This window comes from Equus asinus, chromosome 22 (assembly GCF_041296235.1).
Source record: "Equus asinus isolate D_3611 breed Donkey chromosome 22, EquAss-T2T_v2, whole genome shotgun sequence".
Classification (NCBI taxonomy): Eukaryota; Metazoa; Chordata; class Mammalia; order Perissodactyla; family Equidae; genus Equus; species Equus asinus.
In genome coordinates, this window is record NC_091811.1 from 60,510,610 (window position 1) to 60,642,263 (window position 131,654).

General features: G+C 38.2%; 1 long non-coding RNA gene across 2 annotated transcripts; it reads left to right on the plus strand.

Moving 5' to 3' along the window:
- Positions 1–59,852: 59,852 nt before the first annotated feature.
- On the plus strand, positions 59,853–121,577 carry LOC139039768 (uncharacterized). Of its 2 annotated transcripts, XR_011497044.1 has the most exons (4): positions 59,853–60,010; positions 60,429–60,641; positions 105,503–105,595; positions 111,792–121,577. It is a non-coding gene; the product is annotated as an uncharacterized lncRNA (long non-coding RNA). The 2 variants fall into 2 exon arrangements; XR_011497045.1 differs by lacking the exons at positions 105,503–105,595; positions 111,792–121,577 and adding an exon at positions 80,333–82,728.
- Positions 121,578–131,654: the final 10,077 nt, after the last annotated feature.

The following is a 131,654-nucleotide window of genomic DNA, read 5'->3' on the forward strand; positions in this document are numbered from 1 at the left end:
TTCAGTTTTTCACCATGAAGTATGATGTTGGTTGTGGGTTTGTTATATATGGCCTGTATTATGTTGAGGTACTTTCCTTCTATACCCGTTTTATTGAGTGTTTGGAATCATAAATGGATGATGGATATTGTCAAATACTTTCTCTGCTTCTATTGAGATGACCATGTGATTTTTATTCCTCATTTTGTTAACGTGGTGTATCACATTGATTGGTTGTGGATGTTGAACCATCCCTGTGTCCCTGGTATAAATCCCACTTGATCATGGCGTATGATCCTTTTAATCTATTGCTGTATTTGGTTTGCTAATATTTTGTTGAGATTTTTGCATCTATGTTCAGTAGCCATATTGGCCTATAATTTTCCTTCCGTATGTTGCCCTTGTCTGGTTTCGGTATCAGGGTAACATTGGCCTCATGGAATGAGTTGGGAACCTTTCTGTCTGCTTCAATTTTTTGGAATTGTTGAGTAGGTTCAGTATTAAATCTTCTTTGAATATTTGGTAGATTTCTCCAGAGAAGCTACCTGGTCCTGGACTTTTGTTTTCTGGGAGGTTTTTTTTTTTTAATTTCTCTTTCAGTCTCTTTATTTGTGATTTTCTATTCAGATTTTCTATTTCTTCTTGATTCAGTTTTGGAAGGTTGTATGAATCTAAGAATTTATCTATTTCTTCTGTCCTATCCAATTTGTTATATAGTTTTTCATAGTATTCTCTTATAATCCTTTGTATTAATATGACATCCATTGACATTTCTCCTCTTTCATTTCAAATTTTATTTATTTGAGACTCGTCTCCATTTTTCTTAGGGAGTCTGGCTAAAGTTTGTCAATTTTGTTTTTCTTGAAGAACCAGCTCTTAGTTTCATTGATCCTTTCTATTGCTTTTTTGGTCTCTATTTCATTTGTTTCTGCCTAATTTTTATTATTTCCCTTCTTCGGCTGACTTTGGGCTTTGTTTGTTCTTCTTTTTCTAGTTCTGCTACATGTAGTTTAAGATTACACAAATTGAGATTTTTCTTGTTTGTTGAGGTGGGCCTGTATGGCTATAAATTTCCCTCTCAGAACCACTTTTACTGCATTTCATAAGAGTTGGTATATTGTGTTTTCATTTTCATTTCTCTTGAGGTATTTTTTGATATCTCCTTTGATTTCTTTATTGATCCAATGGTTGTTCAGTATTATGTTGTTTAGTCTCCACATATTTGTGATTTTCCCAGCTTTTTCTTGTAGTTTCTTTCTAGTTTCATAGCATTGTGGTTGGAAATGATGCTTGATATGATTTCAGTCTTCTTAAGTTTATCGAGGCTTGCCTCATTTCACAACGTATGGTCTATCTTTGAGAATGTTCCATGTGTACTTGTGAAGAATGCATATACTGCTGTTTTGGGATGGAATGTTCTATATATATCTATTAAGTCCATCTGATCTAGCATTTCATTTAATTCTACTATTTTCTTGTTGACTTTCTGTCTGGATGATCTATCCATTGGTATAAGTAGGGTGTTGAGGTCCCCTACTATTATTGTGTTGCTGTTAATTTCTACCTTTAGGTCTGTTAGTAGTTGTTTCATATACTTTGGTGCTCCTGTGTTAGGTGCATATATATTCATAAATGTTATGTCCTCTTGGAATATCCCTTTCATCATTATATACTGCCCCTCTTTGTGTCTCATTGTCTCTTTTATCTTGAAGTCTGCTTTGTCTGATATAAGTATGGCAACACCTGCTTTCTTTTGCTTGGCAATAGTTTGGAGTATCATCTACCATCCCTTCATTCTGAGCCTATGTTTGTCATTAGAGCTGAGACGTGTTTCCTGGAGGCAGCATATTGTTGGATCTTGTGTTTTAATCCATCCTGCTGCTCTGTTTCTTTTGATCGGAGAATTCAATCCACTTATATTTAAAGTGGTTATTGATATATAAGGGCTTAATACTGCCATTTTATTCCTTGTTTTCCAGTTGTTCTATATTTCTGTTGTTTCTCTTCCCTTGTGTTTCTGACTGCCATTTCAGGTTGGTGGTTCTGTGGTGGTTTTCTCTTTATTTATTAATTGTGACTCTGCTCTGATTTTTTATTTAGTGTTTACCATTAGATTTGTATAAAAGATCTCATAGATGAGACAGTCTTTATTTATTTATTTTTTTTGCCAAGGAAGATTAGCCCCGAGCTAACATCTGTGCCAATCTTCCTCTACTTTATATGTGAATCACCACCACAGCATGGCTGACGAGTGGTGTATGTCCACACCTGGTATGTGAACCTGCAAACCTGGGCTTCCAAAGTGGAGCACAGCAAACTTAACCAGTATGCCATGGGGCCAACTGAGATAGTCCATTTTCTGATAGCCCCTTATCTCCATTAAGCAGGTTCCATCCCTCTCCTCTTCCCCTTCTGAGTCATTGTTATCACAAATTATTCTATTTTGTGTTGTAAGTCTGTGACTAAATTGAAGTGTTTATAATTATTTTTGATGCTTTCCTTCCCCTTATCTTTTATATTATAATTAAGTGTTTGCTAACTTGTTCTGATAGACATCTGCAATTTTCTGATTTTGTCTGTCTATCTCCTTGCTCAAAGTTTTGTAAACCTTTGCCTTTTTGTTTCAGGTATGAGGACTTCCTTCATCATTTCTTGTAAGAGAGGTCTAGAGGTGATGAATTCCTTCAGCTTTTGTTTATATGGGAAAGCTTTTATTTCTCTGTCATATTTAAGGTGAGTTTTGCTGGATTGAGTATTCTTGTCTGAAAGTTTTTATCTTTCAGTATTTTAAATATATCGTTCCATGCACTCCTAGCCTGTAAAGTTTCTGCTGAGAAATCTGATGAAAGCCTGATAAGGGTTCTTTTGTAGATTAAGTTCTTCTGCCTTGCTGCCATGAATGTTTTTTCTTTGTCATTGACTTTTACCAGTTTTACTGTTATATGCCTTGCAGAAGGTCTTTTTGCATTGATGTAATTAGAAGTTATATTGGCTTCATGTCTTTGTAAGTCCAGTTTCTTCTCCAGGTTTGGGAAGTTCTCTGGTATTATTTCTTTGAACAAGCTCTCTACTCCTTTCCCCCCAACTTGTCCCTCTGGAATACCTATAATCTTTATGTTGCTTTTCCTAATTGATCAGATATTTCTCAAAGAATTTCATCTTTTTTTTTTAAGTCTTAAATCTCTCTCCTCCACCTGAAGCATTTCTGTATTTCTATCCTCTAACTCACTAATTCTGTCAGCCATAACGTCAGCTCTATTATTTAAGGATTCTAGATTATTTTTTATCTCACTAATTGTTTTATTCATATCCGGAATTTCTGTTGGGTTTTTTTAAGAGTCTCAATCTCTTTGGTGAAGTATTCTTTTGGCTCATTAATTTTATTCCTGAGCTCACTGAACTGTCTTTCTGAGTTTTCTTGTAACTCATTGAGTTTCTTTATGACAACAATTTTGAATTCTCTGTCATTTAGATTGTAAATTTCTGTGACTTCAGGATTGGTTTCTGGAGACTTGTCATTTTCCTTCTGCTCTGAAGTGTTACTGTGGTTTTTTATGGTGTTTGATGAACTGAACCTTTGCTGGTAAATTTGTGGTAGTATCAGGTCACAGATTCCACCTGCCACCACTGAGGGGAAGCAGGAGCTATGTTTCTGATCCTGTCCCATATGCTGAGAGTAGTGTGGGTATGGATGCTCTGTGTTTCCATAGGCTGGCCACAGCCGCTTGGCAGGCTGCTCTCATGGGGGTAGGGCTTCTGTCCCTTTGTGTTCAGCAGATGAGTTGTGCAGGTGCAGGCTGGCACTGTGCGTGCTGGTGGTTTGGTTGAGCTGCTGTGCTTGGGGGGCAGGGCTCCCCTGAGTGGGATGGGCCATGGCCACTTCGTGGGTGGCTTACCCAGTGGTGGGCCTGCTGTGGCATAGTAGGCACTCCTACAGGCTGTGCTGCCCCTCTGAGGGCATTTGCACGTGTGCCAGGTTTCCCCTCCCTCCTCTTACAGTCATGCTGGCCACTGTGTAAGTCTCTGCAATCTGATTCACTGCTGCCGGGGAGGTGAAGCATTGTGCTCACCTGTCTCTACTCCTTCCTGGGGATCCGGTCCATCCATCTTCAGATGTATAGCTGTGTGGGTCTCTCAGGTGTCCTGTTGTGCTGTGTGGGTATGCTTCATTGGTCAATGAATGTCTGTTTATTTGTAATTCAGAGGGGGAGAGACAAAGGGAACAGCTCACTCTACCATGTTACTCATCTTATTCTCTAAAAAGTTTCTGTCTTTAAACTATTCTTAGGCTATAATCTTTACAGGGAAAAAAAGTTATGAGGAAAAACAAAATATACTTGTAAATGTTTGAAAAATCTTGCACCTCATAAAATTTTATAAAATTGCCTTGTAACATGTTTCCTATGTTTTAACTTCCTTCTTTTGTTAGAAGTGGGAGAGGGAATGTTCTTTGCAGAAATCTGTGTGATGGACTGGTGAAGGCAACTGATGTGAATTACAGCTCTTGAGCAGTTCCTTGCTTCTTCAGGGAGGTAAATACTTTGAGGAGTGTTGGATAAGCGTGAACAAGGTGGAGAAGAAGAGGGCCCTTCTTCATGTTCATAGGCAGACTCAACGGTATCTTCAATAAGTTCTTTAAAAAAATATTTGATATGCAAATAGTATATTATTTTCTTAATCTCTGAAATGTAAATAATGTTGAACTTTAGAGTCACGGGATTTGAAATCCCAGCATCCTAGGCTTGAATATGTTCCAAAGCTTACTGGATGCTGGATGTTGGGAAACTTATTTAACACCTTAGAGTTTCGGTTTCATCATTTATACAATGGGCAAAATAGCAGTTGCTCATGGAACTCTCATAAGGATTAATAAGACAGCTTTTATAAAGGAACTGGCATAGTGCCTGATGTACAATAGGCACTGATCAAATGGTACCTATTAGTCTTTAATTCACAGAAATTTACATATATAGAGATAATATATATGTATGTGTAATAGACTTATTTTAATTAAAAAATTAAAATTTTAAAAATGAGCACCATTGATCAATAACAGGTATATCTTGGAATGATCCTTTGCCTGGAATGATTTTGGTTGGTGTTGGTGATTGCTGCTTCTGCTTTCAGACAGTGTTGTTGCATTTAACACTATTTTGGGGACACAGAGGAAAATCTCTGTCAAAGTTATTCTCTCTCTCTGTCACTAGTACTTCTTTTATTCTCTCTTCTGAATGCTTAAGATGTAAGTCTATGGAAAACATAATAAAAGAGGAGAGGCACCAGTGGGTGCCACTGGGGCTAAGACACTCTACATTCGTCCTCTTTAAAGCAGTAGGTGTGAGTTCATCCACGACAGAGAGCTGGGTAATATGCTTTCTCAGAGAGGAAAGTGGAGTATATTTGCAGTAAGACCAATTAATATTGTAGGTTCTAATCTATCTGGTTTTTTATTTTTCATTAAAGATAATCATCTCTTGTTAATTGTCCCTCCCATCTGGGCCAGGGCAAGATGAATTTTACAGGCTGTGTTTGGAGTGCAGGTAGACGTCTGGTTCTCTCGTTCTCTCCCTCTCTCTTTCTCTCTCTGTCTCTCTCCCTCTTGTGAGGAAAAGCACTGGAGACAACCACCATGCTTAGAAGGATTACAGCAAATTATTTTCCACTTAGTAGTCCTAATATTTAGGGTTCAGAAAACCAATTAATACAGTTTACTGGTAAGAAAAGGAATTAGGGTGGATTAGGATACAAATTCAGTGCAATTTCTGTCTTATGCTAGTGGTGAGAAGGAAAAACAAAACAAAACAAGCTTAAACTGTGGTCACCAACATGCCCTCAACTTACCTAAATATTATATAAATTTTCTGTCTTTCTGAGGCCTTGCTTGTAATGAAGATCTGGTAAATATTACGAGATCCATAGTATTCTATTGTTTTAATTCAAAACCCAAATTAGGATCTGTTAATATTTTTAGTTTTTTTGTTTTCTCTTTTTACTTAAGTATCCCTATTGGTCTTGGAATGTTTCTGAGAACTACATCTTCTAAAGGACTTTAAATGCCCCTTACCTCAGTCTCTCCTTTATATTACTAAGATTGTATTTCACAAAAAGTAGAAATTAGTTAGAATATGAAAAATAAAAGCCAGATCATTTTGCCTTTACTATTTTAAAAGTGAAGTGTCTCAAAATTAGGCATATTTTTTCACAACACAATTTGAAGGCTATGAAATGGACTAGGACCATTTTGTACATAGCAGGCCTGAAATTCCAGCAGGTTCTTCTCTCCTTTCTGCTGCCTCTGAAAACACACTTGCAAATGTGTCATACAGCAAAGCAAAGAGCAGAGAGCAAGGTGAAGAGGACAGAGACGCCCTTATTACTTGTTAAGTTAATGCCATCTCCGTCAGCCTAGGGCTCTTTGTATTTTCTAGGATAATACCTTTGTTCCTTGAATAATACGACTTAGCATTTATATGGCATAAACCGTTATAAAATATTGCAAATTTCCAGCTCATTTCTCGGAAATAATTTACTCATTTCATGCACCCAGAATGAAAACACAGACACTGCAGGGCAGCAGGGGCTGAAAAGCGCCTGGAGGAAAATACGTCCATCAAAATGTCATTATATGTTCTATGTATGTTATTTATTTATTTTTCCTTCCTGGTTCTGAGTAGAGTGAGCACCTGCAACCCACGGTAAAGTTTTTTACCAAATGCTTCCACATTCTGGGCAAGTTTTCATCACAGCGTTGAAGCTTTGTGGCTCTGACCTCCTTTATATACTTTGTATATAGCATGCTCTTCAGCTAATGTAAGAAAAAAGAAATAGTGCTACAGAGACTCATTTTCTTCACTACCTCTCCCACTTCTAAACATCATTTTAAAATAATAGCTCTATGTCCTGGAGTATACCGTTCCCCTCCCCCACTTATAACCTTGTGTTTCTCTAGTACCAGCTTGGACCACCACATACTACATATTTTCTCAATGCATCATAACTACAGAAAGACTCATGCCATATAACTTTTTCCAGCTTTTCCTTGTGATAAAAATTCAGTGTGCTAACAATCCTTAACATTTCTCGTTTCCTTCACCAAATATAACGGTTTTATGATTTTGCAGAGGGGGCTGCAGCATAAGGTAAGACCATTCTGAATGGATTATAAAATAATTCTCTATGGTAACTAAAGATCCATATGATTCTTTCCTTCCTCCTATTAAGATTTCTTCTCTTGCATGTGGAGACTTAGAAAAAAGGTGCTTTATTGTAAATATGGTCTTTGGCTTTAGTTCTAAGAGCTGACACGAACTACAAAGATTTTTTTTTTCAAGAAGCAAATGTGATAAAGGGGATAATTTAGCCCAAAATTGTTGAGTGCCTGTGATATGGGCCACAGCTGTGGGCTGGATGGGTAGATCTCCCCGTGTGTTTCCATTTCCTTTTTCAAAGTATGTGCATCTACTTCTTCTGTTTTATTGCTAGTTAGTAAATGTCACTGAGCAAGTGTTTGGCAAAGGTGAGTGCATGTCTTTCCAAGCACAGTTGGCCCTAAATGGTATTCTTATTAGATCCCCGGTGCACTGGGCCACGGAGTAGGCTGCTCAAAAAAGTACAGAGGAAGTGGTCAATAGTCTTAAGAAGCAGTCAAGGATTATATCAATCAGAACTTTTTCCAGTTGCTGGTGTCAAAAATCCCAACTCAAACTAGTATGAGCAAATAAGGGTGGTTTATTGGTTCTTGTAACCCAAATGCAGTTAGCATAGGCATGGAGCTGGCCTTGGGGATGATGGAGGTCATGGAGGCCATCATCTTTGAGACTCCTTGCCTCTCTGTGAGGGTTGGATTTGTTTTTTACTGATACGGAGGGTTTTCTCCATATGTGGTATGAACTCCATGCTTACATTCCTCCAGCTCCATAATCTGAGAAGAAAGTAGTTCTTTCTCTCCAAGTTCTAGTTAGGAAATTCTCTGGTGCTAGAAGTTTCCTGAGCCAATTACTCACACCTCCTGTTTTCCTGACTTCTCACTGAAAGCGAATAAACAGTAACAACTGTTAGGACAACTGGGATCAGTGCATAAAGTCAACCACCCTCAAACAATAGGTAGATTATAAAATAGGTTTGCTCTTCCCTCAGCTTTAAGTCTTATAACCACCTATGCTTTTACAGAATAAACTCAGTCCACATATCTACCCCACCTCACAGAGGATGGGAGGCCAGCCGCAGGCTTTCCTTGGCTGGCAGAAATGAGATAGAGGGAGACATTTTAGTCAGGCTTGTCTCTAGAAAGTGGATTTCATGGACCTTAACTTTGCATGGCAGCAAAAAGAAAAAAGTGACCATTATTTTTCTTGGAGATCCTTAAAACAGGCAACATAATGAGATGGAGGAGTCTATTACATGGTTTTAGGAGTAGTAAGTAATTCCACCACATGGCCAATGAATGTCAAGCTCTGACGAGTTAGATTAGTGATTCCTCCTATGGTGTGGAGGTGTGGAAACTGTGCTCCATTCAACACTGCCTTCTTATGGGGGAGTAGATATTCTATCTCCTTTAGAAATCTGAGGAAGGAGAGAAACATTTCTCTCTTCCCATCTACAAGGAAGAACCCTGAATGGTACAGATCAAGTCACATGCTTAGCCCTCAACCACTCATTAAGCCCAGGCGAATTAGAAACCGTGACTGACCCAATCTGCAATACTGGCTGAATGTGTGTCACAGGAACTTTACCAAAAAGAGAATGGACACGGTTATTTTTTGTTTTTGAGGAAGATTAGCCCTGAGCTAACTGCTGCCAACCCTCCTCTTTTTGCTGAGGAAGGCTGGCCCTGAGCTAACATCCGTGCCCATCTTCCTCTGCTTTGTATGTGGGACGCCTGCCACGGCATGGTGTGCCAAGCAGTGCCATGTCCCCACCGGGATCCGAACCAGCAAACCCCGGGCTGCCAAAGCGGAACATGCGCACTTAACCACTGTGCCACCAGGCTGCCCTGTAGACATGGGTTTTATAGTTCAAGTGTGCCCACCAATAATCCTTTTGAACCATACAGCCTCTATGATGAGGATAAAGGGTAGCACAGAGAGTTAATTTGGAAATTTTGACAGAAGAGTCAAGATATGGTAGCTATCAGATACCAATGTGAGTGAGAGACAGGCCATACACAAAATTGTCAAAGAAAAATGTCAAGAACTGGTTGCACAATGTTTAATCCCCTCAAATGCTTTAAGAATACAAAAATCTAGAGACAGTAGAAAGAAGAGTAGGGTTTGCAGGTTTCTTTGGGGAGAGCTGTTGCCTTGTTGTGAATCTGCACCTCCTACCCCAAGGTGGGGTAGATAAGAACCTTCATATGTGACTCCTGAAGTTGTGGAGTTATCTGTGCTGTGAGCTTCCTGGTGAGCTATGCTAGTGTAAGGGCAGGTTGAAAGAGAAAGTTGCTGCTATTTGGGGAATTAATGGTGGTCCTCTTAAATGGCTGGTCAAAGGTGAATGAAATCTAAGCAACAGAAATAGAGTCCCTGAGAGAAATTTTGGCCTGGAGTTGTTTCTGCCAGAGGGTGAAAGAGCACAAAAGTGAGAGTTTGAGTGGGATAGGCATTGGGAAACCAGAAGCATAAGGAGGATCAGGGATGTCTCGCTGAAGACGTGTCCCCATATCGTGGGAGTTGAAGCCAGATTGGGTGGTAGTCTGTAATCCCGTTGACTCATATTCAGTGCTTCTCCCTGCAGGGGCGTTATAAATCTCTGCCCTGATGAACTCAGTGTGGCCAATGGAAGGCGAGTAGAAGGCCAAGTTGCGTATTGGCAGACATTGTAAGAGCCAGAATTTGCTACCCATGTTCTCTTCTCTGCTGCCTTGATCTTAGAAGAATGTGTTGTGATGTGGAGCCTTCATTAACCTAAATCTCTGAACGACTACAGTGAACAGAGCCTGCTTGCCCACCCATCCTTAAGGCACATGGTGAGTGGGCAGAAAATGATCTTGGTTATCTTGAGCCAATGATTTTTGAGGGTTATTTGTTACCACAGCATAATCAAGCCTATCCTAACTGACACGTGGGACCTAGTGTGGCAGTTCCCAAAGAGCTCTGAGAATAACTCCTGAGAACCAGCTTTAAACATCTACCAACCCCAGAGAACGAGGCCAGGTACCAGCCACGTTAGAATTCCCGTCTCCTATTCTTTCATCACCCCTCTTCTGCCTCCATCCTGGAAAATCTTGGCTGGAAAGAGGGAAATGATGGACATTAAAGATGTGACTATTTTGCATTATTATCTAAGACTGTATAATCTAACTATTGTGTTGGCAACTTAATGTGATCACAGGGCAATTTGCAAGGCACCAGAAAAAATATGACACTGCCAGTGTTGATCCAGTGGTGAGACAAAAAAATTGTCCCTACTCACCTCATCTCCGCCAATTAAAAAACAAAGCTAAACTAAGCAAATAAAAACAAAACAACCCAAAACTTTCCTCCATGGAGCAGGATTATAGGAGAGTGGGAAACCATAAAAAATGAGACTCTTAAACACATTTTATGCCTTGTGCTTGTTTAACATACCAGCTACATAAATAAATCGAGAGAGTAGATTTTAAGATAAAGTTTTAAATTGACTTCAGAACTAAAGTGTATTTTTAAATGCAAATGAATGGATGGCACTTCTATCTTGCATTTATATATAAAAATAAAATTAGACATTAAAGTTTAAACACTAACGTTGGCGGTTTGTTTGTTTTTGTTACTGTGTATATTGTGGTGGAACGAAGCTGAAATACAGAAATTCGTGGTGGGAAGAGTTGAGCCAGTTTTAAACACAGCACTGAGAGGCTGACACCCTTCTGCACTCTTGTCGCTACTGACGTCTTGTAATCTTGGGCAATTCACTTAATTTTCTATACAGTCACACATCACTTAACAATTGGGATACTTTCTGAGAAATACGTTGCTAGGCAATTTCATCATTGTGTGAACATCACAGAGTGCACTTACACAAACCTAGGTGGTACTGCCTGCTACACACCCAGGCTGTATGGAACTGATCTTATGGGACCACCATCGGATATGTGGTCTATTGTTGATTGAAATGTCGTTATGCAGCACATGACTGCTTTCCAGTTCCCTCATCTATAAAACGAGGTGATAACTGAATCCTCAGGTTTATGTAATAAATATCTAATTAATGCCTGTAACAGCCTTAAAAATTTAAAGCGCTCCATATGTATTAAAAGGTACTATGGCGCATCTTGTCCGTGAAAGTTATAGGATTGCTAAAATTTGAAAAATTTAGATCTTCATTCCTCCAACATGAGAATGACTATACTTCAAATAGGGAATCCAGAATGTTTTAAAAAAATATTCCTTAAAAGATGAAAATTTAGTTTTATACTACATGGTTGATTTCTCACACATTTAGTCAATTCACAGTAAAAACATGCTATACATATTTGTAATAATACTGGTATAAATTTCAAAGAGTTTACATATTTATTACTTTAATTGAATCATAGAATTGTAGGTTAGGAAGAAATCTTAACCAATGTCTAGTGTAATTCCATTCTCTTCTTTTCGCAAATTTGTGCTCTGAGGTCATTGGAGGGTCAATAATTACATTAGTTATCACACAACTGTTTTGTCTGATATTCCTGTTAAGTCTCTTAGGGAAGTAGGAAATTTTATTTATCTTCACTTTCTAAATAATTTATCAAATTGAAATATTTTGGAGGTTTTAGATAAAGGTCTCCATTTGGGGTTGAGAAACAGAGATAGTGGAGTGAATTGACTCGAACGCAGGGTTATGGACAGAATCGATAGAGGAAGGCCAGGTTTTCTCACTCTTAGTTCTGGTCCTCCTTCCACTCCACCTGGCTACAATTAATCCTTCCTGTCATTTTAGGTTCCCCAATTCAGGTCTAAACTGTGTACCCTGAAGTTTCGGTTTATATCACATATCTTGGGGCTGGTAGAGTTTGAGAGGAAGAGCAAACCCCTGGCTCTGTCCGGCGTGGCGCTAGGAGAGAGGATTCCTCAGCTGGTAAGAAATGACTCAGTTTGAACCATTGAGAGAGCTGGAGCACAGTAGCTTGCTTTGGAGAATATGAGAATGTAGGTGAAGGACAGTTGGATGCCTTGAGGTGGTGCTTAAAGTTTCCGGTCCCATTCTCTTTGAAACTGTGTCTGAGACCTAAAGAGAGAGGAGCTAAGAGAAACCGACCACTGCAGCAACAATAATAACTAGGTCCCAGTTTCTCCCTGAAGACAAGAGGACAGTTGCATAGAGGCTAAATCTGGTGTGTAAAGTGTGTTCCTTTCTGCTCTCCTGGATGCAGAGTGTTGGAATAGAAAGTTGGTTGGCTAGAGTGGAAAAGAGAGAAGCGTTTTGCTGAGGTATGTGGATTACTCAGATGTTGATAGTGACTTGTCTATACTATTCCACATGGTACTGAGTATAAAAATGGATTGTGAGGCATCAGACACTATACCTTAGAGATGGAATCCATTGCAACCAGGAAGCAAGGAGATCATGTGGGAGAATAGGGGTTGGAAGTTTGTGGAACACAATACAGACGACCCCACCCGCTTACTCCCACTTTGACACAAAGGGAGAGGTCTTGAAGGACTGTGGTCCTAATGATTTGGTTATTGGAAGGAACTCACAGAATTGCAGCTTCTCAGCGTTTGCACAGCCATGGTGTCCCAGAAGCCTATTACACCTGTAGGGGTGCTGATAAAATGGGATGGTGATAAAATGATTTTTGTTCTCATTTATCAGCAGAAATTTAATTTAACCTAAAAATCATTTTAAAAAAGGGAAGAAACCCTAACCGTTGTCTTATCTTTCTTAGCATATTGTGAGATTGACTGAAGATGAACACTGGGGATGTGAACGTGGTTTAATTTTCTGGGAGGTCCATATCAACTCTCCCATTCCTGGTAGTCTTACTCCTTGTTGACCTTTCCAACAGTTACTTTTTGGTTCTCAAGCCATCCACACCCTCCTGTCTGAGGTCCCTTGAGATGGATGCTCTATACTTGCAGGTAGAAGACTAGGGTAAGGAACAAACATTAAAGACTGTGGAACATGCAAAGGTGATCTAGCTAATATTAAGAATGAATTGCTTAGTGATATAGCGCAATGGTCCAACCAACCCTGAAGGAAGCAGATGGTATTGACTTACTAATTTTATTTGTTCAGGGTATTTTTAAATTAATGAGATTTTGTTTGTTTGCCATAAATGAAAGTAGAGAACAAAATATACCCACTTGTAGGGTTACAAGTAGGCTTCCTTACTATGCACTCCCCACTTCTGGTCATCTCTTTGACCCATCTGTCTTCCAAAAACTTCCATAAATTAAGGCTATAATTAGAGTAATTCATGTTAAGAATAAATATTCTATTAAGAAATATTATTTATAATAATTCTTTCTCCTTTATGCACCACTGTACCCTCTATATACCATGAACTTTATTTTGAAATGGCCAATTAGCAATCAATTTCTTTAAAGTAAAATATAGTTGTATTTTTATATCTTGTAGATGTATTTTCACATAGTATTCATATTAGTGTATAGAATCATACAACTAGTATTCTAACTCTAGCTATCAATAACCTTGTGCACACTTTTCAAAATCTCTGTCTTGGTGTGTAGAAGCCATGCTGCTAAAACAAGTGTCTTCTCAAGGGTTCTGTAGCCCATCAAAGCCCTACAGGACCATCAAAAACCAAACGTGCTGCAGTCGCCTGGAGGCATCGTGAAATTGTTTAAATTAACCTTGTTTCTTAGTACGTGGGAAGAAAAAATAACACAAATCTAAATCAGATGGGTCATTGTGCATTTTAATGAACAAGTTTTTTATTTAATATGAAAGTAATTCTAGCAAAATATCCTGAATACCAATATGATCCACAATGTAAAGTCATCCTCAAAGGATCTAACAGTCTTTGCTGTGCCCACCGGCCAAGGAACAGGTACCTAACACATTAGAGAATTTATGGATTATACCATGAGATGTGGTTTGACTCATATTTTAGTTGAATGCATGCCATTGCACAGTGCTTTTAATTGTCTTTTATCCTGCATGCTTCTCAGTTGAGAAGAATTCTACCACACCAGGATTCAAATACTTCCAGACCTGACCCAGTCCGAGTTCCGAAGAGACCTCCCAGGATCACTGGCCGCCACAGTACCTGGAATTTCTATCATTAAACTGTTTCCTTTAAGATAAGCTGAATTTTCCATTTAAAATGATCTGGAAAGGGTAACAAGTTAACAGATTAAATTCATTATCAATATGGGATTATACTGTGGTCTGGGCAGTCCTCACTCATTTCCCCCCAACTTCATGTGACCCTGCCTAAGAAAACCGAGAAGAAACTCTGCTTCCAATCTTGTTACCTTTAACGGCTCATTGGATAGTTTCCACCTAAAGGGTAGGAGATGTGTAGACAAAGGGCAAAGCAGCACCCCTTACCCAGTTCCTTTTAGGGAGAACGGGCCACACAAAGCATGTTAAATAGGAAGAAATGATTAAAACTGACCGTGACAGTTTTGCTTAGGGAGGGCAACCCCACGTTGGCTACTGTAGAGGGAAACCCCAGACGGCTATGTGGACAGCATGAAAATGCCAAGTGCCTGGAAAATGGAGCCCCGAATGTGTTGAGCAGGGAGAGCAAGAAGCTGAAGGCAGACTTGACTACTTCATAGCTTTGAGCTTTCTTTCAGTAGACACCAGAGATATTACAGAACCAGGTGGAGGAAGGAGACAGACGATCTAAATTATTTATGGATGTGATAAGATTTGAAGAGTTTAAAGCAGGCGATGGAGAGGAGTGAGGGTAGACTGAGGGGGAGAGCATGAGCAAAAGAGGGAGCCTGAACAGGTTTTTTGAGGAAGGAGTGATGTCAGCGGCGCAGGTGCGGATTGAGCTTAGACACCCTGTTCTGGTGGGGAAGTGCACATGTTCTTGTACACGCTGGGGTTAAATTACTTCCCCAGGTCATCCAATTAATCACCTGGAGAGCAAGGAATAGACGCCAGCTCTCAGGGCTCTCGTTTCACATCTGGAGCAGGCAAACCAGGCTTGTTCTTCCCGAACACCTCTTCGTTTGAAAAAAATCTTTTGCAACTCAATGAATTCCGAGCTCTTTTACAGAGAATTTGCAAAACCCTCTTCCTATTTGTGTGATTTAAAACTAGGGTAGTGTTAGTATGTAAAAACACCATATATGGCTTTCTGGTTTATCGTTCATTGAAGAATTGCAAGTATCTATCAAAATTACTTTGATTTCCCACACACACGGGCTTCTAGCTATTATTCTGGGGAACCAAATAAAACGAGTTACAGATCTGAGAAAGCAGTGTGTGCGGAGCTTAACTGCCCCCTGACTGATTGTGTGATATATTGCTCTTTTCACTAATAACCACAAAGCAGGTAGAGGCATGGCAGACTAATTTGGTTTATATGTCCAGCTGTAAGGCTAGACACTGCATCATTCTTTTCAGAAACCGGTGACTTTAGGCATGTGGAACTCGTAGTCATGACAACAATAAACCAGCTTTGAGTCTGAGTTTCAACTCAGAAAATGCCTTGTCTCCATTACTTCCTGCTCATGACCTGACTTTTCTTGCTCTCTGGGGCTGGGGATTTATGAAAGATCTATTGAACAGAGCTCCAGTATATGTTTAATGCTTAAAATGTCTGGGTTGAAAGTTTTGCTTGCACAGATGGCTAAAGGCTGGAAGAAGGATAGATCAATCATTATTATAGCTAATGACACGGTTATAAGGTCATACACAAAGGTGAACTGATTTGGAAAATGGGAAAAGGCAATGTGAAAAGAGTGACTTGGAAGCATTTCCTTGAGAAACATAAAAATAACCATCACAAATAAAATGTTCTTTTAAACACCTAGGGGAATTATATTATGATTTGGAGAGGACCTATCCAAAGGGTACAGTGAAGAGCAATGAAACCAAAATTTGTGCACAAAGTTGAGTGAGTGTGTGTATTTGTGAGTATAGATTTTTAAATCTGAAAGAACCATTAACAGATGCTCATGGCAAAATCTCCAAGTGACCAATTTTGTGTCCCATGTGTTTAATGGTTTTATAGTGATTACTTTAAGAGACAGCATAGCTCAGTGACAAGAGTCTGACACTGATGGGTTCAATGGCCTCCATGAAATATCAGTTGCAATATTGGAAAGTTGTCTAACCGTGCCAAGTCTCAGGATATTCAGCTGTTTATACGATTTGCGCTGTTTGGTTGTTGAGAGATGAAGTGAGATAATGGAGGGAAAGAGCTGAGCTCAGTGCCTGGGACAGAGTAAACGCTCAATGATGGGCAGCTGTTGGTGTTGTTGCTAGCAGGGTTTGTCTAGTAATCGGAACGTATCCTTCACGTGATTAAAATGGTTGAACTGTTCATTGTTACAGAGACATGATCACAGAGGCTGGAAGACTTTTCCCCTTTCTGGAGAGATGTTTTCCAGCTTCACTATTTTCTCCATATAATCTAAACTTTAAGGAGGGTAGAGAATTAATGGCTGGAGAAGGCAGGAAGGGCAAGGTGTGAATTGCCAACATAAAAGATGATATGTCTGGAGACTTTCGTGCCTTTTTACTGTGAAGTTTTTTTTCACAGCAAGTGAGAAAGTTCAGCAGCATTTTTGTTTCCTATTCCTTTAGCACGTTGACCTGGTTCTATATGATTATTTTTTTTTTTAAGCTCCTATTTTCCAGAAAGTTGCTACCTCAAGCCAATAGGCAGAGAAATAAGACATAGATCAAATCTTAGAGAGAAGCCAAATGCTTCCTCTCTTTTCTATGTACTGAGAAATTGAATGGTTTACTTTCCCCAGAGATTAACTTCACGATTTCATGATCAGTGATTAAATGTCCTGGTAAACGAGATGCTGCCCAGAGGCCATGTTATTCTCCATGACCTTGCAGAGGGTGGATCACCATGTAGAAATCTGATAAAGTATATTCGTTTATTGCTATAATTTGAGAAACCATGAACTAAACTGATTATATATTTTTTCTATAGTTATAAGAGTTTAATGGTGCTGCAAATAATTGAATTTCTCTTTGCCTTGCCCCAGACTGGCAGTTACAATTTGTAGCAAGGTATGATTATTTTCTGAGATGCACAATTAGATCACATTCTTATCTTATAAAGTTTCTGAGAGACAGAAATTTTTGTAAGTTCCTCATTAGCATGAAAGAGCTAATATACCTCCAGAAAAAGAGAAATATATTACTTTTCTCTAGTAATATTAATTTTTATGGATTTTAAATTGATTAAAACAGCAGCTTGATTAATAGGAGAGAAACTTAAACACTAGCCAATACGACATTTGGAAGTATAAAATAAAAATATATAATTACTGTATTGCAGAAAGATGTGATTGAATGAGTAACTTTTCTGGACATCACAAGCATTATTGAGAAGTATAGTTACATGCTTACAAAGGACCATTACAATAAGAGTACTATGAAATATATATTTTTTCATCCAAAATGGGCTTGTGTTGATAGTTTTTCACCATCTTTTAATTAAATGCAGATAAAAATGTAGCCAAAGTTTGGAAGATTTTCCTGTTCTTTCAAGGAAGACCTCATAATTTCATAAATATTGGTCCTAATGTTTCCAAGCTTTGAAGGGGATCTGGAAAGCACAGGTCATTTTTCACTAGAACTGCATTTTTAGAATGTTTAGTCTATGTGAAAGATAAATCTTTTGAAGATTCAAACTCTTAAAACATACCCAGAGGAAACAATTGTCTTTTTAGGAGTTTCTTCCTGGAATATTTCTGTCCCTTCAATATTGTATATTTTTGTTATTGCTCACAAATGTTGCTGATAAAGGCATTTCAAATAAGGGAATTTAAACAATGGATAAATAAATCTATTCCTTAATATGTAACAGAAGGCTGATTCATCAAATGTGGATTAGTGTTATGATGTGCTTACAGCAGAGAGCTCCAGTTTTTCTGGTGGATATATAGGAATATTAATGACAAAAGGCCAGGTTCTTCCCCTTGGAATTCTCTGTGGATCTCTCTCAACACCAGGGCAGAAGTGGAATCCAAGAGTACAAATACAGACTTAGTCAAAGTAAACTCTACTCCAGAGCTTGGCTATATATATATATATATTAATAAGTACAATAAGTCAGTTGATTTGTAGATGCTTAAAATCTGAGTTATTCAATTCAGCAGCCAATTTTCCTAACTTGGGCAGGAACTAAAAACACCATATTACCTAGTTTGCAACAAATTTTCTGCAAACATAAAGATGCTAATTGCAAAGATTCATCATAATTCATTGCCAAAAGTTGATAAACAATAGCTGGGCTGATTTATTTATAGTTTATATAGATAGATATTATGATATTATTTCATGTTCGTTCACCTTTATCAAAGACGATATTTATACATTATTATTATGCTATGAAAACGTTCAAATGATTTTCTGTTTGTTTTTTGTTGTTTGTCTAGTGTTATCACCACTAAACGTGAAATAGAGTGGTTTTTTTCTTTTCTTCTCACTGACATTATCTTTTACATATTCTGGTTATTCTCGAACCAGTAGCTTCAGGATAGATGCAAAAGTGATGAGAGTTTGCTTTAGCTTTGGCTTTTATTATTGGATACCCACAAGGAAATAAAGCTTTGATCTACTTCCTTGGAAAGTTAATCCCAGTGATTACGTGAAGATGTGTGCAGTGGTAGCTACAGGGACAGACAGCTTTAATCTCTTGGTGTTGAATACTTAATCCAGTTCAGATTCTTGGCAAGGAGATTTAAAGAAAGAACAAAATAATTACACTCTTCATGGACTTGTTTTTTGGAATGGATATTTGGTAGCTATCCCTGCTCTTTTACAGTTTAACAAGAATGCTTAGGAAAACAGATCTAGGCTTACTTAGAGTGATGTAAAAATTGATGATTTTTGTGATCCTCAATAGGTAAATGTAAAGTATGTCTATGAATTAGGGGGCAGTTTGGAGGAGGTTTTTATTTTATCGGCATGTTTATCTTGGCAGAGTGAAAACTGAATAGAGAATGTGCTATTTCCAGTGGAAACATTTAAAAATTATTCTAGAACTGGAACCACCCATTAAAAAGCGCTCATCTCTTTTTTATAAATAAAAACTTCATATGCTGGTTTAGGCCATAAAATGGCCACTAACTTTAAATATAACACAGCTTCATTAGACAATGTCCTTTAGCCAAACACATTTATTTGAAAATTGCTATTCCATTTTATTGAGAAAATATGTTAGGTTAAAATGTGTTTAAGCCAATTTTATTAGTTAATCCATTTGTTAAGATAGATCTTATTTTCCAGTTTACATTACGTATTATAATTTATAAACTACATGTCAAAAAGGAAAATAGAAAATAATCGGAATCTCATCAACCTTATGTAAACATTTAGGGTTCAAGATATTTTAATATAGTGGACATGCGAGTTAGCAGCTTTTCCAATTGACATTATTTATGAAGTTTTTCTTCACATTGTTCCTTATGATGCATAAATATAATCTAATACCTGTATAATGTGCCATGAAGTGTGTTACCGTAATTTACTCAACTACTCCTTCAGATTTCTTTCTCTATTATGAATAATACTGGAACTTATTTGTATTAAAATCTGAAGTGTTGGCAAGTGAAATAACGTCATTTTATTGCTTGTGATAAATCTTCATTCTTAATTAAAAGAAGTTATAAATAGGCCTGTTAGAAATTAATTCTGATACCAGAACACGGATAAGTAAGATTTCGTACAGATCTCACTCATTTTCAATCTAATAATTCATACTTTTAAATAAGTTGATATGTAAAGCAAATATTTAAATAATGAGCTATTCCCTTAGAAGTAATCTTTGGTTATTGGTATATTAGCATTGTGATAGTAATTCAAATTCAGCCATCTGTGTTAATTCATCACAAACAGAAGAGGGCTTTTCTCTTGCTTCTTCTTGGAGTAGCACAGCTCTTGTTTATTCTGTGACTGAGGCCCCCTGATTTTGTGAGCTTTTTAAATTATCTTGTAAAAGTGCGTGTTCTAAACGAGATAAAGTTTAGTCTTCAGAATTTGTCTTGGTAATGTACAGAATAGCAACTGGGTAATAGTTGAATGAAAGTTTCTGTGTCATTTAGGGGAAGACATATTTCATTTTACATTGCATTGTAAGGTAATTTTTAGGAATTCCTGAAACTCTCCCTCAAAAATATGCCATGGTTTAGACGGATCCAAACAAAGTTTTCATAGAATTCCCAGATGATTTTTAGCATGGTCACATATAATTTAAGAATATACCTGGGGATTTTCTAGATCCCTCCAAGGGAAGAATTCAACCAGGAGTCTAAATTGTGTTAATTTAGTTTTGTTTTTGAAATGAATTGATAGACTATTCTGGGATTAGGTAGACAAAGGATAAATTCTGTTTGTAATCAGCTCTAAATATTCCTTATCTTACATAGCTTTGCTTCCTGTGCTTTACCTACTCTGCTGAATGGCAATTCATAGAGCGGAGCGACCTTGGTACTTTCTCCATTTATTATTCAGGAACTTTCTCAAGACTAGAGAGAATAAAATCCTCAAGCGGAGTCTTTCATTTGGCATAAAATTTTCTCTGCTACTTCCTTTTTGAAGCTAACCTTAAAATTGTAGGTGACAACCGGCTGAGGCAAACTCGTTCCCTCTTTCTCTTGATCCATGCCCCCGGCTATCAGTGTACAACATGTGTGAAAAGTGAGTGACAGTGAAGTGGCAGGGAAGGAGAGAGAGCTGGTAGGGAATGGAGTCTTCATGTGTGAAGAAGAGGAACAAGTTGCCTAGTAAAGGAAGATTAAGTGATAAATGTTCCTAGAATATGTGTTTCCACAACGCAAAATGCAAAATTAGTTCATTGATTAGGTGAGTGTCAATCCTTGCCACTGAACCTTCTGGAGTCACAATTTATTGTGGTTATTTGGGAATTTTTCTCCTTGTTGTCTGGGTATTGCAAAATCTTTAGTGTGCCCAGATTTCCAGGTCAACCCTATAAGAATTTACATCAGTGTCACTCAACATGGGGTGTAAGGACCCATGTGGATCCTAGAACTGCTTGTTACTGATTCAGCATGAGATAAGGGGCTGGGGCCAGAATGTCAATCAACCAAGTTGCTAAGAACACTGTTCAGTTCACCTGATGATTTTTACGTAACAAGACTTTCTTGATTATGCCTGGACTGCAGGTAATAAGCAGGTCAAAGGCAGGCCACTCTGAGCAGCAGCTATTTAGGTCTTCCTTTCAGACTTTGTATTAATGTTAAATATGTAGAAATATATAAGTACTTGATGGGAAAAATAAATGTTTGCTGATAAAATTGGACGGCAGCACGGGAGATCACAGAAGGTGGATGTTGATTTAGACTGTGCCACTTACCGGTTGTGTGACCTGAATCGAATCATTTAATCCCCGTGAGTTTCAGTTTTTCTCATTTGCAAAATGACCTAGAATTATTCTGGATTAAATCTTTTACTGCAATGTAACAAATTCAAAGGAACTGAGGGCACTGACGCATCACATTCTCATATCGAGACCTATGATGTCAGCATATGAAAACGGACGAAGTGACAGGACAAGTGCTACACGTGCTAATTTTAAAATTTAATTTGGGTACCCACACCACTCTCATCCCTTGAATATTACCCATCTTTAAACATACATTTGGTGTTCTCAAAAGTCTCCTTCTGTGGCCGTAGTGTGTCTTCATTGCTTATAATAGTGTTCTAGAACTCAACCTGCAGGTTAAGAACTATACTTTAGCCAAAAACCTCATTTATTTCCATCTCGCTTTTATGAGGAACCATGATAACATCCATTTTCTCTTTTGTACAATCACAAGATCTAGCAACATTTAATCTACAGGAGAATACATTAAAAGTTGCCAACTTTTTCTGCATTTTTATGTATGGTAAAACCTTACTCATTCTCATTCATGACAAAAACATTATAAATAAGTATTGCAGATATTTTAGTGATAGTCCAACCTCTTGTCCATGAGAAGAGCAGAACCAAATACAAAGTATGAAAACGTTAAGGAAAGATATTTTCCTAGAAATGGAAATGACATTAAAAGTGAATTGTTTTGGGAAAAGCTTGCAACATTACCAAAGAAGCAATCACTGTTAGTTTGCCCCTTCTTATTAGACAGGGTTATCATTCAATGAACTGGGCAACTCACATCATTCCAATTTGCAGGGTGGGGGAGGTTTTTCCAGGATATATGTGTGTGTTTGTGTGTGTGTTGCCATTATAGTCTTTCCCTTTCTTCCATCCCTCTCAGTAATCTGTCACAATCCTCTGGGTTTACTGTATCAGAGTCACTTTTCAGCATCTCATCTCAGGGGCCTCCATAATATTGTAGTGCCCAGTAGTTCGCCAACTCCCGTCACCCTACTCCTCTACATGTGACATCCTATAAGTCAATGTAGACCACCTTTCGAGACCGCGTTTCTTATACCTCATCCTTGTTCTTTGCTCTTATCTTTCCCTGTAGAGACTGTTGTCTAAATTGCCCAATTACTCTTTTTCAATGCAAATTTGAAGTTACCAAGCTGTTATCAATTATGTTCACGGCTGTATCTGGATAGGGAAGGTGCGCAAATAATTATTTGTTGAATTGAATTATTGAGAAGCTGGGCCAGTTGCTTCTTTCTTTATATCTATTCCTTCACACTTCAGTGGGATGTGATCCCTATCTCCTTTAGGCTCACATAGCACTTTCTTTGAACCTGTCTTGTAACATTTATCACTTAGTATCATGTAAAAACGCAGGCTTTGTTGTCAGACATACAAAAGTTCAGAGTTTGGCTCCTACCTAGTTATATAATCTTGAGCAAGCTGTTTAATCTCTCAAGAACCCAGTTTTTTCTGACAAGGGGGTATGATCATGTCTAAGTTTTTATGAGAATGCATGGCATAATATATATGCAAAATCCTTTACTTTTAGTAAGCGTTTAATAATAATAAGAAGAAGAACCAAGACTTGTATAATACTTATGTTCCAGGCACTGTTTTAAATTCTTTACATTTATTAACTCGTTTGTTCCTTACAACAACACAATGGAACGGGTGCTTTTCTCTTTGTTTCACAGATGAGGAAGCTAAGGCACAGAAGGGTTAATTATCTTTTCAAGGACACACAACAGGCAAGATGTAAGAGTCGGGATGAAACCAGGGTGTCCGGCTTCTGTATGAACCACTCTGCTGTGCAGCCTCTCAGGACCGATGTGTTCTCTCCTTCTTATTAGGGAAGTGCAATATAACGGAAAGAGTCATAAAACCTGAATTTTATTCTTAGATTTTCAGTAGCTGTTTACTGTGGGCCAGTCATTTATTTTCTTTGGGCCTTAATTCAGTATTCTTATCTATAAAAGAAAAGAATTGTGAGGCAAAGGACCTCTTTTTGTCTTCTCAGCCTCCTTTTCTGTAGGGGATTGCCCATTCTCCAACCTATTCCAGAAGTACTGTCAGCTTCCTGCTGCAGGGCCTTCAGTTTTCCATATTCCCAGATAGGGTGATTGGTCCAGGGTTGAATATATAAGCTAAGCATAGTTAGAACATTATGTGTGTGTAAACTGTATGGGACCAGGGGAAAGCGAGCTCCTTTTAATTTTCAAAATACATAAGCTGAAATAATCATAAAGGCATAAAGCTGCCAGGGACCATCTCTCCCACCAGGCAGGGAGAATGTGCTTAACACTAAATCCTACATGAAGAGAGAAGAGCTGTGAAATTGGGGTCTGGAGATAAAGAGTGAGAGAGAAAGGGAATATGAATGACAAGAATGAGCGTTACAATAATTATTTTGGTATCTGGATTCAGCTATATCTGAAGTCAGCCTACCTCTATACTTTTCAGTTTTGTGATTCAATAAAACACTTTTTTCTCTTCTGCTATTTTGAACTGGCTTTCTGTCATTTAATAGAGGAATAGTTCTTATTCACACAAATTTAAAGGGATGATCTCCCATCTAGCATATCATTCTGCAACCATAAATTTTATTATATCCTTGCAGTGCTTAAGGAATACGTCTTTTTAAAAAGCAGATACTAAATAAATATATTTTTTAAATAAATTGGATTGTTTGCCCTGTAATCCAGGATAAAAATAGGTATACTTGGGATCAGGAACATATATTTCAAATGACTTTTATAGGTTCCTTACAATTGACCTCTTTGATAATGATCTAAAATAATTAAAGCCAGTCTTCCACTGGCTTAGAGATTGTTCCAGAACTAGCTGACTTCTCCTGGACCTTGTGTGGAGAGCCAGCTCCAACTAGTGGATGGATGCAAATCAAAGAGTGGTTTGCTGGGCACTAGGATGAATCTGTTCCTGAAATTTACAAGCAAAATAAAAGATGGAATTGTTGAGGGATAAGTAGGATGGAAACGGAATTTCCAACTATGGCTCCTATACAGTAACATAGGGTCAGAAAATTCAAAGAGGCTCTTGGAAGAAAAGAACAAAATGGCTCTCTCATTTGAGATCATATCCATTCCATGTTAGATCTAGTTATACTCACACACCCACACCTACACACACAACACAATTTCATATTCGCAAAGACGAGCAGATATTCAGATGCAACGTGTGAGCAACACATAAAGATATTAAAAAACTGCTTTCAGTTTGATAAACAGGTACACATATATACCTATTGCTTCTTACGTCCAAAGGTATTCACATACTCAGAACCACGTGGAGAGATCCCCTCTGCAGCCATCTACTACTAAGTCCTTCAAAAAGGAAGCGGGCTCTCTTAAATCCATCTCGTGTGCTTGCAAGTATGTTAATGCTCTGTGCATTATCTCATAATCTCTCAACAGAGATATGGGACAAATGCTGTTATCACCCCCATTTTATAGATGAGGAAATTGAGATTTAGAGAGTTTCAATAACTTGCCCAAAGTCTCCCACCTAGTAAGTAGTGAGAGTCTTTCTGGCTTTAAATGCTCACCTTTAATCACCTTGATATGCTCCCCTCAACCCTGGATCTAATTAGTTTTAATGATAAAAATACAGAGATATTGCCTGCCCAACAAAAGAGGGTGTAAATAGTTGAGCTGAGATAGTATAATATTGCGGGAATGAGACACAGGGCATAGGTATATGGTACATGGGAAAAGAATCAAGTTATAAACATTTAGGGAGCTAATATTGGAAAAAAAATAAGACTAAAACTCATAGCCCCTTCCCAGGTGACAAATTCTTTCCATTTACTGTGACTCGGTTCATTTCATGCAAATTCTAGGTTTAACATGAACTCATAGTTTCATAGCTCAAAGCTGCTTGGCTGCTGGCGTCCTCCTTAGGGCTCTGCCAGCCAAAAAGTGAGCAATGGTGCCAGCAACAGCAAGGCAGTGCATGCTGCAGCCTGCCAGCTGTAGCTGCTGAAATCTAGCAGCAGATTTAGTGTTTCCTGTAGAGGCTTTCTGAGAAGAATGTTCCCAGCTTGTTTGTATATGACCAGCTTATGTTTCCCTGATGCCTTGAACCATGGCTTTTTAGGGGTCATTTCATATCATAAACATTGTTCTGATTCTGTAGAGAATCGTCTGCATTCACACAGTCCTGCTTATGGAAACAATGACATTTGATTTTTAAGTGGAAAATATATTGTTTATTATTAGCTTGCAAAAAGGACTTTTCAGAGTCATGCAAGAGATTAGGGCAGTGTTGGTGCAATGTTCATCCATTTATTGAGGTGATAGAGACAAGGGAATGCTCACTGATGAGATAAAGTTTTTTAAAAGCCTTGGAAATGTGGGAGGTCTTTACAAGAGTGGGAGGGAACTCCCTTTAACACAACACACACAATATTAGCTGCTCGCATCTATCTGTAGCTCGAGCGGAGGTAGTGATGGAGTCTAGTGATGGAGTCTCTCAGGCTAGAGACTGGTTCCCAATGGCTTCCCTCCAAAGAGTTATCTAAGCTTTGGGGCGCAGCTTCAGCGTGACTGCACATGTGGTTCCTTTTTATGACGTCAGTTGAAGAGCTGATTCAACATTACTGAATCTTGGAATTTTGGCTCAATCATTTCTTCAAAAGTTCATAAGATGCAATATTTCTTTATACCGAGCTTTAATGTATTTGTTACTTAAGCATCCATAATGTGAAAAATACTTTATATTTTTACCTAGGCTAGCTAGTGTGTTGACTTATTGAAATATTATATATTTTTTATCAGTAACATTTACTGAAAGCTGTTAGACATAAGATAGATTTTACTCTCTATTTAACGTTCAATACATTTTATCTCTTTGCTTTGTCTATTGCCGTCTCCCTTCGCTGGAGTGTAAGCACAGCAGCGGGAGGGAGTAGCATCACTTTTAGCCACTGCTGAATCTTCAGCACCTACTGTCATGCCTGGCTCAGCCAGCTTTCCACGGAATGTGTTTCACACAAATGAACAGGGACTATGCTAAGGGCTTTAGAGGCATATCTTTTTGAATCTTCATATCAACCCATTAAAGCATTAAACCCTTAAAGCATGTTATGTTTCCATTTCCATTTTACTGACAAGCAAGATGAGGCTTTGAGATGTTTTTAAAAATTTTCAAGGCCGTGTAGCAGATAATTGGGTTCAGGTGTCAGACTCTGTCTCCCATCTTCCCGTTCCTAATCTCTGGTTCATGTTCTTCTCCTGAGCAATTCCACAAAAAGCCTGAGCCCACGTGACTGACATATCCGGCCTTCTTCTGGAGAAAGGAAGTCCCAGGGTGGGGGAGGGGAGAAGAGGGACTGTCATGGTCCCTAGAGTCCAGCTGTGCCTTTCATTAGACAAAATCACAGTTTCATGGAGGTCCTGGGGTGCATCACTTTCTTTGCCACCTATCTGACTGTCACAAGTCTGTGTGAGAGGTCATCGCTTTGGAGTTTCTCCTCTACACACCTGACAGACGGTGAAGCACCATGTAAAGGGAAGAACCGGACCCATGTGAAGCATTAAGAAATCAGTCATAGCTCTGTCTCTCAGTTTCTTCATCTGCCTGGGCGTGTCTTCTAGAAAATCCACACATTTGTACAGGGTGTGTTTATGGTTTGGGTTTAAAGGGGAAGGAGAGAAGAGAAAAGAGTTGAAGAAAAAACAAGGTAAATGAAGACTATGAGTGCCTCCAACATGAGGGAAGAATACAGTTAAAAATCAAACACTAAAACTGATGTATCATACTGAGTTATGCTCCATCTAGATCAGGAGAAGAGTTCACCCCAACACTGGCAACAGAAGGTACTGCCAGCTCTTCCTAGAACCCTTCTTGGCTCCTGGACTGTCCTCAGCCACTTGCTCTGTTATTCTGACCCACCCATTAGTCCGCCCTCTTGGTCATTCTCTTCTACCCTTGGCCTTTCGTTCATGGTTTGCATCTCTTATAGGTAAGTCTGAGAGGTGGTTCAGACAAATATGACACATTTTACGGGTGAAGATAAAAAAAGGTATGTAGCCATTAGCCACCACGCTTTTCCTATACAGAAGAAAGTTTGCCTGCATTTCTGTGTCAAAAATACCAAAGAAGCTTCGCCAGTGCAGAATTGATGCCCAGCTTGATCTTCTCGGTGGAGGCCGAGACTCCTCTTGAATATTATCTGCTACCTTTTAGTCTATCAATCTAAACTAAAGAGCTAAAAATTTCCTGTTGAGAACAGTGATGTGAAAGTAAGGTGTGTGGTGTGAGGGGGAGGATTAAAGGAGGCGACATAAGGTTATTTTTTTTTCCTTCAAATTCTATTCCCAGAGATCCATAATGCCTTGGGCGGTAGTGTATGGTACAGCGCAGCGACTGTCAGCACTGAATGCCCATTTTAATTACCCAGGGAACTTTAAAAACAATACTTACACTTGGGTCCCAAACCAATTAAATCAGCCTCTCTAGGACGGGGGCTTGGGCAATGAGATTTTTGTGACAGCTTCCCAGGGGGTTCTACTGTGCAGGGAGGGCTGAGGGCCCTGGGAGCAGAGGAAGGAAGGCTGGTTTCAGAGCATCATAAGCCTGTGCTTGAATTCCAGATATGCCACTCTGTGTGCTGTGTGACACTGGGAAAGTTTTTGAAGCTTCCAAAACTCATGTCCTTACCTTGTAAGATGGAGACGGTGTGCCTTCATCAGAGGGTCATTTCAAAGATAAAATGAGAAAATGTTTGTGATGTAGCTAGTACAGTGCCTAGCATGTAATTGGTGTTGAATAAATTAGGGTTGTTATCACTATGATCATCATTATTAGGCTTGGAAAAGACCATCACTCCTATATGTAAGCACTGCATAATAATAGAGGAGAGCAGGCACCCACTAGAGACCACTCCAGCCATCTGCTCTTTGTCAGATGGAATATTGTTCTCGGATTATTTCTACTGCTTTATCCAATCTATTTTTGAACTGCAGTGCTGCAATGGTTGAAATTATCCTGACAGATTCCTACTAAAGGATAAAGAGTTCTCAATGTCAAAACACTCCTTCCAACATTTTGATTTAGTTTATTAGATTTTAATTTCGGTTCTACTATTCTTTTAGTTGCATCCCTCCAATATGCTGAAAAGTGTAAAGTATTTGATTATTCTGTTGTGGATTGCTCTTCATCTCTCTTTGGCAAGATCAAAACCCAATTTTTCTCAGTTCTTTCTTCAAAATAGATAAGAAGCCATACCACGTTTTTGGCGTTTGAATAGCAACTGGCTCTTGAATCCGTCGCCACAGATTCTATCCTCCTTTATGTAAACCAGGCATTTCATTAGCTACAGAGTTGCAGACTGGATTAAAGCCACCATTAAAACTGTTAAAAACACCAAGTATACAAAGTTCTGTTCAGTGTGGCTGAGACTCACTTGAATTATGAACAGTCTTACACAAAATAAATGCTCACATGATGAATTGAAAGGCAACGCTCTACTATTTAGCAGAAACAAAATGATTTTCCTAACAATGATTCACGTACTTAAAAAATCTACAAATATGTCGAGGAGAAAAGTTAATACTCATTTCCCATATTCTAGTAAGGCAGATACACTATGACTGTGACAGATGACACCAACATTCTCACAGGCTCAGTTTCTTGGAATCATCCATGACTTGTGCCCAATAAACCCACTGGCTTAGCTCTGTAGGGTCCACTTCTGAAATATCTCTCTGATGTTTGCTTTTTTCACTTACCAGCTTGGTTCTAATCTTCATTACCCTTTGCCCCTTTACCTTTAGTCTCTGCACCTGCCAAGGCATCTCGTACAATGAGTCCAGATACCTCTCTTGTTCCTTCAGATTCCAATTTGCAAACCTTTAATAACTCCCTGCATTTCTAATAAAGTCTAAATCATGTGGAACAAATGGAAAGAATTCAATTTACTTGAATTTGGAGGCAGACAGATCTGAGTTTAAGTCCTGGCTTTGTGGCTTTTAGCTTGTGTGAATGTGGGTATATTATTTTTCTTCTCTAAGCCTGTTTCGTCATCTGTAAAATGAGGATAAAAATAATTACCTTAGGGTTTAATAAGCATTGAGTGAAATAACTTTTGTACAGTGTCGGGCTCCCAGTGGAAGCTCGATTGACGTTAGTCATCCTCTCTAACGCTCTGATTCTCGACCTGACCTACATTTCCAGTTCTGTCTCTCACAGCCTTGTCCCTCTGTCTCTCACGTGGCCTTGTCTCCCTTCTTTGTCTACTATCAGTGTACACATATGTCTTCGATTCTCTTGGTTCTATGGCTTTATTCATCTCTATGTTCATGTAGTTCTCTGCCATAAATGACTTTCCTTAGTCTCTAACCAGCTCTTCTCTTACTTTCCTCCAAGATTGCTAGCCAAAATTAACCTCCAATCTCCTACTCATAGGCCTTGTTTTACCTTCACAATGATCTTTCCATCCTGCCTTGGGTTCCATTCCATGTTGGTGTTTGCATGCACCTCCTCCATCTGATTATGAGCCCCTGGAGGGTAGGGGCCAGGCCTTTCTTATCTTTGTCTGTACCTGCCTGCCTCCTCCACAACTTCCTGAGGGCCTAGCAGGATTTCTTGAAAAGGAAACACTCAAAAAGTTTAGTGAATGTATTCATTATTTAACAAAGTCGTTGTATTGCTAAAACTATAAAGCACCAATATATGTAAGATGGTAAAACTATTATTATTGATTATATAACTTGAAAAATTAATCAAGTCCGCCAAGCTTAAGTAACTTCCCAGAGTAAGACCATGAATAAAAATTCTCATGTCTTGGGAGCTGTTATAAAAATTCTTAACAGGCCCTGGGGACTGACGTATGCCCAGCAAGCTCACAGCAACACAAAACTCAAAAACGCTAAGATTATGGCAGCAGAAGAAAAAACAAGAGGCAAAGCATTGAGACGCATGGCTCAAGAGTATGGCTAATTTTAGGCTAATTGGAGAAATTTCACTCACGTTTATTCTGGCCTATAGGAGCTGTAGGACAATATTCTCTTCCTTCTCACTGATCATATTGGCCAGTAGAGAAACAAGAAATAGTGATGACTGAGTTCTGAGCTTAATGCAAACCAATACTCCATCTGCCTCTACAGCTTGTGTTAATCATGCCTTTTTCTTATACGTTTCATTTGTAATAGATCTATGCAAACAGTGTATACTATTTAGTATATTTCTCTGCCATATTTTAATTCATTTGATGACCACCTTTAGTTTCTCCATTTAATGAAAACGCTATACTTATTCGATGTTTCTACAGTCAGTCATCATTTTTTTCTGTATTTTTAATTTATGCTTAGCTGAGAGGATGACCAGTCAGCCTCATTTGCCAGGAACTGAGGTTTCCTGGGACAAGTCTCTGGGAAACTGAAAAATTTAACACCATGCTAGAGAATTTTTAACCTTTTCAGAGAGAAGTCTAAGGTATGGTTGTTTTCCACCAGGTGTTTGCAATCTAGGTGAGGAAATAGGATGCGTGCAACCAAATACAGGACAATTGAAGAGAGAAAGAAATCAAGCATAAATGTGTGAGGTGCAGAATACAAGGGATGCAATGTTTTAGAACTGGTTATGGGAGGGTGATAATGAAGAGAAAACTTCTTTGCAAAAGTGAACCTGGAGTGGGAATGTTCAGACAGGATAGGAGCTTAGAAAACAGGAGAAGGATGAGGAGTAAACGGAGAAGAGACGAGGTGTGAGGATGAAACAGTAAGAAAGGCAGCAGCTGGACGTAAGGTTGGTGGGGTGAGCTGGGGCGGTGCAGAAATGCATGTTGTGAATACAAACTGAAATAAGTCTGACAAGCATCTGCCGTTCGGAGTACCTTTTATCTGGCCTTCCAACATTTGTTTGAATAATTGAAAACTGACTGCAATTAAGATTTACATTTGGTTGGTTACTCAGATTCTTCAAAAGGAGAATTTATGTGTCTAATGGAATAAACCAACATATGTGTTACTAATGCGTACACGTGTTTAAATGGAATGACCGTCGCACAGTAACTCAGAGGGAGAGACAACATCTATCATGAAGTGTTTTCTGCCGTGAAATACTTTACAGCAAAACTAAAACGCTAGAATAAAGAAGTTTCAGCAAAGAAAATAAATAACTGCTCTTTTCATGTAGAATTTGCCCTTTATCTGATATTGGCAGCCCCAAATGTTTGGCTTACAGGAAGCATCCTTGCCATTTCTTTTATTGCTTCTCTGCAGGTTATTTCCCTCCAATTTTAGCAGCTGAATTATTTTTATAATCCTTCTCAATTAGCATGCCTTCTGCATCATGGAGGAACTGAAATGAAAGAGGAGGTTACATGGGGATGACGTTCCATCTTTCCTGAAGAACAATTTTCGTGTCAAAAATTCAACGGGAAGAATGTGAGATTATTAATTTTTTTTCTTCATTTGTTGCCAGTCTCCACTTAAAATTCAGATGAACTGCATTTTCTCTGATTGTTTTTGCTTTAATAAGAACTCTGTAAAATATTCCATCTTCTTTTCATCACCCCTCCCCTCTCGTCAAAAGCAAGCGTTTATAGAAAGAGGGAAAGAAACTGCCGCTCAGAGGCAACAGGCCCTGCTGAGAGGAGCCCGGCCCCAGAGAAGCCACCCTTCAGAAGGAAATCAGATTCTTGGGCAAAATAGGTGAAGAAAAAAAGGGCAGCTGTTAAAACATTTAGTCTGTTTTTCTTCTCAACCCCTGCGGGTCCCCTTGCTTCTCAGCCCCGTCTCCAGGAGCTCTTTGCCGTCCTCCATTTCTGCGCTGGAAATGCAGGACCCTCAGCCCGGAGCAAATATATGAAGGAGAATGCTCCTGGCCTCCGCATCCTCACGGCCATCTTTCGCCTCGCAGCCCGCCTCGCCGCATTCCTGGAGGATAGTCGAAAGATTGATGGCAGATTTTTTGGCAGCTCTTTGCAGAGCCTGCAGCCACAGCTTGGTTTAATTAGAGAATCAGCGTTTCTTTTATCTAGGTCACATCAGGTTTTGATTCCAGATCTCATATAGCACTAACCTTTCTAAAAAGTCAGAAATGCATGTGCAATTGGAAGATTTTTTTTAAAACAAGGTTTTTCATAATTCTCACCAGAGGCCTTTACGCTAGTGGAGCTGCGGTCTTTCTCTTTTGGTCTAATTATCAGAATAAGGGTGGCATTCTGTGAAGCCTTTTCTCTCACGAGGCTGCTGCGGTCTGAAGCACATAGGCTCACGTTATAAAATTATTAGCAGAGGTTGGGGGAGGGAGGGTCAGTGATCTTTTGCTGGTTTCTTTGTGCATTTACACCTGCAAGGTTTAATGAGTTCCCTTTCTGTGGAATCTAATATTAAAGAATTTATTTGAGGTGGGTGTACAAACGTTTAACCAGTTAATCTTTGAGATATAATTAGAAATAAATACAAAGTCGTAAGAGAGAGAGCAGACTGGGCATTGTAATGACGCTTCATGAACTGAAACCTCATATTAAATATTCTCAGATCATAGGCACGGTTCTTAGGAAAGTGAACCACAAATATTGCTTGGCTGGTAGCCATGTAAGAACCACTGATGATTCCTGAAGTCGAGCGATGAACATGGATCCTGATACTGCCTTTGAAAAAATCTGAGACAATACTATTTGCCTTTCCGAAATTTGTTATATTTAGGGCATGATTTTGATGTCAATTGTTCTTTGGTACCATGTTTTGTGTTTAACTCTTGCTTATAGAAATTTTGAAATTTTAGCAGTCAAATAAAACATAAATACTAAATATTTAAACGTTGAAGAGCAAGACAACCACCTTAACCTCCACCTCCAAAAAGTCACATTTTCGGAGTATATGTCGATACAGGCAACCAACTAATGTGACCGCATGTAATCGGCTGCCCACAGATAATTAATTAGGCTACTCAGCAAGTGTCATGCAAACAAGTGAACACTGCACGCTGTCTAGAGTGTGAAGCAGTGTCCTGTTTACATTTCCTGGATGGTTAAATGAAGAGCGGTGTGAAACACTGAAATGAAACACCACGAGCCATTTCAAGTTGTGCACCTCTCAAAACGTTAAGAGAGCCTATTATCCCCGAAAGGACACGCAGGTCCAATCAATTTCAAATTGTTTAAAGCAGCTGGAAGGAGATGTTGTCCATCATTGGAGGAGGTGTCTAGTCTGTTGGAGAAACTCACGGACTCCTGGGCTCATTATTTTCAGAATGAAAAGGAAACTTCAGCTGTCTGTTCTGATACATTTGATTAAACTGCTCAACTGAGAGTCAGAAAGAGATTGAGAAAGTTTTGGTTGAGTTTCACAGCCAGGAGTTTCAGTGCGTATATTGGCTTTCGAAACTTCTTACTGGGCAGGAAGCATCACAGTGATAGGGCTTGCCATGGGATCTCTGGAATGTTCATTGTTAGAACCACATCATTGACGCTGTTTGTTTCGGGGTATTTTACCGTTGTTCTCCTCGCCTGTGACTCTCACCGCAATGAATAATATCCAAGAAGAATGAAATGAAACATTATGGTTTCAGATTGCCCAAGGCAGAAACTTTGCCTCACCTTTCAGAGGAGGAGTCACCTCTCATACCAATACACAGGGAGGGTGGAGTTTGTGCACCGCCAAATCACATGTGAGTCACCAAAGCTCTGTTGGCTGTGATCTTAAATCCTTTAAGAAAAGGTGTCTCGACCGTGGCTCTTGAATCACTTCTGCTTTCACTCAGTTCATTCTGTAGCCTATAGAGTATCATATTTTTGTTCTGACTGTAGTTAAGGGACAGACCATCTGAAATCTGCAATCAGTGATAGCTCAGCACACATAAATTTAAAAAAAGAAATCCAGTGTCTTCTACAGAGCTGCAATGCCCCCTTCTGTCTGCTCTGCCAGGGGTGGAGAAATTCTTTTGGGTTTATGGGAGTCGACTGTGGCAGGTGAAAACTGTGTCTGTACTATTCTCTGTTACCATTCTCCTACACGCATGAAGAGCTGTACAAGGTGTATCTGCCAGTAGCGACATTGATCATGGAGGTTCTATTCCATTTCCTCATTTGGCCTCCTGTAATCTACAGGAAATAAAATGTAACACTTGAGTTGCTGCCATTTTTATTAAATTGCCCAGTGAAGCCCAATTATCTTTGTGGCTAGGAAGGTGCCTTAGTAACATCTTGTTTACTGTGATATGTAGGTAATCTTAGCATATTGTATACCCAAACAGCAACAGATCGTTCTTAACTACTAGAATCTTGTTGGAAATGATCAATTTGAGTTACCTGACCTGTATATCTATCTTCAGTACGACTTCAATTATTCTTTATACTATAAAGCCCATGCAATAATTTATAAAATATATTAAATATAGATTATGTCTTAACTCCTAATAACTTCTCAAGGAACTGATGAGCCCCTCAGCCAGGTCTAATCAAAGGAAGAAATGGCCTTGATGTGGTCTGTATTCCCTTCTTTCACCATCAGTTTGGCATTGCTTATTCCGCTCTCCTTTATTCATGTCCCCACGAGGTCGGCATGCAGTGGTTGTTTCCCTGGGCAAGGCTTTTCATAAATATTGCAGAAGATTCTCAGGACCTCTCACTGCATTTGTTCAAAGTTCAGGTTTTCCATGGGGTCTTCAGCAGTTGTATTTTTCATGCAGGTTTACATATTTCTAAGATATTCTGAAAACTAACTTAAGTTCTTATTGTACAAATGCAATATGATGTCTTCTCTTGAGAACTGCAGGGGTGTGTATGTGTGGTGGGTGTGTGTTTGGGTGTGGTGTGTCTCTGTGTGAATGTGAATTGTGTTTCAATGATGGAAAGAGTTTACAAATACAGGCTTCGCGTTAGGAACCTAAAAGCTTTTTCTGTGAGGCATAACCTAAAAAAATTCTCCCCCTTACCTAAAAATAATGAATGCTGAAACTTCCTACATACCAATATTAAGTTTTCCTCACATTTTAGATTTTCATATGGCTTTAATTGTGTTGGTGACAGGGATTATTAGGTTGAACCACTGTCAACCTACAAAATGAGCTAATAGATTCTTTATAGACTCTTTTCAAATAAAGTTAGGTTTAGAGTCTCCACATCATAGCTTGCCTTTGGGAGTTGGGTGGAGGTTCTCCTTTAAAGCTCTCCTTCAGGTACGGAAAAATGTGCCATGTGGACATCAGAGCACAGGTGATCAGGCATACCTCATCGTTTCTTTCCTTATCACACATTTTGGGGCTTCCATGATATCAGTGAATCTTAGTGTCACCTGGAACGTAGCAGAGAGTCAAACTGAAAGGATTGCCAACAGAAAGAGGTGACCTACTGATACCATATTTTCTTTAGCTTCCCTCTTTATTTAATAATCACTGAGGGACTGGCCCGGTGGCGCAGTGGTTGAGTTTGCACGTCCTGCCTTGGGGGGCCGAGTTCGCCGGTTCAGATTCCGGGTATGGACATGGCACTGCTTGTCAAGCCATGCTGTGGTAGGCATCCCACATATAAACTAGAGAAAGATGGGCATGGATGTTAGCTCAGGGCCAGTGTTTCACAGCGAAAAAGAGGAGGATTGGTGGCAGATGTTAGCTCAGGGCTAATCTTCCTCAAAACAACCCCCACAAAAAACAAAAAAACAAAAGAAAAAAATCACTGAAATGCTTGTAAGCTAGACATCAAACAGTAAATGCTCTCCTCTGGCCCACCCTGTATCTGTGAAAGGCCTTTGCTGACAGGGACTCAGGAGTCCTTTAATATTGAGATGTCTGTGTTCTCATACCACTGATGAGTCAGCTATATCCTCGAGTTGGCTAGAGATCCTCGGAAAAGACATTAATTCCCTTCAAATGTTCCCTCTGGGTCTTCCAACCCGAAACAATGACCTATTTTTCTTTAGCAGATGGTGGTAGAATTCCTTAAAGTACCTTAGTAACTGAATCTTAGCCCAGAAAGTTACAACTTTTCGTGACTTATGATGAGGCTGAACCCAAAGTTGAAATTGTAAGTAGGAGAGCTTGATAAATATTTAAACACCTATCTGACTCTGTGAGAATGTTGTTTTTAGAAGAAAGAAACCTTAGCTTGCTCTGTTTTCATAGTGCCCTAATGGCAAAGGTGAGACAAGTGCAGTCTCCCAGACTGCATCTGCGATTTGGGGGTAGCTCTGAGGCAATCAAATTCAGAATACTTCAGGCACAGAGCAACAAAGTGGGAACAATGACACTTGATGTGTATAGAGAGTGTACAGTGGATGTACCGGCTCTGTCATATTTAAAGGTCTCAGTCGCCAGCAATCCATTAGAAAGTTCTGCACAAGGGAAGGGATGAAATAGCTAAAGAGGACAACTGATTAGAAAAGAGAGTTCACACAGAAATTGCCAGCTATCCTTAGAGTCAAAATAAGCTGTTCCCACAGGAAAAAAACCCCACAAAAGCATAAAATACTTTTTTTTAAAGATATTTGTCGTTCTTTAAAATATATTTTCACTTCTAATTAACTGCTTTGCCAAAACTGCATGTGCTTAAGATATCATCACCTCCTCCTGGACGTTTGAATTTTAATTTTTGAAATAAAGAGTCCAAAAAATTGTAATTTGGGCAAAAGTAGTGAAAACCAAATGTTTTACAGCAATTACTAGGTGCTCATATAGAATATACTATAGAATATCATATAATATAGAAGTATATTCAAAGCCTTCCAAGTGTTCACACTTGGAATTTAATCCTCCCAGTTCTCCCAGGATGTGGGTCCTGCTGTTGCAGTAGAGATGAGCCCCTGAATTACAAAGAGGCGTCCTTGCATTTGCACACGTGTGTTTAACGGCAGAGACCAATGTCACTCCTCGTAGGCTTTGCTACCCTAATCACTTGGTGGTGTGACGCATGTATATTTTTCAAGACCAGTGACTGCTTCTAACTTTTATGAGGTCTTCTTCGGGAGTACTAAAAATAAAAATCCCAGATCATTATTTATTCTGAGATTCTTTGTGAACCAACCAGCAACTTCCCGTTACTGCATTATGGAGAATCAGTCGTTCGGTTAGTTAGTTAACAACATTTATTGACTATCTGTTTTTCCTTTCTTGGTTCTTCACTTTTCTCCCATAGTCTTGATGAAGGGAACCTGGAATTTTAGTGATTATAATCATCATAAAAAATCATCATAAACATAATAAACCCAAGTTGCCTACCTCTTCGGGCAATACATAGAGGTGAACCATAACTCCCCACTCCTTAAGTGTGGCTTAAGTCCTAAGTGTGGCTGTGCATACTGACTTCCTTCCAGAGAGAATAGTATGGAAGGGGAGGAGAAAAGAGTAACTTCATAGTGGAGAAACCTGGTGGTCAAGGGCAACATCAGCAGTGATCAGTCATGTTGATAGTATGTGCCCCTGATATGATGTGATGAAAATGATACTTTACCTCTGTGGTTTTCTTCTGAGAAACACATTACCCAAGTCTAATCAGGAAGAAAACATCAGAAAAACCCAACTGAGGGACATTTTACAAAGTACTTGACTAATACTCTTCAAAACTGTCAAGGTCATCAAAAAACAAGGAAAGTCTGAAAAATTGTCACAGCCGAAAGGAGCCTAAGGAGACACAATGACTAAGTGTCATGTGTTGTTCTGGATGGGATCCTGGACCAGAAAAAGGGCGTTAGTTAAAAACCAGGGAAATCTGAATAAAGTATGGACTTTAGTTAATAATATTGTGTCAATATCGGTTCATTAATTGTGACAAACGTACCATACTAATGCAAGAAGTTAACAATAGGGGAAACTAGGTGTGGGGTATATGGGAACTCTCTCTACTATTTGCAATTTTTTCTGTAAAAACCTAAAGCTGTTCTAAAAGAAAAAGTTTATGAAAACAAAAAAGTACTGAGAAGAATCAGTAACACATTCATTTAAACACCTGTTTATTTTGGAGGCTGCACAGTCACGTATCTCTTTAACTTTTTTCCCAAATGTGATAACTTCATTAGATAGTCTAAGGGAATATCTGCTAATTCATTCACTCTTTTAATAAGCATATTGAAGGATAATAATGGCTAACTTTTATTAAGTAATTATTATTTTCCAGATAATGTGTTCAAAACTTGACTTCCACCATCTCCTTCAGTTCTTATACCAACAGTTTGAACTAGCTGTTATTATTGTCCTTATTTTACAGATGAGGAAACAGGCTTAGAGGAGCTAAATGTCTCTTGTCGAAGATATTTGACCAAGTTGTGGAGCCGGGGTGTGGCTCTCAGCAGCCTGTCTGTGCAAGCCGTGCTTTTAGACACTTCCTCACGTAGGGTTGCATTCAGCTGCATTTCACAGCAACCCAACTGCAATCATTGGGATTTATTTTTCTCATGTAAAAAAGACTGAGGCTTGTGTGGCTGATGCAGGAAATAGTCAAGGACTCAGACTCTACATTTCTCCTCCTTTATCTCAAGTGTATGGCTTTCCTCATATGATCCAGCCTCATGTGTGTAGTGTAGAATAAGAGAAGAAGGTCACAAAGAAGAAAGGGTGTCACAAATATCAGGAAAGCAAAACTTCCCCCAAATTCCCAGCAGCCTTCTGTTAATATGTTATTATCAGAATGCTGTCATCGCTGCAAGAGCTTCTGGAACATTTAGTTCAGTATTTTTCTTTTAATTTAAAATAAGCGTTTTAAGGCAGGAATTGCAGCTCGGAAGAAAACAGGGTTCAATTTGTAAGGGAAAAGGGGAGAATAGCTAGCATATAGGTGATGGATGAATTAAAGGATGGGTATTGGATAGGAACTGGAATATATGCCGGAGTCATTGAGCTCTGCTAGCCTCCTGGGTACAGATCCCCTCCAGGCACAGTTCCTGCTCCTAAATCACTCACAGTTACCTAGAGGAGACAGTCTCATAGGCTGTGTGGAATTACAGAGATAGTCACAGGGAGGAAGGAATGGCACTGAAGCTCAGCCTGAGAGAAGTGGAGAGGTCGTCCTGGAAAAAGGGGCATCTGAACTTAGAATAAAAGGATCAATAAAAGGTATGCAAAGGAAGGGGAATTTTATAATCAGGCATTGAAGTGAAAACACATGGTGCATGTTAGGGACGAAAAGCAAGTTGGTATTGGGGAAGCTCTGGGTTAGTCTTCCCTGATGCGCGTCTCCCAAGTGCGCTGGTCCTTCTCTTCCTCTTTCCCACCTTCCTCATAGTGCCCCCTCATCTGGTAGGTCTTAGTGTAACAACTTCTCAAGGAGACTTTCCTCATTGTCCCCTAAGAAGACCGCCCACCCTGCTCCACCTGTGAATCTCCAGCTTAGCTGTTGTTTATCCCTTTCTTAATATTTATTCTGTACCAAGTATATGGTGAGCAACCAAGAAATATTTGTAGAATGGAAGAAATGATAGTTATTTAATTTGTTTAATTTTAGAGGTATGAATCTCAAATTATTTTCTTCTGGGTACAATTCCAGCAGTGCCCCTCAGATATTTAACCTTTAGTTACCCTTAACATTAATCTTATAATTTTTTCTTTTTCTCTCCCAAGAATTTCTTTTGAAGTTAGATTTGCCAAGAACTAAGGGCATTGACGTAACAGTCATGTCCAATATGTCTTTGAATTCTTCAAAATATTTAATATAATATTTACCCAGGGTAGATGAACAGTATTTATTGTGATTGAATGTGCATGCAATCTAAAACTAGGGATCCATGAAAATGTATTAAATGTAACCCTTTCTATTGTGAAAGGAATTGGAAAGTTTATTTCTACCATCATTTAAAACTATTCTGGTCCTCCTTATCGGTAGATCAGTTGATGTAGCAAAATGTAGCTACTGTTGATTGCGGTGACACAGTAGAATAGAATGCATGACATATCATTTTATGATTCAGATTTCTACATGATGGCAGAGAAATGTTTATGTATACAGTTTCTCTGCCTGCTGAGGACCCATCCACTGCAAATACAGTAATAAGGAAAATAAACTCATTTCTTAGAAATTCTGAAACAACTGAATGCGATCTGTTGAAATTTATTCTCATGGGTTACTCCTTGTTTATACTAGCATAGCAAGTTTCCCAACAGTTTTATTCTTTATTTATGATGCATTTTCTGCTTTTCCCTCATGCTGTGTCACAGTAAGTGATCTTGTTTTGAAATGCAGTGTGACAAGGAGCCATGAGACCAGATCTCCAAAGTAGTCCTTTCCTGAGTGGGGCCCAGGACTCCCGTGGGGGCCCCAGGACTTCATGTAAAGTTGTTAAAGCTGAAAATGTCCTCTGGGGTAAAAAGTTAAAGACAGACTGGGGAGATGGTCCAGGAGGGAACGTGGATGGTGGAGAGAGGGGAACAAGGCTATAAATTATTTACTGGCAAAAAGGAAACATGCAGAGACCCAGAGAAAGGCCTAAATGTGAATAAGTTTTGCCATAAGAATCAGAAAAATAAAGACTAACCATGACAACTGTGTAGCTTCATTTCTTGGCGTCTTAGTATAAAATCAAAAAAGTATAGAATTAACCTCTCAAGATCAAAGTAGTTATGCATTTTAGTGCAGATTAAGATTCTGTCCATAGGAGCCCCTTAGGAAACAAATCTAGGCCAACAAATCCTGACCTGATGCATTTCTTGGAGATTCTCCCTGATTCTGGCCAGTGTCTACTCCTAATGTTCCTCGAGCACAGACTGCACAGGGTACCTCTTCCCAGGGCTGTTAACGTGGAACTGTGAAAAGTCATGAGCTCAGCCACACCTTCTGTTTCAAGCATCACCCTTTCCCATCACGGGTTCTCACTGCCTCTGTTTTCCTCCTCAGTGGCGTGCAGTTACAGCTTTGAGGAGAAACTATGAGCTACTTCTTCTCATAAAGAGGTGACATTGATATTTTTGAAGGTGAAGGCTATTCCAGGAATCCAAAGCTTTTTATTCAGCACAAATTTTGGATATCCTTTCTCCATGACAATTCAGAAAGAATCAAGTGTCTTATCCCTAGTGTCTAATACATAATCTATCATATAGGATTGCCACACAAACTTGACTATTCTTGAGTAGTCGCCTCCAAAAAAAGGAGATAAACTGTTAATCATGGTTGGAAATCAGGTCCCCTAGACTTCCATTATGTATGTTTTCTTGATATATATTTTCTATCAAGAGTAATGCAGAAGTTGACCTAATGGTTGAAGCATGTTAGCTTTTGTGGCTGTTAACCACTGGCAGAATTTAGTGTTGCCCAGGGAATGGGGACAAATTGAAGACTGAATTCATGGTGATGGTCTTTCAGGAGCATTCAAGGTACAGGAGGGTTTTAGGGATGCTCACAACATGGGTATTACAGGTGTTCCTTCTGGGGAAGCAAGATCTGGAGGAAAAGATATTTAAACTGAAATGTGAAGAATAAATAGGAGTTAACCAGATTAAAGGGAAGGTGGGAAATTTGAGGTGAGTGGAGAAGAACAGTCCAGGCAGTGGCAAGAGTGCGTTCACAGCTTGAGAGGTCTGTGGCACGTCTGGCAGAACTGCACCTTATCGCTAGGGCTGGGTTACAGTGTACAGTTGAGGGAGGACACGCAGAGATGAGGATAGAGACAGAAGCAAGGGGATACTGTGAAAAGATTCGGAGAGTCATGTGAAGAGATTTAGAGTTAATTTCGAAGAGAGTGGACCCCCTGACAGTTGTGAACGAGGAAGTTATGTACTCAGAGAGATGTCTGGAAAGATTCCTCTGTCAGGTACAGGGCAGTGTGGAAACTCGACAAAGACAAAGGGCAGGAAGAATGGTTAGGAAGATCTTGGAGAAATCCAGTAAAAAGAATGGTGACCTGAACTTGAGCAGTGTCTTGGCTATCAATTGTTGCGTAACAATTCCCCCTGCCCCCCCAAATCCCTAAAATAAAATAATATAACTTGGTGGATAAAACAGCAACCCTTCTATTATAGTCTTGGTGAGTGAGGAATTTGCCCAGGGCACAGGGGGATGGATGTCTCTTTTGTTCGATGACTGGGCTCTCAGCGAGAGATGGCTGAATGGCTCCACCGGGCCCGCCCTCTGGGGTCTTGCTTTTTCTTCTGCGGCAGGAATGTCCAAAATGTCTCCTTACTTGCCTTCCCCACACTTACATGCACAAGGAAGAATGAATATCTCCTTTAATCTGAGTTCCCATAATATTTTACATATCCTTTTCTTATAGAACTCATCATATTGATTGTATTTTATATATAGAATGATACATGCCAAGCAAATATTACCATGCAATTTCCTCTTTTATCATTTTCAATCTAGCACCTAGAAGCTATTCAATACGTATTTTACCTCAATTGAATTTAATAATTACAAAATAAAGAGATGCAACTTATTTTTACTTAAATATTTCAGTGTCCAACAATTAAATTGGCACCAGCATTTAATTTTGATTAGGATACCAGGCTGGTACACTACAGAGGTAAAAAGTCTCTATCTTTTCATATATAAAAACTAAAGTTTTTTTGATAACTATTTTTGGTGAGGAAGATTGGCCCTGAGCTAACATCCTTTGCCAATCTTCCTCTTTTTGTTTGAGGGAGATTGTCACTGAGCTAACATCTGTGCCAATATTCCTCTATTTTTGTATGTGGAATGCCACCACAGCGTGACTTGATGAGTGGTGCTGTGTCCCCATCTGGGATCGGGGCCTGTGAACCTGGGGCCTCCAAAGTGGAGCTTGTGAACTTAACCACTATGTCACAGGGCTGGCTTCTAGGGTAGTCAAATTTTATGCTTAGTCATCAAGACAACAGCATTAGCCTCCGTTAATATTTGCTGCTTCTTTTAAGGGCCTTGATTATACCTTTTAATTTATTTTAATGATCCATATGGTACATATACCCTAACTCCTGTCTCTTTTGGAAGGACTGGGATATAAGAAGTAAACAGATGAATAAACTCAGGTGAATGTTTATGTCATCAGCTAGAGAGGTTATTTATGCCTTTTAAAATCAGAAAGTTTAATTTTTTAGTTGATTAATTAACAGAACCGTATTTGTAGTTCCCTCCCACACATTTTCCTCTATTTAATGATCTGGAAAAGAAAGACAGTAACACAGCAATGAAATTTTTAGTGAGGTTAAATGTGGTGGCTTGGCAAGCAACTATAGGAATAGAGAAACGACATGAATGAGCCTGAAGAACTCAGGGATCTGAGCAAAAGCCACAACTAGATTCGAGCAGGAGTGAAATGCAGATTAAGACATCTGGAAGGAGGTAGTAAATGCAGACGTTCAGGAGGCAGGTAAGATTGTAATAGCTGTGAGACAGCGATGCTGAGGTAATGGCACATCAGCTCTCCCGACATAATGACTAATTCACTTTTGTGTCTCCACATTTGAATCTCACTATAAAAAAGTGATAGCTTATGTATCTCTTGAAAGAACTTTAGTATTCCAGAAGCTTCAATGGAAGTGCTGTATAATTACCAGAATGAGGAAACTGCCTAGTATTATATTACAAGATCTCCACCTGCTTCTCCCATTTATTTCACACTAAAAAAAGGCAGCATACCAAGGTCCCTTTCAAGGGGGCCACTGATCTGATGAAAGAAAAAGCATTCATAGATAGGGTCACCCAGAACCTCAACATCCTTCATGAACTTTGAAGTTCTCATCCCACTTAATGTATTTAAAAGTGGCCTTAGGCAAACATCACGTTGAAGGCAAGTATTGTATCCAGTGTCTGTGTCCCACACTTGACTGTAAAGGGAGGACTGACTGTCTCATGTTCATTATTATTATTGAGGAAAATTTCAAACATATATAAAAGCATAGAGAAGTAATTGGGAGGACTTTCATGTACCTATATCCAGCTTATCGGCTCATGTCCAATCTTGTTTCTTTTGTACATGTTCCTGCCCACTCAGTCCCCTTACACTGTGGGTTATGTTGAAGCATATCCCATACATCTAGATAGCATGTAGATCTAAAAGATAAGTATGTAAATATAAAGTATATTTTATATTTATATACTATACACACGCACCCATAACAGCATTGCAACAGTATCATTACCATTCCTAAAACATTATCAATACTTCCTTAATAACACTATATTCATTTTTATCTCTTCAACACCCAGCCTGGTCCCCCACATAGTAGTGTTCAGTAAATGTCTGTACAAATGAATGGGTAAAGACTTCTTCTCACTTATTCAATATATTAATTCAAAAACAAAATATCACAACTTCTAGGTTATTGCTGCTCATCTTTACCTCTCAAAACCCATCCCACAGGTCTCTTCTCTGTGAAAACTTCCATAATATTCCTAAGTAAAGCGTATTACTTCTACCTTTATTCCATTCCTGTGAATTCTGAATGTTTTGAATGCTGACAATGTGCTGGACACTGTGCTAAAGACTTATCATAGATAAATATGTTTTGGACTCAGCTTGATTCTAGAGTCCATGCTTTTCACTGTTTTTATTTATCTTTGTGCTACACTTACTAGCAAAGTGCCTGGTATATATTAGAGACAAAAAAAGTCTTGAAGGAGGAAAGAAAGAAGGGAGAGAGAGAGAGAAGGATGGAAAAAGAGAGAGGGAGAGAGGAAGGAAGGGAAGGGAGGGAGATGAATGAGCAAGAGAGGGAGGGAAAGAAGAAGGAAGGAAGAGAGGAAGAAAGAGGAGGTGGAGGAGAAGGAAGGAAAGAAGGAAGGAGGGAGTGATTGAGACTGCTTGAGAGGAAGAAAAAATAAGAGAAACAATTACACAGCACTGCACAGTTTCAAAAATGTGTTTTCATTGATCTTATTCGCTTTTCTTTTTTTTTTTTTTTTAAGATTTTATTTTTTTCTTTTTCTCCCCAAAGCCCCATAGTTGTATATTCTTCGTTGTGGTATGTGGGATGCTGCCTCAGCGAGGTGTGATGAGCAGTGCCATGTCCGCACCCAGGATTTGAACCAACGAAACACTGGGCCGCCTGCAGCGGAGCGTGCTTTTCTTACTAACCTGTAAGGTAGGTATCGCAGCCTTCTGGACTGTCTAGAGAGATGGACAGACTTGTTGAAATTGGTGGAACTGGCTCTGGATCCTTAATCTTCTGACTCCACATCCTATTCTTTTCAGAAATGGAGAAGTCAGTAGTATCTCTCTTTTGACATGACGGGGATTCCAATAGAAAGAGCTAAGTGGCCCTTGTCTAGAATACAATACTCTAGGTCAGGGGTCTTCAATGTGTTTTGAAGAGAAGCAGAAGGGTTGAGTAAGTGAAGCCTGAGAATGACCAAGACTGATGATTTGGCAGGGGGTGGTGGGAGGGTGTCAGGGAAGGCCTGTCTATGGCCGGGGAAGACCATAAATGTGATGTGGAGGAGGGTGCAGACAGGGCGGCATTCAGCCACATCTCTCTCCTTTGCATTCTGGAGGCTGCCCAAAACCACGGCCCCGGAGTTAGTTATTCCTGATCAAAACACCACCAGCAAAAAACTACCTCTTACAAGGTGGTCTCAATTTGTTGTCTAAGCTACAGCCAATCTAAAGTAACACCCAGCCTCACCCTGTAAATCTTTCTCAGAGCTTTCTTTGAGTCTTTATAGCTTTTTGTCACACTTTGTACTTCAGTATTTAAATAGTTTCTTTAATTGTCACCACAATTAGATTATAAGCTCTACAATGGCAGGAATCATGTCCGTTTTGTTTATCGTCATATAGATCACTTACAATAGTTCCCGAAACATAATAATTAATTACTTAATAAATATATGATGAATAAATGAATGAATGAATTAATAAATAAAACATCTGCCCATTTTTTTTGTAACTTAGCATTAATACCATTTTCACAAAGTATTTTAAATGTGACTATACAAACGTGGTGTACTTATGATTCTCCATTTTTAACTGAATGACTATTTTTTGAGTATTGCCATTGTGTACTATTTTATATTTTATTTTTACCATTTAGATGTAAATTAATATTAGAGTAAATACTAATCAAGGAGGAAGAGGAGGAATATAAAAGCTGAAGGGGCAATTACACATAAGCATTGTAGATATCTTTTCAGTCACAAAACTTACGAAGAAATCTTAGAACCTATGTAATCCAATTACACGAGATCACAGTTAATTAATAGTGAAACTGGTACCAGATTGAAGGGTCTTCCCTTTTAACCCAGTAATTTTCCCTTAATTCGTCCTTTCTCACATTGTCACAATCAATTCAGCTTTGAAATTTCTTGGTTTATGGTGGCTGAAATCTGGAAATTTAACAATATATTTCCAAGTGTAAAATTTAACCTACCCATACTTTTCCAAGAAAGCTTTCAATGTGAGCTCCAACTGTGCAAAGGAGGTACGCATGGGCATTTCTTCTAAGCATCATTTAAACTCACGATTTGAAGTCATGCTTAATAAACCATTTATTCATGGGTATAACCCTCCTGGTGTCCAATTTCTCACATATGTGATTCCATTTCAAAAACACAACTTGAACTATTTTCATGGTAATGTAACGTTACGATATTGCAAGTGTTTCATAAACAAAGGAAAAGTCCCATGCTGGCCCATTTGAGGATTCATACATAAATCTGGGTTGCAGATCTAATTTCTGAAATATTTCATTATTGTGACAGACATTGCAAATTAACAAGCATTTTTCTTTGGGGGAAAATCAAAGGCATACCAGTTAGCACTAATGTGAAATGAACACAAAATAGCTTGACAATTAAATAATTCAAATGTTATGTAAAAGCCAAATCTACTTTAAAAATAATTTCCCCCAATAAAGTACTACAATTTTCACTTTGTAAATCACTCTAGGAATGACTTCGTGGGACTTCACTCCTATGCCTTAGCACTTAGGATGAAAATATTGCGGCCAAGGAGGGCGTAAGTAAGGAATATGTCATTTAATCTAAGAATTTCAAGTTAATGTTTAAAATAAATATCTTAAACTTTTTTTTACACGTCCATTCTTTCCTTGTTAGTAAATTATATATCTTAGGAAGACATGTGTTAATCCTTTAGGTTTACTACTGAATTGTTATTGAATCCAAGTCACGGGGCGCAATAAGATTTCACTTATCTAGCCATCCCTACTAAAGTTTGCATTTTTATTGCAGCAAGCTTGATTAAAGGACATGAAGATGAGCTAATGGAAGCATATACTATCTGTTTCAGTAGCCCTCATAATCTTAGCTGAATCTCTGGGAACTCTGGTAAGAAAACAGAAAGAGTTTTGATGTTGCGTAGAGTTCAAAGATTCTCCCATTGGAGGTGACCTCAGAAATCCCTTATTCCTGAATTCCTTGATGAATTTTGGACAGATGTTTGTCTCTACTTTAATTCCTTAGGTGAAGGTAAATTCACCTCCTCACAAACCCCCTTCTTCCATTGTCTGTTGGCTGTCATTGTTAGAGCGTTTGTTCCCCATGCTTTCCAAAGATCAGTCATAGTTCTGTTCTCCGGGACCCCACAGATTAAGTCCAGCCCTTTTTTATCTGACAACCTGTCATATCTATGAGAACAGCTGTCATAACTCTAGACATGTTTTTACATAACTCTATGTGTGACTCTTTAAAGGAGGTGCCATTACAGGCAGGGGAGGAGGGTGGAGGGAGTGGCCCTGGGTTTGATGGTGCTTCTAGGACCTGGCTGCTGTCAGGTAGAGGCAGTGGGAAGAGAAGAGAGGTGATGCTGGCAGGCCCAGGATCCAGACACATAGTCCCCATTCTAGACCCTTGCATCCTGTTCTCTCACAGCCAGAGAAGGTGGAGCTCAGTCCCTAAGTAATGGAACAGCAAATGTTCCAAGAGCCTCAGAAATGGGTTATGAAGGTCTGGCAAAAGAGAGAAAGGAGACTAATGAAAGAAAGAAGTGAGCAGACCTTAAAGAGAGAATCTACCCTACGACAGAATTAAATGGGTACCTACTAACATAAACAGCTCCCTCTTGGCTAAATAATGGAAATCTGGATTAATATAAGTGATTTAGAAAGTGATATCTTTGGAGATTCTGATGGTTTCCAATACATGAATACTTCCACAAAGCAAACTTACTAACTTTGCTGCAAACTTTTTCTTGCCCATGGCACTACATCAAAAGAATCATTTGTGGGGCTGGCCCAATGACATAGCAGTTAAGTTTGCCCACTCCACTTCGGCCACCCGGGGTTCGTAGGTTCGGATCCTGGGTGTGGACCTAGCACTGCTTATCAAGCCATGCTGTGGAGGAATCCCACATAAAATAGAGGAATATTGGCACAGATGATAGCTCAGCAACAATCTTTCTCAAGCAAAAAGAGGAGGATTGGGAAACAGATGTTAGCTCAGGGCCAATCTTCCTCACACACACAAAAAGAATCATTTGTACAAAACATAGAAGGAACTGTTTGCCATTGCAGGTAAAGGTGAGGAGATATTTTACAAAAATAAATACGCTAGCACCTCTGCTCCTGAGGAGCTCACACTCTCTTTTGGGCAGAAGATAGAAACAGGTAAATTGTAGTATCATGGTGTAATAATATTCCAGAGATACGAAAAAAAGCACTGTGGGAACAGAGAGACCAGAGCAAAGAGTGTTTCCAACAGTATCAGAGAAGTTTCACGGATGACCTAAAATTGGAGCTGAGTATCGAGGGATGAATGGTATTTTATCAAATAAAAAAAATGGGGTGAGAGGGAATGTTTTAGGAAGTGGGGGGAACTTACACAAAGGCAGCATTATGAAAGGATCTGGTGTGTCCAGGACCCAAGAAAAATTCAGTGAGGCAAGAGAGGGAGGAGGAAGAGATGATTTGAATGGTAGGTGGGCTCAACTGTGAAAAGCATTGTTCGTCAAACCAAAAAGTTGGAATCTTTATTCAATAACCAACAAAAAACAAGAGTTTGGGAGTTTTTAAATTTGGGAGTGAGATGATCGCTTTATTTTGTAAATTCAAAAAAATATTTTTAAATGAAGATTTCTCTGGAGGCAATGTGGGAAACGTAAGCGGAAAAAATCAGGAGACTACTGCAACAGCTCTGGGGAAATGTGATACAGATTTGAATTGAAAAGCAGTGGCAGTGAAGATGGAAAAAGAATGCAGTTTTGAGTCATTTCTAAAGCATCACTTGGATCTGATGTCTATTTGGATATGATGTGGTGAGAAAGACAGGTGAGTGGGTTTGTTTGGGATTCTCAATGGGAGACAGGGTAGAGAGTTACAGACTTATCGTGATTAAGATTCTACGAAGCTAAAGCTTTTGAAGAAATTACATTTGAGGCATCTGTGTACATGCAGATGTGAGATGGGTGTGTCTCCCTCTGGGTCCATGGGAGAGCTCCTGACAGTTCACTGCACAGGTCCTTGGATGGGCAAGATGGACCCCAGACTGCAGCTTTGAGTGGCTAGATTTGAATCATAGGGCCACTTCAGGATCTGCAGTCAGATCAACGTGGACGGGCTCACCCCTGGGAGCACTGATGGGCATGTCTGCCTCCAGGTCCCTGGGCAGGCATAACCATTTCTGGACCACGGCTTTGAGGGGTCAAGTCAGCTTATGGGGTTGCTTCAGGATTTGTGGTTGGACCACTGTTGGTGAACTGGCCTCGGGGGCACTAATGAGCATGGGTGGTTAGAAATGGCAGCTAAGAGGGGCTGGAGTTGTGTCCCATGCCACAGTTGGGACCGAGGTCAGTGAACACAGGTGGATATGACTCCTGCCAGATCCCTTGGTGGATGGTGCTGGTGGCAGGACCAAGGCGAAATGGGGCTGTAGCTGAGTCCACAGGGGTGCAGGGCTGTTTCCGGGTGTGTAGCCAGGACCACAGTTGGTGAGCCTGCCACCTGGGCATGGGCTTCCCTTCTCAAAATGGCCTTCCTTGATCTTGGGCTCCACTGGGCTTTCACAGTCTCTTACCCAGTCCTACAACTTCCACAAAGGCACTTTTGTCTGTGGGTGGCTGCCAAGTTATTGTTGCTGAGGAGAATGCAAGCAGGGGACCTCCTATTTCACCATCTTACTGATGTCACTCCCCACTGCTCTTCTCTTTGATTTTGTGGTTAGTGCTGTTGAGTGGATTCCAACTCCTAGCAACCCTGTGCACAGCAGAGCAGAACCCTGCCTGGTCTTTTTGTGCCATCCTCTCACCTTCCAGCACTGTGTCAGACAATGCTCCACTGTTATTCATAGGGTTTTCATGGCCAAGTTTTTCAGCAGTTGGTCGCTAGTTCCTTCTTCCTAGTCTGTCTTAGTCTGGAAGCTCCTCTGAAACCTGTCCACCATGGGTGACCCTGCTGGTGTTTGAAATACCAGTGGCATAAATTTCAGCATTGCAGAAACACCCAGCTGCCAGAGGGTGACAACCGACAGACGGGTGGTGTGGTTCCCAGACCAGGAGACAAACCCGGGGCCATGGCGGTGAGAGCACCGAATCTTTGACCACTAGACCACCAGGGCTGGCTGAAGTATCTATATTCTTCCTTAAACTCATAACATCTTTAGGCATTATAAAATAATAGAAGCTCTACTAGTTATACAGCAGTCTCTCCCCTTATCTGTAGTTTCACCTTTCACATTTTCAGTTACCTGCGGTCAACTGCAGTCCAAAAATATTAAATGGAAAATTCTAGAAATAAACAACTTAAGTTTTAAATTGTACGCCATTCTGAGTAGCATGGTGAAATCTTGCACCGTCCCACTCTGTCCTGCCTAGGACATGAATCCTATCTTTGTCCAGTGGATCCATGCTGTATATGCCACCCACTTGTTAGTTAGGAAAAAGCATAGTATATATAGGGTTTGGTACTATCCACGGTTTCAGGCATCCACCGGGGGTCCTGGAATGTACCCCTTGCCATTAAGGGGGGACTACTGTATATTATTTCTTATGATTTAGTTTAGAAGTAGAAAGAAAACTATCATTATTTAATAACATCTGAGGCAATATGGTATTGAATAAGTGTTTTAAAAGCTTAAACACTGATTAACAAAGAAAGAATTATTGTTCATTTTTGGAGTTAGACAGTGGGATACTGCATGAATTAGGAATTTTACCCCTTGGGGAGATAAATTATAATCATTAGAATAGCTATATACAATATAGATATAGATAGATGCATATATAGCTGCTACAGTATCCTAGGACGCTTACTATGGCTTCTGGAATGCCGCTGTTGACTGATGTTGGCTACAAGAATGTCCACAGCTACTTCAGCCCTAACCTCTCCCAGATACTCTGCTTCAGGCAGCTCATGTAATAGAATCCTCAGCTAAAGAGCTCTGGGGACCTAAGGGGAGACCAAACGTAAGAAGAAAACCATCACACGTTTTTATTTTTAACCTAGAAGCAAAATGCTTACTAAAGAGAAGATTTTTGTGAAATCTCAAATGGGCATTTTTCTTCCATTTGTATGATTTTATAGAACTCAAAAAATCGCTTAATTCTGTAATATTGGTAGAACTGAACATAAGGTCATGTAATAAATGTGCAGCTTAGATAAACACATTTCTTTATAATTGGCTTCCAGTCTTGTTTGTATATCAGAATCATCTGTGAAGCATTCTGCACTTTAAATATATACAATTTTACTTGTCAATTGTACCCCAGTAAAGCTGAAAAAAGGAATCGTCTGTGAAGATGTTAAAGCTTAGATGCTTCAGTTCCATGCATCTCTGCCACTCTTTGGTCAAGTCATCTAACCTCTCTGTGCCTCAGTTACCCCATCTGCTAAATGGGGATAATAGCAGTATCTGCCTCATGGGAGTGCTGTGGATTAAATGAGTTGGTGTATGTAAAGTCCTTGGGACAGTGCTGGCACATAGAGAGCATGCCCTCATAGAGTGCTTGCTACTACTGTTCTGTGTAGAGGAAAAGTACATAGGAAAGTATCGCATCTTTGTTTCTAGGGGTTCTGGTTTGACTCTCAGTATGGTTTATTCCTAGAGAAGCTCAATTTACCTAGTCTGACATTGTGAAAATAGGACTAAGTAGAGAGAGAAAGTTGTGCCTGTTGCTGTGGCCGTTAGGGCGGGGCTCCTATTAGTCATGTATGTGGGGGCGGCTGTGGAAGAGAGAGTGAGGGAGGGCAGCCGAGGCCCTACTCTGGACCTGGAAATAGGTAAGCCAGAACCCTGAGAATTCCACAACGACATTTAGCTTCTCTTTTTCCCGGTCTTCCACAGTCTACTGAAACATGTTTCTCTTTAAAGCTGAAAATAGATATGTTTATGCAAAGGAATCCCATTCTATAAACGTTGTTTACATTTTTTTAAAGCATAGATGCAAAAATTCAAAATGTAATAACAAAATGTGAACTCAATCCTGGACATAGTTGAGAAGATTTGGCAACAATCGTAGAAAGCAGGTGCTGCCAGAGCTGAATGGCTGCAGATTGATGCACTGGACATTTTCTGTGGAAGCTTATAAGGACAGACAAATGGAGGATCAGATGACTTCTCCCTTCCCAATACCTTGGCCTCTGGATGCTTGACGCAAGCTTGGTGAGGTTGGATACACTAAACAAATGAGGTTCAAGTTTCTTGCCAGCCCAGCTGTGGAGGGAGGAGAGAGTTGAACAAAATTTGTACAACTATAGAACATCCACTTGAAATCACTGCCCAAGAGGCATACCTGTTCCATGGTAGAATTTGTCTGGAATTATTAATAATTCTTATTCACTGTGACTATTATCAATTTATTGTCCCTCAGCTCCCAATTTACCCTTTCATCAGCTGCTTTGCAGCAAGCGTGATACTAAACTTGTCAGTAGAGGGCGCTGGAGGGACGTTACAGATGGAAGGAGTTTGTCTTTAGGTTCTCCCGTCTTAGTTTTTTTGCGTCTTATTCCTCTGCATTGCTGCTGGATGCGCTCAGTCCCATGCATGCACTCAGCATGCACAGTCTCCAGCAAACTCGTAACCTCAGTCTCAGCCTGGTGGCCACCTCACTCACTGTGACCCTCCTGTTGCGGACCCCACATGCCCCAGGCCTCCCTCCAACCTGCCGGTGAGTGGGCCGCCAGCACCCATCCCATCCTAGGAGGCTTCTTCTACTTGCCACGCAACTGTGAAGCACCTCTGGCCAGGGCAATGCAACAAACTTCACCATCCATTGGGCCCCAAGTACACCCGCTGCAGGAGTCTGAATTCAGCAAGCCGACCCCTTTCCAAGTTGGCCCTTGGGCACTCTCCCTCAGCCCTGGGGGATTCTTTAGAAAAGAGGTCAACAACTTCGACCTGCTGTTGGTTTTTGTGAATAAAGATTTGTCAGAACACAGCCACACTCGCTCGTTTATGTTTTGTCTGTGGCTGCTCTGATGCTGCAATGGCAGAGCGGAATGGTTGCAACAGAAATCTAAAGGTCTGCAAAACCTAAAATACTATCCGGCCCTTTAACAGAAAAAATTTATTGACTCCGGTCTTAGAGTTCTTTCTCTTTTATAGTTACTCCATTGTTACAGTTAATAACTCCTTATATAAAATATCCTTGTTCAAATTACTATGTGGTCTCTGTCTCCTAATTGGACCTTTCTGATCCATGCACTATATGGCTGTACCCCTCTAGGGATTACAACCCGTAGAATCAGTACTGTTTCAATTTGGGAAAGAAGCAGCTACTACTTTACCCATGACCAACAAAATCCCCAAGGCAAGGAAATACCGTGGTCTTGCTACTGCCTACAAAGTGGAAAAGGTGAAAAAAGAGGGTACAATCGTATGTTAATTGTAGTGATAAATTATCTCACCACATCCATACCTCATTCGTTTGTTACACTTGGAAGCAATCCAGATGCCTAGCACATAGTAAGAATTTACTAAATGATTTTGAACGAATGAATGGAGTGTATGAATGATACAAGAAAAGCTGAAAATGCATGATCGGCAGCATTTTCCTTTCAATGCAAAGAAATGGCAAACAATAAAATGAAGATAAGCTATGAGTAATTTTTTCCTCAAATATTTACTCTGTATGAAACTTATGGGAAATATATAAAGAAAAGCAATGTGTCTGTGAATACGTTATCTTAAGCTATACATGCAAATGAAGTGGAAAACACGAGAAAAATAATTTTCTCCTGGAACATTCTGATAATTGAGACAAGCCTTGCATTTTTGGTTTGAATTAGCTGAGCTGAACCCGTTATTCATCTGACTTTGCATGTGAGGCCACAGCCATAGAGAGGTTCACACGGGGTTCACTCCAATAAACAGCTATGGACCGGGGTCAGTTCTTATTTTATTTAGCATTATTCATTCATTTGGATTCCATATTCAGTTAATTACTTGCAGGAACAGCGCTCATTAAGGAGAAGAGCTCATTTACATGGAAGAAGGCTGCAGTGCCCTCTCTTTCCACCTTCCGGGCTTCCCTCTGAATTTGTTCTTCTTTCATTTGGAGTAAAGGAAAGCACAGAAATCCAATCAAGGCACTTTAAATTCTGATTTCTTGTTTCCCAAACATTCAAACCTTTTTGTGAGCAGAAATTAACCTTTGCCAGGTAATTCAAACAAAAATTTACATTTTTCTTTTCCCCTCTTCGAGGAAACATTTTCCATGTTTGTCTCTTCTTGCTGTCTGCTCACAGCCCACTTGCTGCTGTTTGCTCTGCCTTCGTTGATTGCAGGGCGTTCATTCCTTCGTTCGATGGGAAGCTTCAGATGCCCGTGATATTTTCTGTACTGTTTACAAAAGCGGAAAAGAATTTCACACTTTTTTGAGCACTGCAGCTGTTTCAGCGCCTTTAAATGCCACTTATAAGCCATTCTAAACAAACCAGCCTGCCTAACAGGAAACCAAAATACGTGTTAGCACGTTTTTTTTCCATGAAGGATGAAGAGTTTTCTTTAATGCACCCGATGAATTCAAGGAATGCATTTTCTTTCTAGGCTTGACACAAAGACAGAAATGGAGGCAGCCCAGCTTTAAAAAGATAAAAGTCATTTCTATTGTTATTGGCAGTGGCAGTAGGGACTCAAGAGAAGAGAGGAGGAGAGTGGTGATTATTTCCTGATAGCAATCTTATAGGAAAATATATAATGTTAATTATCCTGTCATTTTGTTTACACTGACCCCTCGGTTAGCGGTTCTCAAAGTTGTTTGCACATTGTAATCACCCGGGGAAGCTTCAAATCATAACCGTAATTGTAATCGTAGTCATAAAAAGGATGCCTGGACCCACCCCGAGAGACTTCGATTTCATTGGTCTGGGGTGTAGCCTGGGTGTCGGAAGTTTGAAAAGGTCCTCTGCTGATTGTAATGTGCAGAAAAGCTTGGGAACCACTGCCCTAGGTTGACCTTTGAATTCAATGACTAGTGTAGCGCTTCCAGTAGAACTTTCGGAGATGATGGAGGTAGTAACTGCAGGGAGGGCTACTTCCTAGAGAGCTGGAAGAGCAAAGGGAAGAGGTTGGTGTTTTCACAACCAGGAAGTGGGTAAGAGAACTCTCCAGAACTGAGATCCAGACCTCTGAGGAGAGGGCATTGCCCAGCTGGTGCTGGTACCACTGAGTGCCATGCATCATTCTGGGAGTGTGGAAACCAAACAGGATCAACTGCCATTAGAATCGACTGCTTCTGCCAGGGAGAAGAGCGGATGCTGGGAAGGCTGACAGGACAGACAAACCAGAAGGAAAGGGTCTTTTCTCCTCCTTCTGCCTAGCAGTCTCCCACTGATGCCTCCTCATCACAAGACCTAACAGGGAAAGAGCTGGCCCAAGGGAAATGGTTTGCAGAGTCCTAGCCTAACCTGGTCAGCCTCTCCAAGCCAGGCATCGGAAGTGTAGATTTGGAGCTGAAAAAAATATTTAATGCCCAACATAATTATAACCAGAGAAATCTCACATTTACAGAAAATAAACATTTTTGCATATCCAATTAACATAGATTTTTAAAAACAGTATCATTACAGGCTCTGTGAGCATGCACTCTTATACACTGTTGGTAGATGTGTAAATTAACATCCTGGAAAGCGAGTTGCAAGTCCTAAAGTGTTTATAACCCTTGACTCAATAGTTTTGCTTTCAGAAATTTATCCCAAAGATACCATGAAAACTATGATCTAAGATTATGTACAAAATATTTAACTGAGACATTGTTCATACTAATAAACCTTAATGACCCAAATAGGAAATGGTTAAGTACATTAAGGAGTATAGATATTATTTAATTTTATGAAATGATTAAAATTGCGTTTATAATGCAATTCACGGACAGACATATTTATGGTATAATGGGTGAGAGATCATCTTTTCTTTTCATTTAATGCTTTACCACAGGCCTTGTTGTTGACTTTTTAGTTTCTTCTCTCTATATTCCTGTATATTCTGTTTCCGACAATATGCCGGAATATATTATATTCAATATATTACAATATATTACATTAATAATAGTAAAATAATACAACTAAAATTACGAAAGAATAGATACATTATTTTAATAGCATTAAAATAAAAATGTTTGTAGGGACCAGCCCCGTGGCCAAGTGGTGAAGTTCACGTGCTCCGCTTCAGCAGCCCAAGGTTTTGCTGGTTCGGATCCTGAGCGTGGACATGGCATGGCACCGCTCATCAAGCCATGTTGAGGCAGTGTCCCACACAGCACAACCAGAAGGACCTACAACTAGAATATAGAACTATGTATTAGGGGGCTTTGGGGAAAAGAAGAAGAAAGCAGAAAAGAAAAAAGAAAATTGGCAACAGATGTTAGGTCACGTGCCAAACTTTAAAAAAAAAAAGAAGGATCAAATTCAGTAAATAAATAATAAAAATGTATGTAAGCAGAAACAATATAGTCAGAAAAAATCTGCAGCAAATATAAATTTTTTTCTTTAATATAATAATATATATAATGAGCCCATATGGAGTTATAAAAAAAATCAAAACTGCTGAAAGATAAATGAGTGAAGGATAAAAATTATTTATAAAAGGAAAAATACATGTGACTAATGAACTCTAGGGAAAACACTGACTCTCAGATTAGCAAAGATCACAAAACTTGATGGGAATAGTACTGCTGGGGCTAGTGTAACATCATGAAACGATTTTGGCAAAGACTGTATACTTATTATTAGTTAAAATATACATATCCTTAATCTTGTAAAAGCAATTCTTAGAATCTATCCTAGGATTATAATATCAAATAATAGGAAAGACTTTATTCCCAAAAATATTCATAACTTTATCATTAAAAATAAAAATAAAACCCACTGGAAACAATCTAAAGTTTAGACATGTAAGAATATTTTAACAGTCCCAATATGATCGAGAATAAAATTTGATGAATCTATGAAAATTATGTTTATAAAAGTTTTTAAAAGGAATTGGATGCTATTTAAGTGTTACATTAAGGGCGACACCCAGGTTACGTAATTTAATCTTCAGTGTGATCTCAGCAAGGCAACATTAGGCACATAAAGATGGACAGAACACTAAGGAGTTAATTGTGTTTGCTTCCACTTACTAGAATTAAGTGTGATCTTTCATTTCTCTACACATCAGTTTTCAAAAAATTCTAAAATGAGCATATGCTTTCCTATAATTTCAAAAATAAGCCTACTAAAATTTAAATATCATAATTATAACAAGAATAAAATTTGCCCTAAGTTACTTTAAGCTCTCCCATCTCTAAACCCTCCAGTGCTGAGATGAGAGACTCTTGTTTTTGTAGGGCCATGACGTAGGAAACCCCATCTGAATTTCGACAATGTGGCCTGGAAGGACTCGGTATGTAACAGGAAGCTCAGTCCCGGCTAGATTTAGCATATTCTGTTCTTTCAGAGGTTTGTGTTCTGGAGGAGGGGTTGACAAACTTTTTTTGTAAAGGTCTGGGTAGTAAATATTTTAGGAATTGCAGATCTCTGGCACATACTTGTCTTTGCTTGTTTTCTATGACCCCTTAAAATGTAAAAACCATTCCTGGCTAGGAGACCATACAAAACAGGTCACAGACTGGATTTGGCTTGAGGGCCACAGCTCGCTGACCTCTGTTCTCGATCACATGTGGGGGGACAGCTAGAGATTCTGTGTGATGTTTTTCTTTAAGTTCAAATACTTGGACAGCTAACTAAATTCTGTCCTCCGTATCTTCTGTGCCTCTATAAGCATCAGAAGGAGGGAGAGAAATTGCTAAGTAATGTGTCTGTTACTTACTGCCAAAAAAGTGGGGGAAAAAGCTACAAAACGAACAGCTCAAAACTCAGGGCCTTACAACAACAATTACTTATTCTCATAGATCTGCGTTGGTCAATCACTGATCTCAGCTGTGCTCAGCTGAGCTACTTGGCAGATTCATACATCTGAGGGTTATCTGGGACCAGCAGAACGAGGCTGGCCTCAGCTCAGGTAGTCTGGCTCTGCTCTAAGCATCTCTCACCCTCCTCCTGGAGCCAGTGGGCTTGCCTGGGCTTGTTTTTCCCACGGCAATGGCAGGGGTACAAGAGAGCAAGCCCAAGCATGCAAGCGCTTTTCAAGCCTGTGGTCAAGGCATTGTTCAACCACAGCAGAAGCTGAAGTAGAACAAATGGCCAAAGGTCCAGGAAGCCAGTAAGGTTGAGAGGAGATATAACGTAAGATATTTTCAATACAATCCCCACCTTGAACTGTTCAGATCCATGCCTACCCTTCTTTTATATCTGGTACAATGTCCGGCCCATACTTTTTGGCATAACAAGATATCCTCACTCCTTCCTTATTTCAAGATGGGGCAGGTCATAATCTGGAAGATTTAAGATTAGTAGTGAAATAGACTAAAATCCACACTGCTGCAGCTGGCTCTCTCTAGGTCAAGTGTCCTTTGGACCAATTAATGTGGCAGGGGTCAGGATACTATAATTAGCACCCCTCCTATTTCAAATAAGTTTAAGAAAGTGCTGTTTCCAGAAGATAGGAGTGTTGCCTAACAATAGGAAAATGTGTTCAATAAAATAAAAATAGCTACATATGTAGATTATGTATATACCAGAAGCTGTATTAGTGATCCACGTGCACATGATGCAGCTCCATATTACAATCATCCAATGAAGTAGATATTACTAATTTCTGCTTAACATATGCGGAAACAGAAGTACAAGAGGTAATTTACATGCCCAAGTATGTGGCAGAGTATGTGGCAGAATCATAATTCAAACCCGGAGCTCTCCAATTTCAAAAAGTAGGCTCATAACCACAATGGGTGTACTGCCTCTTGTCTTGAAGTCAGATTTATTTTCTCTAATTTTTACCTCCAGCATTCTCTTGGAAATTATTTTCCTTCATCCTTGGTTTTCTTGTACTTCTGTTTAGTGGATAACCACTCCATCTACCCACCCCTACGCACCCCAAATTCCTAGTGTCTAGGAATTTGCCAATGTTTTAGATTGTTGCGATAGTTTGATTTATTGTTCAGCAAATGTTTACTCCCCATGGATGCTGGTTTTGGCTGTCTGACGTGCTTTGGCTGACAATGTTAGTGGACACGTTAGTGGACACAAACAGATGCCTTAAATGTGCCTGCCTGATTTGGCTAGTTGAGCCATGAAAAGATGGTGCCATCGTAACCTAGGCCCTAGAATGAGATGCATGGAACGAATCTACATCCTGGAGCAGGGCAGCCCAACTGAGTCCAGCCTAGAATGGAAGAACCACAGTTGACCTGAAGGCTTGGGAGAATAAATGCTGTTGTAAGTCTCCGGGTTTTGAAGTGGTTTGTAATATAGCTCACACCTTTGTCTTCTTAGTCGGATTAAGGACTTCCAACAAACTAGAGCTGTCAGATACATAGCAAAGTATTATCTCAAGATAAAGAATGTGTGGAAGTTCTCTGACAGGAGGCTAGCATGGTGCCATCTCAATAGATGTTTTCTTTTCCTTCGTTGGGCAGTAATAAATTTATGATTGTTGTAGGAAATTGCAAAATCGTAGATAACCATTATTAGAGAATAAGTTGTTGATAACGTTGTCTTTTTAGTAATTTTGCCATGTAAAGAACTCAAATTCATAGTTACTATTAACCTTTGTTGTGATGGTAATATCTTGTGTTAATGTAATACTTCTTGCATTTTCATGCACCCCATTCATTGAGTGCGTCCTATTTTATAGGTATCGTGAACTTACAGTCCTATGTAAGTCTAATGATGCTACATCTTATAAATAAAGGAATTAAGTTTAGAGAAAGAGGTGATCATCGGAGGTGGACGTGATCTCTTCAGGTGTCATAGACAAGATGAACCAAAACTGGATCTGGAATTATGGCCAAGATTTGGAAAGGAACAGAAGAGTGCATCCCGATTTCAGAAAAACTACTAGAATAAGGTTTGTGGAAGGGTGAGGATAGAAGTCAATTGGGATTCCAGTATGTCTGGGATAGAGGATTTGTTTAGGAATTGGTAATAAATATATTAGAAATGTGCAGTGGAAAAATATTTTCAAAGATGTTAAAAAAAGGACAGAGAAGTTTATACCTGATGGAATAGGCAGTGGAGAGCTTGTACAAAATAACTTTGAAAATAATGATTTATGAAGATGTCTTATAATGATAGTCAATTAAAATCTTCGGAGTTTGAAAAACATAGTTTAACTGCCTATTCTATGACTATGACTTGCCAAACACTGTGCTTGGTACATAAGTGGAGAATTAGGCATCACAGGGGTTAAAAAATTGAAAAGATATTGTCCCTTTTCTGAGTAGAGCAGACAGGTTATTTTTATAGCTATAATACAAGTTATATTTTAGTAAGTGCTATAATAAAGGTAAAAGAATTAAGAGAATATAGGTGAGGGAGAGATTACTGTTTGGAGGATCAAGGCAGTTTTATGTAAAGAGGTTGCAAATGGACTTGCTAGTAAATTACTCCTAATGGGCAAAAAGAGGCAGAATCCAAAATGATGTCGAAGCTTTTAGTCCAGGAGACTGTAATAATGGCATTGGCACTGACAGAAATAGAAACCTGGAAATTATGATAATATTAACTCTGCATCAATTTCATGATTGTTATGGATTCTGATGAGTCAACTAAACTTTTTTGATTCAGTTCTATTCTGTGGCGTAGTTATGAAACATAACGCATTTGTTTTTAAGAGTTAACCTCATTGAACTCAAGATGTTTAACTGAAATAGGGTTGGTACTTAAATCAGTAAAGAATGAGGAAATATATCCCCATTTGGTTCTTCTTGGACATAAATGATGTGTTCTGGAAAATGTGAATAAATACTTAGCTTTGCTAAAAGTATATTATCTTACAGGCTATCTGTAGTATCTTACCTTTTAGAAAGTTTTGGAGGGAGTGTGGAGAGAAAAAATTTAACTATAACCCTGAGAAGTTTGATGATAATCAAGACATATATAGAAATAGACATATGAGAAGAAGAATCTCATGTTGTACTGTAACAAAATTTCAGCAAACATGAGCTTTGGTCTAAGGAAAGAAAAATTCAAGCCAACTCCACGAAGTCTTGGAAAATATGTACAAAGACATTGCCAGTAACATTACATTCCAATCAGTAACACATGCTTCTCTTGAGGTTAAAATTACTGTTTTAAATAAGTCAGCAAAGACAGTGAAATTTCTGCAGATGCTATTATTTTTTCAGTTTCTTATTACTGCTTTGAGTCAAACTCCCCTCTCCCATTTAAGATGCTCCGGTCTGGAAGCTCTAAAATGCTCTTTCTGTAGGCTGGATGAGGCACTTTTCTCTCTCAGATCTCGGTTTCCTCATCTGAGGAACGAGAGGGTAAGATTTGATTTCCTCTCTCCCTCCTTTCTTCCCAACCTCTCTTGCTCCTTCCCTCTCGTCTCCCTTCTATGAATTTTATTGAGGACCTCCTTTGTGTCCTGGTTTGGAGTCACCCATTTTACGTGAAATACTACAGTCCCTAACGAGTCTCTCTTCCTCCAGTATTGTCCTCCTCAAAAAATGACTTGAGTAATGAATCTAAAAGGGCCTATGCCCTTTCTTAGTCTGCTATTGATAATTCCACCTGCTGTGGCTCCCATTGACCTTTCCATTGCTTCAACTCAGGCCACTTTCCCCCATTCTCTTGTCCTCTGGCTACTGCAGCATTCTCCAAATGAGGGGAGAGCCCTCTCTGACTTTGGGCATGAACAAACTCCTACTCATCCTTTGAACTCTTCTCAAATACCTTTCCTCTGTAATACCTTCAGGAAGAGTTAATTCCTTCCTTCTCTTAGTTGCCATGCTTGGTATTTGCCTTTATTGTAGCACTTACTCCATTGTATTACACTTGATTTTTTATATATCTGCCTCTTTCAGCCCTGGGCACAATGCCTTGCATGTGTGGTCAATACATATGTGTTAAATTGTGAGCATTTCAGAGATTTTTGCTTGTAATTGAACTGTATGTATCCTTAATTTTCAGCCTCTTTTTGATAAATCCAGAAATCACTGAAAATTAAAAGAGCAGGAAAATGTGATTTTAGTATTTCTTTATCTAAAAAGTTATATCTGAAATGTGAGTGTTTATCAATTTCAGTGTATTGACATTAAATAAAGCAGTAAAATTTGTTATTGCTCTAAGGTATGGATACATATCTGGGCTTCTTCTAGGTGTTGAGAAGGCATCAGACGATTGTTCATATTATGGACTCCTGAGCTGTTTCTTCATCAATTGTTTGCTCACCTGTCCCTCGACTTCATGTTATATATTCTGATATGTACTCTGAAAGCCCGTTTGACACAAATTTGGCGACAGCTTTCATTTGAGCCAACTTGACCACTTTGCCTTATAAAAACACTGTAAAGTCCAGTATCTAATTGGCAAAAGGATGACTTTTCCAGAGATGAAGTCAGATGCAGAGCAGCTCCCTAGTTATATTCTCTTAGCTAGAACTTTCTCTGTTTTTTTTTCTAACAGTACTTCTTTCAACAATATCAGGAAATTGAGCAGAAAAAATATTTTTGAGGGGTAGTTGAGCTATAATTTGAAGAAATATATAGAAAATGTTATCTTTACTTCTTTACCACCCTGACTCATTTTTTTCAGCACCTATAAAAGTTTTACAAAGATTCTACTTTTAAAGTGTAGATTCATGCCTACGCCTTATTTGACATAGTTTTAAGTGTTAATAGCTCAATGCAAAACTTTAAATCTTATATGGTTGTTAAAGGAAGCACCTTTTAGAAAAAATAACATCACAAACATTTAGCTTTATTAATACTAAAAAGTAAAAATTTTAAAGGTGAAGGTTGAGGTTAGAAATTTGGAGTTGACCTAGTTAGTAAAAGACAAGCATGGTCAACAATTTTACAGGGAAGTGAGAGAGAACAGACCTTTCAGCCTGGTGAGCAATTACCTGTTAGTGATTTTTACATGAATAGGTCTAATAAAGTGGTATAATTTTAAGCCATTCTATGGTAGATGAAGTAGGTAATGGATAGCAAGAAAAATAAGTCCACTGTAGTTAAAATTTATTTTAACAAACTTGGGAGGGAAAAGAAAGATGCTAACCAAGGAAGCAGGGGGGCTTCATGCTCAAATGATTTTTCTCCATAATGATTTATTTATTAGAAGGTGCTGGAGAGCAACCCAGAGCAGGCACCATCTGGTGGGAATTCAACCCTTGAAATACGGGTGAGACCCATGTTCGTATTTGCTTAAGCGTCAGTCTATGTTATGGGCTGGGGAGAACTCAAGCAGAAAACCACTCTCCTATTAGCTTACGGTATCATGGAGAGGGTTTGAGGCTTCCACTGTGGCTGGGGATCGAGGAGGAGATTCTGAAGAGGATGACTCCACAGGTGGGGAACCCCAAATCTTCATCTCAACCTCCGCCAAGTTGCAAAGGCACTGAGGGAAATCCAAGGAGCTTATGGAAAGCAACAGCTGCATGGCTGAAAATATGCAACAGAGATTTTAGCCACTGCTAAATTGGATTGGCTAAAAATAATAAAAATAGTTGACCATAGCTAGTGTTTTGGAGGAATTGCAACTTTTATACACTGCTGGTGAAAATGCAAGGGGTAAACCACTTTGGAAAAGTTTCACAGTTTTTTTAATAATGTTAAACATCCCTCTGCCATACAACTCAGCCCTTTCACTCTTAGGTATTTGCCAAAAGAAAATGAAACATGTTCACATGAAGACTTGCACACGAGTGTTCACGGCAGTTTTATTAGTAACAGCCACAGACTGGAAGCAACCCCAATGTCTAACTCTGGAATGAATCAATTAATCATGGTGTATCCATACAATGGGACACTACTCAGCCATAAAAATAGACAAATTATTTATATACTCAATAACATGGACGCATCTCAAAATCATTATTCTGAGTGAAAGATGCAGGCAATAAAACAGTGTATACTACATTATTGCATTTATATACAATTCTATAAATTGCAAATTAATCTATGGTAACAGAAGATAAATTAGAGTTGCCTGTCCCTGGTGAGGGACAGCAGATAGGGGCAGGAGAGGGGCCACAAAGGGCAGGAGGAAAGTTGGCAGTGATGGAAATATTTGCTTTGTTGGTGTGGCAGTAGTTTCGTGGGTGAATCCTTATGCCAAAGCATAGTTTTACTCTAATTATGTGGAGTTTAGTGATCTCTAGTTATACCTCAACAAGCTTTGGTTTTAATATTTTTATACTCTCTGTTAAAACACACACTACTCGCTTTCCTTAGTCTTTTATCACAGCAAAATTTAATTGTTCTTGGGGACTCAAAAGTCAATATTGGTGGTTTGTCATCTTGGACCCTATCTTAACTGTGGAGGCCTGGGGAGGTTGAGTCCCTGTTTCCACTATTCAGAAGACAGATAATACCCTAATCCATATGAAAATTTTCTCACCAAATGTGTTACTTCCCAGAAGCTGAAAGTGTGAAATAGTGGCACATAAAATGAATCTAGGAGAGAATTTAATTGGCGTTATTGATTATCTTACTGTTAACCTCCATATAGTCACTATCAAAATTGAGATACATAGTCAATGTTGAGCAAAGAGAGAACAATTAAACCAGCCTAACCCCACCTCCCAGGTTATTAACCCTGGCTTCTAGCTGTGGACGTAGAGAGACTGGAAAATTCAGGGGCCTGAGATTCTTAAAGGGCCAAGACAAGGCTTTCCACACTGTTGGTGACTGGTTCTTACCCAAGCTTCTCTAGTAAATACTCTGCCTTGGGGGCCTTGAGGGAGATTTTATGCTTTTCATTTTCAATCAAGAGATTATTGAAAACTTAAATTCTGGCCACATTATATCTTGAAGTTTATTGCATCTTAAAGTTCATGGACTCTCCAAGTGTGAGGGTTGGCAAGGACTATCAAATGCACAATATAAAGCCATAAAACAGATCGAGGAGACTTGGCAAGTTATTGAAAAGAAACGGAGAGTGAACATCAGAAAATAACACTTGGGCCTTTCACAAATGTAAATCTTCTAAAATAAATTCTTGTTTTCTCAAAAATAAGAGCTATTAATTCCTTGAGTAGCCCTGATTTTAAGTGTCAGATCTCAAAGAGTACAGACTCTAGAATGTAGTTATCCAGAGAGTAATTTGGTCAGAGGAGTTTTCACAAACTCACTAAAAGGTATTCTTGCTCCAGCCTTACAGACAACTGCCGGGCCACCTAACCTGCCCAGGGCACATCCCACGACAGTCTCAGTCCTCAGGAAACTCCCTCCTCATGGACAACTGAATAAAAAATTACCTCCTGCATTTAAAGGGTGCTTTTCTAACACCATAACTTTTTGAAAGTCCTTCTTTCGGCAATGACCCTTTTCCCATCTATTTACTTTTTGCCAACACTACAGGTATATATAATGTATTTATTTTGCAGTTTGCTTTTTGCCTAGAATAAGCCAGCCTTCATTGTGATCTAGAAAATATTGTATTTCAGTACTATTTAACTGTAAAATATTAATTTTCACAACACTAATTACGAGAGAGGTACGCATTGCACTCCTTATTTTCCTAGATGAAAAATTGTAAAGAAAGAATATATGCTATGCTTTCCTTAAAGATAAGGCAATATTAGAGTCTGCCAAAACACTCAAGAATCCTTAAACGATCAGATCATTAATAACACTCTGTCTTGATAAAAGAGACATGCTTCCATAGAAGATGGAACTAGGGGCTAGTGCTTGAATTTAACGGAGTAAAAATTCCACCAACTTTACAAAAATTATGCATAAGAACTTGGTCTGCATTGTCAGTTCAGACAGTTCTTGTATTTTATATGATGGTGTTTGCTTAGTTTGCTTCGGGTGTTTTTACATAACTTAATCCTATCAAATTCTCCATCAAAAAGGTAGAGTGAGGACCATTATGATTAATTTTTTATAGTCAGAATAATAAAGCTTAAAAATGCCTGGTGAAGCCCATAACATATTTATTTAGCAGCAAAGCTTCAGTCTACTAACTTGCAAACCATCAGATTTCAGTTTTCCAAATACTTTTTATTTTACTTTGAAGAAAAACTTTGACATATATTGTTAATATGTAAAGAGCAAGAAATGTGGAAGTAATTATTATTGTAACCTTTACCCTGTTGACCTTAAACAAGTAGACAGACAGTTGTTTCTACAGAAAAAATGGGTTTATTTGGGATCAGCAAAGAATTGCAATTTGGGGATTTGCAACCATGGCAAGCCATGTACAAGTCCCCAGCAACAATGGGGGCTGAAACTCCATAGTGGGGCAGAGGAAGTCGGAAGAGTGATTGTAAACTGAGTCCTTTGGAGGAATGGAGAGTTTGCAGTGTTGTGGTGTTTCATTGGCTGACTGGTGACGGTCTCTCAGTCTCTCACTGGCAAGAAGAGGACATCTTCCCTTGGGCTCTGCTCTGGAAGTGGGCAGGAGAGCTCCCGACTCCATTTTAAATGAGGTTTCTGTTTATTAGTTTTCACAACTCATACGCAACTTATCTCTAAAGATTTTGGAACTACTGACAAATTGACTTTTTTTCTCACAACCTCCCCACAAAGTAAGTTAAATGAAGGAACAAGCCTCATTTTAAAGTTTGGAGAGTCCAATCTAAGGAGGTGATTTGTAATTTTGTTCCAATCTGAGACTTGGCCTGGGAACGGGTCTGCGGGTCCTAAGGCTTGAAAGAGCAGCCTCTGCAGTACCTGTGGATCCTGGGTGGGTTGGGGTTGGGGTGGGGGTGGGGGTGTGGGGGGGGGCATTAGGTGGTAAACTCTGCTGATGAGAGACGTCTGCTAACAACACAAAGTGGCTCCTACAATCCCTGTGAGAATCAGTCAGTTTAGCTTGAATCTCGAATTCAGTGAAATCCAAACAAGTATTTTTTTATTTGCCTGTTTTTTAATTAGCACTAACACTTCTAGCTAGAATCCAAAGATACAGGAATTGGCTTCAGATTTCTTTTACCTTAGTAGAACTGGGTATAGTTTTTACTAACATCTAGAGAAGAAAACTTTATAGAATTAAAAAAGAAATACCCAACAACACAAAAGTGATATCAAAATGGACAGGGTATTATATTAATCTGGGGTGTGGGGCACGTTAGACAGATTTAGACATTAGAAAAAAAGTTAACATGCTGTTATTTCAAATTATTTTATTTGATTTTTTTTCCACTGGAGTATTTTCTCCATTTCTAGGGTTTGAACAATATGGAGGAAAAAGTTACATAAATATGTAATTTTTCTATTAAACTTGTAAAAACCTGTGTCACTGTTTATATGTCTTACATCTAGTGGGGAAAGGGGTAGGTAGTTAGAGAGGGTAGCTGGCTTGGTTTGGCCTAATTTGATATTGCAGACACAACCTTGGGAGTTTAGTTTTACTAACATTGAGAAAGTTTAAAATGGAAGAGCAGGCACAGAAAAAGCAGTGCACTTTTATTTTTATTATAAACGATTAGACTTTAATGTAAACTAAAGTCATATTTCAGATTATTTTTGGAGAAAGTCCTGCTATTCCTATGTTTTAAAGATCAACTAGTTATTAATTAGATAATTTAAATTGTTTCTTAAGAGATAGTGGAAGATAGGAAGGAATTTGGGGAGAGAAAGACAGAAGAGTTGATATTTCACACAGAACAGTTGTCAATTATCAAAGAAACGACTGTCTGTTGAGGTTGCGCTCAAAACACCAGAGGCGATGCAGGATATATGTGTAAGAAAGAATGTTTTCTCTGGAACTGTAAATTTTACTTGTAAGGATACATTTCCTAACTTAGCATTTAAATTGAGTAGATGAAAACTTTGTCCCCCAAAAGTGTGTGTGTGTGTGTGTGTGTGTCCCTCAGGATCCTTCTAAGGCTGAACTGCTGTGTAGAAATGGGATTTTTCTCCTTACTCTCACATTTTACAACAGTTTGCACAAGTCAGGCAGGGACTGACAACCCCTTGGTTTACAATTCTCTCTTTGTGCTAGTGCTGTTACAGGGGGCAAGAGAGAACTGGCTGTGGGAAAACAATAGGCCTTTCTCATCTTCTTTACCATTCTACATAACCTAGAAGAAAGATAAATAGAGGGAGGAAGAGGAGACCAAGAAACAGAGAGAGAAAAAGAGAGAGATCTTTCCGTTTAACAGTTAGCACTTGAGGAAACACCCACCGAATTGAAATTTTTTTCATCCCTCTGGCAAACCTGCCTTTGGTCTTTGTTTTGGCTATCCTCAGACAGGGCTTTATTTGTCTGTGCTGGCTGGCCACCTCAGCTGTGACAATTAAAATTAGGCCACTGTTTATAATTCAAGGTATGTGTAAAAAGCAAATGGAGGAGAGTGCTCTAAAGGTAAAGAGATTTAGTGAAGAAGACAAGACAGAGATGGCTTTCTTGAAGAAAATGACGTTTTTAGTTATTTTTCTGTGTCTTGAACTGTTTTCCCTGAGGCACCTTTTGGCTGGCCAGTGAAGAGGAACTGGAAGAATTCCAGACATCCACAGGGGTCTCTAATGATTCTCCAGATGTGTCTTTTCAAGAGGCTTGTTACTTGTAGGAAGGGTGAACATACCTTAATTATTCAGTAACTCCTGAAGTTTTATCCAAACTATGTGTCAAATAAATAATTTTTTCCTTGCTTTAGTTGTATGCAGCATTCATTTGACTGTCAATTCTATCAACGATTGATTGCCCAACTTCAGGTTTAATTTTAAGATTCAAACGGCTGGCTCCTTAACTTGCTTGTTTGCCCCATAGAATACTGGTTATCCTTAAAGAATATGCATCAGTCCCCTTTGGTTTCAGATTCCCTAATATTTGTGCTTATGGGGATCCATGCTCTAATAACAGGATACAAACCTGTCTGAAATATAAACTCCAGGGATGTAAATATGGTAGATTTGCCCTAAAAGTCAGATTTGTACCTTCAATCTACCGTAGAATTTATAGCACAAATATATTCCTTTTTTTCCTGTTTGTTTTACAATAAGAAATTGCGGTCTCTTGGATTCTAGAGTTTCTATAAGAACAACAGAAGGAGCACTCAGCTAGCGTTTAGTCTCCATAGGCTTTGTGGAAGTGACCAGATGTCCCGCATTTGTCAAGGGGGTTAGGGAATTGGTTTTCTTCTCTCTGCTGATTATTTCCTTCAAAACGTCTGCAGTGGATACATTTCGTGCCTTCACTGGCCCTCCTTGAGATTCTTATTCACGCCTTGCTCTAAGAACATCATCTCTGATAACCTCACTGCTTTTGTAACTGGGGCTTCAGGAAGAACAAAGTTTGTTGTTCCTTTGTGGTTCTGTAGTTTACTGTATAAAACGTTTATATGAGAATTCTCACATTGCCTATGTAGTCACATAAAGTAAAATTATAATTTAAAGTAGGCAGGATCCTGGGTTTTTTTAAAATTTTTTTCCTTTTTCTCCCCAAAGCCCCCCACTACATAGTTGTATATTCTTCGTTGTGGGTCCTTCTAGTTGTGGCATGTGGCACGCTGCCTCAGCGTGGTTTGATGAGCAGTGCCATGTCTGCGCCCAGGATTTGAACCAACGAAACACTGGGCCGCCTGCAGCGGAGCGCACGAACTTAACCACTTGGCCACGGGGCCAGCCCCAGGATCCTGTTTTTTTGAAGACAGAGCTCAGACACATATTTTAAATCTTCTCTTAAGTGCTGAATTTAAATAATAAAATGCAGTCTCTTTACATGGTGAGTACTATCATAGAAAAATAGTCCAAGATTTGGAAATGGGAGAAAAGGATTACTGGACGTCCTCCAAATGGAGCGCTGGGTGTTTATCAGACTCTCCAGAGATTATCGGATTTTGAAGAGGTGTGCACTTTTGGGTAACTTTCTATTGAATAGCTCAGGTGTTTGTGAACATTGTAGTCTCAGAATCCTATTACATTCTTAAAAATTGAAGACCCCAAAACTTTTGTTTATATGGGTTTTACCTATTGATATTTACTATATCATAAATTAAAACTAAGAAAATATTATTTATCAATTTATTTTAAATACCAATAATCCATCACCTGTTAACAGACACCTTATTTTTATGAAAAATAGTTACATTTCCCCAAAATAAAATGTTCAGGGGAGAACAACCTTGCTTTACAATTTTGCAGATTTCTTTACTGTCTGGCGTGATAGAAGAGAGTTGGATTCTCATGTCTGCTTCTGCTTTCAATTGGTTGCAGTCTATTGATTTGGTTGAAGTATATATATATATATATATAAAAAAAAACTAGCCACACACAGATTTGTAGTCAGAAGAAGGAGGAGTATTTTAGGAGCCCTTTCATGTAATTGATGTTCTTTTTTGATATTACACTAACACTTGATAAGTGGTAGCTCCTTGATGGTTAATTGAGACGTGGAATCTGAAACCATACCAATAAACTTTTCAAACCGTTCCTTTTAAATTCATTGTCCTATCTTGTACTTTAAATGGGTCATTTACCTATATTTGATCATATAGCATCATGCATTGGTCATTTGGAAAATATTGGTTTGTGGATGCATGCAGATTTACTAGATGTTGACACATTTGATATCCAATATTTAAAAAAAGTCAAATTTGTTCATATCACTACCCATCTCATCAGCCATTTTGGCAAATCAGATGGTCTAAGGAGGCACACGTTCATGCGGTTTGGAGAATAACTTTAGAATGCGCATGTCGTTAGCCCCAGGGAGCCCACTAGAATATATTTTCTTAAAGGGATCACTGCACAAGTATGTAAAAATATAAGCACAATGGTATTTATCACAGCATTCTTTATAACAGAGAAAGACTGGAAATAATCTAACTTAGGTTTCCTTGAATAGATAACCTATTAAACAAAGTGTGGGAATACAAAAGACAGATTATTTTACATCCATTAAAATAGTCTCTTAGTATATATATATTTAATGGCATGATAAAGTGTACATGCTCTGTTGTGGAGTGAAAAATTTTGTTATAAAACAGCATTATAGCATGATCACATTTATAGAATTTTTGTGTACACACACAGGCATAGATAGATGGATACAGGCATAGATACATAGATGAAGTTTTGAATGAGAGCTCTAAAATGTTGATCATAAATATCTCTGACTTGGGAGATGTGGGGGCTTTTGTTTCTCTCTGTAATATTTTGATTGTTTAATTTTTGTTAACATAAGCATGTATACATTTTTACAGTCAGAGAAAGCGATAAAACTATTTTCTTTTTGGAAAATGAAAGTCAGTTTTGTTTCTAAAATTAGAAAATATACATGGATTTTATTTTTATTTATTTGTTTATTACTTTTATTGAGGTCACATTGGTTTATAACATTATGTAAATTTCAGGTGAATATCACTACATTTCGACTTCTGTATAGACTACCTCATGTTCGCCACCAAAAGTCTAGTTGCCATCCATCACCATACACATTAGCCACATGTATTTTATTGTGACAGTCAATGTTGGCAAGAGTTCAAAGCAAGGTGTTGCTTCTGTGCTGCCAGTAGACATATTAGTGCAATCTTCCTGACAAGCAATTTGGCTCAAAATTCTTAAAATTTTTACACTTGCTAATTTAGCCAGTTTATGTCTATTAATTAATCCTATAGAAATACGCAGAGATATACTCAAAGACTTGTGTAAAACCTAAGTGCCAAGCAATAGGAAATAATTCAAATATATTATGGCGTATCCATTTGGTAGACTACCATACGGAGGACGCTTTAGATTTTTGCCTGTTAGCATGTCTATGGTTGCATGCTACTGTGATATGGGGAAGGAAGGAGCAGGAGGTTAAGAAATGGGGGTCCTAAGCCATCTTCCCCTGCTGTTGGTAGGTCTGTGGGATTTCTAGCCTTTTCATTCCTTTCTTTCCTTCCTCCTGCTTCGACTTCTAGTCTCCACTACTCTGTCTTGCTGCATCACCACCCTGCTTGTTAGTGGTCCATGATTCTAGGTGTTACCTAGAATTACAGGTCCACATTCCGAAACCTTTCTAGTGATATATCTACTCATAGATATCAAACTATACATTTTCCATTCAGAGAGCAGAAAGAATTCAATATTTAAGAATTGTATATCTTTTTTTATGGTGGTATAAATTTTCTTTTCATTTTTTTCTTATAAAACTATTGAAAATTCTTGTAAAATATATTTCCTAAGTACACTTAAGACTTTTTTGGATAGTCTGTCTTTATATTCAATTGAAGTTTCTGTGCACTCAAGAGCAGCCATAATGGCCTCTAAATAGCACTAAGCTTATGATCCAGCAGACATGGACTCTCAGGGCAGCAGCTCGAGAAATCCTTGAGGAGTAAAATGAAATTGCTGATTTAGAGGATCTCTGAGTCTTTCTCCAATTTCCTAGTAAAGAGAAAGTCCCATTTTGTCCAAAGGATTATCTTTCCTTTTATTTTTTTTTAAGTAGAATTCTATAATACCAGATTGTTTAAGATAAAATAGTATGCATATTTTAATATGTTTGTACTTTTTAATAAGCAAAGAGTCTCTATTGAATTGGTAGTAAAAGATTGTCAATCTTTAATATTAGAATGTAGTTTTGAAGCCAAGCCCAACTCTGAAGATGGATATTATTACTGCATCCACAGAAGTAATAGTGTTTTATTTGATATCAATACAGAAGGAGGGGAAAAAAGACATAACATTTAAAAAGCCAAGTTGAAAATAGTTTTTCATCTTAATCATAACTTTCATCTTAATCTTAAATAATTTTTTAACTTAATTATGAAATAATTTTGACTGTCCAAAAATATTCCTATACCTCAATTATAAAAAGACAATTTCGGGGCAGGCCCATGGCCGAGTGGTTAAGTTCGCGTGCTCCGCTGCTGTGGCCCAGGGTTTCCCTGGTTCTGATTCTGGGGGGGGACATGGCACCGCTCATCAAGCCATGCTGAGGCAGCGTCCCACATGTCACAACTAGAAGGACCCACAACTAAAATATATGCAACTATGTGCTGGGGGGATTTGGGGAGGAAAAGCAGAAAGAAAAGAAAAAGAAAAAAAGAAGATTGGCAACAGTTGTTAGCTCAGGTGCCAATCTTTTTTTTAAAAAAAAAAAGACAATTTCCCTCTCTCTGGACAATGTCAGCTGTATTTTTCATGTATTCCTTTTTGTGACTTATGTTTAAGGATTAGATCTAAAGGAAATCTAAATAGAACCCTCACTATAAACAAACTTTCGGGAAAAGCAGCAGCAGCAGCAACAAGAACAATAAAATATCCGTTTCTCACTAAAAGGATAGTAAAGATTCTGGTTTAACTTCTTGGCATCTAGGAGAATGTTTTTGTTGTTTAAGTCACATGCATGGGGGGAGGATTTAAAGTGGTGTGAAATTTTGGGGGAAAATTCACAGGATTTGGGGGTTTTGGTTCATGTGGACTCACCCACTCTAGTTTTATTTAGTTTAGGTTTCAGATGAATCCAAAATTTCTAAACAAGGCCTGATACTCCTGCCAATATTTTCATGGCTTATGGTGAAAACTACTGTTATCCTTAATGATAACAAAAGGCAGTATTGTGCGTTTCTAAGCACTCATTGCACACAAAATGCCTAATGACATTTCCAACTTTTAAAAGAGCTGCTTTTATATATGAATTTGAACATACTGAGCTAAAGGTTGGTTTTATAAAATTTTAACGTTAGTAAAATGGAAACAATTTTATTTCCATTGGAAAAAAAGGCCATTTATTATGGGTAAATGACAAATTATACATTATTATCATGAAATGTTAAATCATACAGGTATTTATATGCCCTAAAAGAATCTGAGTACTATTGAGGAAATGATTTTTCGAAACAGTGCTTTGTTTTATATTAACGCATGTGCATGAGAGCCTGTTTTTTTCCTCTCCAATACATTTGCTTTTATATTTTAATATAGAACTACCTTGCTTTCAGCCATATCTCTTAAGATGTCTTACTGGGGCCAGCCCAGTGGCATGGTGGTTAAGCTCAGGTGCTCTGCTTCAACAGCCCAAGGTTTGCAGAATCTGATCCCGGGCCTGGACCTACACACTGCTCATTAAGCCTTCCTTGGGGTGGCATCCCACATACAAAATAGAGGAAGATTGCCACAGATGTTAGCTCAGGGACAATCTTCCTAAAGCAAAAAGAGAAGGATTGGCAACAGATGTTAGCTCAGCACCAATCTTCCTCACCAAAAAAAAAAAAAGTCTTACTAAAGAAAAGTTCATGCAACCTGTACAAAGCATGATGGGATGACATGCAGAGGGAGTTTTCACAGTGAATTCATTATATTTACATAGCACTTATTATTTACAAAGTTATTTATGTCCAGTGTTTCATTACTCATCAGAATATCTCGATTGTGCAAATATTATCTACAGTGATCAGATGATAACCCTATGGCCCAGAGAGGCTAACAGTTGCTCGTTAAATGGTGAATTTGAACAAAGCATCCAGCTCTCCTGACCTCTTATCGAATTTTCTTTTCACTACCACACTGAGGGAGGGGATCATTAACTCAGATTCTGGAGGCTCTCACGCTGGCATGAACCCTTGATCATAATTGACCTAAATTATTCTGATCTACAACTGTTTAAATTAAAATTCAACAAATAATTGCTCAACTTCACTTTATGCTGACTACAGAGACCTGCCCTTGGAGGGCCTGCAAAGGGAATCTATTACCCAGAAAATAAAGCAAAGCTTTTATTGAATTGAATTAAAGTGATTCATTTCTTTTTTCTTCTTTAAAGATCTTTTCATCGATTGTTAGTTAAAAAAAAATCCCTTAGGAAATTCTTTATAAATGAATAAGGTTGATTTTGTGATAAAACTAAGTTCTGCTACTTTACTTTTTCCCTCCCTTGGAGTGCTTGGAACTTTCTCCTCTTTACGTCGGCCTTCACGTCTTCTGCACACCCATTATCCCGAGTAGCTTTTCTTCATTTTTTCCACGCTTTAATCTCTTTTCTGCTCACTCAAGATAGGCGTGCTGTAAAGGTACATTTCACCCTTGTGGTGGGGTACTTAAAAGTCAAAATGTAAAGAACAGAGTGATGTATTTACCATTCTTCCGGAATTGATGCTGCTTCTGGAAGCATATATCGAACTGAGAAAAATTTTTATTTTTGTGAAATTTTTAATCAGTCCCTTCATGCTCTTGACCAAAACCTTTTGAGATTTTACTAAGTGTGGAGACCTGTCCTAAGTGCTGGGAATTCAAAGATGGTTAAGACCCAGGCCTTGATCTTAAGAAGGCTGGAGTTGAATAAAATCTCCTAGTTGTTTATTTTGGGCCTATTTCCAGATTTTTCACGAAATTTTGCATAGGTCTTTGAGTGAACCATCATTCTGTGCCTCTGACATGCCATACAGCGCATTCGCTGGACGCGTTAAATGGAAGGGAAGGGATGGCTTCGATAGTCAGATCACTAAGCCTTCTCGGGTAATAAAATCAGCCTTAAAGAAGACGTGATTGGTTACACTGCTTCAGGATTGTCAAATGTGGAAGAGTTAGAATTTGGAGAGCCATAATGAGCTATGTATTAAAGGAAAGTTACAACTCATTTTCTGACATTCAATGCGATTGGTTTAAATTCCTATTTTTTCTTTTTTCAAAATTGGTTTGAATTTCCTAGCCACTATCGCTACAAGACCTGTCTTTTCTTAGTTCAGAGGGATAATATTTTGCAGAGATTTATATACAGCATTTCATACACATATCACTACTAAGGTTTGTCTTCATAAGCATTTTTTTTAAGTCAGCTGATTAAATATTAAGGTTTTGTCTAGTTGTGAAGTAAGATTTTTTCCAAGATTTCCAAATCATGGTTACTGAAAACAGTGAAACCCTATATTTCATTGGCAAAGAGCTATAGGGACTTGAACCTTTAATCAAGAATTGCTAAATGCTTCAGTTTCTAAATTGTTTATGAGTTAACCAGGACTCTCCACCCAAATCTGTTCTGCCTGAGTGTAAGGGCTGGTTCTCTGCTTACAGTACCCTAGACAGTACAGCCCTTCTATGGTTCACGAGTGACGGAAGTCGAGATGAGATGAGTGTGATCTGATCATGTATAGAAATGCTTGAACATTGTTGGCGTGGATCCACTCAAAGTTACTGGGTTTTCACTTGGGGAGGAGTGTGGAAATGTGTTTTAAATGACGTTCTATCTTCTCTTCTGCTTGTCTCTTAAAAGCCCCGCCTGTCTCTTTCAGCCAGTGTAACACAAAAAGTCTTCCAGGAGGGCAGGCCGACAAGCACAGGCTTTGATTCACAGCCAGCTTTGTTCCAACACAGTTGTATGAGTGCCACATCCATGAAACTAATGCCCCTTTTCTGGCCCTACTACAGAAGTCCAAGTTTCCTTTCCAGACGGCTGTGCAGCTTGAGTGCCGCCAGTAGGCTAGAGTCCTTATCCACCCAGCAAAAGAGATGTCTGCTTCACTCTGGAATATTAGTGTGGCATTTCTAATAAAGACAATGTGGGGAATCATGCAGCTGGAGATATATATGTAGAAGGCAATATTGTTAGGTAAATATAGGTATGGAACTTTTTTTCTCGGCCGCCTATCCTAAGAAATGATATATCGTATCACTAATGTCAGGAGAATACATCTTTTTAATTTAAGCATTCAGTCAGTTATTAAAAAATCATTTTTTGAGTGCCATTCACTGAGTTTGTCTGTGTGCTAGGTGCTGGGGATATGGAAACAAATAGGACATGCTTCATTGCCAGAGGCCATACACTCATAAGCAATTAATTATGAGACAGATGAGAAGGTGCGCCTGAAGATAACAAAAGAGGCAAGAGTAAACTAACATGGCCCTGGGGGAGAGGAAACCGTAGAAGCAAGGAAGCCTCCCCAGAGGAGGGGGGGACTCAGGCTGAACATGTGGGGTTTGGAGTTTATTTGTTTGTTCCTGTTTCTTATTGTCTCCTAAAGTGAATGAAATTTATCTTACTCAACGTTACATTCATAGTTTTAATTTTACATAAATGATCTCTCTTAATTCCCATGACAAATGTGTGTTACTCCTTTTTACATAGGAGAAAGTTGAGCCTTAGAGTTTGACTTACTCGGTAATTGGTAATTGGAGAAACTGGAGCTAAAAATACTCCCTTGGCACCAATTCCCTTGCTTTTTTCATCAACACACTGCCTCGATTTGATGGTATTTTGGCTTCATAGCCATAATATTTCATCACTTGAAGTCAGCTCACAGTTGATTATCCATTTTGATTTTGATTGACCCAGATGCTAAGGAATTTCTCCTTGCTTTTGATTGCAAGTATTAGAGGAACAAAGAAAAATTATACAAGTAATCATGTTTATTGAGGAATTATTAAATGCCAGGTACGGCATTTGTACTTGAGTGGTTTAGCTCACAATAATCTTATGATGCAGCTACTCTGTTTTTGTTTTACAGATGAACAAACAGAATCTTAGAGTAATGAGGAAACTTAGCCGAAGTTGCCAGTTAGCGTGTAGAAGAGATTGATTTAGTCTTGGCAGTCTGATTCCAGAGCTCAGGAACCTCATCAGTCTGTTCTAATATCTGATGAGGCACAAGTTTAGTCCACCCTATCATAGTTCAAGAATTAATGAAATAGATGATCCAAACTCTTGAAGACCCTCTCCAGAGTTTTAACAATGTAAGATTATTCTACCGTATAAGTGAGGGAAACGTAGACAACATGTGGTATTGGGACACCTGCACTGTGCCTTTTCCCAATTCACTACTTTATATCTGCTTCCTTTTAAAACACAGGCTGATGTAACTGCTTCATATTTATGTATGACATATTTGCATGTTAATGATGGCTCTCTAGACAGCAAAGCCGGCATATACAGGGTGTGTTGGATGCTGTCACATCCCTTTTGCCCACACTGTCAGAGAAGTGCTTTCCAAAAAATATAGTAATGCCCTGTTCCTCTCACTTTGGCTCACCTTCTAAATTTGGCCAAGAAGTAAGGAAATCTATCTCTTCAACAGATTCAGATTTGTTTGTATTTCTATACCTTAGAAGGGCTTCTGAATTTTTCTCTTCAAATCATTTAGGTAAAGGAGGAGCCAAGGTGGGAGAATGAACAAAAGCAGGAGAGAACATAAATTCCAGGTGGCTGTGAATTGGCATGCCTCTTTTGTTCGTGACTCAGAACTGGGTGCTGTGGAGTGCTAAATCAGACTGTGGTCGTCTGGTAGAGTCAAAGACGACTGAATCCTCAGAGGAACATTATGGTTGGTGCAGTATATTACACAGTCCTAGAAATTAGTGATATAAAGTATTTCCGTGGAGAAGACAGCCATTTAGTGAGCAATGCTCCAGGACTTGTCCATCAAAACAAACTAAAACCAAAATAGAAACACTCACTATGGTGCTTAGAATGGACTTTCAGAATATCTGTTTTATGATTATGTTTAGATTCTGTGTAGTCTAAAGTTTTTATATGTGATTTTTCCTTTTCTAAACATCTCATACTGATGTGAAATTAGAGAAGCTGGTAGGAGGGTGAGGAATCCAGATGTGTTGTTTCTCTTTCCTCATATGATAAAGATCAGGATCTAACTAGATCTGAAAAACTAAAGAGGCACCATTTGTCCCAATTGGAAAGCCAGACTTCCTGGCAATCATAGTACATGGATTAAGCAGAAATTGAAGAGCAGAGGAGATACCAAGAAGTCCATCCACCTGTTACAGAGGTGTGTGGCAGCCTAAGCGTGTGTGAGCTGTTTCATGAATCCAGAACAAAGAGGACAACTTGAACCTAAGAAGAAAGAACACACTCATCGGCTTGGCGTGGTGCTTGATTTAATCAGACACTTTATCTTGAGGGTATATGTTTAGGTTGAAAACAAATTATTTGAGCAGTTCTGATGTGCAGTATATGGTTCAGACAATGACATAATTTTTGAATATTGAGTTCCTTTCCCGCAGCCTTGGTTTTCCTAATGGACAAACTAATAGTGACTATTTACTAACTAGGTAATTCGAGGAAGTCGAGTTAGCATAAAATGAAATTGCCTCACAAGTTTACCTGATAGTGGTAAAACGTTACCATTCTTAATCTCTTATTATGACATTAGATCTAAAAATTACAGTTGTATTTCCAGTTGCCGCAGGATATGGCACGAATCGGATGTTATGTGGGAGTGCTATTTACCCCAATTAATTCAGCTCTGTTCTGCTCATCTTCTGGTCTGGTGAAGTACTTCATTTTCTGGGGTCTTGAAGAACACTTTCAGAAAAGGGCATGGAATATAACATTGTAGCTTGTTCCCCCCAAACAAAAATTACTCTGGTAAAATAGCTACTTAGAAGTTGTTTTCATTTTAAAGTTATCATTTAAAAACAAAACAGAATAACTGAATTACTGTTGATTTCAGTTTAGCTCCTTTGGCATTGCAGAATTATATTTTTGCTGCTACTATATGAGAATAATTTTTAAAGCATTATCTGGAAGTAGAAATACGTGTTTTAAATACTAGTCCAAAATTAAAAGAAGAGGACTTTTTAATACCAGTAAAGAGAGAGAGACTGAAAGTGAGGAGGGATAGAGAATCAGTCGGAAAACATGAGAAGTGAAAGGAAACTGTTTACATAGCATCTGATTTCTGAATGACTCTGCTTTGTTCTTCCACAGAAACAGGAAGAAATGTCACATGGAATCATTAAAATCATAAATTCTCCTATCTTCTTGTGGAAAAATTATGCAGACTCTGACTGAAAAATAATGTGGTGACTAAAGCAGAAGATTAGTGAGAACATCATTGCCTTTGATTGTCCTTCAATATCACCTCTGGTTCTAAGGTTGCTAGTCATTCATTTCTTTTCTTTCTTTCTCTTTTTTTTTTTTTGAGGAAGATTAGCCCTGAGCTAACATCTGCCACCAATCCTCCTGTTTTTGCTGAGGAAGACTGGCCCTGAGCTAACATCCATGCTCATCGTCCTCTACTTTATATGCGGGATGCCTGCCACAGCAAGGCTTGACAAGCAGTGTGCAGGTCTGCACCCAGGATCCAAACCGGGGAACCCTGGGCCACTGAAGTCGAATGTGCGAATTTAACCACTGTGCCACCAGGCCGGCCCCCTAGTTACTCGTGTCTAATAAGGCATCTCATCTCTATGTCAATTACTATGTTAACATAGACTCCCACAAGACTCTACAGTGCTTCCCAGAGCACTAAAGTAGTGCAAAGATTGACATGCCCCTGTGATCAAATTGTGCATCCAAAAAAATAACATATTCACCAAAAATGTAATCCTTTTACATCTTCTGTCACTAGACTTAATTGGGTAGTTAGACAATTTACAGGAAAGTTTTCTTTGATGCATCTAAGGTCAGGTTAAGCTTGTGAAGCCTCCTACTTGGAGAGGGATTGTGAAAAGGTAAGCTTTAGACAGAAATTTACCAATCGTTTGCAGAATCCATTTCTCTTTCTTCAGATATTGCTCTTGAGCTCAGTCTGGTTTCCTTTGCTTTGTCCTAAAGTAGAATTTCAGTTGTGCTGATGACATCATAATTTACAGCAGAGAAATTCGTCCACTTTCCCCAGAGTCAGAGCATATACAATAAGGTTGTTCCTGCGGCCATTAGCCATTACCAATTCAAGATATAACAATAGTAATAATGTTAGTAATAATGATAATAATAAAGTCAACATGATTATGCACATAATCAATTGCAGACACATATTATCAAAAGTAGTAATTAACAACTATTCAGTTAAAAAATGAAAGTTCTGAGGAAAAGTGAAAAAAGTACCAAAGTATCAATAGGGCTCTTGGAAACTTTGTCTCCAAATTGATCTTTTTGGAGTTCTATTTTTCTTTAATGTGATGGAGTTTTTGTTCTTTTTATTAGTGTTGGGCCAGAAAAATATACCTTAAATACCAGATGAGTGATATGCAACTAATCATATAGTCATAGAATTTTAAAGCGAAAAAGGAAACTTAGCCATCATTCACCCCAATGTTTACAATGACAGATCATCAGAATTACGTAGAATTGCCCCCACACATGCATATGTATATATACATATCATATATTGTCATGCATCTATCATGTGTGTGTATATGTATTTAAGTTGTACATATATATGTCTATGTAAACATGTCGCTGAGCTTCATTTCTGGAGATTCAGTTCTAATTTAGCAGATCTGAAGACTGGTAAAGCAAAGTTTTCCATGACCAGCCAGATGTGGAAATCAGTTAAGTCACAACTCCCACAACTTTGCATAAGAGGCAACTGAGGGCTATGGAGGTTGGCCAACCTCCTAATTGTCACACAGTCAATGGATAGCAGTCAGGGATAAAACCCAGGCTTCCTGATTCTTGACTTTTCCTATTAACTCAGGCTGCTTCTTCAGGATGGTGCAGGAGAAATTGCTAATCCTGTCTGTCACTTCACTTATAGCCTTCTCTAGTTTTTGTTTACTAAAGAATTATTTATACTGCTGATTCACTATTTAGCCTTTAAAAGTAGCCGGATATCACGTTTGTACATAAAAATAAAGCTGTTAACACTTGGTCCCTTTGATTGGAAATAATTTTCGAATATTTTCTCATTTCCCTTTGTTAAGATTTATCTTCCTAACTTGTGGTTCTTCCATTTCAAAGTTAAACTATTTAAATCTAGAAAAAAGGAAATTATTTATTAAACTCGCTTGCTTCACAATTTGAGAAAAGTAGGCCAATGAATTGTTTATTGAGAAGGTGGTGTCATTTCTTCCTTTCTCTCTCCCCTCCCCTTATAATCCCCAAAGGAAGTGGCAGATCTGAAGAGCTGAAATGTAATGTAATATGCTGACTCGTTTGCCTGATGGGTGTGTGACTGCCCTCTGTTGGATGAAATTAGATCTGCTCTTATATGTTAGACTGTCTTGCCCTCTAGTGGTTTGTGCAGAAGATAGTAATGAAGACTTTGGAGAATACTGCATGAAGAATCAGGTAATTACTTCTTTACTTTTAAATAACAAAATTCAACCAAAAGCCTGATTTAATAGTAATTATAATTTAAGATGTAATAACTCACCTTAATTGCTCCTCAAATTTCATTTATGGATAAATCAATATGATCATTAAGTTAAATTAAATTAGTGTATTATATAAGGAATGTGAAATTTATGGTTACTTGTTATACACAACTCAATTTATCAACTTCTTTAACTAGAAACTTCTAATAGGTCATTTTTGAAAATGGAATTTCTTGAACTGGAGTGAATTTGATTCACAGTGGCTGAGATTCTGCCACTAGAGAAGTAGCTGAGATTTTAAATTTTTTTAAATAACCCTCATTTTTGAAGAAAAAATATTCATTATTTGCCCCCACCAGAGCTTTGTATGTGCTGTCCCTTTTCCTGGAGTCACCGTTCCCCCTCTTATCCTGAATTCTCAGCCGTGTTAAACCGAGTAGTCCACATGTACAGTATTTGATGACTTCTAAACACTTCCGGGATAGAGTGGATCACAACTTCATTTGTGTAGAACCCTATTACGGTGCTTGTCATTGTCCAGCACATTTCTGGGCACTGGGAAACTTTAGCTATGAACATCATTTTTTAATTTAAAAATAATTGTTAAACTTGCCTTGCACTTTTGCATATTTACCTTTTCATTCTTTTTTGAGATCACTTTTTAGTCAGCTGTTATAGATTCCAACTAGATCCTTGTGCACAATTATCATTTATCTCATACGATCTATCTATGCACTCTAGAAGGTTTTATTAAACATTAACTTTCAATTAATTAAATAATCTTCCAATAACTTTTAATTTCTAAAAGCTATTTCTTGTTCACAGATTGTTTCTTTTTCATGGCATATGATTCTTATTTTATGGATACTCTATCTTCTTCAGTCTCTGAAAAAACATATTTGATTTTAAACAAATTCTCATTATTATGATATACAAATTGTATGTTTCTGTTGTTTTTTTCTCTATCATGCTGCAGATATCCTCCAGTCCGTATTGAATACTGGTTTTGTGCTCCCATTTAAGAAGGAGTAAATAGGAAGCTTGGTGTTGTGTAAAGTTCGGCAGACTTCATGGCAGAGCGAGTGGGTGGGAGCGGCCATTCAACCAGAAACCCCTAAATGCCAGAATAAGGAGAGCTCTGCTCTACAGCTTTTCGTTCAAAGAGTTGTGCTGGTTGTTCAGACAGAGATGATGCAGTTTCTTCAGAGAAGAACCCCGTAACTTTCATCCATAGCTAAGAGCCCAATAGCAGGGATATTGCGTGTGGTGGTGGCAGACATCTCTCTGCTAAGCTCACGGTCCCTGAGTCAAAGTCACTCAAGAGTCTCCTTGAGCAGGTTCAATCTCTCTTTGACTTTGTCTCCTGCAGTTTCCTTCCCAGTTGTTCCAGCCTCCAGCTTAGTGTCACTTCTGGTTCGTCTTTTTTCATTTCTTCTTCTTCCGAAATATATGAGTTTCTTGCCCGTTGATTGCATCTTCACCATTTTCTTCACTGTTGTGGAATTTACACTGCTTTATTTTCTTTACTATCAATTTAAGAGTCTGTAGGGGTGGAAAGAGATAATGCCTGTGATCAGACCTCCATTTTGAAATAGAGGTCCCAAGAAGGACCGAGAGACAACACCAAACACTTGTATTGTCTTTGTGATGATAAAATAGAGAGTGGGAGAGAGTAGTGCAGTAGTACATATTTTAATTCCCTTCATGTTCTTAAAGCCTGCTTACTGGATTAAATACCTTATCTTTATTTAAACCCAATAATAAAAAAATTAGAGTTAAAGTGCTCTCTGAGGTCATCTTGCCAAACTTCAATTTGGAGGTTGGAATTCCTTCTCTACCATTTCACTCAATCTTCCAAAATATACTTAATCATCCTCACTGAGTACTTAATGAAGCAATGCACATCGTTGGAAAATTCTGCTTTGTTAGAAACCCTTTCTAACATAGAGATGAATTCAGCTTCTCTCTTGGTTTCACCCACTAATTCTAATTTGTCCATTAAAAATGTGCCTCAGAGGACTCTGTGAATACCTGGAATTGTATATAAAATGATGTTTATACGTGTATAAGAACATTTTTCTGGGAAGAGAGTCCGTAGATTTCATTATATTCTCAATCTAAAACAAAAGGCTAAAAGGCACTAGTCTCAAAACAGTACAGAGAAAACTGGCTTCTTTTAACTTCTGGCGGTTCTCCAAATATCCAAGAATAACTGTAATCCATTTTTATTTTTGGTATTTATACAATGAAAGCTTCAAAGTCATTAAATAGCATGATACTGTGGCTGTTTGAATAGGATTCAGACTTTAAAGAGCGCAATCTGAAGTTATTATAAACCTGTTTAGGTCCATACCCATAAATAAAAAGGGGCCAATTGGTAAAACAAAGCAATAAAGTCAGTACACTCTAAATGATGGGAAGTAGAGGTTTATTGTTTTTCTGAAGAAGTAGGATGAACAAAATAATACCAAGAATGCTCTCTGTGCTCTTGTGTTTAATCGCCGTACTTGTAAGCTTTTCAGTAACAAAGGATGGGATCAAATCAGTGGGCTTTTTGCCTTCACTGACAAGTCCACCAGCACTATTTAGAAAAACCATTGTAAAATCTCAAGCAATTTTTAGAAAGCACATTGTTGTATTAAATCATCCTAGCTTCATGAAAAATACACAGGACTTCATGAGAAATTTCAGTTTCTTCATTTTTATAGCATATAATTTTTCTTTGTTAAATAATTTAAATAATAACTGAGAATTTTAGACATAAATTAGAAAAATTAGGTAAAACTAAAATTATACAAAATATCAGTATCCACTGTATCGATATTAAGATTTTGGTGTATATACTTTCAGAATAAAGTATATTCTTTGACCTCTTTACTTATCAGTATATTATGAATGTCCTTTCAGGAGCGTGAATATAGACTTACTTTTTTATTTCAAATTATAACATAGTATTCCATTGTTGGATGTACTACACTTTATCTAGATAGACATTTTGTTTCCAGTTTTTGCTTCTATAAACAACAGTATAATATAAACCTTATCCATATATATATTTTTGTGCATTATACATATTGCCAAAATTCTCCTGAGACAAATTTATACTCCTACCCGAAGAGAATTTGAGTCTCTCCCGCTTTTGCACACTCAGGTTAAACCAGGGTATCAAAGCCCATAATCGTTTTTACTAACCTGTTAGGCAACATGTGGTTTACGTCCTTGTTTTATGATGCCTTCTTCTTTGGGGTGGGGGAGTACCTCATTGCAAAAGACCGCTATTTCTATCTAGAAGTAATACCAGGTCAGTGTGAGTTCTCCTGGTTTTTGAGGCTTGTGACTTCGTAAATAATAAGGCTTACTGTGAGACGTCTGCAAAGAGCCTATGATTCTGAGATAGTTTTGCCTGATAGTTCAAAAAAATTAATTCAATCCACCTCTGTAAAGAAAAAATACATCTTCATACTCTTATAAGGATGGAAGATGCTGTAAAACATCAATACATATTATAGTAAATTCCCAAATTTGTGAGCTATGAGGGTGAAGAAAAGGAAAATAATGCAGAGGAAGAAAGGACTGCTAGATTCAGAGATAATCCAAAGGCTTCATTTTGACCAATAGCATAGACTCTCTCACCCCTGATAGTGCCTGCAAGCTGCTATCAATGTATTATTTAAAATAAAATTAAAGCAAAAAATGAAAATAAAATTAAAATTAAGTGGTATAAAAATATCCCCCCCTTTTTTTTATAACATCCTGGTTTGAAATACAGTTATTAATGAGCAAAAAGTACTTAAAAAGAAGGTAGAAAGAACAGGGAGACCCAACTTTAGATGAATTGACAATGAATCATTTTCTGTAAAATTACATTATCATTCTTATTCAATTATTTTAATTATTATGCATTTTAGAAACTATTCTATTTTCCTCCAATTTTTTTTTCACATACAAAACCCCAGAAAATAATGCCAATGAAATGATATATAATAGGGTTGTTTAAACTTGTAAAATATATATAAAAGAAAATTATTATATTTTAAATATGATAATCAACCTTTAGTGTATTAGAAATGAAAGGAAGTCATAATTATGCTTATTTTTCTTAAGACTGAATAGGTCTTACATGTGGTTTATACACTTATTAAGCAGAAGTTCAACAAAAAAGGCAATTATGTACCTGGAATGTCCTGGAATTGACCTGAGTTGGATTAATATTTCAAGAATATAGTAATGTTAACTGTTTCTACACCTTTATCTAGCCATACGATTTGTAATATAATTACGTCATATGAAAATCAGTGCTTTAAAACATATGCCACCCCCAAACATATAAGTGACTGAGCACATTCTACCTAGTGCTGTGATGCTACTGTGAGGATCCGTTTTGATCCCATCTGAGCTGTCTGCATCACGGGGATTGAGCCTCTGTGGCAGCCCTGATTGGTCGTTCTCATCCTGGCTCATCATATCACCGCTATGCGCCATCCACAGTGCCAGGGTAATTTCCTCTCAGGCCGGTCTTGACCGACCGCTCCCCAGTTCTGCTGCTCCATTGGCGTCTTGGCGCTCCCTTTCAGTGTCCTCGCCTTTGCTTTCAGCACCATCCCCTGGGCATTTCTCCTGTGTTGGATGTTCTGCCCCACTTTGGGGCCCACATTTTCTTCTTTCCTGGTTTGCTCTCTGTTTTTGTTGAAGCACATTCTCCCCTGGCTTCCTGGGGAGCAGGTTTTGAAAAACATGTTTTTGAGCCCTTGTATGTTTGAAATTTTTTATTCTACCTTTACTTGTGGTTGAAGTGCGTCAGGGTATAACACTCTTAAGTTAAAAATAACTCTCCTTCAGAGATCGGCCTGGTGGCACAGCAGTTAAGTTCACAAGTCTGCTTCGGCAGCTGAGGGTTCGCGGGCGCTCACCTATGCACTGCTTGTCAAGCCATGCTGTGGCAGATGTCCCCCATATAAAGTAGAGGAAGATGGACACAGATGTTAGCTCAGGGCCTGTCTTCCTCAGCAAAAAGAGGAGGATTCGTGGTGGATGTTAGCTCAGGGCCAATCTTCCTCAAGAAAAAAATAAAACCATGAAAATAATTCTCCTTCAGATTTTGATGTCGTTATACCATTATCTTCCAGTCTCCAGTGTTTATGGTATAAAGTCCCATACCATTCTGATTCCCAGCATTGCATATTATTTCCTTGACCTCTACTTCTTTAACTCTTTGGAAGTGTTTCAGATCTCTTTAAGAACTTTTGACATTTCATGATGATATTCTTTGCTTTAGACCTTTTTTCATTTTTGTTTTGCTGGGCAGTTTCTCAGCCCAACCTTTCAGTTCTGAGAAAGTTATCTTATTATTTCTTCTTACTGTGCTCCTCGCATTCTCTCTCTCCCCATCATCAAGAACTTCTGTTGTTGAATGTTGGACCTCAGGTTCCAAAAAAGTCTTTTCTTTTTTATATTTTGTGTCCTTTGTTCCACTTTCTAAATGATTGCCTCAAGATTTTTTGGTGTTTAAAATGCATCACAATTTTAATACTAGTTTTTTAATAATCTGATCATTACTTTTTTTCTTTTTGAGGAAGATTAGCCCTGAGTGAACATCAGCCACCAATCCTCATCTTTTTGCCGAGGAAGATTGGCCCTGAGCTAACATCTGTGCCCATCCTGTGGATGCCTGCCACAGCATGGCTTGGTAAGCAGTGCATAGGTCTGGGCCCAGGATCCGAACCAGTAAATCCCGGACCCCCAAAGCGGAGTTTGTGAACTTAACTGCTACACCACTGGGCAGGCCCTGATCATTACTTTTAAAAAAGGCATCCTGTTCTCATTTTATAGATGTTAAAATCTTCTTATCCAAAAGTTATGTTTTTTGAAACTGTCTTCTAGCTACTCCCTGCATTTTGCCTGAGTTTCTCTATTTCTTCTGTTTCATTTTCATCTGTTTGTGTTGGTCTGTTCATTCGTGTTGGAAAGTTTATGGACTTATCTGGAGATGCTTGCCTGTCCAGTAATTTCTAAGAATGAGACACTCAGAAGTGGAGGGTAAGCTCTGTTGGCTTATGGACTCTTGTTGGGCCTCACATTAGGGTTACTGGGATAGGAACCTGACCATGAGACCCCAAGTATCCAAGTCTAGAGGTCTTTTCTCTTGGGACAGGCAATGTACTCAAAGACCTTAAACCTTGCATCATAAATCAGACTGCAGCCTCCTAGGATCCAGCACTGGGTGTCCAAGCGCTGGGGATCTGTATTCAGCACGTAGGCATCCACATCCTGGCTTTCTAAGCACATATCTTCCACTTGTCCTCCTCCTTGTCTCAGAAGCCTGCCACTCTTAAGTTCAGTTTCTCCAGAGAAAAGCTTTCTCTTTTGTAAATGTAGGGAAGGAGGCCAATTAAGCCGTGAGGGTGGGAGAGGGAGTCTGGGCTCTAGCTACTCCCATGCACACATCTGCTCATCCTTTTGTTTTTATCTCCATCCTTAATAACTGCTGTCATGAACTGACCTAATACAATTTGGTGATGCACCATTTAAGTACTTTTTGGTAGATAATAGATGCCCACTGGAGAAATTTTGAGGTGGATGACATTAGCAAACACATCCACTACCTTGCTATCAGGTTAAAAAAAAAATAATTCTCAAATCAAGTTTTGTCCCCTCTACAGACATAAAAGAAACAGTGCATATGATCTTTCTGTTGAATCAAGGAATCCCAGCTCTTCATTCCTTTAGATGTTTTTATTACCAGTTTGCTTGAGCGATAGGTTTGGGTAAACGTAGAGATTTCAGGGCAGGATTCTGTAACCCATGTAGTTGGAATTCAGCAAAAACACCCTGGACACAGGACCTTAGGGTTTCAGCCCAAAGCCTCCTTCCAGGTAAGGGGAATAAACCTAGCTAGTTTCTCATACCTGGGTTAGACAAGTGTGAGCAGAGTCTCGAAAATATCTTTGCACAATGACCCTATCTTGAGTGATTTTAATTTTACTAATGAAAATTCATATCTAGTATTTATCAAACTAGTCAACCCACTTTACCAATGTTTGGTATGTTAACCAGCAAGGCTTGGATGCTAATGAAGATATGGCTAACAGAAGCAAGTTTATCAGCCACATCGGGAGCACAGACTTCTTAGATTGCTATCTGATCACAACTCAACTGCACATTCTTGATCAGTATTTGAGCTGACCACCCCCAGCTTGGACATTCTTGGTTTTACCTGGGTTACAGCCTATGCTAATAGCACACATGCCATATACACTGCCTATCCTTAGCTTTTTAATAAAGTACATTAAGACTGCAACCCTTGTCTTCTAAAGAAATTGTGCTGCTAAGAACAGATTTAGGCCTCTTAAGCACTAGGTGTTTCCTTAATGTTGGTCTAAGTTTCTTAAGCTTTCTCCACTCTTTAGTAGAGTAGAAAGTCGTTTACTTTCTTGTTGACCAAAAAAATGCTGACATCTATCTTCTGCAGTCATATATTATCTCATTTTCCTTATCTTTCTGCATTTACGCTCTTTTAAAAAATACTTTCATATTAGGGAGTTACAGAAAGAACAGAGATAAATTATTTAAGCCCCATCTTTTAATCAATACTCCGTTAAATTTATTTTTCTAAAAGGGAAAACATTTTGTTATCAGATCCTTTAGGCAACATTGGGTAAACAATATACATTTCCTACCAATATTTCCTATAAAATCAGGAAAAAGCTATGAAATTAATAGTTCTTAACATCATCTACATCCTTATGGAGGGAGCGGGAATTCTCTACAAACAAAAGTAATGGGTTAAAAGAAAGAATAAGAACAACTCATTGGTTTGATTAGCATCATTTTAGATCTTTTCTATTATTTATATTACTGTTCAGCAGAACTCAATCATTAAAAATAAAACATAAGAAATAAAATCTCCCAGTATGTCCATTAATTGTGACCTAAATAATGAATATGGTTGCTGATAAAGTATAGCTATGATTATGACATTGATGAGGAGATTGTTGAAGGATGTTATTATGCCTGGAAAAGTGACCAGAGAGTTTGCTGGGGCTTACATGTAAACTAGCCTTTAGAGTTGATTATGGTGAAAAGTGCCAGAAAGAAGTGTCTAAGACAGTCCTGAGACTTGTCCCAACTTGCTGGAAGTGACGTTTGGTCTTATGGTTTTCTATAAAGACACCTTTGTGCTGGAAATAATTCTAAAGGTTGAGTTTTAAAATATAATCTATTCTATGTGGCTATGTCATAACATTTGGGATTGTTTCTGCCGTCTTTGCCTCAATTTGGGTCCCAAGAATTAAAAAAAAATTGAACTTTATTTCCAGCACTTATAATCAGTTATAAAATACAAAACACATTGTAGGTTAGAGTTCCAATGGGCTATACTTTACAATAATACCAGAATATTTTTTTAAAAGTTGTGAATATTAGAAAATAAGGCCATATTTTCACAATTGGTATTGTTACTATGACTGAAGTATTCGTTCGCTCTCACTGTTTGGAATAAACTTATTCCAATCCTCTGGCTCTGAATACTATGCCTTCTCTATCTAAGCTCTGAGTGCAAATATATGGAAAACATTAGATCTTCTTCTATAAATAGTTTTAAGTAAAAAAAAAAAAATCAGCACTTTGAAATTTTCCTTCCCAAGAAAGTATATTATATGGAATATATAACCTTTCCACCAGGCTATCTTTTGCTTCACAGATAATCAATGCCTAATCCATGTCATCATTGGACTGGGAAAAAAATCCAGAGAAATAAATTGTTTCTTTAAAATTGTTTATGGGATAAAGCAAATGAAAGAAAGGTGCGCAGACAACTTCTCTCAACTAGATTATTTATACCATATCCTTATGGGCCTTCACAGTCATCACTACTGTTAAACATTCATAAATGACTAAAGATGATACCATCCTTCTTATTAACTATGATGTTATAGATCAGAACTCTGTATAGACAAACCACATTATATCTAGCCTTTATTCCATGTAGCAGATTTATTTCAGGGTGTGTTATTTGATTGGTTTATATACAAATATAAGAAGGTCTCACTCTATAACATATGGGGATTGATCTTTCTGTAACAGTCCTAATAATAACTTGAGGTTATTAATTATTATTTATTGAGTCCATGTTTTTATGTTGTTTTACAATAATCCTGTGAGGCAGGTAATATTTTTTTCGCATTTTACATTTTCATGTTTTATAAAGATAAACAGAAACATAGTCCATTCAAGCAAAGACTGGGTAGGGGGAGGAAACAGATCATTGTTGAGTATCTTATATATGGAGTAGAAGAAAACATTGAATTATATATATATATATATACACTTTAATTTTATAAAAGTTTTAAGAGAATATTATTATTCCTATTCCACAAGAAACTGAGACTAAGAGATATTAAGTAAATTAGTCAAGGTTGCACAACTAAATTGTGAGAGATTCAAGAAACAACTCAGTCTTCTTACTGCATGCCAATGCACGTTAAAAAAAGTTATGTAAGACATGAAATATCACTTTGGTAGAACCATGATTCATATTTATGCTAATAGGTACATGAAAATATACAATGACTTAAAAATATACCACTTTCCATATTGACTTCTACCTAAAACCATTAAGCCAATGGGTAAGCATTTTATAGATAAATTAATCTAGTTTGTGATATATAAAAATATTTCTCTTTAGTACTATTCACTCAGGGATAAAATGAGCAAAAGTCTACTTTATAACTATGACTTGAATCACTTAAAAAAGTTATTACTTTTGTTATTATCGCCACATGGAGGGGAGTTTAGGTTATATGTGAACTAAGAATGACAAAGTTATTGAATCCACATAAAAGCACTCAACTAGTAACTTGAATATTGTAACTAAGACATTTAATTAGTTTCAGAATGAATGAGTCTTCATTACTATTACCATTCTTTGGATACAGCCCTTTATGTTGCACAGTTTTATTATTAAGATGTACATCATGTGGTGAACTAAGAAAGAAAGAGAAGAGAGCCTGCTAATATTGGTAATGTATTACAACAAAAGTGTATTTGCCTTTTGAGTATATTGATTTTTTTCCCCTTAACTTACACAGTACAGATTGTCCAGAGAAATTATTTTCATGTCCACAAGTTCATCATTGCTTAAGACATCTTTGTTACCAAATCTAAATACTATGCTCCACTGTTCCAAATCTGTGTAACCTACAGCCAAAAATAGATGAACACAGTGGGAACTAACGTGCAAAACCATCTCAGAAACTTCGGGAAGACTGACAACCAGGAGAGAGAAATCTCCATCCAAATGGTGCACTAATCATCTCCATCCAAATGGTGATCAAAGCCACTGATGTGATTAACATCTGAATGACATGAAACTAACACAGTGTCCCAGTGGAAGAGTCAAGACTAGAATCAGTCACTAACTACAAAAGTGCCAAAAATGAAAAGGAGAATATTAAATTAAACAATATCACTCTTTTATGAATTAAAACATAAAGAACTAAACTGAAAACCTTCCTGTAGGGCTGGATTCCTTCCCATACACTGGAAGCTAGAGTGATAGCTACAGGAGACTATAGTTTCCCATCTGTAGAGGCTGTGATCATGCATAAAGTTAACCATGTGAAGACTGCATATAGATCCCGAAAATGAAATATTTCTAATAGTAATAAATTTTAATACTAACCATACAGAAAGGAAGTTTTTAAGGTTAAACCAGACAGATTAATCCAGTTTATTGGTGAAAACTTAGTGAGAAATGCAGTAACATCATCAGAAGGATAGATGATTCTTGAACTCATAATAATATCAATTTTCTTTGAACATTTAGAAAGTAGCTTTAAAAATTCAGTTTTATATTTATAGAAATTTTTACGTGAACTTCTAACTTGTTTCATAATTTGGGGACTTGAGCTAGAATCATGAAATGTCCCTCTGTCAATGCAACGTGCCCCACGGTGTCTGGCTACTGGTACGTGCAATAGAATAAATCCCCATTTATCTGCTCTCTTTCTTCTCCCAGCAACCACTTGGGGCCAGTATGTGAACAAAGAGTAACACGAGGTGTGGCAAAATTAACATGAAGCATATACTTACTAACTGGATTTTTTTTTCCTGCTTTTTCTCCCTAAATCGCCCCAGTACATAGTTGTATATTTCAGTTGTGGGTCCTTCTGGTTGTGGCATGTGGATTTTTTAAAAAAATAATTGTAGGGATGGACTATAGAAAAGTTAAGGGGCTAGTGCTTTACTATTACAGGAAAATTTTGGAGTTAATAAAACTCTAAAAACTGGGAATGTTAGTTACTGAAGTACGAAAACAAATTCCTTTATACTATGGGAATAAACGTTAGCAGGTCTATGTGAAATAAACCTAAGACAAAGTGAAATTTGATCCGATTAATTTATTAATTTGCTCAATCATTAAATAAGTGTTGCATGAATACCTACCATGTGTAAGTTTCATGCTGGGCCTGGCAGGTGGAATAAAGATAAATAAAATGTGTCTCTTGCCTGGGGGCACTCACAGTCATGGTCCGGTGAATGATGATAAAAACCTAAGTACCAGAAGAGAATGATTTGTGAGATCAATGTGTTGGGAATTCAGGTCTGGTAGGCCATCTATCCACAATGCTTGATTTATTGATTTTTAGCTTATCTTATTCCAGAAAGAATGTTTTAGGAATGAAATAGACACAATGAAACAAATATGAAATCTGGGGTGTTAAGGAAAAAGAAAAAATAACCCTTATAAGGGGAAAACCAATATGCACCTCTCCTTCTAAAGGATAAACGACAACCCAACCAAGTTTGCAGCGGAGATAGACAGAGAAAATACAAAGAAGGACAAAGACGATGAGTAGAAAGTTGACTTCTTTCAGAGGGAAAGGATAGAACGAAATGTATATATTTCAAATGTTAAAATTACTTGCTAAGCCTTTGACAAATTAAATATCATCTCCTAGTATGAGATGATTTCCATAAATGTGTTTTAAACTCCTCAAGAGGCAATATGTGGCGCTTACTCTTTGCTATTTTTTATCTATTTATTTTAATCATTTTGCTGCTTATTATCAAATCTCCATGACATTAAAAATGGAAAATGAAAAGAGATGAAAAGCTTAAATCCTTGTTATTTTCCTATAGCTTCAGCAGAGGTTTGATAAAAAAAAAAATTATATTTTGGCATCATCCTGACTCTTGAACTTACTCCCAGATCAGCTACAAATTTGTCCTATGGCCTGAGGCGCTGAAACACCACACAGCTCTGCAATAATTTCCTGTCAGATCAGACGACCCAGTTATTCCGTTTTCCCAGGTGTCCCAATGACCTATATTATCGTCAACAACAGGGTTGCTTCAGCTCTGAGTTTGGCGTATCTGCTGAGTTCGCAGACTCGGATATTCATTTTACCATATAGCTGGAAATGCGCAGCATTTTAGAGTGGTGGAGTTTGCTCTGCTCTTTCATTCCTCCATCCTTACATTGATTCTATTTGGCTTAGTGCAGAAGAAAGAGCGCCACCTACTGGATGTGGGATAAGAAGAGCATATTAGCATGAAAGTGTACTCTTATCAAGATTGACTCTTAATTGTGTAAGAAAAAAATCCTAAAGAATGTCTTATTTTTACTAATAATAATTGCATATGTTAAGTGTTTTTATTATCAATAAACACTGAATGGAAATTATTTTAGAATTTCCATCTAAATATTTAGAAGTAAAATTTCTTCCAATCTGCTGTCTTATACTTTATTTTTTAAAGGAGTTTATTTTTTTAGAGTAGTTTTAGGTTCATGGTAAAATTAAGAAGAAGGTACGAAAGTTTCCCATATAAACCTACCCCCACACATACATAGCCTCCCGTGTTATCAATGTCACTCGCCAGAGTGGTGCATTTGTTGCAGTTGAACCCATATTGACAAATCACAATAGTTTACGCTGGGGTTCCCTCTCGGTGGTGTACATTCTATGGGTTTGGACATATGTATGACAACATGTGTGCATAATTATAATATCATACAAAGTATTTTCACTGTCCTAAAAATCATCTGTGCTTCACTTCTTTATCCCTCTCCCCATCTCTTGTGGCAATAGCTGATCTGTTTACCGTCTCCATATTTTGCCTTTTCCAGAATATCATATATTTGGAATCCTACAGCACATAGCCTTTTCAGACTGGCTTCTTTCACTTAGTAATATTTAAGTTTCCTCCATGTCTTTTTTATGGCTCCATGGCTCCTTTCTCTTTAGCACTGTATAATATTCCGTTGTCTGGATGTGCCCCAGTTTATTTATCCATTCACCTACTGAGAGAGATCTTGGTTGCTTCCAAGTTTTGGCGATTATTAATCAAGCTACTATAAACATCTGTGTGCAGGTTTTTGTGTGGATGTAAATTTTCAACTCCTTTGGATAAATACCAAGGAGCATGATTGCTGGATGGTATGGTAAGAATATGTTTAGTTTTAGAAGAGCTGGCAAACTGTCTTCCAAAGTGGAAGTGTTTACACTTAGGTATAAATCTAAAAAATATGTACAAGATATCTAGATGAGGAAAACTGCAAATCTCTGATGGATGAACTCAAAGAAGAACTAAATAAATGGAGAGAGATTTCATGTTCATGTGGAGGAAGACTCAGTATTGTCAAGATGTTAGTTCTTCCCAAATTGATCTGCATGTTGAACACGATCCCAATCAAAATCCCAGCAAATTGATTTGTGGATATTGACAAACTGATTCTAAAGTTTGTATGAGAAGCAAAAGACGTAGAACAGCCAACGGGATGTTGAAGGAACAGAACAAAGTTAGAGAACTGACACTACCCGACATCAAGACATGTTTTATAAAGCTAGAGTAATCAAGACAGTGTGGTATCAGCAAACAATAAACAAATAGATCAATGGAACAGAAGAGACAGCCGTAGGGAGGAAATTTAGATGACTTTAGGAAAGCCCCTCTTTACCCCTGGCAACTCTCTTTGCTTCAAAGCCTGCTGTGTCTGAAATTAATACGGCTACTCCTGCTTTATTCTGACTAGTGTTAGCATGGTATATTTTTCTCCATCCCTTTACTTTTAATCTTTAAATGTCTTTATATTTAAAATGGGTTTCTTATGGACAACATACTTCTGGGTCACATCTTTTAATCCACCCTGGCAATCTCTGTCTTTTAACTAGTGCATTGAGACCATTGACGTTCAAAGTGATTATCGATATATTTGGATTAATATCTACCATGTTGGTTACTGTTTTCTACTTGTTGCCCTTGTTCTTTGTTCCTATTTTTCTCATTCACTCTTTTCTGCCTTTTGTGGTTTTGATTGAGCATTTTCTCTGCAATATGAATTTATGACTGATACATATCTGCTTTTAAATAACACATACCACTTCACTGGTAGTGTGAGTACTGTATAATTAACAAAATATTCCTAATTCTTCCCTCCCATCCCTTGGATCATTGCTGTCATTCATTTCACTTATATATAAGCATACATAAGCAGGCATATGTATACTTATGTATGCATATGTACATATATATGATATATACATAAGCCTACGTACATAAATCCATTGTTACTATTATTTTGAAGAAACTGTTGTATGTTAGAATAAAAGAAATAAAATTTTTACTTTATCCTCACTTAATCCTTCTTTGACACTCTTGTTTTCTTAATATAGATCAAGTTTCTGACCTATATTATTTTCCTTCTTTCTAAAGAACTTCTTTTAACTTTGTGCAAGGCAGGTCTACTCGCAACAATTTCCCTCAATGTTTGTTTGTCTGAGAGAGTCTTTATTTCTCTTTCGCTTTTGAAGAATAATTTCACAGAGTACAGAATTCTAGGTTAGTGGTTTTTTTCTCTCAGCACTTTAGTTTTTGGTGAGGAAGACTGGCCCTGAGCTAACATCTGTTGCCAATCTTCCTCTTTTTGCTTGAGGAAGATTGTCGCTGAGCTAACATCTGTGCCAATCTTCCTCTATTTTTGTATGTGGGATGCCACCACAGCATGGCTTGATGAGCGGTGTGTAGGTCTGCTCCTGGGATCCAAACCCACAAACCCTGGGCAGCCTATGTGGAACATGTGAACCCAACCACAATGACACCAGGCTGGCCTTCTCTCAGCACTTTATTTATTTATTTTTTTTATTTATTTATTTTTTTAAAGATTTTATTTTTTCCTTTTTCTCCCCAAAGCCCCCTGGTACATAGTTGTATATTCTTCGTTGTGGGTTCTTCCAGCTGTGGCATGTGGGACGCTGCCCCAGCGCGGTTCGATGAGCAGTGTCATGTCCGCGCCCAGGATTCGAACCAATGAAACACTGGGCTGCCTGCAGCCGAGCGCGCGAACCCAACCGCTCGGCCACGGGGCCAGCCCCTTCTCTCAGCACTTTAAATGTTTGACTCCTTTCTCTTTTTTCTTGCATGGTTTCTGAAGAGAATTTGGAGGTGATTCTCATCTTTATTCCTGTATAGGTAAGGTGTTTTCCCCCTCTGGCTTCTTTCCAAATTTTTTCTTTATCTTTGATTTTCTGTAATTTGAAAATGATATGCCTAGGTATAGGGTTTTTTGGATGTTTATTCTGCTTGTTGGTTTCTGAACTTCCTGCATCTGTAGATTGGTGTCTGAAATTAATTTGGGGAAATTCCTAGTCATTATCGTTTCAAGTTTTTCTTCTCTTCCTTTCTCTCTTCTCCATCTTGATTCCCATTAAATCTATATTATACCTTTTTTAATCGTCCCACAGTTGTTGGATATTCTATTCTGTTTTTTTCAGTCTTTGTTCTCTTAGCTTTTCGGTTTTGGAGGTTTCTGTTGAGATTTCCTCAAGTTCAGAGGTTCTTTTCTCAGCTGTGTTCAGTTTACTAGTAATCCCATCAAAGTCATCTTTTTGTTGCAGTGTTTTTTTTATTTCTAGCGTTTTCGTGGGGAAGGTTCTTTCTTAAGATTTCCATCTTTCTGCTTACATTGCTTTCTGCTTTTGCATGCTATTTTATCTATTAGAACCCTTAGCATATTCATCATAGTTGTTTTAAATTCTCAGCCTGATAATTCCAGTATCCCTGCCATGTCTGGTTCCGATACTTGCTCTGTCTCTTCAAATTGTGTTTTTCGCCTTTTGGTTTGCCTTGTAATTTTTTTCTCGATTGCCAGCTATGGCATACCAGGTAAAAGGCCCTGCTGTAAATAGGCCTTTCGTAATGCGGTGGTGAGGTGGGGGGAGGGCACGAGTTCGACTGTCCTGGGATTAGGTCTCTTTCAGTGAGTCTGTGCGTCTGCACTGTGAACTTCACAGGTGTTTTTAATTTTTCTTATCCCCTCCTAGTTGGAAGGGGATGGCTAGAGTGGGCTGGAGTTGGGCATCTCCTTCCCCCCAGGTGAGCTAGGCTCTGATAAATCCCCAGCAGGTTAGGCTCTGGTTAACTAGTTTCCCTGAGGCCAGGTGTTCTTAAGAAGGACATAGTGCTCTGATGTATGTCACAAAGGTTCCTTTCCCCTTCCCCTGCCAGAAGCAGGAGGGGGTTTTTCTCCAACATATTGTGGCAATCTAGTTGAGCTCCTGGAAGTAAATCTCACAAAACTGTGGTGCCTTGCGGTGACTGGGTCGCCCTCGGGTTTATAGCTCTCAGTTTTGTCCACACTGAGCCTCCATCAACTCATCAATTACAGCTCTGGCTTTCCTGCCCCGGCCCTGCTTCCTGTGGTGGTTTTAGCTGTGAATCTCTGCTCTGGTAAGTTGTTATTTTCTATAGTCACTAGTGGGTCTTTCCAAACTTGAGGGCAGAGGTTTACCTCTCTTAGGGATCCTAGAAGGGCTGCTGATTTTTCAATATATTCAGCTTTTTACTTGTTGTTAGAATAGAGCGGCAGATTATAAGACCCTTACATACAGAACTGGGAAACAGAAGTCTGTCTCATACGTTTAAAAAATTCCATTTTCTTTTTCTCTAATAATACAGAATAATTAAATATCCTCTTACGTTGTCTGTGTAAAAAAGATTAATGTTCTCGACAGTCGAATCCTATTTTTTAATATGGAGATCTCAGGTTATAGAAATACGACAAATGTGGATTCTGGTAATTGAAGGTGGTCCAGGTTGAGGAGGAGGAAGGAACTCCCTTGGTGTAAACGTAATCAATGACGTTCATCAATCTGAAGTCAGCATTTAAGGTTTAACTAGCTGGTTCTCTAACTTGCTATCTCGCCTTCTTCAAGTCTCTATTATTTACTCCATAGAATACTAGTTATCCTTAAAAAATGCTCATTAGTCCCCTTTGCTTTCAGATGCTCCCACATTTATGCCTATTGAGTATCTATACCCAAACCCCTTGGAATACCAGCTTGTCATGTCATAGAAACTCTCTGTATATAAATAGGGTAGCCTTTCCCTAAAAGTCAGATTCATGCCTTAATCTACCATGGAATTTATATTATCATAAATCCCTTTTGTTCCTGTTTGCATTAAAATAAGGAGTCATCTCTTGCGTTCTAGAGTTTCATAATCTATTATTTAGAATTTATTCATTTTATAAATATTGTGTGTATCTTATGCCAGGTGCTAAGAATTAAGAACCACGCAAAGAACGATCTGTCCTAATGCAATTCTCAGTTTAGTGGAGAATTTTTAAGACACTGTTCAAACACTATCACAACATATTGTATAACCTTATGCTATATATCCATAATATAGAGGTCACATTTAGGGAGAATATATATATTCAGATGTAAGGGGTATATTTTTCAGTTTGGCTCATTTAATACCCTCTCATAACTCCTTCTAGACTTCCTTTCTGTACTATAGAGTCTGCAAAGCAAAAATGTACATTTTCAGACTTCTTAGAACTGGGGCTCTCCTCATAAGCTAGATTCCATCTGGAGAAGCACCCAAGTGGTACTAGAAAGGCACCACATAGCTGGGGCATCTGGGGAAACAGAGCTGGGGCAGTTGTGGTGCGGGTGCTACTGGGCTCTCTCTAACAACACAGGAACTGAGCAGTTGCCACTGGCTTTAGCGGGCTTGCCATCGGAATCTTCCTGTGGTATAGTGTAGATTTCTCCAAGATGTGTGCCTCTTCCTTGGCTATGTAGCAACGAAGCTTGGTTTCCTGGCCCTTGTAGAAATTCTTTGTTACCTTAATACCCCTAAATAATTCCCTTTCTTATTAACCTAGCTGAAAGAGATTTTGTTCTCTGTAACAAGGACCTTGACAATAGAGCATGCTTTCTAACTCTCCATTAAAGATCTTTCTTCAGGAACCTCAATTTTGAATGTTCCTGAATCTGATTTTATATGTTAATTTATGACTTGAGGTGTTCATAGTTGTATAAATTTGGAATCTTCACCAATTTGTGCTGAGAGCCAGGAATTTGATTTCTGGTGGATTTTTTTTTGTTTTTACTTTTTTTAACTTGGGCTCCAGACCAATGGCAAGCTCTCTTGAAGCATACATTTTTTCCTATCCCCTTTCTACAGACTACAGAGGTTTTTCAGACTCTGGGATTTATGAAACTCTCCTGCAAAACATTGGATTTAACAATCCTTGGCCCCTGCCGTCAAGATCAGAGTCTGAAATCTAAAGGGTTGCTGGGTATCAGTTCTCATTTATCACTATCCCGTTTTTCTTTTCATTATTTCTCTCACAAGCAGCATTCACTTTCTTCATTTTGAGTTCATGAAGTGTTAAAATTTTCTTTTTTTAAATTTCGTGACTTGTAGTTAATGAAGTCCCAGTCCGTGTCTATTTACCTTCCATATTGCTGCAAGTCCAGGTCTAAAAATGTCCATCTATATTAATCAAAATGATTAGAGTGCATTCTCATTAGCTTGTAACATTTATGAGCTGATGATTTCCTACAAAAAGGGCAAATGGTTGGTATATAGTCATGGGGGAAGCAAAAGATATCCAAGGAGAAAAATCTTTTTGTGCATTTCCAGCACATCTCAGGTAGAAGCTATTTGGTTTTGGAGCATTAGAACTGATTATCTGGAACTGTGCTGTTGATTCTGGTAGCTGTTAGCCACAAGTGGCTATTGACATTGAAATTAATTACATTAAGTAAATTGAATATTCAGTTTCTCAGTTACACCAGCTACATTTGATTTCAGGTGTTCTGTAGTCACACGTGCTAATGGCTACTGTACTGGACACCTACTGTATGTCAGACACTGCTGTAATCATTGCATTAGGGGAACACAGACTATCCTGAAGAGCTTCGCCCTAGTCAGGGAAAAGAGAATAAACATGTAGCCAAGCAAAAAAGAACATTTAAAAATAAAACATTTTAGGTACTGGTATGCAATGACAAAGATAAAATAAGATAATATAGTGATTAGACGGCTGCTTTATAGGTAGATTTATTAGCAAAGGTCCTCTGAGTTATTAGCTGAGTGGTAACAAGGTGATGGATTGCACAATTCTTGAGGAAGTGGGTATATGCAGCAGATAAGACGATTAGCACTAAGGCCCCAAACAGAAAAAACTTGACGTGTATAAGGTACAGATGAAAGGCCCATGTGACTGGTGATGAGTGAAAAGGGTAAGAAAGGAGGGAGATGAAAGCAGAGAAGTTGGCCTGATAGTTTGAGGTTTCTTCTGGTTGCAGTGAGAAGCCATTGAAGAATTTTAAACAGAATAGTAACATGGTCTAATATATACTTACGAAAAATCATGAATAAAATGAGAGTAGGACAAATTTAATAGAAGTGACTCTTGAACTGAGTTTTCAAAATATTGCTGCTTCTTCCTCATCATCTGCTATTTTGCCCATTTGCAGAGTATGGGGAAAGGAAGCTCTGCCCTATAGTCTCCAGTAATAGACTTTTTTCTGGGCCACTTGTGGGCCTTTTTTGGACAGGGATGTTGGTGTAGGGAGAGAGTAGACTGGAGACTGGGGTGGTAAGTTAAGGGTGGATGAACAGGTTGCCTTTATTGGGAAGAAGTGATGTATGCCAATTTCACTAAAGTTGGAAAGAGAAGATAAAAATTTTCACATGTTAAATATTCTGCAGCTAAGTGAAATGTGCCCAACTGATTTCTCATCCCGTCTCAGTAATGTTATCAAAACTAAGTGGTGATGTCTTCTTTTAAGAATATCGATTAACTACCTGCATATGACTTTTTTGAAGCCCCGTTAATGCAAATGTAATGGGGCAGATGCAAGTTCAAAGCACTGGAGGGCAATATTTTCAACCCTGTCGCATTGTTTAATGAGACAGTGAATTCAGTTGACTTCCAATGTGTCATGTCTTGTAAATCACTGGGTTATTAAGTTTAACAGGGTGAATGAATGTTCTGCTCCCATCTCCATTTCACAGCATTATTACTCTAGAGAATAGCTGGGGACCATGGGGTAATAATCCCTATATTATTGGCTCATAAGTAGAGTGACCCTCTTATATGTGAGGGATTTAGAGGGAAGACACATTTATGTGTCTGAGAAAAAATATGAAAATTTAGATAAAAAAGAATTTTACATTTTCTCTTTGAGTTAGGACCTTGATAGGATGGCAAATTAAAATTTGTGTTTACGGGCACAAGTTATTGTTCAATTTTGCTTATTTCCCTTGAGTTTGGGGGTTTTACAGGACTGAATTTTAGTATAATGGAGAGAAAAATAGTTTAATTGCTGTACTTCTCTGTGTTTTACTTAGAGAGAGTCTCCCAGTATGAATTTAAGCTGTTTCCTGGTGAGTGGGATTGCCACTAAGTTATAGTGTTCTATAATGTTGCTCTCGTGGTCCCAAAGAGCTGAGATATCCTAGTGCCTTAGTGATTGGTGTCTGCATGCTTAGGTAATTTAAAATGTCTCTACATAGCTCAGTATATTTTGAACTGATTTGACATTGATAATAGCTGGGCTGGTTAGAAGTGTGAGCAAATTCTGCATTTCAGAGACTAATTGATGTATCAAGAGAATGCAGCTGTCACAATTAAGAAGAAAAGACATTTAAGCCACCATAGACAGAAGATACTGCTATAATAAACGGAACCTACAAAATGTGAAGTGAGTGGCCCCGTTATGCATATGCACTCTTGTTTTATTTAATATCTCTTCCTTGTTAGAGTGTGAATCTAGCCTTAGGCACCGGGCTGAGGAAGCATTATTACTCAGCTGCCAAATGGCCTAGATTTAAGATTACCATCCACTCATAGGTTTGTGAGCTTTATCAAACAGAACATCATGAATAGGTAAGGCAACCCTTCTGCCTTTTCTCTTGACTAAATTAATTACATCTAAATGACAAAGGTCCTGCTTCTGAGTCACACTTGTCATTGAGCTAGTTGAAATCTTGTGAGTTTTCTGCCTATCCTCTAAAAAAGAATTTCTAATTTCTGTACCATTATTGGAATCAGAGGGAAAAAAAGGGAATGTAAAGTAAAACACAGATCAAGATTGATGTGGTAGTTTTCCGGTTTTTGCCAGATGAACCACTCTTGGTAACTTTGTGCCATGAATTCTTACTTGTCTATGCTAATTGGATCGAGAAGGGAAAGAAATTTCCTTTCCTTTTGTTCCTCCTGGATTTAAAATCACTGAACAGATGCGGCCATATAAACCTGCATTTAGGTCCCTTATATTTTTGTTTATGGACACAATTGTGAGTTGTGTTCTTCCTGCATTTGTAGTTAGAGGGTGAAACAGATGGGAAGGGCTCCGTGTAGAGAGATGTCCATTAAAATAACTTATGCTGCCAAGTGGTTGCTCCCTCCAAGAAGGGAACTCAGTTTCCTCCATGAAAACCAAAGCAGGAGCACATGCATGTTTCGAAGGAACGTTGTTTCGCAGGGCAAGCCATCACAGGAGCTGGACCGTACATTGAAAATGCTAAAACTAAAGATGCATCAACAACGTCTTCTTTTCTAAAAGATGAGCGTTGTTGGAGGTGGGAGTTGAGGTTCAGATGGAAGCCCTTTGAAGTGCAGTTTAACATTCTAACCATCTCTGCGCTAAGCCTGCCGTGGATGTACCAGAACTGTGTGGAATCATATATTTTTCTCTCTGAAATTTCAGCCATTCTTATGGAAGCAAATGTGGCATCACTAGTAGTTATTTGAGGTCCATCCGTCTATGCCTTACATATATACTTAGGAAGGAAAGATAGTTAGGACATTTCAATTATCGCATGAGGCAGCACAACCTAGTGGTTAAGAAGGAGGATTCTGAGTCAGCCCCTCTGGGTTTGCAGTGTGTCTGCCGTTTACCTGCTGAGTGACCTTGGGGAAATTACTTAACAACTCTGTGCTTCAATTTCTTCCTGTGTCAGGTTGGAATGACTTAAAATGCTAGTCCTGATGGTTTGTTGTGCTCAACAAATATTATCGACATTTTATTATTAAATAAATAGCACCTCATCACCAGAATATTTTATATTTATTTAGCCTTGTTTTTTTGTGTTTTACAAAAACAGCTTTAATCACTTTATTTTTCAGAAAGAGGCAATTATAGTTTTTATGCCAAAGGAAAAAAAGTGGAAGTGAACGTCCTAAAATTCAAGCCAGATTTGTACATAACTGTAAGTGCAAGTCTAAGCTGGGAAAAATTCCTGTCTGGTGCCTGTGTTTTTGACAGCTTTCCTGTCTGCACACAGCCGAAGAATTTAAAATATAAAGCTGTTATCAACATGAAAATTACACAAAGATAATCTTTCAGAAAGGAAACTATACACTTATTTTGTTCGCTCAGTATGTGAGAATCTTTGCTTTGAGTGACATAAACATGCATGTTTCCTTATCAATCAATATAAAAAAATATTTTTGATGCCTTTATGTCTTGCTCCATTCCACGCACTGCATTTTGAGGTTGACTCAGATTCTGCTCACAGGAAGCATATTTTTTAACAGGATGAACACGTCTTGTCTTTTCGACTCTGTTCTCATTGCAACAAACACAGGAAAGGAGAAGAAAGGGACACAGCCCCCGGGCTCACTTGTGAGGTGAGTGGAACCTGCAGATCCGAGGGTTTCCCAGTCTGTAGACCTGCAGCTGGAATTTGAAGAGTGTGTCAGCTTCCTGTGTAACCTTGGTTGTTTCTTTACCTTCACTTTGAAAGTAAGATTGCAGCTCTTATCTCAAAGAGTTGTTATGAGGAATAATTGCACTGGTCTAGTGCAGTCCCTGAAACATATCTGCTATTCAGTAAACAGATTGAGCACCTTTTTCCCTTTTCTTTTAGATTCCACCCCAAATCACTTCAATGCACTTTGTTCAAGGCACTATTTGAAGCCTAATGCCAATGATATGCAATTCTTTCTGCTAATATTTGGTAATTGATGGTCCAAATCCCAGAGACTTGTGAATAGACCTGAGGGCTTCAACCCTTATATCAAAGATCATATTTAATGTCAAAATAGGAATAATGATAGCTAACCTTTACGTGGCGTTTACTGTGTGCCAGGCACTGTTCTAAGCACTGTCCGTATGTTCCCTCACTGAATCCTCACAGCAATCCTACAAAGTAGGTATTATTATTTTTCTTTTTAAGGCACAGGAAGATTAAAACTTGCTCAAGGTCACACAGCCAATAATTGGTGAAGTTGGGATTGGCGTAGCAGTGATGCACTGACGCAGTACATCTCAAAGTCAGAGGGAATTTATGAAGGCAGGAGCAAGAAGAGCACTGTATCTTATATTTCATTCAAGGTCATAGACTCTGCAACATGAACAACAAAAAAAGGAAGAATAAATATTGGAGAGAAAAATATAAAAGCATTCTTCTATGTGGACAATATTGTCCTCTACATAGAAAAAGCCAACACAATCAACTGAAAGATTATGAGAAATGCTAAAATAGGTCAGTAAAGTGATCTTAAATCAAAGTACAAAAGCTATTTTTTTAACAAACAGCAATTGATTAAAAATATAAAAAAATATTTTCATTCAAAATAAGAATATAAATTTTAAAGGAATAAGATTAAAACTTGTAAGAACAATGTGCAAAACCTTAATGCTGAAAATATAAAACTTTAAAGCTAGATCAAAAAGAAGATCAGAATAAATAAAGGTATATATCACATTTGTGGATGTAAAATCTCAATATTCTAGAAGATTAATTTTCAAAATAATCCTTAAAGTTAATATAATAGTCATGGAATTTAGGAAAGAGTTTTTCATGGGACATGAAATCCAACTCTAAAATTCATATGGAAAAGAAGACAGAGAAGAATAGTAAAAACAGTTTTGAAGAATGATAGCAGTCCTATCAGATGTCAAAATATAATTGAAAAATGTAGTAAATAATAAGTTGAGATATTTAAAAGAACACAAAGGAGTATCTAGAAATGGACATACAGAAATTTAACATACCAAAAACGTCTTTTCTGGTAATAAAATATGGACTATTTAATAAAATGAAATTGAGATAATTTTCTATCTTCCAAGCAAAATAATACTTGGATTCCTACCTTTGAAGATTCACATAAATATGTTTCAGATGAACCAAAGAGCAACATATAAAAACAAAAACAAACAAACAAAAAGGAAAGTCTATAAATATATTACGAGAAAACAAAAAAATGTCTCACCTTAGAGCAGGGAAGGTATTCTTTAAAAAAAACAACAACAACAAAACACATCAATAAAAACTGATAAATTTGTTCATGTCAAAATAATATTTCCAAAGACAAAAGATGCCACAAATTTAAAGAATATGTAACAAGTTGGTAGGAAACATTACAGCATACAACATATAAAGAAATTCAACAAATATCTAAGAAAAAAAATAAAGGATATAAACAGTCAAAAGTCAGATGAGAAAAATAAGACAATAAACACAAGAAAAGATCAATGCCACTTACTTGCAACTGGAAATGCAAATTAAAGGAATGAGATACCATTTTCACTTGTCAGACTGGCAACAAATTTAATTTCCTTAACCACCAAGTGTTAACAATAATGTGAGGAACAAGTGCTCTCTACATTGTTAGTGATTGTATAAAGGTATAGTAATTTTGCAAGGCAAATGGATAGTTTCTATGAAAAAATTTTAAACATTCTTAATTTTCAATAATTATACTTCTAAATATTTACTCTGGAGAAATTCCATCACATATACAAGGTGGCATGACCAAGAATGTTCACAGTATTATCTCAGATACAAAACCAAAAGGAAAATGGAAACAACCTAAATAACTATCAAAAGGAAACTGTTAAACAAATTATGGCACATTCATACCTTGGAATACTTTGGGCAGTGAAAGAACTCATGGACTGCTATGGAAAAATAGATATACTTTTGGGTAAAGAACGCAAGTATGAGAATGATCTCTTCAGTGTGGTACAATTATAATAAGGCATACACTCACATTTAGAAAATAATATGTATCCTATGCAGAAGTGGAAAAAAGTACTGGATAAATTCACACAAAAAAGTTATTTGTTGAGATCTGGAGACTGTTCTCAGATTGGGTGTGGTTTTTCAAAGGTGGCTTTACATTTTCTTCTAATACTTTAATATTTTCAAGGTGCATTGATATATATGTGTGTGTGCATTCTTGGTAACATATAAATATATGTTTTATTTATATAATACATATAAAATATATTTAACAATACAAAAATATATTTGTATGTTATATATCTAAATATATATAAAACTTGTATAGTTTTATAAGATTGGGAATTCTTTTTTCAAGTACAAATTCTTTTTAGTTGTAATAATCATTTTTAATTTATTAAGAGTGACATCACTCTGGCTACCAGAGATTAGGGAGGATCTATTAAAGAAAAGGCTCCTAAATTAGGACTTGACATGGAGTTAAATTGAAAGAGTAAAAATTAGTTTAATCAGCAATTGCAGAATAGAGAAATACAGGTCAAGTCCTTATTCCGAGATTGTTTAGCATTTTGTTAGTACACATTTCATCTTGAGTAATTAAAGCGAGGGTAAGAGGCCACTAAAATTGACTACGTTGTATTTTTGTTCACTTTATATTGAATGGACATTTAAGTACAGTAATTCTCAGCCCTTCAATATGTCTGGAACTAGCAATTGGAACAACCTAGAATACAATGATTATACATGTTAAAATAGCAATAGATATTTTGTAGCTTCACCAAATAGATTTTTGCTAGTAACACTCTTATTGTGATATTTCTCCTTGAGCTCTTCATTTTGGTCCTAAACATAATTTAGTTTATTTGTTATTGCTTCAGTTTGAAATTGAAATAGCTGTAAAAGTAAGATTATATCATGGTCCTTACAATGGCAAATATTAAAGCAGTTTAGAGAGAACTTCATAATCAATCCTGTTGCCTCTATTTTTGTTTTAAATATTTCTCAAAATGTTGAAATTTAATAATACTTAAAAAATTGTCATGTGAATATAAACTTTTTTTTTTGCTGAGGAAGATTCGCCCTGTGCTAACATCTTGCCAATCTTCCTTTTTTTTTGCTGAGGAAGATTCGCCCTGTGCTAACATCTTGCCAATCTTCCTTTTCTTTTGCTGAGGAAGATTAGCCCTGAGCTAACATTTGTGCCAGTCTTCCTCTATTTTGTATGTGGGACACTGCCACAGCATGGCTGGTGAGTGATACAGGTCTGCAACTGGGAGCTGAACCAATGAACCTGGGGCCACTGAAGTGGCATGCACAGAACTTTATCCACTCAGCCATGGGGCCAGCCCCTGAATATAAACATTTTTTAAAAAGACATATCTAGTTAATTTTAAAATTGTGTTGTAAAAGTCATCTTCTCAATTTGGCAATCTTAAGGCCATGAGAAAGTAATTTTGTTAAGATATAAAAGTATTTAAATTTGGTAGTAATTTTTTTCCATAGAGAATACTATCAGGAATTTTAGACTATACCAAAATATTGTCAAAAAGAGATTGAACAGATATCATATCTCACTTTTAAAAAGAAGGCACTCTCCCAGGCAGCGGTCCAGCTTCTTAGATTCACCTCGACATTAAATTGCGTGTTAATGTCGGATTCGCTCTGGGAGTAGACTCGAAATGACACAGCTGCTCTCAGTGCACATCAGCTCCGAAGCAGTGGGATGTGACCCAGCAGAGAGACGGAGACAGAGTGTGGGAAGCATTGTTAAATAAATAGAAGCATCTCTGAGCCTTTAAAAGTTTTTCTTTTGAAAAATCTTTATCCAGACCTTTTTTAGAAGAGCATGTCGGTGAACCGGCTAACAGCGTGAACTTCGCCATCAGACAAATCTCAGGTGAATTCTGACTCCATCTTGGCTAGCTGCATAATCATAGGCCTTTTCCTTTCACTCTCGAAACCAGACCTGTAAAATGGTGATAACAACACCCACCTGAAGGTTATTATGATAATTAAATGAGACGGTGCATGGAAAGCACTTAGTAGGGCATGGAAAGCACTTAGTAGGGCACATAATAGATGCACAAAATACTGTATTTCATCAAATCTAAGGACCATCCTTGTAAAATGCACCGTTATTTTATGTATCACAGATAAAGACCGCAAATTATACCATTGAGAGACATCTCCATTTCAGAAATAACACGTGAAAAATGTCTGTATTAGAGTAGATGAAACATAGTGATGATCTCTTTTATCAGACTGTTGTTCTATCCAAAAAACCCTAAGCATTGTAAGGTAAACTTGTCATTCGAATTGAGTCTTTAGCAGATGTTTATTTTCTTAAGCACTACTTTTGTATGGGACTATATAAAAATAAGGAGCCGTCCTCCTTTCTTTCTAAAGAATGTATGATGTGTTTGGACAGACACGTGTGCCATTAGTCATAAGGTGGTTGAGGCTTTTTAAGCAGGGATAGCGTCTATAGTCTCTGACCAAGAGTCATCTGACCTGTGTTTGGACGTCTCCTGATGGCACCCTTCGTTCAATAAGCCTGTCCTGTCCCTCCATGTCTGGATAGACTTTGTTTTCATCTTTTTTATTTTTACTTTTGCTGAGGAAGATTCACCCTGAGCTAACATCCGCTGCCAATCCTCCTCTTTTTGTATGTGAGCCGCTGCCACAGACAAGTGCTGTAGGTCCATGCCCAGGAATGGAACCTGGGCTGCCAAGGTGGAGTGCACTGAACTTAACCACTAGGCCACCAGGGCTGGCCCAGACCTTGTCTTTAAGAATGTGATTATTCCTTCAGTTGTAATAAACCTTTGTCTCAAAAAGCCATCATGTGATCCTAGTACTATCCTTAGTCACACATATTATTAACTGTCCTTCATACTGGTCCAACAAAAATTAGATGATACCTCTTTTGTCTAATTTCTCCTCAAAAAAGTTGTCTCTCCTTTGCATAGAAGTAACGGTTAATATTTTCTAAGCACTAAATCTATGCCAGAGACGTCCTATGTGGTAGAGGTGGTTTCCTTCATGTGACCTTCCAGTGATGCTTCATTTTTAGCACACACTATTGATGTCCTAATCTTGTGGTGGAAGAAATGAGTACAAAGAAGGTAAGTAAGTAAACCTCCCCAGTTTTCTGTGCTGGTAAGAGGTGGAGCCAGATCCAGCCCCAGGCTCTGACTGTTGAGGACATATTATCTATTAAAGGGGCGTGCTGCTCTTTTAAAATTGTCCCCCTCCTCATAGGTTTCTCACAATTGCTATTATATTTCTTGGGATATATTCTAGTTAATAATTGTCCTCCTTAAAATATAACTTCTGGGACTGGAAACAGTTCTTCAGAAGTGACCGGATGCCACAAGGGTGAAGGGACCCTATGACCAGCCTTGGCGGTTAGATTGTAGCCCTCTGCTTGCTTCCTTCTTAAGCATGCACAGCAGGCAGAAGGCTGTTTGTGACAGGGTGTTCAAGTGAAAACTTTAGGATCCTCTTCTTCTATAAGCTTCTGTCGAAATTTGTAGCTTCCATCTTTTGGCTGATGCCACTGCTTGATAATTTTCTCAGTCTACTTTTGAAGCAATATCAAAATTGATATTTGTGCCCGTTAAAGTTCATGCTGTATGTGGACAGTTATTGAGATGCTTTAAAATTTGTTCCCCAATGTGTTATTCCTCCTGGGAATAGTTAATACACAAAGTTCAATATTTCTTTAATTTTTGTAATTATATTTCTATTCATAATAAGTTGGGCCATCTTCAAAACTAGCTCTGCCTCTGAGGCACCAGTACTCAATGAGGATGAGTAAAATCTGCTACGTAACTTCTGTATGTCTGCTTTTCTAGATCAGAAAACCAGGTGACCATTTGTTGGAGGAAACTGTTTCTGGTGCCTGACATATTGTTATTGAAGACTACATGATCCTTGCAGTTATGTGGGAAGGTCTGACAATCCCGAGAGCCTGATGATAATCTTTATATTTCATACCTTTTTCAAATTCTGGTCTATGTCAGTTTTTGTGATTACAACAATTTAAAGCAGAATCACCATATGTTGATAGTAAAACTGCTTCTCTAGTGGATAATTTTTACTTCTAAGATCTGGGACTTGGGCAAAAAGTCTGTTTTCTGCAAAGTAAAGTACTTAATTTAAGAAATATCATATTATTCAGCTTTCATTCTTCGCATGGGAAATTCATCTATTCCCCTGATAACTTCAAGTTGATTTTCTGAGTATATAAACTAGATGGTGTACTTGGCTAGGGAAGGGGAGCAGAATTTCAAGAAGTAGTTAATATAGGTGTGTATAGGGGTTCTTTTGTCTCTAAGGTTCTGGAGTTTCTTGCGTCTTTGTTTCTTATTTTCCTTCTTGATAAGACCTGCTGTGTGGTTGTTATGCTTTACTTCTGTGGCACGTTAGGCTCATATCTTTGGAGAATAGTTTACAATGAATTTTCACTATGAAACATAAATGATGGTACAAAACCAATGCTTTTTCTAGATTTTTGGCTAAATTTTCCAAAAAAGTATTATTTTAGTTTTGCCAAAGTGAAGCTCCCATGTTCTGATGGCTTCCTGCATTTTTCCCTGCTGATTCACATTTTACCACTAGGAAGGGCTGTGTATGAACCTGAAAACATATAGGTTTCTCTATGCAATTCCTTTGTATATCACAAAAAGTTTTAAGTAAATGTATTTGTTGAGGATTCCCATCATTACCTTTTCTCTGTTCAGAAAACTGCCCATTTGTTCCAATTTCTTGTCATTTTTCAGATGTAAACAAATGGTTACCCAAGAATAACATTTTTCCCAAATTAGAAGCAATGGATCTTAGGACTCTAGAAATCATTTCTTTTAGTATCTGTCCAATGGTTGAATTCAGCTGAATATAAGGATATCTCAAGGCCTTGGCTCTGAGGCAAACTATTTACCTTTAGACAGTATGGTCTGCTAGAGGCGATGACTGAAGGAGACACTGCCAGAGTTCATCACAGGTTTTCTTTAAATAGTTAAATTCTCTCATATTAGGGGGAAAAAACCCTTAGAAATTAAATTTGCATACACTTGTCTGAATCTAAAATAATATCTATTGTCATGGGGTTTATGAAAAAATCTCATTTCTTTGCAGGATACAATATATTTCTATGCAGGAATCTCGTCATGTCCAAATTACTCTTTAGAACAATCTACCTCTTCTCCCTATTTGGTGAGATAAAACAGCATGACGAGGTATAAACAGCGAAAGGTCTAGAATAAAGACTAACTTTATATCCTACTTTTGCTACTTGCCAATTCTGGAAAAGTAACCACTCTGAGCCTCAGTTTATCTTCAAGTAAATTGTAAAAGTACTAACATGAGTAGCTTATCTATGTCTCAGGTTAATTGTGTGGGTCTTATATGTGACAATTCTTTGGAAAATGCAAAACATGTATTTTATTTAATTATATTTAAAAAAAACCCCAATATATTTCTAAAGTAGATGCTGTGGGATTGATTCACATGCTATGCTATAAATTCACAATATATGAGAAATTACAAACAACCCTTTGGTCTGGCACAGGAGTTCATTTGGGAAAGTGTGGCAACTAGACAGCTGCCAATCATTGGACCACATCAGTTATTTGGTTTTATGTCTGATGGAGAGTGCTGGAGATGGGAATTGGTCATTTTAGGAAAATGGTAAATGTCACAATTTCTAGGATAAGCAGATGGAAACACACGTGGACAATTACATAAAGAGCTGTCTCCACCTGAGTCCCTTAGAAATAGAGCTTATTATATACTGAAATTTTACTGGGGATGTTATTCCAGGGAAGCAGATGGGAGGGAAAAGGGAAATGAGACAAGAAAGAAGGGACGACAATGACATGGTGAGGCATTGCCAAGCTGGCCACAGCTTCTCAAGAAAACACAATTCGTTCCTGGGTCAACATGAAGTCTCAGGAGAGGAAGGAGAATAATTTACTTGCTGGCTCCTCCTCCTTCCTGTCTCTTGTCTCTCATTGGTCAAGGTCTGACCCACGAGATGTTAACTCCTCGGCACATCCGGGTTATTTTACATGGATTTTTCAGGAAAGCTGTTGGAGAAACCAGAGACTGTGTGGTGGAGGTGATCAGATCTCAGCCCCAGGGAGGCTGTGGCTGTAGTGTTGTTAGGAGATAAAGTGATAGGGGTCACCAGGGCTTTATGACCAAGAGAACAGCTTGAGAAGTCACTGAGGCCTTTTAGCCAACCAAGAAGCAGGGCACATGGCAGAGGTCTGGATGGGAGGTAGACATATAAAGTGGATTTGGTATAAGCACCTCCAAACCCCAAAAAGGATTACAAAATTTGCCTTATTAAATTGGAAGATGCAAGAAACTTGTCCAAACCCGTAGGACTCACCAATCTCATCTACTTAGAGAAATAACCTAAGAAAGAAGTATCTTTTGTTTCCTTACCAACTCCATGCCATACTTATAAAAAATCATTTATACAAATGACTCTGCATGTTGTAAATGACCAAGATCATTATCGTTTAATTGCAATCATTATCATTATCTAATGGTATTTCTGAAGGGGACCACCTGCCCCTTTCTGAGCAGATGCACCAAGTGATGGATTGATAAGCCAACCATTACATTAGGGTACACTTAAATAGGTTGGGAATTTCACTTGGAATTAGACCCAGATAAGCTTGCCACTACTTTCCTAAATAGAAAACATATTTAGAGGAAGAATGTTTTTTTTTTAGGGTCGTTGGAATTTTTGAATGATTTTTCTATTTAATTATTTGAGAGAATATAAGAAAATATGTTGCAATAAAAAGCTATCTATGTTAATTCTGACTGGGAAAACCGTACATAGAGATTGGTAAAATAAAGAAATAGAGCCTATTGGCAAATACACTAAAAGCAAAGACTTACTGTCTGAAAATATTTGCTATAACACATAGTCTCCCTCTGAAAGAGACACAGCTGCACTACATTGAAAGAGAAAGAAGGATGAAGACTGGCTAGCTGGATCATTATCGGAAAGTCAACAAACCAAGCGTTTAGGGGTCAGCTTCGTGACATAACTGCTGACTTGAGAAAAATTAATCCTTCTTTAAAATATTTGATTAAATTGTATAAATGAGATTTCAACTTAATCAAACCAGATAAATTCTTTCTTGCACAGCATAAATTATGCCTTGCCTACCTTGGCACATAATGTTCTTAGGGTGTAGACTGCCCATTTAGAGTTAAGTACTGTTTTTAATGGCTTCTATCATGCCTAATGGAAAATGTACCGAGCAAGATGGCTATTCCATTGAATTTGGGAAGCATTTATGAACACTAATAGCCTCTTATTTTTCAAACATGCTTAATGAGATAATGAATATAAAATAATTCCCTCTGAAAATCAACATGACCTTTTTATAACAAAAGGGGAACAAAAGGATCCATTACTTTAGAAACATTCTCATCTATAACAGATGCTCCATTGGATTCTGTCTTCAGGATTTTATAAAAAGCACAGATTTGGAGGTGAAAAAAGACTTTTTTCCTTCTCACAGATATTAATGTTAGATGAGATTATGAAGACTAAATGATTCAAACAATTTTCATGGCAGATCTTTCCGTCATAAAAACTTTTAACTCTATAGGTATAGAAAACATAATAGTGAGTCAATTTTAACATTTTTTTAGATAAGTTTTACCAGCAATTTTAAAATAAAAATTAGTGTTAATAAAAATTATTAATTTATATATACTCCATGGTGACAGAACTGCCTGTGACAATCTGCTGGGTAATCAAGAAGCATGGGTAGACAAATTGAAGAAATTTGCCAGAAAAAACTTAAACATTTGAGCAAAAGTAATGTTTGCAGAGAATTGAATGAAAAGTTACCCACATCAAAAGTATAGATGGCGTTTAACACAAATTTGCCTGTGAGAAAATCTTTAGACTTCTAGTGTGACAAATTATCACAATTTGCAAGGACAATATCACAAACGCTGTTGTATAAAGCAAGAAAGTAACACTATAAAAACAGATTACATTATAAATCAAGGATTTGGAATATAAAATAACGAGATTAGTTGGTCCAAATAAGAGTTACAATAATGATTTTTGAGGTTAAGGTGATCCTTATGCTATTGCTTCGGGCATTGCGCCCTCTTCCCCCGTCCCTTGCCTGCCTCCATTTCAATACCCTGAACCATAACAGGCGTTAAATAATCTTTGAATTTAGGTGACTCAATCTTTTTACGAGCCGCAAATCTGCCAAGTTTGCTCTGACCTGTACAGAGAAGAATCTTTCTCCCGGAGAGCAAACATACCTTATGATTTTAGGAGGAAGAGAGACAAAGAGGAAGAATAAAAGGCAAGTGAATAAAATTGATTGAGATAATGCATGTGAGGAAATGAGAGCTTTGCAGAGCACATCGGAATCCTCGAAAACATGACTTATCATTATTCATGATTAGACGAAATGAAATTATACTTAGGAACTTCATTAACTTGTGTTCTAAGAGGCCATTTAAAAAGCATTGAAATAATATTAAATTAAATCTTATGAATATTTATTAGAGGATCTGTACATTTGAATATACGTTTTTGAATTAAAGTACCTTCAGTAAATCACCTTTATTTTTATGCCAGCAACTGAGAGCTCTCCATGAAAGTCCTGCTCCAAATACGTCATCTCCTCCTCCTAAGGTGTTACGTCTTCTGTACCACTGCATACATCCATTGACAAGAAGAATATGGCTATAGTGGTTTTTTTCTTTTGTCCCATAAGCTAAAAAAAGCCAAAACAAAACAAAAAATCTATGAGTATGGAAATCAGAGTGGCTTCTACTTATTTTAATAAATGTGAGCATACCAAAGTCAGAGCATATATGTTAGAGAAGAAAATCTCTTCCTAAGAGATGAGAGGATATCAACCACAAAAATTAAATGTAAGCCAGTGAGGAAGTATACACGAGTGTGTGTGTCTTGGCAGAGGAAAATGGAGAGAGAGAGTATTGTATGGGGGTGTAATCGCGGTCATCACAGCACATAAAATAAAGGAGGGGAGGCCATCTCATTACCAAACCAGGCCAATAAGCAGGTACAGTAGTCTTTTGATTATCTCTATACACAAACTGACTTGATAAAATACACACAGAATAAATTTCGTCTCAGTGTAATTTTTTCTACAAGTGTTTAATTTCTACCTTAGTTATTGTAACCGAATTTCACTCTCCCATGTAAAAAATAAATTTAAAACAATTTAAAGTGGAAATTCACTCTAAATGTCTATTAAGGTTAAGATATGGAAAAATAGATAAGGAAAAGGTAAAGGTTTTTGAGAGAGAGATTTCCTGAGAGAAATTCTTTCCACATTTTCAGTTACATACGTGGTGCCAATGTCAAGTTGACACTGTCGGTGTTTGGTGAAGGTCCTTTTGCAAGAGCTGCTGCTCCAGTCCCTTAACTTGTCATAACTGAGATGGTAGCTGGACAGATTTTAGCATTTGCTTAAGTGTGTGTTAGACAAATCCTCATATGATAGGCGGATATAACCCCAGTTCAAGAGTTGCGTTCTTTATTGTTTCTTATCTTTGTGAAAGTTTTCTGTTCCCTCAGAGACCAAAGTGACTTTTTTCTTTTTACTTCCCTCGCCTGTTTTGCAACATGAAACTCTTAGATTGCAATTCATTTCAAGGACATTACTTCTAGCCTCGATGATATTTTGTCTGCCTGTATGTTTGCCGAGATACATGCCCAGGTGGCATATATCCACCGCCAGGGTGCCAGTGGACATATGTAGTTGATTCTGAAGTGAGTTATAATTTCCAAGTATTTTCAGATATGTGGGAAAATAAATAACTTATAAACTAAATGGTTTGTTTAATCCACACTATATCTCTCATCTGAACACGTGTGGAGAGGGATTTGAACAAATAAAATACTCTTCCTGACTCTAGGGGCACGAGAAACTCTAGGGCATACACCCAACACCTGCCTGATGCTGCTCCCCACGACTTTTGTCTGGCAAAGAAAGCTTGTTCCCCTCAGTGAGGCTGTAAATATATTTTTCAAATCCCAGAAAAAACAACAGTAATACCCAATTCTCTGTTTTATGCCATCCTCAAAGGCACGTGCGTTAGAGTGTCAGTTTCCTTTTAATAAAATGACATAGTAGATGGTATTTCTTGAAAGTGACTAGATGAGCAATGTTTGGCAAAGAAGTCTAGGGAAGATTAAGTTTTTTGTTTGTTTAATTGATTGAGAGTTTCAGAACACAGTAGATAGTTTTGGTCATTAAAAACGTTTTCACAAGAAGGCAAGTTTGCAAGACTTTAGCCAACTCTTTCCCATACCAGCAAAATTCTGTAAAAAGAGATTTGAGATACTTTCATTTATAGTTCTCTATTTGGATTCATTTGGAATGGGCATAATACAAATGTAAGAGCAATCAGTTGGCCTACATGGCATGAGATAAATCCTACAATATTCAATAAAATGATTTTTTTTTTATTCATTGAAGGAAAAAGTTGCATGTCATTGGATACAAAGAGACTGCACTGCTGGGACAACTAGCATTCAATTCTAAGTCTAGAATCCAATAAGAATTATGAGTGAGTTGTAAACCTTGCTCATGCATTTTCCATCCCCAATTCCAATTTCTTATTGTAACATCCATCTATATCTCCTGAAGCCTTGTTTAAAGGAAGCCCCTATTTCAAGAGTAACCTCAATAGCTTAGACCTGAACAAATGCCCTCTCTTGTTTTAAACAGACAGTTGAAGAAAGACATGACTGTGCTTGCCCTCACTCAGCTGGCATACTATTCAACAGGTAAAAAATAAAATAAAATACAAAATAAAAAGGAGATTCTTGCCCGAGTTTAAAAGGGGACAGAAGAGCAGAGAAAGGGGGTATAATCCATGCTGAGCAGAAAGCACGGGGAGAGAATAGGAAAGAAATTAATTTTTTGTTCAACTTAAGGGTTAATTATAAATAGAAAACTGCAGTTCAAATCAGGACTGTAATATCACTCTGCAAAAGTACATGACTGGCTAAGTAAGTGAAAATACTTGCAACTAAATATTTGGTTCTTTCCGCCTCTCTTTGCTCTCCCCTCTCTCGACATTCATTAAATATGGAAGACAAACTGGGTAGAGAAGCTGTATCACTATGGGGTCTTCAAAGTCCTGGTCATCAAACCCAGCACAGATTGGGGTTATAGGAAGGTTAAGTAGTAAAATGGGAGAAAATGAACTTGTCAGGATAAGACTGCGAGGCTGGCTGGAGCAGGCTGTTAGGTCCCTTCATGTGGGTACAGCGCACTGGCTCAGAGGGGTGCCGGGAGGGGAGGAGGTCACCTTCCCTGAGGCTGGGTGACAATCAGCTGATTTAGCTACCTGCCCAGGGTCAACCTAGTTCTGCTAAGTAATATCTCAAACTAGGAGTTGACTGACAAGGTGTGTATAGGAGGATAAACTCCAGTCAAGTGTATCCCAGAAACGAGTTCTTTTTCTGTTCTGTTCACTGCAGGAGACTATGCACGTGTGTTTAACTAGATAGCGTGCAGTGAAACAGCAAAGCACTTGCTGCCGGATAGTCGTGGGAGGAGGAAGAAAATGATTTGGCTTTCTTTTATTAAATACAGGATATTGAACTCCCTTCAGTTAAGATAGTAACCTATTTACATGTTTGATATTTAAATGTGCCTCTTTAAAGCACAGGACAGTTTAAAATTAAAAAGAAAAAAAACCCACAACTTATCAGATTGGCAAAAATGCAAAAGTTTGACAACATACTATGTTTGGTAAGGCTGTGGGAAAGAAGCAGTCTCACATTTTGCTGGCGGAAAAGCAGAGTGTTACATCACCTGTGGAAGGGAATTTGGCCCTTTCCAGAAAACTTACATATGAATGTGAGCTTCCATTTCTAGAATCTATCCTTAAAAAACACTGGCAAAAATATTAAAAACATATAAAATAGAGGAAGATGGGCATGGATGTTAGCTCAGGGCCAGTCTTCCTCAGCAAAAAAGAGGAAGACGGGCAGCAGATGTTAGCTCAGGGCTAATCTTTCTCCAAAAAGAAAAAAATACAAAAAACATAATTATTAGGCTATGCACTACAGGCCTATTTGTAATAGCAAAAGACTGGAAACAACCCAGATGTCCTCAGTGGGCTTCCAGTTAATAAACAACGGTGCAGTCAAAGGGCATGTCCTTGTAAAGGGAAAGGAGGAATATTTTGATATGTTGCTGTGCAGTGATCTCTGAATTTATTGTTAAGTGAAAAAAAGAAGAATGTATGTAATGTGTGCATCTGTTTATATAGGAAAGAGGAGGATGAGGTAAAAAATACATCTGCATTTCCTCATATTAGAAACAGAAACCAATACTGGAAAAAATCTTATCCTTGAGGGGAAGGAGGAGTCAGTAGAAGGGCCAAGAATAAAGCTTTGTTTCCCCTCAATATACCTTCATTTGCAGATTTGATTTTGGCACTATGTAAATATTTTACAAAACTAATTAAGTTAAACTAAAAGTACAATCCCTAAAAAAGAGAAAGCATGTGACCCTATCTCTGCATTGAGGTGGTGACATAATCACACACACAAGAGTTATTTCAAGTGACTTTAAAACGCAAGAGTTTGATTATACATCCATTCTGAGACTTATCCGCCCGAATAAAATTTTGAGTACAGGAAATTTGGGTATAAAAATGATATTGAATAATTTTATTGTTGATATTTATGCTGAGATGAATAAAACATATACATAATTGTGTTGGTATTATTGGGGATTAGGATTTGGGGCATGGGAAAAAGGAGCAAGAGATATAAAATCAAAAGAACTTAGTAAAAATTCTGTGGTTTTGGATTTGAATTTGAAATACCAGAAGGAACTCGTATTGTATTTTACCTAAAAAACAAAAAACAGAACTCTTGGAGAAATGGCTGATTCCAGTTCTGGGATGAGAAATGTTCAAGATAAGCCTGGAATGTCCTGTCATCCCTGAAAACAGAGACTTTCAAAAACTAGTGGAGTCGTATCCAAAGAATTAAGGTCTCTGTTTGAAGAGGCTCTCACTTGCCAAAGAAGGATGAATTTATACACGAATAAAAGCAAAGTACAATGGATTAGAATTCTTCAAATGGATTTGTTTCCATGAGTTCACAAAGATGTTAATAACTGGATCAATTTTGGTGGATGCTGTGACAATTAATTATAGCAAAAAGTGATAAATAAAATGTAGCAAATTGTATTTTCCAAGATTATGGCAACAACATCTGTCATCCCGTGTGATCTTACAATATGGCATGGATATTTTTCCTCTTGAGATGTGGAGTCCATGTTCCCTCCTCTCAGTCTAATGGGCCTGTGACCATGGTCTGTGATTTCCAAAGCTAGGTCGTAAAAGATGATATAGTTCTCACTCTTAGAAATCAACCTCCATGCTAGAGAAAGCCCAGACCACTTGGAGTGGACGTGTGCAGGTGTTCCAGCTGACAGACACATCTGAGGCCCCAGTGGTTAGCCATCATTAACACCATATATGGAAGTGAGGAGATGCTCTCAACATGACTTGAGCCCCAGTCACTGTCTGACTGCAATCACACGAGAAGTTCCAAATGTGAACCAACTAGCCGAGTGCAGCCAGCTCCCAGAAATGTGAAAGGTGGTAATAAAATAATTGTTACTCTTTTAAGGTACTAAGTTTGGAATGTTTTGTTATGCAGCCACAGATAACTGTAATGTAATGAGAAAGAATCCAGTGTTTGTTCTGCTTTTCCTGTACAGCCTGCATCACAGGGTAAACAAATCAATCTTGAGAAGGTTTTGTACACAAGTATTTCAGCTAATAAATGAAGAAAAAGTATAGAATTAGAATATCATTAGTAATGGATCTAGACAGTGACCATCAATGACTCTAATATCACGAAAAAAGACAATGGGATTTTATGTGCCTTCTGGTGGAAGTATACACTGCCACCTATGAAGTGTTCTTGCCAAAAAAGTCAAACCTGAATTTGACCATATATACATTTAACTATCATTTTACAGGAAATACAGGGGACAGAGCAACATAGTAATCAAGGATTGCAATCAGCAAATTCCAGACTATAAGAGATGCTACAGGATAAATGACCTGATCTTTTAAATAAATGTATTTCAAGGGAAGAAAGAGAGAAGGGAGGAAAACCAGTAGTTTAGAAGGGAGATAACCAATGGCAATAGATCTTATTTTGATACTGATTAAACTAAACAAAACATTAAAAAAAAGTATGAGACAATCAGGTAATTTGATGATTTAAAGCAATTATTGTTAACATTCTAAGTGTGATATTGATATTGTGATTGTGTTTAAAAAAGAAAAGAGCCCTTATCTTTTAGAGATACATACTGAAATGCTTTGATATCTAAGATTTGCTTCAAAGTAACCTAGTGCAGGGGCGTAGATGGAATAAGATTGGCCATATGTTGGTAACGGTGGAAACTGAGTGACGGGCACATGGGAGTTCTTTACATTATTCTCCTTTTGTACATGTTTGAACTTTTCCTTTATGTAAAGTTTAAAAATATGCATTTGAACTACTGAATGCTAATCCTTGGGTCTCTTATCTCTTGGGCAATATCTTCTTTCCCCATCTTGTGGTGCCCCCATCCGTGACTCCAAGCAACTGAACCTGGCTATGCAAATCTCTAAAGAGATGTCCTACATAGGGTGAGAAAGATCAATTTTTTTAGGAAAAAGAGCTCTTAAATCTTACGTTTCTTCTTCTTCACTGATTTCTATCATAAAACTAAGTTAAGGTGAAAACCCTAGGCATAAAAACAAAACTAGCAACAAACAAATGAAGACATTACTTGGAACTGAGCAAATTATCAGAGACAGCAGGAAGGGAAGAGTGCGTTGCTGAGGTCAGTAGATCTGGGTTCCTCCCCCAGGTCTTCTGCTAATAAGGGGAATGCATTTTGGCAGATTGTGTAGTCTCGTGGCCTCATTTTCCTTATCTGTGTAGGCAGGCCATCGTGATATACAGTGTCCCTGGAATCCAGTCTAATCCGATGCAACTCCAATTCAATTCAGTTCAGTTCAGTTCTGCCCTATTCTATTGTCTTCTACAAACCATTGGTTTAAAAATACAAATTGCAATAAACAAATGAATCTATCTCGCCTAAAAATGGCATTTGCTGGTAGGAGTGAGGAGGAGATTTTCATTTAAAAAAAAATAAATCTCATTTACTGTGTCAACAAGTAAGCTAAGAGCTAATTCATTATTTTTAAACATCCTCTCCAGTGATTAGATTAGACGTGAAGTAATACATCAATATTTCAGTCCCTTCTACAAAAAAATACAAGAATTCAAAGGAAATTCACACTGACATTATATTTCCTTTTATCAGTGTGAGTGAAAAGTTCTAATCTATTCATATGACAGCCAGGAGATTTTCACAGGATGATTATAAATCTGAATCTTCTAGTGCTAATGTTTCAAACACTTGTATGGAGTAGTCTTAAAAATGCATTTTCTGAGCCAGCCCTGATGGCATAGTGGTTAAAGTTCAGCGCACTCTGCTTCAGCGGCCTGGGGCGGTTCCAGAGTTCAGAACCACACTATTCATCTGCCAGTAGCCATGCTGTGGTGGCAGCTCACATAGAAGAACTAGAAGGAATTACAACTAGAATATACAAATATGTACTGAGGCTTTGGGGAGTTACAAAAAAAGAGAGAGAGGAAGATTGGCAACAGATGTTTGCTCAGGGCGAATCTTTCCCAGAAAAAAAATATTTTCCTTCATTTAATATACACATAAAATGTCTATATATTATTGAGGGTGATATTGAATCTCTACTGCTGTCTCCATATGAAGGAATTCTCATTAGAGTAACACTTTTGGACCCTTGTGCTTCGGTGCCCTTCAATCACTCCTCCCTAGAGGAGCGAGTTTCTTCCTCGGCTGGTGAGTTTGCAAGGAGGAGACGGATGTGCCTGACTGGCTCCTTCCTCCTCACCCTGGTCCATCAGCCTGCCACAGAGTCGATTCTGAGCTGCTTTCATCCTCTATAGGGAGGCCTGCAAATGACTCTCTTTGCTTGAGATTGGATTAGTCTGTCTTTCTCTTTTTGTGATGATGTGTTTGGCAGCCCATTTATCCACAGCTCTAAAATTATGTCATATTTAGTAATCCCTTAAATCTTGTTTAATATTCATTGCCCATGCAGTGAAGTAGATTTTATAGTTTTAGTTTTACAGATGAGCAAACTAGGTTTCAGAGACATGGCCAGATCACATTATTGGCAAATTACAGAGGTCAGTCCTGATCCTGTTGGGAGTCTTCAACTGGGCCAATTAAAAAGTATCTTGCCCCCTTCCCTAAACCCAGTTCTGAGAAAATTGAGAAATAAAGCAAGAAGTGGCAGAGGACAAGAATCAACAATATTTACATTAAGAGTTAAGTTGGCGCTCACGTGCTTGCTGGTATCAAATCCCAGGATTAGGCAGGTCTGACAACATAAGACTTGGATGGACCTCCCACCCCCACTCCTCTTGAGTCCTCTTCCCTTCTCCCTTTCTCCTTTCTCCCCAACCCCCCAGCAAGGATAGAGTCTGACTATTAACTAGTCTAGGCTCTAGAGAAACTAAGGAGAAATCTTGCTCTCTGCAAGGAGCTCACTCTCCCAGTTAGAATCTGAGAGGAGACCAGCACACTAAGTTTGCTCATCTGCCCCATTTTGCCACTCAGCTTCCCTTGGGGTGGAGTGAGTGAAAGATCAGAGAGAGGCTATAGGATAACGCTGAGAGTTCTGCATCCACCTGGAAGGAAACATGAGGCATGGGAAACAAGCATTCACCCCAAAATTCCCCGGGTTAATTTTTCTCAACTCATTACATTCAAATAATAATATCAAGCTTAGCCCTCAAAGGACTTGATGCACACGCTGTCAGGACGGTATTACTCTAATCTGCATGTGGTGGCTCTCCAGATTCTTACGCCTGCCCTTTTGGATTCTCCTGGGACCCCTGCACCACTGTAAAATTTACCTCTAGAATGCCCTGAATTGGATATGTACATTTTGTTAAGTAAATCAACTTTAAGGCCAGTCTCAATCCAAAGTTGAAAATTCATTCTCTATTCTATTTCCATTTCCAAATCCTGTCCAACTACATTTTCCCTCAGCATGTCAGAGATTCTTCAATGAGATTTAATGACAGCAAAAAGATAGAAGGCATAAAATTTCTCTAGTCAGGAGATGCCAACTCCATAGAAATACCCCCAATCTGAACACAAAGACTCCCACTTTTATAAAAGTCCCAGGGCAAAACTGAAGTTCAAAGATTAAATCTCCTTTCAAGTTCAAGTCAAAATATATTAAAGTCCAAATTAATTAAAGTGCGATATCAAATTATTTCCCCCTGTGGAATTAAATGTTTGAAGTTTAACATATCTATGTCGTAGTTAAGACCCAAACTGCCCTCCCAAATGTATTATTCAGCTCAGTCTCAGCAGAGGGATTCTGCATGCCTGGGTAGAGCTGGTCTTCTTTCAGCAGCTACCTTCTGAGATGCATCCCCGAGGAATAGATGTAGTTCCTTCATTTCGGGCTTCAGAATTTGTAATGTCAAGTCTCTGATACTCTTCATTTTCAAGAATCCAAAGGACTAATAAAATTGAGATTATTACAGCACTGCTCCACGCCCACCAAATTTAGAAAACAAGGTAATATCTAGTCCCTAGAGTTGTTATCCCACACAAAATTATGTTGCCAGGAGCTCACGCTAACAAAGAGTACAGCAGAGGCTCAGTGTTCTCTGAGTGAAGGGTAGAAGGATGCTGGTCAGTCTGTACCAGTTGTCTGTACTCCACTACCTATAAATTTAAACTCCATTAGGATAAATTTTCCAGCAAGAGACTAATGAAGGCACCACCAATTTCCATATCTGGGGGTAGGGAGATGCCCCTGTGAGTACTGCTTTCTGTCTCAGAGAGTGACAGGGAGGCCGTTTCTGTCTTCACACAAAGTTGAGAAATTTGCCTCATTAACAGTCCCAAAGATCAAGACTTAGGAGCCTTCCTAGGCACTTAGTAGTGTATTCAAAACCTCTCGATTTCTACTGCTTCCAGCCCTGAGTGTGGACTCTGTCTAGCGCCATGGCATCTTCTTTCTTTCAAGACAGGGCGTTCCTTCCTGGGCCACCATTATAGCTGCTGTGCCCTCTTATTGCAAGTCCTATTTGCCCATCCCCCAACTTGTTTCCCTGAGAATGTTTGTCATTTTAATTATAATTAATCAGTCTAGAAGCAAAATGAGTTTGTGGGCAAGCCTCATAAATTCAAGGCTAATCTCAACATTTTCCCTTTCTGGGCCCTGAAAACATTTTGAAACATCCAAAAAGGATAATTTGGGAAGCCTACCAAGGCCTGGCACTAAACATTTAAAGCCAGGACTCATTAGTGCTCTCTGTGGCTCTAGAACTCAGCTCTCCTTCCCTCTACTGCAGCAAACGTCATTCTGGCCAACATGCCTGTGAGACCCATAGCGATGGATTGTTGCCTCAGCCATAGCTCCTTTGGAAAGTGTGCCTGCTTTTTATTGTGAACTGGGCCACCTGCAACATGCTGAGGGCGCCCCCCTGGGTCTCTGTTGCTAGGCCCCAAGGCTGCCAGGGATTTAACTGAGGCCAGACCTTTACCAAGGTCAACACTCCTTGCATAAGTCCTAGTCTCTAGAAAAAAGTCCTTTGCCTGTGGACAAAGCTGCGGTAACCTATTTTCATCCACCAGGATCAAAATACAATGTTCCCCAAGGCTTAACATCTCTTCATCATGTCCCAGCAGTTAAAATCTAGCCTCCATATGCATGTCAAAAAACAAAAATGATAGGAAAAATATACATTCAAAATGCCCAGCCCAAACAGTGAAGCCCAAGCCTAAGGTCATGTGCCTGGGCCCCTCCCAAAGCCTTGCCACTCCTGCAGTCATCTTCCAATTCACTCCTCTGTTCCATTTCTCAGGGCTCCTGGCCATGCAGGAAAGCTTGGGACTCTGGAGGAGAGAGGGTGGTACGCTTTTCTTCCGTAACTGGGTTCTGGACAAATTCAGAAATAAAACAAAGGAGTACAGACGGAGTTAAAAATATCACCTTGTGTTTGGTAAATGCCTGTTGGAGCACACGGTTTACACACATGAGCAAGAAAGCTTCCTAACACTGCCTCTCCGAGTCAGAACTGCCCACGTGGTTATAGCCAGCGCTGGGCGGCTGGGCTCCTGCCACAGGCTGTTAGAGTGAACGAGGACGCTGGCTCCCAGCTCCCAAGAGGAAGAAGGGCAGAGCTGGGCTGAAAATGCCCAATTTATTCTTTACAAATTTAGCAGTCCTGCAAGCCTTTCCCCCTCCCCAGGGAGGAGGGAGGAAGAGAATGGAGAGTGTAATGCTAATGAGCTCTGTGCCCAAAGAAGCAAACACCTGGGGAATAATTCCATCCGACCTCCACCTCCACTGCCCCTTGACAGATCCAAAAGCTTGTGACTCCCAATCTTTCTATTCACGACCACCTAATTTCCTACTGGTAAAGGGTCTGGGCTATTGTTCAGATGCATATCTAATGTATATAGGCAGCTCTCTTTAAACAGACTATTCTCTCTACTTACTGTAGCATAGTCTATATGGACAGCTATCTGCAGGACTGGCAAAACGTGCTCTGTCATTAGATGCAGCAGAGGCCGTTAGAATGCTGGTGAAATTAGAATTAAACTGGCCTGTGGCAGAGTGCCTTTACTTTAGCCCCAGAATGCCAAGGTGTTCATGGAGCCCACAGGGACCAGCGACATTCTCACTTTTCCCTTCCCACAGCCTCTGGAATTAAAATAGGAAAAAAGTTGATGAGAGGCCGTGCATGTGAAAGGCTCCACCATACAATTAAGCTGCGGTGCATATTAATTCTCCCTCTTGTTTCCTGTGAAGAGACACAATACATTTGAGAATGGGAACAAATAAGTAGAACTTTATTCCTTATGCTGAAATGGCATTATTTATTTAAATGCTTGATGACACTTGGTGGAGCATAATAATTATAGTGACGCCTGGGTGTAAGCCGTTTTCTACCTTCTTTCTTCAATGTTTCATAGCAGAGGAAGAAATCTTGAGAAATTCGTCAGAATGAGGCAAGCAATCCTTATATGATTATGCCAGTTGATTCTGATTTGGGCCACAGAAATTGCTTTCCTTCTTGTTTGAGATCTGTTTGTAAAAGAAAAGAAGCGTGCTGGAATTATTAGCATGGGGAGTTTGAGAACAAATAATGCTAATGGAATAAATAATACATCATTTATTAGAACTGTTCTTTAGGGATTTATACCAAATCACTTTACTAGCCTCAACAGCATAATATTTAGCAAGCTCTAACAAGTTTCAGGGAGAAATATTACTTTGTGACTCAACAAGGATCCTTGATATACTGCCTAAATTAGATAGCATATTAAAAATTAATGGCAGGCCAATTTCCTACAATTATACTATTATCTGGGGAACAGACTGCCTGGTTTGCATATTAGTAAATTTTGGCTGTGTATCTTTACAATTTCAGCTGAGTTTGTTAATGAATGTTTTTCACACACAAGCATGTCAATAAGCAGACATACTTAAAGGGGTAAAAAACATAAGAGGATGAGCATTTTAGAATGAATTGAATTGATCTGTCAGTGGTAGTAATTTAAGAAGGCAGCTGTGTGGTGGATTCTGGGATGCACTGCCCAGACCCTCTTTCAGGAATGAAGGACTAATTTCCACAGCTGTTGTCAGTGATGCTGGACTCCAGCCCTTAGCTGCCAGCTCTGTAAGGGGATTGGCCTTAAAGGAGAAAGTCGCCTCACCCAAGGTCACACCTCCTTCCAGAGGCAGCCCACACCTGACGGCTGATCAATGTGGGGATATAAAGACTGGCCCCCTGCCCCCAAGTCAGGATGGCTTTTAAAGGCCATCCCAGCTCCAGACCTCCCAAGGGACTCGGCTGAGAATGTGATTGGGATTGATTCACGGGTCGCTTTGCAAAATCCCTGTTCCTCAAGCTAATGTCCACATCAGTATCTGCTTTTTGGGGACCTAAACTGCAACAGGCTGTCAATACAAAAGTATATTCTGAATCAAATTTTCTACACACACACGTGTAACAGCTACTCTTTAAGTCCATCTCTTGGCCCACAGGGAGATAACAGAGATGGAACCCTCTCTTCTCCGACCTACTGAACTGTAGCTGTGCGTAAGAGCAGTGTTGCTATAGTTTATCAATGACGGGGCTATTTTACTGGGCACAATCCCAGGGGCTATATGCCAATAAGTGTGACAACTTGAAGTTCTTAAAAGATACATAATATCAGGGCCGGCCTGGTGGCCTAATGGTTAATTTTCACATGCTCCACTTCGGTGGCCCAGGATTCATGGGTTTGGATCCTGGGCACGGACCTACACCCCACTAATCAAGCCATGCTGAGGTGGCATCCCACATATAAAATAGAGGAAGATTGGCACAGATGTTAGCTCAGTGACAATCTTCCTCAAGCAGAAAAAGGAAGATTGGCAACAGATGCTAGCTCAGGACCAAACTTCCTCATCAGAAAAAAAAAAAAAAGATGCAAAATATTGAATTTGGCAGAAGCATAAATAGAAAGCTGAACAGGCCTATACTTATTAAAGATATTAAATTCCTAGTTGAAAATTTCCTCACAGAGGTAAGCTAGGTCCAGATGGTTTACCTGGTAAATTCTACCAAATATTTAAGAAGAAAATAATCCCAGCCTTACTCAAAATCCTTGAAAAAGTAGTAGAGGAGAGAACATTTGCCAACACATTTTGAGGCTGGCATTATACTGATAGTAAAATTATACAGCAACTTTATAAGAAAACTACCAAAAAAACTCCATAGGTACAAAAAAACATACTCTCAAAAAAAATAGGCATAAAAATATTTATCTAAATATTAGAAAGCTAAATATATATGTGTGTATAGATACATGGAAATAATATATATACTTAAAACAAATATATATATATATATATTTTCCAATTTCTAAGTAATCTATCGTGACCAAGTGTCATTTATTTGAGGGTTGCAAGGAAACCCTGTTTAACATTGGTATGCCTTTAGATATTGTGGTTTGCTTTTGTTTCTGAGGGACTTTTAAATTCTCCCCTTACTTTCTTCTTTCCTTTATCATCAGCTCTGCGAAAGATGCCCTCCCAGTCCTAGTCACTTCATCCTTTTCCAGAGCAGATCATGTTTTGGGTTTGCCTCCTCAGCTCCTACATTCTTGCAAGTACCTTTTCCGTCACCAGCGCTTAGGTCTGCCCAGTCTCAGACCTGTTTCAGAATTTCTGTACCTTGGTTGGGTCTTGCTATTCTGGGTGTCATCTTGTCTGAGCTCTGCTATCCTCTTTCTACCCGGTCTCTTCAAGGCACCACCTTATTTCCACCCAGGCTTATGGAACAAGGTCACAGCGATGTCTGCTGGAATTCAGTGTTGATTTCTTTCCTTAGATAGTTGGAGGATTGTGGCACTCTCTGTGTCCATGGGATGCCAAAGAAGGCAGTTTTGTATGGTTTCATTTGCTCTCCTTGTTGCTTTTCAGAGGAAGTGTTGAGAGATTTTAATCTAAGGAGCTGGCATTATCCTAGGGGAACCCAGAAATACATCCCATCAATTTAACAAATAATTTTCTGTTACTTACATTGGTGTGATTGTTAGCTAGTTAAGATAAGCATGTATGAAATTGCCAGAAAAGGCAATATTTATGGAGACAAAAAGTAGATTTGTGATTACCAAGAGCCAAGGAGATGGAAGGATGGGTTCCTTCTGCTGATGGATATAGTGTTTCTTTTCTTTTTTAACAGACTTTTTACTTTTTAAAGCAGTGTCAACTTCACAGCAAAATTGAGTGGAAAGTACAGAGATTTCCCATATATTCCTGCTCTATACTTACAGCCTGCTCTACTGTCAACATCCCCCACCAGAGTGGTACATTTGTTATAATTGATGAATCCACATTGACACATCATCATCACCCAAAGTCCATAGTTTACATTAGGGTTCATTCTCAGTGTTCTACATGCTGTGGCTTTGACAAATATATAGTGACATGTACCCACCATTACAGCATCATGCAGAGTAGTTGCACTGCCCTAAAAATCCTCTGTGCTTTACCTGTTGGGGTTCTTTATGAGATGAGAAAAGTGTTGAAAACTGGATTGTGCTGATGGTTAAACCTGTGTCTGTGAATATACTAAAAAAACATTGAATTGTAGACTCTAACGGTTGAAATGTATAGTATGTGAGTTAATGTGTTAATAAAGCTATTACACTATTCTGTAAAGAGTTTCATTGTTTGGATATTTTCATTGTTCGTATTTCTAGGTAAGTATGTACTCATAGAGTCCAGAATCCTGTATATTATTAATATTAGAATATTTCTTACCCTCTCCGACCTAGTAAATGGGCCCTTGCTTTGGTTGCAATTTTATTCCCTTTACCGTCTCCTCTGAGGGTTAAGTTGTAAGAAAAATTCTTCCTCTTTTATCCCTCACACAGGGTTAAAAGAAAAGGAGAGTGCTGTAAAAACAAGGCATGCATGTCTAAAGCTTCAGTGGGAAATTCTCAGATAATCTGAAGTGAGGCACTTAGGTTACTACAGGAAATGGATGGAAAAGGCCATTAAGCATTGCTGTCATCTAAGTATCA